General features: G+C 40.3%; 1 long non-coding RNA gene and 1 pseudogene across 1 annotated transcript; one reads left to right on the top strand and one right to left on the bottom strand.

The window, feature by feature from the left end:
* The first annotated feature begins 44,226 nt into the window (after positions 1 to 44,226).
* Positions 44,227 to 64,639, top strand: LOC106992697 (uncharacterized). Its single transcript, XR_013402333.1, has 3 exons — positions 44,227 to 44,348; positions 62,296 to 62,480; positions 64,585 to 64,639. It is a non-coding gene; the product is annotated as an uncharacterized LOC106992697 (long non-coding RNA).
* Positions 64,640 to 93,949: 29,310 nt separating this feature from the next.
* LOC100426527 (destrin pseudogene) lies at positions 93,950 to 94,503 on the bottom strand (annotated as a pseudogene).
* Between the last annotated feature and the right edge of the window lie 49,676 nt (positions 94,504 to 144,179).

Here is a 144,179-nt window from a genome sequence, read left to right as displayed (position 1 = left end):
AGGAGGGCCCAGAGGCTATCCCTTCCCTAAAGCAATGAGGAATGGAAGGAGTTAATATAGTCATTTGTGGGCCAGGAGGTGGCAGGGGAGGTTGTTACAGACCTGGCTTACTTAGTATCAATGGAGATGATAAACTTCTGGCATAAGAGAGGCCAGGTGGTAACACTTAACCATCAGAAGCAAAGTGAACGTAATTTCCATAACAGGCAGTGCAGCTGGAATGACAACGAGGCGCCCTTGATCCATAGGAATCTGTGAAGATGTTCAATACACCATGGTATTTTAGTTGGGCAGCTGATCATCAATTGTGGATGATCAGAAAGCTGCCATATTGGAAAATCATGATCTCTCACACCATCCTGAGGCCCAGAGTTAATTGAAGGGAAGGCTATTTCCCTTTGAGGAAATATGCTATAACGCTACCGTAGCTATTTTCCCAATCCATTCCCAATGGCTTTATGTTCATTTACCAAATAATTGTACACTGGGGGAAAGGAGATTTTTCAAGGGCTGAGGGTACTGAATTGTAGGTGATACCGATAAATGAAGAGAATCAAAATGCCTATGGGCTATGGAAGCCATGTGATAAATAGAGTCTTATCCCAGCTCTATCTCACAGTGAATACAATGAATCTGTTTTCCCACCCTATGATGATGTTTTTCCAGCCCCCAAATGCATCATCAGGATGAATTTACCTAGAACTTGGTAGAACCCTCATATTTATGACTTGATTTTGTGAAGTAAGAGGGGTATGATAAGGCAAGTTAGTGGAAGTATTGTAGGCAGAATAATGGCCCCTTATATATGTCCATGTCCTAATCTCTGGAACCTATGAATATATTAGTTTATATTGTAAGGGGTAATTAAAGTTGCAAATGAAACTAAAGTTACTAATCAGCTGACTTTCAGTTGAAGAGATTATTCTGGATTATCTAGGTGGCCCCAAACAATCCTGAGTCCTTATAAATAGAAGAAAGAGGCAGAAAAAGAAGTCAGTCAGAGATTTAAACATGCTACGCGGCTGGCTTTGAAGGTGGAGGAAGGGTACATGAGAGTTCTTCCCTGCCTGCCAAGGAATGCAAGCAGTCTCTAGAAGCTGGAAAAGTCTAGGAAACAAATTCTCTAGACCTCAAGAATAAATATAGCTCTGCTGAAAACTTGATTTTATTTCACTGAGACCCATTCCGGACTTCTAATATCCAGAACTGTAAGATAACAAATTATGCTGTTTTAAGCACTAAATTTGTGGTAATTTGCTACAGCAGTAATAGAAAACTAATATAAGAAGCTCTTAAATTTGTACCAATAACCTCCATCCCTGCAAGAAATTAGAACTTAAGAAATAGCATGTCCCAGATGAATAACAGAGATGAGCACCACTCTCAAGGACTTAAAAGATGTTGAGGTGGGATGTCATATTCTATTTTAACTCACTGAAATGAGTTAAAATAGAACCCCCTGAAAATCAAATCATTTATGGCAGAGCGTGGTGAACTACCATAAACTTAAACAAGTGGGACCTGCAGTTTCAGCTGCTATGCCAATGTGTTATCTTTACTAAAATAGATCAAAACAGTATCTGGTATACAGAATGCAGCTGTTGAGCTAGAAGACACATTCTTTTCCATTCCTGTCATGAAGGAGAATCAAAAGAAATTCTTGGGAATGACAGCAGTACACATTCATTTACAGTTGTGTCAGGGTGATGCTACTTTGCTAGTCATGGTAGTCTTTATATTGCAAAGAACGTTACGTTGGCCCAAATTATTAATGATATTATGTTAACCAGACCTGGTGAGCAGGAAATGTCAAGTACTCTGAATGCTCTGAAACTCATGTGCATACCAGGGTGAGAAGGAAATCTTATCAAGGAAGTCTTATGAAGACCATATTGGTGATGTCTTTAGGGGTCCAGTTGTTTGCAGTGTGCCATGACATTCCCTCCAACATAAAACACAAGTTATTGCATCTTGAACATTCCATCACCAAGAAAGAGATAGGCCTTTTAGAATTATTTATTTGTTTAATTTTTTTCATATAGTAAGAAATCTGACTCCTAAGTGTACAACTAGATGAATTTACATATATATATATATACACAGAGAGAGAGAGAGAGAGAGAGAGATCTCAAATATTTATGATGCATATCAAGAACATTCCTATTGTCCCAGAAAGTTTTCTCATGCCCTGCTCAGTCAATAGTGTCCCCCAAAGGTAAAAATTATTCTGACTTCTATCACCTTATGTTAACTTGACCTATTTTTCATCTCCTCTAAATGAAATCATAGTGTGCATAACTTATATATTTTACTTATTTTGTACAATATGTTTCTGATATTTATCTATGTTGTTTTTTGTGACAGTGATTTGTTCTTTTTTATTGAGGCATAGTATTCTATTGTGTGGATGTACAAAACTATATTTATCAAGTGTCTTGTTGATGGATGTGTGTGCTGCTTTCAGTTTTGGCATATTATGAATAAAGCTTCTATGAACATTCTTGAACACTGTTTTGTGGACATATGCACTCACTTATTTGGGGAATACAGCCAGGGGTAAAATTGCTAGTCAAAAAGTAAGCATATATTTGACTTTTATTAGGAACTGTAAAACAATTTTCCGCAGTGGTTTTACCCTTTTATACTTTTACCAGTAATGTATGAGAGTTTCACTTGCTCTGCATCCTTTTCAACACTGGTTTTGTCAATCTTCTTAAAGTATTAGCTATTTTGTGTACTACAATAGCATCTCATTTAATTTTCAGTTTTCTAATGATTGCTAATGTTGAATGTCTTTTTGTATGCTTCTTGGCCATTTGGATATATTCTTTTGTGAAGTGCCTAGTAAGTCTTTTGCTGTTTGTTTTATGGAATATTTGTCATTTTCTTATTGGTTTGCAGTTCATTATATATTCTAGATATGAATCCTTTGTCAAATATATGTGTTTAAAATACTATCTCACAGGCTAGCGCTTCCATTCTTACTTTTTTAAACACATCTTTTGATGAGAAGTTTTAAGTTTTTATGAAGTCCTACTATTATTATATTTTCTTTTGTGGTTAGTACTTTTTGCATTCCACCCAAGAAATCTTTCTTCACCCCAAGGTCACTGATGTTTTCTTCTAGAAACTTTACGGTTTATGTCCTTCCATTTAGGTCCGTGATAAATTTCAAATTAATTTATATGTATAGTTGAATTATGGGTCAAAATTTACTTTGTCCCTATAGGGACATCCTGTTGTTTCAGCATTGTTTATTAAAAAGACATCCCTTTCTTCACTGAAATGCACTGGGGTCTTTGCCATAGGCATGGGCAAGGACTTCATGACTAAAACACCAAAAGCAATGGCAACAAAAGCCAAAAGGGACAAATGGGATCTAATTAAACTAAAGAGCTTCTACACAGCAAAATAAAGTACCATCAGAGTGAACAGGCAACCTACAGAAAGGGAGAAAAGTTTTACAATCTACCCATCTGACAAAGGGCTAATATCTAGAATCTACAAGGAACTTAAACAGATTTACAAGAAAAAATCAAACAACCCCATCAAAAAGTGGGCAAAGGATATGAACAGATACTTCTCAAAAGAAGACATTTATGCAGCCAACAGACACATAAAAAAATGCTCATCATCACTGGCCATCAGAGAAATGCAAATCAAAATCACAATGAGATACCATCTCACACAAGTTAGAATGGTGATCGTTAATAAGTCAGGAAATAACAGGTCCTGGAGAGGATGTGGAGAAATAGGAACACTTTCACACTGTTGGTGGGACTGTAAACTAGTTCAACCATTGTGGAAGACAGGGTGGCGATTCCTCAAGGATCTAGAACTAGAAATACCATTTGACCCAGCCATCCCATTACTGGGGATATACCCAAAGGATTATAAATCGTGCTGCTATAAAGACACATGCACATGTATGTTTACTGACACACTATTCACAATAGCAAAGACTTGGAACCAACCCAAATGTCCATCAGTGATAGACTGGATTAAGAAAATGTGGCACATATACACGATGGAATACTATGCAATCATAAAAAAGGATGAGTTCATGTGCTTTGTAGGGACATGGATGCAGCTGAACACCATCATTCTGAGCAAACTATCGCAAGAACAGAAAACCGAATACCACGTGTTCTCACTCATAGGTGGGAACTGAACAATGAGAACACCTGGACACAGGGTGGGAAACATCACACACTAGGGCCTGTCATGAGGTGGGGAAGAGGGGAAGGATAGCATTAGGAGATATACCTAATGTAAATGATGAGTTAATGGGTGCAGCACAACAACATGGCACATGTATACATATGTAACAAACCTGCATGTTGTACACATGTACCCTAGAACTTAAAATATAATTAAAAAAAAAAAAAAAGACCTCACTCTAAAGCGAAAAAAAAAAAATTCAAAAATTTTAGAAAAAGAAATGCATTGGGGCCTTTGTTGAAATCAAGTAATTAAATGGATGTGGGTCTATTTCTGGATTTTTTATTCTGTTCCATAGATCTATATATTCACATCCAAACAGCACACTGTCTCAATTACATAGCTTTATTAGAGGTCTCAGACTCTGACAGTGTACATAAGGTAAATTTATCTTCAAGATTGTCTTGGCCATTCTAAGTCCTTTGTATTTCCATATAAATTTTAACGTCATCTTGCCAATTTACAAGTAAATATTGCTAGATTTTGACTGGAATTATATTAAATCTTTAGGTCAGTTTGGTGGGGTTTTTTATTCACCTTACTTCTACTCTGTTTTATTTTATTTTATTTACTTTTAAATTTTATTTTTCCATACATTATTGGGGTACAGGTGGTATTTGGTTACATGAGTAAATTCTTTAGTGGTGACTTGTGAGATTTTGGTGCACCCATCACCTGAGCAGTGTACACTGCACCGTATTTGTAGTCTTTTATCCTTCGCCACCTCCCATTCTTCCCCATAAGTCCCCGGAGTCCACTGTATCATTCTTACACCTTTACATCCTCATAGCTTAGCTCCCATATACCAGTGAGAACATATGATGTTTGGTTTTCCATTCCTGAGTTACATCGGTTAGAATAATAGTCTCCAATTTCATCTAGGTCACTGTAAGTGCTGTTAATTCATTCCTTTTTATGACTGCATAGTATTCCATTTTATGTACACATATATATTTCATTATATATGTATTTTTATATATATATATAAAACGGTTTTTTTACCCACTCATTGATTGATGGGCATTTGGATTGGTTCCATGATTTTGCAATTGTGAATTGTCCTGCTATAAATATGCATGTGTAAGTATCTTTTTTGAATCTCTTTTGAATAACGACTTCTTTTCCACTGGGTACCCAAATACCCAGTAGCGGGATTGCTGGATCAAATGGTAGCTCTACTTTTCGTCCTTTGAGGAATCTCCACACTGTTTTCCATAGTGGCTGTACTAGTTTACACTCCCACCAACAGTGCAGAAGTGTTCCCTGTTTACCGCATCCATGCCAACATCAACTGTTTTTTGATTTTTTGAGTATAGCCATTCTTGTAAGAGTAAGGTGGTATTGTGATTTTAATTTGCATTTTCCTGATCATTAGTGATTTTGAGCATTTTTTCATATATTTCTTGGCCATTTGTATATCTTCTTTTGAGAATTGTCTATTCATGTTCTTAGCCCACTCATTTTAATAGGTTAGAGATTCCTTTTGATTCTTTATGGATACAATCATATCATGTGCAAACAAAGACAGTTTTATGTCTTTCTAATCTATGTTTATTAATTTCTTTTTCTCACTGGTTAATACTGGCTAAGACCACAAGTACAAGAGTTGAATAAAACTGGAGATAGTGAAAATCATTGCCTTGTTCCCAATTTTATCAGATTTACTAACTTGTAAAGAGATCTCCCACTAATGTCATATTTAAAATACAAAGTACTTTCCCAAACTTTGGAGAAAGTGTGCTGATCCCCCCTCACAACTCTCAGCCTTCTGAATCATCTAGTAAATGGTTTGGAGCAATATTCTAAGCTGTGAGATATGCTGTCTGGATTTCCACTTCCAGTTAGTATGCAGACTTTAACAGATCATTGTTCCTAGGGTGAAAAATGAAAAATTAAATTTAATAAAGTCATATTTCTAATAGATCTATTTTTAGAGCACTTTTATGTTCCAGAAAAGTTGAACAAAAAGTACAGAGTTCCCAAATAGCCTCCCCACTCCCTGCACACACACATACACACAAGTGGCTTCTCCCACTAACATCTCATACCAGAGGAGTACGTATGTTATAAATGATGAACCTACATTGGAATACCATTATCAACCAGAGTTCATAGTTAACATTAGAGCTCACTTTTGGTGTCTTACATCCTAAGGGTTTTGACAAACATGCAATGACATGCACCCATCACTGTAGTAGTGAACAGTTTCACTGCCCTAAAAATTTCCTGTGCTCTGCCAATTTACCCCTCCCTTCCCTTAAGCCCTGGCAACCACTGATCGTTTTCTTGACCCCGTGGTTTTTCTTTTTCTAGAATGTCACAGTTGGAATCATACAGTATGCAGCCTTTTCAGGTTGGCTTCTTTCACTCAGTAATACCCATTTTAGTTTCCTCCATGTGTTTTCATAGCTGATAACTTATTTCTTGTTAGCACTGGATAATATTCCTTTGACAGTGCATACCACAATTTATCCTACTGAAGGATACCTTGGTTGCTTTCAAGTTTGGGCAAACATGAATAAAGCTGTTATAAACATCTGTAGGCAAGTTTCATATGGACATAAGTTTTCAACTCAGTGAGTAAACACCAGGCAGTTTGATTGCTGGATTGTGTGGTAAGGGTATGTTTAGTTTTGTAAGAAACTGCCAAACTGTCTTCCAAAGTGGCTATACTGTTTTGTATTCTCACCAACAATTAATGATTGTTCCCATTGCTCCACATCCTCACCAACATTTTGGTGTTGTCAGCATTTTGAGTTTTGGCCATTCTAACAGATATGTAGCGGTATGTTATTGTTTTAATTTGCAGTTACCTAATGACATATGATGTTGAGCTCTTTTCATACTCTTATTTGCCGTCTGTATATCTTATCTGATGAGAGATCTTTTCAGGATTTTTGCCCATTCGTAACACACGTTGTTCATTTTCTCTTTGCTGAAGACTGAATATTTGTGCCCCGCTATAATTCATATGCTGAAACCTAATCCCCAGTGTGATTGTATTTGAAGGTAAGGTATTTGGGAGGTGATTGGGTCATGAGGATAAAGCCTTCATGGATAGTATTCATCCTCTTACAAAAGAGACCCCAGAAAGCTCCCTCATTCCTTCCACCATGTGAGAACACAGCAAAAATATGGCTGTCTATGAGCCAGGAAGCAGGCCTTTATCAGACACTGAATCTGCTGGCACCTTGATCTTGAACTTCAAGCCTCCAGAACTGTGAGAAATAAATGTCTCTTGTTTGTAGGATAGATAGTCTATGATAAAATTCTGTGATACCAACCTGAACAGACTAAGATATTTACCATTGAATTTTAAGAGTTCTCTGTATATTTTAGATAGTAGTCCTTTATCAGATGTCTTTTGCAAATATTTTCTTTCAGTCTGTGGCTTGGCTTTTCATTTTCTTAACAGTGTTTTTAAGTAGGGCAGAAATATTTAATTTTAAATAAAGTCCAGCATATCGATTATTTCTTTCCTGGATTGTGTCTTCAATGTTGTATCGAAAAAGTCACCTTCATACTCAAGGTCACCTGGGTTTTCTCCTAGATTATCTTCTAAGAGTTTCATAGTTTTCTGTTTTACACTTATAATCTTTTTGAGTTAGTTTTTGTGAAAAGTATGAGGTCTGCATCTTGGTTCTTTTTTTTGCATGTGGATGCCCAGTTGCACCAGCACCATTTTTTAAAAAGACCATCTTTCTCCAAGATTATAATGTTTGAAAACATATTAAAACACTATGGGTGCAAAGAAGTCTATAGGAAGTAAATTACAGAAAGCAACAGGCCTTTCCTAGATGGGCAGAGATTTCATTTACTCTTCACAACAGCTCCATGAAGTAGAGATTATTATTAAATTACTTGTTCAAGGTCACATAGCCTAATTCCCACCAGTATAGAGTAAATGGAAAAAAGCCCAAGTGACCTCCTATTTGCCAAAATCAATGAAAATACTTCAGCTCTTATCTCACTGGCAACCTTTTGGCAATGTTCTTGAAAATCCTCTTTTTTAACTCCTATGACACTGAATTGTTTCTCTTTTCTTTCTGGCCCCTTTTCCTCATCGCTCATCTCCTGAGTTGTCGGTATTCCAGTTTCATCTTCCGCATTCCTCTCATTTATGCCTTCCCTGAGTAATGACATTTCTTCATGCCAGTGGCCCAAGCCAAAGCTAAGAGTTCCCTAAATATTTACTACCAGCTTAGATATTTTTCCTAATGGCATAGCAGGATCCCCCTTGAATTATGCCTATCAAACAGCAGCCCAAACCCAACCTAACTAAAACTGACTCCATATTTTATGTTGTCCACTTTAGGGAATAGAACTACCTGAAAAGTTCTCTCAAGCCTGAAAATTGGACATAAGCCTAAATCTCTCCTACTACTACTTTCAAACAGGATTAATTAGTCTCTTATATATATTCTTTCTATTCATTCCCCTGCTAATATCTTGTTCCAGATCTTTCTCATTTCTTGCCTGCTTTTTGAAACAATCCCTTAGCTTTTTTCCTGCCGCTAGCCTGATTTCTCTCCAATCCATCATCTGTCATGCTGTTAGAACAATCTTTCTAAAGCCACATTTGTTCATGTGCCCCCCACAACTGAAAACCCTTCAACAGCATCCCACTGGCTTTGGGGGGAAAGAAAACACATCTCATAACATGGTGTCAAAACCATTCAGGGAGCATGAATCTCTAATGTCATTTCTTATGACTCCCATTTTCATTTTCCTAAGTGAGACAAACTCTCCCTTACCTAAGAAATGTATCATGTGCCATTTATTCTTCCTGCTAATTAGAATGTTTCTTTTTTGTGCTTCCCTCCTATCCTGCTATGTTATTCATTGTGCTTTATTTTAATTGTGTGTTGACTTCTGGCCTTCCCTCTTAACCTGAAGACACTCAGGGGCAAGCACAAGTTGACTTTAGCACCTCCAACCTCTGTAGTTTGGTTGGCACCTACTTAATGGGTGAGTGAAGGAAATCCCCCTCCACAGCCGAGCTTCCTACTCTGCTGACAGTGACTGACTATTCTGCTTTTTGTCTGGGGCTGTCTATGCTTCATTGTGACATTCTTGCTCTTCCTCAGTCCTCAGTAGACTGGTTTTATCATATATAAAGTATTGCTGTGGTTCCTGTGTGATGTTCTATTTCCACCCCACTCACTGGCCTGATACTTCCTGTCATTGACAACGTAAGCATTGGCCTGCAGGTTGGGCCTCTTTGAAGGAAGCACTCTATCCCATGTAATCTCCATACCCAGTTTAATTCAGCTTGGAGTTCCCCTAGCTGCAAGCTCAAAACTGCCTAAAGAGCTATACTCTGACACCTACTGGCCTCTGCTTTCCACCTTAATAGTAATTGACACTTGAGGTCTAAGCTACCTAAAATTATAAATATCATCAAGATAATTATACCAAGGATTTGGGATAGAAGGATGATTACTAATGTATAATTTAAGGTTATAACTTAGGTACATGTCTGGCAGAAATTGTTGGCACAAATTAAGGGGGAAAATAAGATGACTTTACAATTAGCAAATGGAAAAACTGAACCCTCCACGTACCTTTGCCACAAGGAGAGAGGGAGCAAGGAAAAGCAACATAGAAAACAATAACCAGTGTAGAAATATAGGAGCCAGGAAATAGTATTTCTTGCTAGGGTACTCCTAGAAGTAACTTTGAGATAGTTGTTCAAGTGGGATCCTCAGAAGAGGCTTCCAAGTCATGGTTTGAGCCTCAGGCCTCTCTGAGAATGACATGAGAGGAGCTTCAGATCTCTGGTAAGTGAAGGCAGCAGAGCAAAGGGTTGGCTGATATGGTGGGGAGTGGGGTCTTGGGGGTGTGATGAAGTGGGTGGAGAAGTTTTTCTGCAGCCAGACTGCCTGTTTCTGAATCCTGTTTCCACCACTTACTAGATCAAATCATTAACTTTTTTTTGCCTCAGTTTTCTCATACACTCATTGGGGATATCACGACACATCAGTATATAATGAAGATCACACGAAATAGCTGATGTAAAGTGCTGTCTCAGCACACAGAGTTCAATAAATGTCAGATGATGGTGATGTGATTATTATTTTCCTTCTTGTGCCAACATTCTTAGCACTGAGTTGGCACAAGAAAAATCAATGGGGATTTGGATGTACCCGCTTCACTGCTGAATTGTGCCAAACATTGGAAGAATAACGAATGCCAGTTCTCAAATTATTCCAAAAAATTAAAGAGGAGGGAATTCTATCTAATGCATTCTACTAAGCAAACATCACCCTGATACCAAAATCAGATAAGGACACAACAGAAAATAAAACAGTAAACCAATATTCATGATAAACATAAGTGCAAAAATCCTCAACAAAATACTAGCAAAGCAAATCCAATAGCACATCAAAAAGATTATACACAATGATCAAGTGGAATGTAACCCAGGGCTGCAAAGATGGTTCAACATACACAATCAATAAACGTAATACATCACATCAACTGAATGAAGGACAAATACCATATGATCATTTCAGTAGATGCAGACAAAGCATTTGATAAAATTCAACATGCTTTCATGATTAAAAAAAAACTACCCATCAATTAGGTGTAGAAGGTACATACCTCAACACAATAAAGGCCATATAAGACACACCCACAGCTAACATCATACTTTTCCTCTAAGAACTGGAACAAGACAAGGATGTCCCCTTTCACCACTCATATTCAACATAGTACTGGAGGTCCTAGTCAGAGCAATTAGGCAAGTGGAAGAAATAAAGTACAGCCAGATTGAAAGGAGAAAGTCAGATTTTTCCTGTTTGCAGATGGCATAATTTTATATTTAGAAAAACCTAAAGCCTCTACCAGAACTAGTAAAGTTCAATAAAATTGCAGGATACAAAATCAATACACAAAAATCAGTAGCATTTTGATACATTAATAACAAACTAGCTGAAAGAGAAATAAAAAATTCTCATTTACAACAGATATAAAAATAAAATACCTTGGATTAAATCTAACCAAGGATATTAAAGATTCTATAAAGAATACTATAAAACACTAATGAGAGAAATTGTAGAGGACACACACAAACACAAACACACATAAACATAAACACAAACACACACAAATGAAAAGACATCCCATGTTGGTGAATTGGAAAAATTAATGTCATTAAAATGACCATACCATCCGAAGCAATCTACAGATTCAATACACTCCCTTTCAAAATACTAATGACATTCTTCACAGAAGTAGAAAAAACAATCCTAAAATTTTTTATAGAACCAGAAAGGACCCAAACTAGACAAAGCAGTCTTGAGCATAAAGAACAAAGCTGGAAACATCACACTACCTAACTTCAAAGTATACTACAAAGCTAGAATAATGAAAACTGCATGCTACTGGCATAAAAATAGACCCAAAGACAAATAGAATAGAACAGATTGAGACTTACAAAATAAATCCACCTATTCACAGCCAACAGATTTCTGACAAAGGCACCAAGAACATACATTGGGGACAGACCACCATCTTCAATGAATGGTGGCTAGGAAAACTGGACAACCATTTGCAGAAGAATAAAATTAGACCCCTATCTCTCACTATATATAAAAAGCACCTTAAAATAGATTAAAGACTTCAATGTAAGTCCCAAAACTATAAAACCACTAGGAAAAAAATAGGGGAAATTCTTCAGGACATTAGTCTGAGCAAAGATTTTATGAACAGGACCTCAAAAGCATAGACAACAAAAGAAAAATTGGACAAATGGGACTATATCCAGCTAAAAAGCTTCTGCACAGTGAAGGAAACAATAAACAGAGTAAAGAAACAACCTGTAGAATTGGAGAAAATACTTGCAAACTATTTATCTGACAAGGGATTAATATCCAGAATATACAAGAAACTTAACAGCAAAATCATCATCATCATCATCATCACCATAAGAGCAAAAATGTGCAAATTATCTGTTAGGTCAATGCAAAAGTAATTGTGGTTTTTGCCATGACTTTCAATGGCAAAACTACAATTACTTTTGCACCAACCCAATACATAGACATTTCTCAAAAGAAGACATACAAATGGTCAACAAGTATATGAAAAAATTCTCAACATCACTAATCATCAAGGAAATACAGATCAAAACCACAATGAGATATCATCTTATCAGTCAGAATGGCTATTATCAAAACATGTATCATCTGTTAAGATACCATCTTAGCCAGTTCAAATGGCTGTTGCCAACATGACAAAAAAATAACAAATACTGGTAAGATGGGGAGAAAGGGGAACTCTTATTTGCTGTTGATAGGAATGTAAATTAGTACAGCCATTATGGAAAACAGAATGAAGTTTCCTCAATAAACTAAAAATAGAACCACTATATGATCCAGCAATTCCGCTACTGAGTATATATCCAAAGGAAAGAAATCAGTATGTCCAAGAGATACCTGCACTTCTATGTGTATTGTAACACTATTCACAATAGCCATGATATGGAATCAACCTAAGAGATCATGTACAGATGAATGGATAAAGAAAATGTGGTATATATAAACAAAGGAATACTATTCAACCATAAAAATGAATGGAATTCTGTCATTTTTGCCAACATGGATGAACCTGGAGGACTGTGTTAAGTGAAATAAGCCAGGCACAGAGAGAGAAATATGTTCTCACTCATATGTGGCAACTAAAAAAGTTGATCTCATAGAAATGGAGTAGTTACCAGAAGCTGGGAACAGTAGGGGGACAGGGAGAAGTTGGTTAATGAATATGAACTTACAGCTAGGAAGAATAAGATCTAGTGCTCTGTAGCACTGTAGGTTGATATTTTAATTACCCTGATTTGATCATTACACATTGTATACATATATTGAAATATCACACTGTACCCCAGAAATATGTACAATGGTTATGTGCCAATTAAAAAGAATAGTAATTTCAAAAATTTCTTTTAAAATTGTTCAATAAAAAAGTGAACTATGCCATTTTTGTGGAAAAAAAAAATTGCAGGGTTGGATGCATTGTTCCATCCCAGCAATTTCATTCTTTCCACTCTACGCCACTTAGTCTTGGCCTATTTGCTCTCAGATCCATCCCGGTCTTCTCCTTGTTCCAGTCTATATTGCAGGCTAGCATGCCAGGCTACCATATCTGCTGCCTTATGGTTCATTTAGCGTGAGGCACTGCAAGATGATTGAAGGGTGGGAGGAAGGGAGGCCAGAGTATTTCTTCCTCTCCCTCTCTGCTCAGGAGGTGTCTCTGGCAGTCACTGAGTCTCTTCCTTGGCTCAAACCATCGGACAAGCCCATCATGGTTTCAACTTCCATGGAGCTTGAGTAACTCTGCCTTTCCCTTTTCCCTTCCACTCCTAGGTGGTAAGGGGCTTCCTACTCTGGCTAATCTCTGAGTTGTCTCACTGTTTCCTATTTCATTTTTTTCTTCCCTTGCCTGTGCAGCCAATCCCTTGAATTAAATTCTCACTTTTTAAAAATAGAGTGGTTTCTGTTTTCTGGTTTGGAGTCCACTAATACTCTCTCCTTTCCTGTCCCAGCCATCCTATTACTGTCTGTGGGCTGATGAAATTAAGGGACACTGCCTGGAGCTTGTGCAGCTTGAAGAAAGGGATGATGACTGATTCTGCATCCCTCTCACTTCTGGGAATTCTCAGAGTCTGGGTGGGAAGTCCCTCTGTACACACAAAGGCTGTTAAGCAGAAGCATTCCCTATCCTGAGCTGTGTAGGATGATTCCCCAACAGTCCCAAACATTGCTGCTGTCTATATGACAGCAAAGAAATGTTTTGGCAGAAGCCAGTCTGGGCATCAAAATGCGGAGGCCCATATGTTTCTGCTAACTTCCTGCCAAAATGTTGTTGTTTGAGTTATGAAAAATATAACTTTTTAATTCAGAATAAAAAGGGGATTCTAACCCAGGATACATTTTAAACTGAAAAAAAAAAAAGCAAATAGAAATTAGTTGAAACATAATGAAAATAATAAAAGAGAAAGAGGGATTGAGAATGGGGCATGCAGAAAATGTTGAACAGGTTAGAAGTTTCTGCTCTCTGCCACATCCTGGGATTTTAACCTCAGTGGCTTACCCCTGTACCAGCTGGGGTGAATGTACCAGATGGGCGGGCCTGAGCCCTTCAACATGCTCCTACCAAAGAAGGAGAATTTGGACCTTACAAAATATAGACAAAGAAAGAAAAGAGTGACAGAACCTAGTAGAGAGAGAAAACACAGTAGTGGACTGGGAAATAAAGCAAATTTTGCAAGTGTAACCTTTTCAATCCTTGTCAGAAATCATAATTTACAAATCATAAGGTACATTCATGAGTTGGTAATAATAAAAAAGAAATGTTAGTAAGGGTTTTGGGATGCATGGCCCCAGTGATTGAGAAATTCTGAGGGGCATCATTTTAAACATAGGTTCCTGCTGTTGGTCCCACCCATCCCCCACGCCCACTCCAGAGGTCACCTGCATATAGTTTCCAGATATGCTGATGGTGTCTTGCCTCTCTCTGCCTGTGGGGTTCCTCTGGCATGTTCATTTGTGCATGAGGCAGGCTGGAAGTGCTGGGGAGTAAGGATAGAGAAAAAGAACTTCAACCATGGAGAGATAAGAACTGATGGATAAACATCCAGGTTTTTCAAGCCCTGATGGGACAATTATAAAGTGTCTTCTACAGTGACCTAGAAGGTCCCAGGGAGCCCCCAATTTCCCACATGGTAGCCTAGTCATTAATACACATTTTACAGCCTTTACTTCTTTCCTGATTTCTCAGCTCACCACTACTTCACCATGCTTCCTGGGATCACCCCCAGATAAACTAATTGCACTGAAATCCTTGTCCTAAGTACTTCCTTAGGGGCAACCCAATCCAGAGACAATATTATTCCCTCTAGCTCATGGGTCAGTCCTTCCTACCACATCCTTCAGTAGTTATCCAACCTACATTTCAATTAGGGCTTTTAAAAACTCCACTAAGGAATGCCAAGAGCAGAACAAAAAGCTAAAACCTTAATGTTAATGTTGCAATCCACGTACTACTGAAAGGGAACTTACAGGGCTGCCAATGGTCAAAACAGCTTTCTGTAATTATTTTATAAAGAATGCTAAGTCTGAATATTAAGCCTGAATATCCCTATGCATAAAACCTAGAACAAATTAGAAATACTCTATCGAGATTTTATTAACCTTTTTAAAAGAGGCTATTTTGCATCAGATATTATGCTAAGATTTTATATGTCATGATATTAAATCCTCACAATCATTCCATTATGATTAAATAAAATTAAGCTAATTTTCTAGTTGAGAACACAAAGAATTAATGGTAAAACAACTTGTGCAAAACTTTAGATTTTTTGTGTGGGTAATTTTGGATTTGATGTCTGTCTTAGTCTGTTTTCTGTTGCTTATAACAGAATGCCTGAAACCGGGTAATTTATAAAGAAAAAGAATGTATTTCTTACAGTTACACAGGCTGAGAAGTGCCAGGTCAAGAGGCCATATCTGGTGAGGGCCTTCTTGCTGGTGGGGACTCTCTGCAGAGTCTGGAGATGGCGGAAGGCATCTAATGGTGAGGGGGCAGTGTGCTGGCTTAGGCTTCTTTTTCTCTTCTTATTATATATCACTCCCATTATAGTCCATTAATCCTTTCATTGATTAATCAACCATTCATTGATCAATGAATAGATTAATTCATTCATGAGGGCAGAGTCCTCAAGACCCAATCACCTCTTAAAGGCCCTACCTCTCAGTACTACCACACTGGGGATTAAGTTTCAACATGAGTCTTAGAGGGGACAAACATTTAAATCATAGTAATATCTTTGGGGATATATGTACAGAGACTGAGTACTCTGCCCTTCAATCCATATGCTCCAAGGTGTTTCCTAACTTCTACAGTTTGGTTGGAACTAATTAATGGGGTCCTGGCCAATGAGAAATGAGTTAAAATAATGTAAGCCTCTTCCAGAGCATCCCTAAAGTTTTCCAGTGTGGTTATCCAGCCCTTTCATTCCAAAACTTCAGCAGTGTTGGAGGCCAAGTATTCACAATGACACAGCTATAAGATAGGAGAGGGCTACCTACCATGCATTACACATTGTGTGAGCTGAAAATAATCTTTATTGTCAATGTCACTGAAATCTGGGAGGTTGACAGTTTTGCAAATCAGGGATTTTTTATTTTTGTTTCGTTTTTCATTACATCTCTGCTACTCAAGCTACTAGCACATAGCATTGGATTCATGGGTGGCCAGTAGGTGGTGAAGAAACTAATAGTGGAGGCTGGAAAAGTCTTGATTTATGTCATGCAGTGGCAAAACATTTGAAAATTTGCACCTGCAATAATTTGCAAGATGGCCTATGTGATTACTGACCTGACATCTCCAGGGGAAAAGGTTGGAAAACAATAAGTTAGTACTGTGTGTTGGTTCCTATTGGCTGTGTTTGGCAAGATGTTATATAGAAGAGATGAGTTCAGAAGAGAACTGATGAGTTTATAAACAGAAATCAAGTCCAGAAATTTGAGGCACTGTAGGACTGGAAAAGCCTATTGCTTCTAGATTCCAAAAGGTAAAGGTGGAATTTAAAAAGAGTTTGATCAGCAAATATCTAGCAAAATGTGAATAAAATTATTCTGAGCACAGATCAGATTAAAGGAGTGACCTTTCTCTCCACACTGGAAATATGAACATAGCCACTATTAAGTTAAAATAAAAAATAGAGGTAAGAAAAGAGTAGATTTGAGGACTATATCTGGAAGATAACTTTAGATGTGTTTATTAGCACATGGAACTGATTAGAATCAACTAGATCAAAGGTCTGCTGAATTTTTGAAGGATGTTATTTTCCCCACAAAACTTTATGAGCAAAAGGGAGGGGCCAAGATGGCTGACTTGAAACAGCTGTGGTCAGAGGCACCCATCGAGTAGGACAAAAACAGCGAGTGAATACTGCACCGGCAACTGATGAGCCATTAACCAGAATAACCAGTTTGGAGAGGAAGATAAATGACCTGATGGAACTGAAAAACACAACACGAGAACTTCACAAAGCAACCACGAGTATCAATAACCGAATAGACCAAGCAGAGAAAGAATTTCAGAGCTTGAAAACTATCTTGCTGAAATAAGACAGGCAGACAAGATTAGAGGGAAAAAAATGAAAAGGAATGAACAAAACCTCCGAGAACTATTTAGGATAGTTAGCTCTTCTTGGGATTATGTAAAAAGATCAAACCTACGACTGATTGGGGGATGGAATCAAGTTAGAACCCCAACCTAACAAGACAGACCAACATTCAAATTCAGGAAATCCAGAGAACCCCAGTAAGACACTGCATGAAAAGATCAACCCCAAGACATATCATCAGATTCTCCAAGGTCAAAATGAAGGAACAAATATTAAGGACAGCCAGAGAGAAAGACCATGTCACCTACAAAGGGAGACCCACCAGATGAACCACAGGCCTCTCAGCAGAAACCCTACAAGCCAGAAGAGATTAGGGACCAGTATTCAACATTCTTAAAAGAATTTCCAACCCAGAATTTCATATCTGGCCAAACTAAAGCCTCATAAGCGAAGGAGAAATAAAATCCTTTCAGACAAACTAGTATCAAAGGAATTTGTTACCACCAGGCCTGCCTTGCAAGGGGTCCTGAAGGAAGCACTAAATATGGAAGGGAAAAACCATTACCAACCACTGCAAAAACATACTGAAGTACAAAGACTAATGACTCTATGAAGCAACTACATTAACAAGTCTCTAAAATAACGAGCTAGCATCATGATGACAGGATCAAATTCACATATAACAATATTAATCTTAACTGGAAACGAGCTAAATGTCTCAATTAAAAGACACAGAATGGCAGGCTGGAAAAGTAGTCAAGAGAAATCCATCTCACATGCAAAGACACACATGCGCTCAAAATAAAGGGATGCAGGAAAATTTAACAAGAAAATGGAAAGCAGAAAAAAGCACAGGCTGCAATCCTAGTTTCTGACAAAACAGACTTTAAACGAACAAAGATCAAAAAGACAAAGAAGGGCATTACATCACCCCTGTAATCCCAGCACTTTGGGAGGTCAAGGCAGGTGGATCATGAGGTGACGAGTTCAAGACCAGCCTGGCCAAGATGGTGAAACCCAGTCTCTATTAAAAATACAAAAATTAGCCGGGTATGGTGGCAGGCACCTGTAATCCAGCTACTCGGGAGGCTGAGTCAGGAGAACTTCTTGAACTCGGTAGGCAGAGGTTGCAGTGAACTGAAATTGCACCACTGCACTCCAGCCTGGTCAACAAGAGTGAAACTCCATCTCAAAAAAATAAAAAATAAAAATAAAAAAGAAAGGCATAACCTAATGATAAAGGGATTAATTCAACAAGAAGAGCTAACTATCCTAAATATATATGTATCCAATATAGGAGCACCCAGATTCATAAAACAAGTTCTTAGAGACCTACAAAGAGACTTAGACTCCTGCACAATAATAGTGGGAGACTTAATACTGGGAGACTTTAACACCCCACTGTCAACATTAGACAGATCATCAAGACAGAAGATTAACAAGGATATTCAGGACTTGAGCTCAGCTCTGGATCAAGCGGATCTGATAGATATCTTCAGAACTCTCCACCCCAAAACAACAGAATGTATGTTCTTCTGGGCAACACATGGCACTTACTCTAAAATCAATCACATAAGTGGAAGTAAAACACTCCTGAACAGGTGCGAAAGAACTGAAATCATAACAGTCTCTCCGACCACAGTGCAATCAAATTAGAACTCACTATTGAGAAACTCAATTAAAACCACACAACTACATGGAAATTGAACAACCTGCTCCTGAATGACTCCTGGGAAAATAATGAAATTAAGGCAGAAATCAAGAACTTCTTTGAAACCAATGAGAAAAAAGGGACAACATACCAGAATCTCTGGAATACTGTTAAAGCAGTGTTAGGAGGGAAATTTATAGCACTAAATGCCCACATCAAAAAGCTTAAATGTAAAACCCAAAACTATTAAAACCCTAGAAGAAAATCTAGGCAATACCATTCAAGGCATAGGCATGGGCAAAATTTCACGATGAAAACATCAAAAGCAATTGCAACAAAAGCAAGAATTGACAAATGGGATCTGATTAAAAGAGCTTCTACACAGCAAAAGAAACTATCACCAGAGTGAATAGACAACCTACAGAATGGGAGAAAATTTTTGCAGTCTATCCATCTGACAAAGGTCTAATATCCAGAATCTACAAGGAACTTAAACCATTTAAAAGAAAAAAACCAACAACCCCATTAAAAAGTGGGCAAAGGACATGAACAGACACTTCTCAAAAGAAGACATTTATGCAGCCAACAAACATAAGGAAAAAAGCTCAACATAACTGATCATTAAAGAAATGCAACTCAAAATCACAATGAGATACCATCTCACACCAGTCAGAATGACGATTATTAAAAAGTCATGAAGCAACAGATGCAGGCAAGGCTGTGGAGAAATAGCAACACTTTTACACTGCTGGTCGGAACATATTTAGTTCAACCATTGTGGAAGACAGTGTGGTAATTCCTCAAAGACCTAGAACTAGAAATACCATTGGACCCAGCAATTCCATTACTGGGTATATACCCAAAGGCATAAAAATCATTCTATTATAAAGATACATGCACATGTATGTTCACTGCAGCACTATTTACAATAACAAAGACATGGAATCAACCCGGATAGATGGGATAAAGAAAATGTAGAACATATACACCATGGAATACTATGCAGCCATAAAAAGGAGCAAGATCATGTCCTTTGCAGGGACATGGATGGAGCTGGAAGCCATTATCCTCAGCAAATGAACACAAGAACAGGAAACCAAATACCGCATGTTCTCACTTATAAGTGGGAGCTGAAAAATGAGAACACATGGACACAGGGAGGGGAACAACACACACTGGGGCCTATCAGGGGAGGGAGGGGGACAAGGTGGGAGGTACAGTATCTGGATAAATAGCTAATGCATATGGGGCTTAATATCTAGGTGGTGATGGGGTGACCTGTGCAGCAAACCACCATGGCACATGTTTACCTATGTAACAAACCTGCACGTCCTGGACATATATGCTAGAACTTAAAATAAGATAAACATTTTTAAAAATCTATTAGTATGGAGTATAAAAAGGCCTTTGATGGTTTGAGACATACAGCAATTCTTGGTTCCTCAACCTTCCATGAGCAGAGGCAGGTGTTGAAGCTATGCAGCCTGGAGGAGGAGATGATTCCTCACAAATTTCAGATGAGGACAAAGAAGATAGTAAGTAAGGGAAGACCCTCCTGGAGGACAGAATTAGGGCTAATCCAGGAACGTCCCTCTCCCAGGATAGGAATCTTCAAAATGTGTTCGGCGGGATTTCAGAACTCCAGATCTGTGACTGCTTTGTACCTCCCTTTCTTTTCCTAATAGGAGCATTTATCAAGGGGTGGTTAGGGTGGTACCCATTCCACCACTGTACATTGGACGGGACAGAGAATTCATCTTTTTAAAGTTCATAAGTCTCTGAAGCCACATCTAGATTTGATAGAGAATAATGTGTATTACCCAGAGATCCTGGACATTAAGCTAAATGCACTGAATTAAGGATTAGTTCACATCTGTGTGTAGGATAAAGGGGCAGAGGGGTACTCAGAAATGTTGGATTAAACTAATTTGGCCTGAAGCTGCCTCCATACTTCTGGTCCCTACAGAACAAACTACAACCTAACTTAGTACATGAACTAACTGAAAGCCTAACTTAGGAGTGTACTCCTGTAACAGATAGCTGAATCTCAACCAATCATAGCAGCTGAGCTTCAGTCAGTCACAGGTGGCCAACTGATCAGACTATGTTCAAATAAGGCAAATGCAGAGTGTGGCCAATTAAACTGTTTCTGTATCTCACCTCCATTTTCTGTTCCTAAATTTTCTGTTCCTAAATGCTGCCTGCCCACATTGCAAGGCAGAATTCTCTTCACCTCTTTTGGTTCAGAGGGTTGCCTGATTTGCCAATAGTTCTTTGCTTGATTAAACTTTGTGAAATGTATGTAAAGTTCTTTTAACAGTTACCATAAAGCAGATTGAGGCAGAGCTGCTGGTGCCCTATGCCTATGCTCCTGCGGATTTCCAGCCTTTCTAGTAGTTAGGTTGAGGTCATGTGACTGGGTCGTGACTCTTGGATGTAAGTAGAATCCCTCCCTGTGATTTTCCAGCTTCCTCTTCCTCTATCATGGTGACCTTGGAGGGCTCAAGTTCCTGATGGTGTGTTGACAAGACAAAAGAGACTACCTCACACATACTGGGCTTTGTGTGAGCTAGAAAGAAATGTATATTCAATTAAGCCACTGAGATTTTAAGGTTTATTGGTAACTATATCACAGCTTAGCCTATTCTGAATAATATCCTCTCCTATTCTATCAGAGAATATTAATAATATGGAGAACTTGGAGATACTTTTCCAAGGCTAGGAAAATGGGTGGTTTTGAAACATACCTGTTCCTATTTAAGGTTGAAACTATATTGACAGTTGACTGTAAGCAAATTTGGAATGAGGGTAGGCAGAGTTCATTTTTTAATTTCATAGTAGAAATTATATACAAAGTAAAATAATATTTTAGGATTTTGTGAGATGATAGTTTACATAAACTGAAAATTAAATCCAAACAATTTTTGGAAAAAAAAGCTATTTTGAAAACAACTGTACTCTGCCATTGCCGTAAGTATTGGTTCAGCCACTCTGTTAGATTTATCTTGCCTCCTCAGCATAAGGTTTGTCTTCACACTTACAGTTTTTCTCTTCTGATGCACAAATCCATGAATTTGCCTGAGAAAAATTTTTAGCAGTGTTCTTTCATCTCTGGGTCAGGGAAGAGATTTGTTCAAGAATTACAGCATCATGTTTAGCAAAAAATGAACAATGTGGGGCTCTTTAAACTGTAAACATCTTCAAAATCTTTGACAATGCTGTAGACTGACACTACTACCTGAAATTCTGGATATTTTATTATCAAATGATATAAAGTAACTATACCATGGCAGAATCCAACACCAACCATCTGGGTAGAACAGTCCTGTTTCAGATATTATATTAGATTTTATAATCAATCTTTTTGGCATCTCTTGATTGAAAACTAAAAGAAAGACTAGTCATTATAGGATGCTACAGTTCTGGTCCCAGAGAAAAGTCTGAAGCAATGACTGTGTATACATTGCTGAATTTCATATTGCCCATATAGTTGGAATTTGGCATTTGTTAGCTTAATAAAGCTTGAATGACAACCACAGCTGTGCTGTGTCCATATTAACCAGTTTTCTGATATAAGCCTTGAGATGTTCAATTTGGACTCTGTGTCCCATTACTCTATACTATTATCTTATGGTCAACATTATATGAACAACAGAAAGCTCTGTTAGTCATTGAAATAATTAATGATTTTCTGGTTATGAAATTGAAGTACAGATCAGAAATTACTTGCTCGAGCACTTGGTCTGACATTTCTTTCTAATCACCAGTGTATTGATCTGTTTGGTGTTGCTAAAAAGGAAAACCTGAGGCAGGGCATGGTGGCTCATGTCTATAATCCCAGCACTTTGGGAGGCCAAGGCAGGCAGATCACCTGAGGTCAAGGGTTCAAGACCAGCCTGGCCAACATGGTGAAACCTTGTCTCTACTAAAATTTTTTTTTAAAAATTAACTGGATGTGGTGGCACTGTAGTCCAGCCACTCAGGGAGGCTGAGGCAGGAGAATCGCTTGATCCCAGGAGGCAGAGGTTGCAGTGAGCCAAGATTGTGCCACTGCACTCCAGCCTGGGCAACAGAGGGAGATTCTATTAAAAAAAAAGAAAAGAAAGGAAAAAAAGAAAAAAGAAAGAAAAACCTGAGGCTGAGTAATTGATTTTTTTTAAAAAAGGGGTTTATTTGGCTCACAATTCTGATGTCTCGAAAAGTTCAAAGATATTGAGCATCTGCATTTGGTGACAACCACAGACTCATGGCAGAAGATGAATGGGAGCCTGTGTGTGCAGAGATCACACGGTGAGAGTGGATGCAAGGGAGCGCAAGAGCCAGAGGGGCAGGCTCTTTCTAACAACAAGCTCTTTCGGGAACTGGCAGAGTGAGAACTCACTCACTACCCGGGGAGGGTATAATCTATTTCCGAGGGATTCACCTCCACGAGCCAAACACCTCCCATGGGGCGCCACCTCTAACACTGGGGATCAAACTCCAACATGAGGTTTCAGGGAACAAATATCCAAACTATAGCAATCAGAAAAAGCATAAAACTCAGTGTTGTTTTGTTTTCCTTCCCACTTTCCTGTCAGTATTATCACCTCCATATGGCTGCTCCTTCTTCCAGAAATCTACTTCATTATTGCCAATTTCTGTCAGGCATGGAATTTTACCCTCCATCCACATAAAGACCTCCTTTCTGACAGTGAAGCTGCTATTTTTCATGGCCCCATCCAGGAAAACCCATTGTATTAGTCTCTTCTCATGCTGCTTCTAACGACATAGCTGAGACTGGGTAATGAATAAAGAAAAAGACGTTTAATGGACTCACAGTTCCACATGGCTGGGGAGGCCTCACAATCATGGTGGAAGGCAAAGAAGGAGCAAAGGCATGCCTTACATGGCAGCAGGCAAGAGAGCATGTGCGGGGGAACTGCCCTTTATAAAACTATCAGATCTTGTGAGACTTACTATCACAAGAACAGCACAGGAAATCCCACTCCCGTGATTCAGTTTCCTCTCACTGGGTCCCTCCTGTGACACATGGTGATTATGAGAGTTACAATTCAAGATAAGATTTGGGTGGGGACACAGCCAAACCATGTCACCCATCATTGGGCCCTTTGCCTTTGCTGGTCCCTCTGCATGGGGTAATTTCCCTCTGGATAACCCATAACTAGGTTCCTCACTCTTAGGTTTTTGCTCAATGTCACTTTCTCAGTGAGGCCTTCTCTGACCACCCTATTTAAAATTTCAGTTCCTAACTCCACCCATAGAATTCCATATCATCTTTGTCTAATGCATCTGAATTACTGTATATTTCTTTTTTTTATTTCTTTATTTTCTCTTTCCTCTCCCACTTAGATGCAAGCCCCATGGAGACAGGGTTTTTGTCTGGTTATTCACTGTGCTATCTCTAGCACTTAGAATAGTGCCTGGCTTATAGAATACACTTTGTGAAATCAGTAACTGACTTGAGCTGAGCTTGTGATTCTGCAGTCACATTGGGGTCTCTGAAGGGTCGACACATTTTAGGGATATACTAGGAGGAGTGCTCGGGGCCCAGGAACACAAAGTAAATGCTCGGTCAAGCCATTTGGGGCCAGATATGAAAGAAAAAGGCAGTAGCATTGGTCTTGTCTTTAACATTTTGATATCTTATTTACCATGGTTTTTTTTTTGCATAATTTTTATTTTTCAAAATATTGTAAGATACCATTTACGTGATTACTGAGTCCTTTGTGCTGCCTTAAATTTTGTGCCTGAGGCAAGTGCCTCACTGGCCTCCCCTAGTCTTGACCCTGAAAGAGGAGCAAAGGGCCCTAGAATTGGTCACTAAATATGTGCTGAGATGGCCTGGAAGACCTGTTGCATCTCTTTCCAAGATGTTCTCGAAATGCTTCTGATTATACAATGTGTGAAAAAGGCTGATGCTTTAAGTATAATCTTTTAAGGGGAAATCTGAGCAGAATGCCAAAAGAGGGGTTTTCCAAGCGACAATATAAAGTTTTGACAGACTATTAGTAAAGATGATGTTTGTTGGTGATGATGATGACGATGTTGACAACGATGGCATTTAAAATGCCAATGTATCTTATGAAGGAATTCAGATATTAAGTCAAAGCCTAAGGCACAAATGACATTTTATTAGTTTTTTCCCTTGATATCTTAGAGAGTCATGCTGGAGACCAAACCACAATTCTGCATAAGCCTAACTTTAGTTGTTCTTCCATTATGAAAGCAGATTGGTGTTTCTTCATGTGTGCACCAGATGAAGTGTCTGGCTTCCATTTAAAGGACTTGATGTATAACAAACATATACTTTATAAAGACCTTCTCGGGGGCATAGAGATGCTCATGGTATGAGAGGCATGCAGAGGCTGACACTGACTGAGAGACCCACAAACTCACAGATCCCTTCTCATGCTTACTCCAAGTCACACACACAAATCAATAGATATTTATTTCTCTTTTTTCTTGTTCTGTTGAGGACGTATGTCAGGCTGAATTAGCCCAGGCTGAATGTGTTAAGGTAGGACTCTACTATCTTGAGTACTTGCTATGTGCAGATATTGTGCTATTTGCTTGTATGCATTACTATTTAGTTTTCACAACTGTATGACATAGCCACCCTTATTATGCTCCTTTAACAGATAAGAACACTGAGGATTGGAAAAGTCCGTTGTCCTCAAGGTCACATAACTAATCTTGAATGGGGAATTCAAACAGATATTCAAAGACCTTTTGCTTCACCACTCTACAGCCCTGTCAACTTTTGCCTTCAGGTCTCTCCAGTCTAAAAGATCAGAAAAACTTGACCTTAGCCTCATTTGCTGTCATGCCATGTACTATCGGGCCTTACCTGCCTTTTCTCCATATATTATATAGAAAAAAAACACCTGGCCTGGAGTATAGCTCACTAAAATGTTTCTCTTTGTTCTGTCACTGGCTTCATTTGTAATTTTAGGCAGGTTCCCCAGTTTCTTAAGGACTAAGTTAAGTCTATTGTAAAATAAAAGTTTTATATTATATTATCTTTCATATAATCTTTTTAGCTCAAGTTTTCCATTATTCCATTTCATGATTTAATGCATCTGTAGTTGCCACAAAACTCTTAATTGGAAAAGTCATATGGCAACATTTCATTGAACAGTTGCCACCACTTTTAAACCATTGCTCTAAAGCCAAGGTAAGATTTAAAAGTGAGGTAGGGAACAATTACAGAAGAAAGAGAATTTTAGTGAAGGGGATGCATTCAGCCTCAAAGACACTCTTTGTGAGTATGTGTGCCCCAAAAGCCAAGAATATCTATGCCACTCCTTTGATACAAGGGCAGAAGATATTTTGAGAGAAGAGAGGCCTTTTACAAATATATTGCTCTGCGGGACTCCCAGTGCTCCAATGTTAACACGGTTTTGGGTAAGAACAGTTAAGAAGAAACCAGACATTGTATGTGTAGAGAAGTAACATTACTGAACTCTTTACCCTTGAGAAAGAAAGATTGAAGCTTAGGGGCTGAGTGTTCATTTACTCAGACAGAGTAACTGAAAGATTTTTGAAATTCACACCAAAGCACCAGTGCCAGTGCAGGATCTTCAAGGAAGGGAGTTGGGTTGAAGATACAGAACGGCACAGTGATCTTGATTATGGCCTGATAATACCACTTAACCCAAGACCTTCATCAAAGCCTTGGCAAGGGATGATGCACAGCGAACAGTAGAATCGCACTTTACAATATCTATTGTTGTGCTCTCTGTTCACACTTAACTGTGATTTTGTCGTGTGTGATTCACTTTAGAGAATGAATTTAGCTTTTCTGAAGTAAATTTTAAATTTCCTTCTAAAGTCCCTCCTTGCTTCTCCTCTTTAGCTCTCCCTCCATCTCACCCCTTCCCCCACTTTCTCTCTTAACATATATTTATTGGCTACCTAGTTGGTATTCAGATGCTGTGTATACAATGGTGAACAAAAAACAGACATTGTTCCTGCTTCATAGAGTTTTGGGGCTTTGGGGCCAATGCATAACCTCTTCCACTCATATTAAGGAGGGCTAGATAAACCAGGAGAAAATAACTGACATTTCATTCACTATTATGAGTCCCCAGACTGGTAAGAAATCCTTGAACAGAAACTTCCCTATCGAGCAATATAGCCCTGAATAGTTCTTCTATATGTGACATCTACTTCATCTCCTAGAGAAGCAACAGGCAACATAGTTAATAATGCAAGAAGTTTCAAGAGTTACTTTCACTAAGGTAGGGCATGACTCTAGAACAAATACTTTAAAGCAGGGGTCCCCACCCCCAGGAAGTGACCCGTAGCCTGTTAAAAACTAGACCGCACAGCAAGAGGTGAGCAGTGGGTGAGCAAGCGAAGCTTCCTCTGTATTTACAGCCACTCCCCATTCTTGCATTACCATCTGAGCTCCATCTCCTCTCAGATCAGCAGCAGCATTAGATTCTCATAGGAGTGCAAACCCTATTGTGAACTGCACCTGCAAGGGATCTAGACTGTGGGCTCCTTATGAGAGTCTAATGCCTGATGATCTGTCAATGTCTCCCATCGCCCCTACATGGGAACATCTGGTTGCAGGAAAACAAGCTCAGGGCTCCCACTGAGTCTACATTTGGTGAGTTGTATAATTATTTCATTATATATTACAATATAATAATAATAGAAATAAAGTGCTCAAATCATCCTAAAACCTTCCACACCTGCTGCCCATGAAAAAATTGTCTTTCACAAAACCGGTCCCTGATGCCAAAAAGGTTGGGGACCACTACTTTAGAGCTTCCTCAAAAGATTATTTTATGCCATTTAAGTTCATTTATTTCTGCATTTATTAAACACATACCTGGTGTTACCTACCAGAGCACGTGCTACAGATTAATAATGGAGCACACACTACTATTCGTTGTTGGACGTTCCAAAGTGATTGAGACATAGTTACTGAGAGTGATGAGACATAGTTCACATTGTTTGCAGTGTAGCTGGGAAGAAAACACAGAAATCATTACAATAAAGGGCAATACAGGGCAATGATGGAAGTATTGATGAGGTACTGAAGCAGGGCAGAGAAATGAGGGATTAATTCTATCCTGGCCAGGGAAGGGCTCCCAGAGTAGAATGTTTTTGGAGAGGGTTTAGAAAGCTGGACAAGAATTTTCTAGGCTAAGGGAGTAGGAAGCTACGATGGAGGGAGGACTGGTAGAGAGGTAAGAGCATTGCAAGCAGAGGGAACAACATGTGCAAAAGGCATGGAGGTCTGCAGTGAAGGAGAGGACATTAGTAGTTTGTGTTTTGGGAGCATAAAGTGAGCTGGAAGATGAGAGTGAGGCTGTAGATAGGATGATGATCCTATGTGTCTGTTTATTTATTTATTTGTTGATTTATTTATTTTAAAAAATAGAGACATGGTCTCACTGTGTTGCTTAGGCTGGTCTTGAACTCCTGGCCTCAAACAATCCTCCTGCCTTAACTTCTCAAAATGCTCAGATTCCAGGTGTGAGCCACCATGCCTGGCCTATGTGTCTACTTAGAGTTTGGATTTTTGTCTTCTACTCTGGGCAATGCACAGGCCGTTGCTAAATCAGTTGAATACAGGAGAATGACAATGTTACATTTGCTTTTCCCAGTTTCCCTAGGACTGTGTCAGATAAGAACCTGTTCATAGGACCATGCAGATCACACCCAAAATTGTTCCTTTCCCACAATCATCAATCAGTGTGCCACGGTCCAGATGCTTCAAGTCTCCCATACCTCAGAGGGAATCATTCTCTGAAAAGCTGTCCTCGGCAAGTGACTCAAACCTATGGCCCAGGGCCTGACCTTTTGTCCCGTTTCAAATTCCTCTCAGAGAACCTTTCAGGTCTTCATGAAAAGGACTTTGGTTCCTGAGAGAGGTTAACTTGTTCAGTTTCCTCTTGAGGGCCAATATATTATATGCATAATCCCTTAGGTATAATCTAGTTGGCTGAAAGTAGCAAAGTCAACTTAATTTAATAAAGAAAAATAAACATTTTAAAAAATATTATTTAAGAATGCAATGGTAGCTCAAAGAACCTAAGCGCAGTGATGTAATCAGACTTCAAGAAGAACTCTAAGTGGGAAATGGAACTTTCAGATGCACGGCCAGTACTCTCCCTTTACCTCATTTTAAAAGTCTCTTTCTAACCTGCACGTTATGCACATGTACCCTAGAACTTAAAGTATAATAATAATAATAAATAAATAAATAAATAAAAATAAAATAAAAGTCTCTTTCTTTATATCTTCTGTACTTTTTATTAAACCCATAAACAAGCTTTCTTTGCTCCCTGTTTCTTATGGAATTATGTGGAAAACTTTAATTTCCAACTCTCTGTTTTAGATGCAGTCATATTGAAAAGCTGCCTAAGTGAGAATTCCAGATTCTCCAGAGAGGATTTGATTGGCCTGCCCTGGGTCAGGGTTTACTGCTGGTCCAATCAGCCATCTCTAAGAATAGGTGTCACACTCCCAAGATGGCTGACAGGGCCCCACACCTGTGACTTTAAGGATCACATGTGGGGTGGAAGAAGATGGGGCTGTGGGGAGGAGGGGGAGGTGGTTCCTGAAGGATTGACCAGAAACAGAAAAGGAAAGTCCCAAAGTAAAGCATTGTAAGTTGAGAGCTGGGCAGATGCCCTGAAATGTCCTGTAAATACAAGCACAATCACACTGATTTAACTTAATAAAGAAACATGCCACACATACATGCATTCCCCAATAAGTGAACAGCAGCCAAATGTTACCACTATTTAATAACTAGTTAAACAAAATGATAATTTCTTGCACTTCTACAGTCAAGAAAAATATATTGTATTGCTTTAAGTAAAATTTTACCCTTGTGATAGCTTTTTTATTTCCCTCAACTAAGGAGTTGAATTCTGTAACCCCTAAGTTTTCTTACAATGCTACAATTCTTTGATTAAAGGCATGAGGGATTGTCAGGCACAGTGAGTGAATTTCCACATATCTTGCAATTTTCAGCAGGAAATTAACTGAGCTCAGTAGACCTAAGATGTTACTTAAACTAACACATAGCTGCTCATTCACTAGTTATCTTGGGTCCAGATATATTTGACTATTTGCCAAAATCAAATCTACCCTCACATGACAAAAAATTTCCTCCATTGATGATATTCAGTCAAAACTACTATAAGTTTTAGTAGCAATTCTGATGATGGTGTTACAGCAAAACAAAACCAAACAAAACCATGGTTGAAAATTAAAAGCTAAAATGCAAAAACTTAGCCTTCTAAGTTGTCTACTTTTAAGGTATAGGTATGTAAAAGTCTGGGCTATATATACAAGCTCTGGCATGTTTCTTTCTTTTTTTTTTTTTTAAAAGCACTATTCCCTTATTAATACTACACTTCAAATATATAGGTCCTAACTTGATTTTTTTTTAAAAAAGGACTATTATGATGTTCAAACATTTGACAATATCACCCTTATACTCATAAACACACTTAATCTTTAGTTACCTTCCTGCTTTCTCAGCCTAAAAGAAGACAAGGGGTTAAGAAGATAAACACAAAGATCCTGAGGCATATATTAATTCCCATGAAAATGGAAAAGAAAGGGAATAGACAATGTGCATTAATGTCATTTCAGCCTCGTGCATAATTTAGGGCTCTCTGCAGACTGATTTGGTTTAGCTCACTGGTCCTTCACATGACTATATTCACATAGCCTTACATTATAAATCTACTTATTAATTTTTGCCGAAAGTATTCTGGAGACAATTTCCAGTCAGGGTTCTTCACACGGATGATAATGGTAGACATGTCATCTAAAATTCTTCTGATTTCCCTTAGTCTAACAAGTCATCTCTTCCCCTCACGTATTTAGAAGGCCCCAAGCACACAGGGCAAAGCAGTCTTTTTAAATGGACAAAACAAAATCTTCGTCCTATATTTATTTCCATTAGGAAGAAAAAATATGCAAATCTCATCGTGGAGTGCAGCTGAGGGATACATAAGCAATTGATGAAAAGACATTCATTTGAAATACAATTTCTCTGCAGTTGCTGGATCCCCCTCCCCACCCTCTCTCCAACTGTCTGGACTAGACGGGGGAGAGGTTACTCAGCTATGAATGTATTTCCCATATTGGATAGGAAGCAGGAGTGGAGCTAATGTACTGTGTATTCAAATGAGACTCTTTAAAGCAAAGTAGAATTGAACTCAGATGCAAATCACAGTGGCAGGAGCACTTTCTGCTGCCCTTTGTCCTTTCTGTCTGTGTCCTTAAGCACATAGTCAAGGACTCCCAGCCGAAATGTTTAGCCTTCTGAGAAAGTAAACAATCTGGGCCTCCCTCCCTTAATATAGACACATTCATGATGTGCCCTGCCTGCTGAAAATGTGTGGGCAAGATCGTTCTCATCTGAGATGGGGCTGTGGGGAGGAGGGGGAGGTGGTTCCTGAAGGATTGACCAGAAACAAAAAAGGAAAGAAGGCAAGTTCTGTAATGGGGAACAGAGAAGTACTGAAAATAAAGAAAGGTGGTAAGAAGAGAGAAGGACCTGAGACTCCTTAGCAAGAAAGGAGAACAAATAGGAAGGAAGAACACTTTAGACATGAATAAAATGCTGCATGGTATTTGTAACTATGCATAATTAGTTTCTCTGCAACTTACAAGCACTCTGAGAGAATGCTCTGATACAAATCAAACAAAATATAGAAAATTTACCCCAACCTCCCAACCCCTAAAAGGTGGTCTATGTTTGGTTCTTAAGGGGAAAATGCTATGTCTCCTATGCCCCCTCCATTCCTGAAAGCCTTCCTGCTTGGCAAGGTGTTTCCATCACACATGGTACTCCCATTTGACAAGGAAGAAAAGAGGCCATGGGCACTCACCAAGAGTCACCCACAGTCAATCAGAATGAAGCCAAATGGAAATTTCTCATTCCAAATGCTCCCTTAGCCCCTTGTCTTTCTGCCCCTTCCTCCTCTCATCTTCTGCTCCCTCCCCGGGATAAGTTAAAGATTCACTGGAAAAATGATGCATGGCATTGAGAAAATACCATTCAGATCATTTGGCTGAAAACGGAGCCCTAAATAGCCTTTTAAGGAGAGGCGGGGGTTAGAGGAGTGGAGGCTGTCTTTGTACTGTATTAGTGGCTGAACTAGTGCAAGAATAAAATAGTACGTGATTTCCTTTAAAAAAATGCTGAATGAAATTTAGCAGGCTTAGTTAAATATATGAGCTAATTATCTGTTGCAAGTGAATTAAAAATGTGGAAAGTTTCACAAAGTATATTGACTTTTTGAAGAAATAATTTTACTTCTGCTAACTAAATGTCAGCTTAGCTTCACTTGTAGGATTCCATCAGATTCTTTTTAGGTTTCATGATTCTATTTATTTTTCACAAGAAAGGAAAGGTTCCCATCTCACAATTCTGTAATGTAAAACATCCTGCTCTGGGTGGACAAAAAAAGCAAAATTTTGGAAGGGTTAATTCCTTATGGCTTAAACTAGCGTGTTCACTTTGTTGCAACACTGAATGTCGTGTGTGTACAAATTGATTTGGGCTGACTGGGCATATGTATAGAGTCAGTATACACTGGATATGCAAGTGATGCGGTTATTATGGAATTTTGTCCACCACAAATATGGTCCCAGTTTCTTATCCATGTGATGAGTTTTGGTCATGATATCAGGCCTACCACAAAAAGGGGGACTGTTGTTGTTAATAGCATGTGGCCTTGCACACCTGAAGTTGGTCATAGCTTCCTTATTTTCCATTGCTGGTGGCTGCTGACAATTCTTCCCCAGTGTGGGCAGAACTTCATTTCACTGAAAAAGACTTCGTTTTTCTATAACTTGTAGTGAGTTGGAGGGGTTGAGGCTGTATTTTTAACCCCTGTAAAGGAAATTACCCACCCTTCCGGATGCCAAGTAGCATCTATATCACTTCAATTATTTTATCAAATGGAAAACCGGGATAGTAAAATGCCCAACAACACACTGCGTCAGAGAGACCCCCGAAATCAAAAGAAAATGTGTTTCTGATGGGTAGAAGACAAGAGGGAAGGCAGTACGTTTTGGAAGACAGGCCTCTGATCACCAAAGGCAGCAGGTAGCGCCTTCAGAACGCCATTTGGAACTAATTTACAGTGTCAGCAATGAGCAAGAATCATCTGCAGGCCTCGCTAGCCTGCTTGACCAAAGATAAGTGGTACCTGTCAGGCAATACCATGCCTTTGTTTTGGGAACTCAAGAGTAAGGGTGATGAAAATGGGGGAGATTTGAGAATGCAGCCTGTAGGGTACAGGCAAAACAGTCTTCACTTGCTGCCTTGACCCAGATGAGGCTTCCTTCAGAGTCAGAAGATGTAGCAGGTTTCCATGGGGCCTCTGTACATGGAAGGGAAACGGCACCAGGCTCAAGAACTTGGGTCTGAATGATACTGACATGTGCTCTGTCTCTCTCAACACAACATAGTTTTCCCCATTTTTCAATTAATCACCTCTTCCCAGAATCGTTTTTGGGTAAATGAAGGATGCAGGAAGGTATTTTGTAGGGCTGCCGGGAGGTTGGGAGTCAGGCATAGAAATAGTGTTGAAGAAATAATTAATTAGCTGACATGCTCTCAGAAAACTCTGTTTGGGAAAAGTGCAGAAGAATAAGCTGAAAGAAAATAGGAAAAGAGAAAGGAAAGAACAGATGAGGGAATGGAGAGAAGATTTACAAAAGGAAGAAAAAGTAAAATTGCTTTTATTTGTCCTTTCAAAAGCATTTTAAAGAGACCTTTCCTGCAACCTAATCCACAATATTCCTGTTCTGTCAGTGTTATCAAGTTGTTTTTTTTCCCCCAATGAATAAAGAGCAAACTGTTTCTTCAGAGGTAAATTGTATTTACTGCATACACAATTAACCATAGTGCTCGCACATCTTTAATGTTGCTTTCATTCACAGTCAGCTTGTGTGGAGGAACTTGGAATACACAAATGACCAAAACTCAGCAGAATTTACTCTATCATCTATGCCAAAAATTCAATCTGCTGTCCCAACAGCCTTTCAAGATGTCAAAGATGTCCTTGACCCTTCATAAATAATGAACGCTAAAGGTTAAAAACCTAATTATTTATCTGACCTTCTAAGACTTTTTCTTTTATTTTGGGGCTTCGTATATTTGGCTGCACTCTTCAAGAACAAAAGATGTATCTATTTACAATTGACCTTTCCATGGTTCCTCCAAATTGTCTATATTCTTTGTAAGTGGCCATGTGGCTAGGAAATGGGGTGAGGTTTAGAGGAGTTAGGTAGTGCAGTCTGCTGCTTAATTTTAAGTAATAAACAGTGACATAGCAGTTATGGAGCTATCTGGTGGCACCTCCACTGTGTGATTTCTGGCCCATGGAGAAGATGGTGTTTTTAGCAAAACCATTCTTGACAAAACCTGAGAAATAGAAAAATGATCAGTCAAGGATGGACTATATATGTGCATTCATATTTTTGACTGATTAAATGAAAACAATTAAGGATGGTCTAAGGGTCAAGAGGTTTTCACGTCTGGAAGAAACAGAAATCCAGGGTTGAGATCAAGGAAAAACTTAAATCCGAGCAATTCCCAAAAAACAAAAAAGAAAATATTTAGAGATGACATAATAATTTAGCTACAGTGTCGGATCCTAGATTTCGGCTCAAGTACTTGCAATGATAACGTAGCATTTAGTATGCCCCAGGTGCTATTTAAAATATTTTATGTGTATTAATTACCTAATTCTCACAGTGGCCCTATAAGGGAGGTAATAGAGTTATTCCCATCTTACAGATGAGGCAACTGTGGCTTGGAGAGTTTAAGCAAGTTGGCTTCTATAGCAAGTGAGTGGTGGAGATAGACTTGAACTCAGACAGGCTGATTCCAGACCCTATGATCTTGGCTGCTTCATGAACCTACTCAGATATAGGAATGTGTTTTTCTGTCTTTATTAAAGGGGATTTTTCCATATCTACAATTACCTTCAGTGCTTATCGCTTCCTGAATTGAGAGGCTGGTTCTGACACATCTACTGCCAAATTTCAAATATTCAACAACAGGAACATGTTATCAAATAAAACATTAAAAGATGATTTTTTAAATCTTCAATGGAACTTCTTATTCCCGGGGTACCAACTCCCAAGTCCTTTGTTATGCTAAGTAGGCTTGTTGTGATTGCAAGCTTGTACATTTCAACCTGCACTCAGAGAGAAAATACAGTCTGTAATTCACACTCAGTACCGGGTTCTTTCTCAGAGCAGTATCACAACTGCAGTGAATTACTTGTTATTTGTTCAATGTGGACCTCCCTTGCTGAGATCATCACTGAATTTCTGGTATACACCAGAAAATGCTCAAGACACAGTAGATGCTTAAGAAAAATTTGTTGAGCAAATGAATGAATGAATATGGCCCAACAGCATCTCATCAAAGCCAATTTTCCCTCTAGAAATTGTTATCCCATGGAAATGGGGGCAACATATGGAATGTTTACCCTTTACTCTTACTTAGCAATTCATCACGGAATTTTTCTGTTCACTAGCAGATTCACATGCTTGCTTTGTTTAAGAGGGATTTCAGTGTGTTACACAGGGGATTTTTTTTCCTAAGGATGTGATTATTCCCGGCTTGATCCTGCTGCTGTGATATGGCCATGGCTGGCACAGAGCTCACGTGGCATGGGATTAGGCTGTCTTCATTGTGTGAAGTGACTTGGACACGTTGCTGTGGTTATTAGAGTGGGGTATTGTGGATCACTTTACAAAGGCAACAGCTGCAGCCATTACTCCAACAGTTATGTCATAATTTGGTGTGTGGAACACCTCTGTACGGCGCATGCAACAAAAACATTTATTCTTCTCATCTGTCAATATATTTGTGCCTCTCATCTCTCTCCTTTTTTTTCTCTTTTTGCTTCTTTTCACAAGTGGCAGAATGCATCCCAATTCCCAAACAATTGGCTTCTCTGCAGAAATATTCTTAAGGCAGCTTCTTTCTTATTGCACGTTTTTGAGTGATTGCATATTTTTTTTTTCTTAATAAGAAACAGGCATTTTGAAATGCAGTGACAGTTTCAAAGCACATAATGATATTCAATTAACCAAATATGGGCTACACCTCAGTGGTGTGGGTTAGTACAAACACTCTGTTTGACTCTTGGGAAAACCAAGACTTTCATGGGATTATCTGGTCTAAAACACACTGAATCCTTAAAACAGGCCAGAGGAGGGCACTTTTCATAATGTGCTCATTCCACCTCTGCCCCCAAATGATACAGGATCTGAGATGGTGTGAGATAATCCCCCAATTAGGATCTGGGGGAAACTGGGCTGAAATGGCTTATCTGAAGTCACACAGTTAATCAACACAAGAGCAGGATTAAGCTCAGGGTTGCTGGATCACAGCCATGTGCATATTATACTTCTTTCAAGCCATTAGTCTATGAGCGAACTTGACAATCATTGGTGTGGCCAGGGTTGAAACATCAGGCTTAGGTGCCCAGAGTCAGGCATGACATGAATACATGGTGAAGGCACCACTGGTACACAGCAGCAAGTTTTCTGACAACTTCATTTCTTCCCTGAGAAGTGTGACACTCTAGCCCTCTGCACTGTGTGCCTCCCTGTACTTACAGAGCTAGGAAGTGTGGGGCTTTCTTTGAACCTGGACAGTAGGCTTTTCCTAATATGAGCTTCTCCAGCTGTCAGGGTGTGGGTAGCTGCAGGCAGGGCCAGCACCCAGCTAAGCTGAAGGATCTGATGAATACCCAGGGGGAGGAGGAGGTGTGGGCCAGGGAGGTCAGCTGCGGCAGTGAGGAGGTGAAGGAGAAGACAAAGAAAATGATATTTATTGTGTTTCTACCATGTGCTGCCCATGATGAGAGGTTTTCTTATTCTCATTTTATTGATGAGACAATGAGGCTTTGGGAAGATGCATGACATGCTCACTTTCTGGTAAAAGCACAAGGCTTTGAGTTTTAGTTCATTTGATCCCAACACTCTTGACCAGGGGCATCACTGAGGGCTGTACCAGTTGTGCCCTGGTGCAGAGATGCCAGGCAGAGGGAGTAAATGGAAGATGAAATCCCACTAGGACTCACCACACTATTTATTTGGGGACAAAGGCAGCTTTTTTTAGCAGCAGCCTCTTCGTAACTCTTTCACTTCATCCCAGTATGTCCATGGACCGAGTAGCCAAAGAGTGGGAAATCTACTCTGTAACCAAGAGCTTACAGTCGACAAGGAGACAAAGATTGCCCCACGTATGAGGATGCTCTGATACTACAGGGAGAGTTTTACTTTGCTGCCGCTATTATTGCATGTTGGTTTCCTGTTGGTTGTGGATGGCCCAGGAATGTTGTTGATCGCAGTTGGAGAAGACCCAGGCTGTTCGGATGAATCTTGGTTCCGATGGAAACAAGTCCACACATGCCTGAACTTCCTGGAGAATGTAATCGTTCAGTTTTCTTCATCCTTTGCTTTTAGCTCAGAAGTGTTAGGAAGAATCTGGGGCTAAAAGAGTTGGCAGCAAGGCTCGACTCTTCTTCCTACATACTGAGGACTCCAACAAAACTGGTAGAAGCAGCAAAGCAAGGCCATCCGGACTGCTAGTTCTGAGACGACGAGGAGCAGTATAGGATATTTTCAAAAGAAATGGAGGCTTCATCTCAGGGTGATCAGGTCAAATCATTTTTAATAAATGAGAATAATTTGTATCCAAGGTTTAAACTAGACTATAAAGCTAATTTAAGAATACAACAATTCCAGCCAGATTTGGTTAAACCATAGGGCAATTTATCATCTCACGCAAAAGGAAGTTCAGAAGTAGAGAAGGCTTCAGGGTTTATTGATTCCACAGCTCGGAGATATTTTCAGACCTAGGTTCTTTTTGGCTTTCGCTTTGCTGTCAGTGGTATCAGCTTTATCCTAAAGCTGGTTCCCCACATGGTCACATGGTGGCTGCCAGCAGCAACTGGTACAGCATACTTTTGTGTTTATTTCTAGTTGGATAGGGACAGACTGACTTTTTATTTCCAGAAACCCCAAACAAGCTTCTTTTTGCATCTCATTGGCTTAAATTGAATTAGTTCAGCTCTGAACCAATCCCTGGCAAGAAGTTTGGCATAAACTAATTTTCTGGGGTAGAATAAATGTTGGGAAGTTTTCCAGGTCTCCTCCAAATCATCACTACAACCTGAAATCTCCACCTAGTCTATCTGTCAAGGTTCAGTCGAAAGGAAAAACTGCTGTGAGCGACAAAGAATAAAGGATTTATTATAGTGATTTGATTTTTTTTCAATGGAAGGCACTGGTGAAGCCTCTGTGCAGGCTGCTGCCTCTATATCTAATGTTGAGCCTGAAGTCACTATAGTCAACTAGACTAGCATTTGGGAAAGAAAGCTGGTACCCTTTGACACAGGACTCAGAAAATAAAGGACTAGATCTGGAGGAGCTGTTGGTCTGAATGCCACCTATGCCAACAAGGTGAGCTAGTAAACCAGCGACAGTATGCATGGGCTGCCACAGTGCCTAGGGCTCTGCACCAAACTTCAGAGCATACCCAAACAGCTGAGGCTTCACTCTAACTCCCAAATCTCATGTGAAATGTCTCTCATGGTCAATGCCAATCTGGAACCATACAAGGGAGGACATTCTGGAGAGAACGAGCTCCAGTTTAACTAAGTTGCTAACGCACAACACAACCACAATAAGAACAATCCAGTGCGATGACTCCCAACCAGGGGTGATTTTACCTCCCAGAGAACATTTGGCAATGTCTTGAGACTTTTTTTTTTTTTTGGTTGCTACGACTAGGAGACAGCTACTGGCATCTGGTAGGCAGAAGCCGGGGATACTGCTAAACATCCTACAATGTACCGAACAGCCTGTCACAACAAAGAATTATCTGGTCCAAAATGTCAGCAGTGCCAAGGTTGAAAAACCCTGAGCTGGAGTGACTGCCAACTGGAAACAAGCCTTATTCAAACTTTGTCTCCATTTCAAGCTCATAGAGCAGGGAGAAACCACTGCTTAGGTTTATTTAGTAGTGGGAACTAGTAGCATATGTCTACATTTGAGGATATAGCACATGCCCGGGACATACGGCATCTGTACATGTAGCTAATAGAAGACGCTTGCTTAAAATCTATCATCTGTCTGTCTATCTATCTATCTATCTATCTATCTATCTATCTATCTATCTATCTATCTATTGAGAGAGTGTGTGTTTTATATATATATATAAAAGGTATATTATATATAATATATATAAAAGGTATATTATAACATACCTTTTATCCCCAAATTTGTTTGCATGTCCGTAAAGAATGTCGATAATCCCTTGTGTTTGTTGACCCGCTCTCCCAACCCACATCGTAACTTGTATCCAGGTTGATACCTGTTGTTTCTTGCCTGCTTTTGCCAAGGCAGAGAGGCTCAACCAGCCCTTTACATCCAACCATGCTGATGTATACACAAGATCTATTTGTAGCTAGAAATTATACATTGCACCAGCAGATGGAATCTTGGGCCTCTTGAGACATGGTTTACAGGTACAACGTGGGTGCTTTTCTGGGAGGACTTTTATCATGTTGAAAAAGAAATTGGAATGCCAGTATTGATATTTCCAATTAAATTCTCAGCAAAATTCTTCCTGGTGATTTAATGGCAACATTTGAGGCAGATGTCACTTGACTGATGAGATGGAAGTTGCTGGAGAAAAATCTAAGCCAAGAAGGGTAGTGTGTCCCTTCAGAGCTTCCACTTTCTATTAGATTGTTGGCACTTCCAGAGAATTCCATGGCATGGATTCTGTGACAGCCCAGGAAGCAGTAGGAAATAGAAAAAATGGGAAGAGACACTGATAGATGGCAAATTGCTTATGGATGTGATGCTGAAACTAACTGATACCTTCATAATGTAGCAGGAAAGTCTCAGCTCAATGATTGCCAATCCTATGTAACTAATAGAAGGAACCATACTTCATGAAATCCATTCCCTATTATTAGAACTTAGGATTTTGCTTTAAAAATTGTAAGTAATCTCCATTCAATATGCTGGTTACACAAAGCTGTGCATTGCTGTGCACTTGAATATTTATTTCTCTAAGATAAATTTCCATAAATGGAGTCACTTGGTAAAAAGGCATCCTAGTTTAAGATTGGGACAAACATTTCAGTATGCATATGCTTACTCCTGTAGGAAAGTTGTGTGTGAATTGCCGTCATGGGTTTTGTTGGGTATAAGTATACCTTTGCAGAAGCGAATGTGGCTGCCAGCAGTAAATATTAAACAAAACCTCAGTTCTGCAATCTGGCACTCAATTGTTCATTTCCTCAACAGAGTAGGAGAAAACATGGTTTTGATAGCGTAGCAAACGCATTGAGCTATTGAAGTACCACCACAGACATATTTAATTTCTGTGAAAATAAAAAAGGGTCTGCAGCAATAATTATAGCTATCAAATTGTTTCTTCTGAAAAAGAAAGGAAAGGGGATTTAAACCATTAACTATCAGAGTCATAGCTCTTTGGATCCTCAGGAAAGAAGCATGAAATTTGCTCTTGAATTGGGGGTGGGCAGGGAGGAAGAAAGGAAAGGGGAAGTCCTTGTGGTGCCATCATCCCCAACACACAAAGGGTTGGCAGGATCTCAAGCTCCATCCATCTGTCAGCTCTTAGCTCTTGGCCTCAGTCGAGGGCTAAGGGGGCAAAGGTAGGGGCAGTTGCTGAAAGAAGAGAGGCTTACATTTTTGTGCCTTCTACATTGCAAGGACAAAAGCCACGTGGCCTCTCGTTACAAAGCTGGTTGATGTAGTTTCACATGTTCTCTTACATAATCATCCCAACTACCCTAGGAAGTTTGTACTATTATATCCATTTTACAGATGAGGAAATAAGGATCAAAGAGATGAAAGGCTGAAGTGGTTTGCAGTTGCCATATAAGGTATAACAGAGAAGGAAATGGAGTTTGAACCTTGATACTGTAACTGCAAGGGTGTCATTTTCTGTTAACTCACTGCTCTCTCTATTATTTTTTTCTCCTATTCATTAATGACTCCTATGTACCAAGTACTTTCACACAAATATATTTAATTCTCAGAAAAATCCTATGAAGTAGGTGTTACCATTTTCATTAGTTTAGTAGGGCTGCCATTAAAAAGAACCAAAAACTGAGTAGCTTAAATAGCAGAAATTTATTTCTAAACAGAAACCTCACAGTCTGGAGACTCCAAGGTGTACAGGTCCAAGATCAAGGCGTTGGCATGTCGTGCTCCCTCTGCAGGTGCAAGGAAAAGGTCTGTTCCTTCCAGATTTCTCTCCTCCTACCTTCTGGTCCTGCCTTCTGAGAATTGCTTGACCTGTGGCAGTGTAACCCCACACTTCACATGCTGCTCTCCCTGCATGCGTGTCCGTCTCCAAATTTTGCTTTTCTATAAGGACACCAGTCATTTTGGGTTAGGGACCTACCCTACTCCAAAATGATGAGTGTGAGTTAGATGAGTATGACTTCATCCTAACTTAAGTAATTGTATCTACAATGACCTTATTTCCAAATAAGGTCACAATCTGAGGTCCTGGGGGTTAGGACTTCAGCCTATAATTTTTAGGAAGGAAAATAATTCAACTATCTCAATTTTTCATAAAGCAAAACTGATTGATCTAAGGTTGCTGATCAAATAAATGTCAAGGCCAGGATTTGGAGTCAGCTTTTCTGACCAGGAGTCCACAATATTTTGCTCTTACAGTTTCCCTCCCCCTAAATAAATATGGATGAGATCTGAACCAATCTGACTGAGGCATAAGCAAATATCATGCAAATTGTACATTTGAAATGCAAATAAAATGTGATTACAAAGATTATTTAATCCTAGGCCAGCCTATTTTGTGGACTTAAAAGGACGTCAAAAGTCATCAGAGACCTCGATTTGGAGAATATAGGACTTTTTTTTACTAGGCAGGAGAAAAGATAATTGGAAGCTGGGAAGAGAATAAGCTGGCTCTATAGCCAATTGGAAGAGAATAAGCTGGCTCTTTAGCCAATTGATAGGTGCTGAAGAGGAGAAAATTGAGGAGGGTGCTAAGTGGGGTGCAGAGAATGCACATGTGAGGCCTGAGTATCCCCAGATTCACAATTCCCCTGTGAAATTCATGATGCACCTAGGCTAGGGGGGAAAGAAAAGAGAGACACCAATAGTGTGAGCTGGTTACTAGAGGTGATCCATGCCCTGGTCTGCCTGGGACTGAGAGGTTTCCCAGAATAGGATTTTCAGTGCTAAAACCTACACAGCATCAGGCAAAAAGACATGGTTGTCACCTACTAGGGAGTGAACTTTTGAAGTTTGATTAATTAGTAAGGAGGTGGGGTGTCTCCTGGTTTAAGCCTCACTATAGTGTGTTAATAATTTGCCACAGGGATGCTTCAAACAAGAATGCTGTTAAGATACCACAGCTAATCAGTGCCTAGTTGTCACCCCCTAGAAACCCACCCTGCAGTTGTGTTACATTGCTTTTCCCTAGCTGAGCTGGAGGTGTTAGGAGATGGGGTATCTCTTTAAACAGAAAAATCACAGACAGGCTTTGGGCCTTTGTTGGTAACTGCGAAATATATGCAAGACTAAACCCTCCCCATTGAAGGAACTTTCCGTTTCACTCCCTTCTCTCCAGTCTCCACTCAGGTCCCTCGGGTAAACAGGTAATGAGAAGATAATTTTTCAAACGTTTCTGATCAGAAACCTCAATGAAGGCCCTTGGTAAAAACACAGATTCAGACACTAATTTATTCAGAATCTCCAGGGAAGAGCCTGAGGTTTTTATATTTTTTATTTTTTTGAGACGGAGTCCCGCTCTTGTTGAAGCGCAATGGCACGATCTCGGCTCACTGCAACCTCCGCCTCCCGGGTTCAAGCAATTCCCTGCCTCAGCCTCCCGAGTAGCTGGGATTACAGGCACCTGCCACCATGCCCGCTAATTTTTGTATTTTTAGTAGAGACGGGGATTCACCATCTTGACGAGGTTGGTCTTGAACTCCTGATCTTGTGATCCATCTGCTCGGCCTCCCAAAGTGCTGGAAGAAGCAGTATTTTTTAAAAGCAAATTCCCCAGGTGATTGTTGGAAGTGCTGAAGTCCTGGACACAGAGGACAGAGGACAGAAACCCTGTCGGTAGGACACTATGCATTCTTCCTGGGAGAGCCTCCCCGTCCATGTGTTCATATCAGGATAAGACACAGGAGACAGGAGCCGGAAGATACCCCTTTTCTGCATCACCTCCCCTGCGTCCATTCCAGGGTATATATAATATATATTAATATATTTTATATATATACACACACACACACACATATATATACACACACACACATATATACACACACACATATATATATATATTTTTGAGACGGAGTCTCACTTTGTCGCCCAGGCTGGAGTGCAGTGGCGCAATCTCAGCTCACTGCAAGCTCCGCCTCCCGGGCTCACGCCATTCTCCTGCCTCAGCCTCCCAAGTAGCTGGGACTACAGGCGCCCGCCACCACGCTCGGCTAAATTTTTTTTTTTTTTTTTTTTTTTTTGTATTTTTAGTAGAGACGGGGTTTCACCTTGTTAGCCAGGATGGTCTCGATCTTCTGACCTCGTGATCCACCTGCCTCAGCCTCCCAAAGTGCTGGGATTACAGGTGTGAGCCACTGCGCCCAGCCTCCAGGGTATATTTTTTGTCTCAAAACAAGCACCAAGGAAAAAGGATAGATAGGAGTTTTGTTTTCTTTTTCGTAATTTGGCTATGAGGGGGATCTTTAACTCTCCATAGATCTGCTAGCAATGTTTTTGGCAACCAAAAAGAGCTTAGGAAGAAAACGGGGTGGTTTGATCTGGGGGTGCTAACAGCGCCTCAGCTCACAAGGCCGGTTAGAGAGGCTGTATCTGTGTTGCGTTCAAGTCTGGGAGGAAGAAAGGGAGGGTTCCAGATTGTTAACCAGCGGCAGCTGGCAGCTTTATTGTTTTTTAATTAAATAACCCCCAGCCACAGGAGCACACACCAATCCCCCACCTCCTCCTCCTCATGAAACCTCATTAAGCACGAGGACTACAATTAAGCCCGGAATCCACAGTTGACACTCCCACCATCCGTCTATTGCTTCTGCACAGGCTGTGGGCAAGAAAAGCAGCTCTCTCCTCGTTTCATGGGCAGAGGGTGATAACAGGGAGAGGCCATCTTTATTTGTCACTTAATGGGCAACCTGGCCCTTGCTTCAGGGCAACCAGATGCATCTTTTGTCCTTAACCACCTCCACGTGGATGGCTGCCCATCAAATAAAGCAAGACATCTGCCTGGAAGGGCCAATTTACCTCAAACAGGTGAGGACTTTGATTCGGAGAGCAAGGGAATTTTCCTGATGTTCGTTTGCCATGCATTTGGGCCCAATATGTCAGAAGTATTTTCACATGATTGGTGGTAGATAGCCGTCAGCATGCTTAACTGATTCTGCCTCCTCATTGCTAGGCTGGTTTCTGTTTTGCCCCTTGCTCTGTTCTGCCTTCCTCACTTGGGCTGTCTTATCCTGTACTTTACCCCTTGCCTGTGTTCTTTCCTTCATCTTCTTGGTCTGCCATTCTCCTATTTCTGAACTCTCTTGCTTTCATTTTTTTTTCTTTAGACCTCCCCTGTGGTCATCTTGCTCCCAATTTCTATTTCAATAACGGCAGAGCCTATTAGTATAGGAGTGGTGGCTCCTCTCATTGATATTAGGAAACCAGTTTCTTAAGATAGGAAGAGACTCCTTTAGAAATTCTCCTTTACAGGGTGAGGCATGGGGGAGGAAATGAACACGGAAAGGCAGAGCTGTTTTCTATTGTATAAAGCCAAACTCCTCTCCCCACTCCCAGCTTGGGCAAAGCTCTGGTAATACTATTTCCAGCAAAGCCCCCAAACCCAGTGAAAATGAATTTATCATTTACATCATTTCTCTTTGTAGCTCTGACAATTCATATTACCCCAGAACCTGACATCTCCACTTTCCTCCAATTGATAAATAATCTCTTTTTGATTTCTGTAACTGAGAAACATCATAAGCCCACATACAAAGGAAGATTCATTGGTCTTTTATTTCACATGTGAGCTCCTTGAAAAATTGCGTCTGCGTTGCCATTTGGGCATTAATTCCTGACACACCACTTATCATATTTTGATTGTTTCCAAGAGAACATCATATTTTAACTCTTTGGGAATGATTTAACTGATCAAATACACGGCATCTGGTTGTTATGGTAACTAAAGTTCTAAAAATAATATAAAGAAAAGACCACCTTTAATTGAAATCACAAGAAGTTGTTATGGTAACTGGAATTTTTTAAAGTAACTAGGTTAAACTACATTTCATTTTATCTAGCACTGCACAAACAAATTCTGATTAAAATATCAGGTTTAATTTAATCAGTTAATTAATGTCACTAAATGTCATTTATCTTATAACTCTCATTTACATTCACTGCTGAATTATCCAACTTGCTAATTTATAACCATTCTGCCTTAAATTTAACATTCTAGAACCTGGGGCAAAGTGTGTAGTGACAGTGTGAAGCTAGGCTTGGATGTCGACCTAAGTTCTGACTCTGCTTTTTGTCAGCCTTCTGAACCTCTATTTATTTATCTGTAAAGTGGGAATGATATAACCAGCTCTACTTTTGCCACATAGTTGTATGGATCAAATAAAATTATGTACCTAAACATGTTTTGGTATCCTAAAACCTACTGTAAAGTAACGCATTATTGTTATACCACTGTAGAGGCAGAAAAATTCCACCTCCATTCTCTTAGGTTCCCAGCTGGGTTTAAGAGGTAAATTGACATAACATAGATTAATAGAAGAAAAGCATAATACAAATTATACATGCATGGGAGTCCTCAGAAGGAAATGAAGACCTGAAGAAGTAGTTAGAGTCAGTTACTTATACAGTGACTGGGGCAAAGAAGCAGCTAAACTATGCAAGAAAGCATAAAAGATAAGTGTTATTCTAACAAGGTCTGTACAGTATTCTCTTGGTTTTGATTTCTCATCCTGGGGAAAATGTTATATCTTTCTAGTATGGGGAGGGCATTTTTCACGCAAGAATTTCATCTTACATATGAAGGTCAAAGTGACCTTTTTTGTACCTGCGTTTTTCAAGTGCCTTTAACTTAAATAGTCAACATGCCAGAATAACACAATTTAACCCCTTCGCCACATTCTTTTGTCCACACATTTCTTGCATGTTGAATTTCAAAAAGAAGCCATATGAAAATAAACTACAAATGTTTATGCTTACAACACTGACCACAGAATTGTGAATCTAGTGACTAAATTCATCAAGAAATTAAAATCTAAGAAATGAAATTATTCTTATACATTAAAACTCTTCAGAAAAATTGGAGGTGTCTTGAAGATAAGAATGGTAGTCAACCCTTCTTTGATAAACTCCCTTTAGTATCTTGCACATGGAAGGTCCTTGAATGTGTCTTTAATGAATTTACATTAACATACAATGTTTTAGTAGTGTGTTGCACATGCATGAGGACCTGTGCTGAGATAATAAACTCTTACAACATTCAAAATATTCCTGTCTTGAAAAGGGATGCTGACATGTAAATAAATAACTCTCAATCAAACTTCACATTTTTCGTGATAGAAGAAGGCATCAACCCTACAGGAAGGTGGTGGTGTGGGTGGATTTAAGAAAGAGCTGATGAGAAGGTAAACCCTGAAGAGTGTGACCAGGATTGGGAGGGTTTGGGAATAACAAGTATAGAGTGCACCCTTGACATAAGTAACTCCATCTTAGAAAAAGACTCCCATCTTACATTTCATAGGGCACTTTACCAACAGGGATAAGATGTTTTGCCTGATTTATAAAGACTGCATTCAACCAGATAAGGATATAAGCAAGCACACCCTTCCACTATCAGTTCTCACCAGAGGACTCTGTGGCCATAAACAGAGCAGGACTTCAGGAGTTCAATATGGCTGTCTTAACTGACACCATCTTCCTGTCACTCGTGGTGAACCCAGCTTCTCCTGCTGAAGACTCTGTCCACATCAAAGACTCTTCCTTGCAAGACTGAAGGACCTCTTGGCTCAAACCAGGAGATGCTTTTTGTTTTTGTCACTCCTCCTGGACTAGTTTGTTAACCCCTTTTTCCTATCCCCTTTCCCTTGATGTTAAATGTTACTTTTTTTGTTGTGGGATGTTTAATCTATAGCATTTATATATTGATTAAGTATACTATTATATAGGGTTTGCAATATTGACTGCATTGCAGAGTGACTTGAGCCTGTGTGTCCAAGGCTCTGACCACTGAGTGAACGGAAAGTACTAAGGAGAACTGCCTCCTTGGGAACCATGTAGTCCATGGCTTTTGTGATTAAATAGCATCAGTGGAAGTCTGCCACTGTGGAAAGACACAGACACAAATGTGTGTGGACCTCGTTATCTCTGACCTTGCACCACTCATGAGACTGAAATTCCATGAAATTCCATTCAGTGGGAGCAGCGTGCATACAGGCTCACAGAAAGCTATCTTTGGTGATATCCATGAGAGACAGCCCTGGGCCACTTTGCCAACTAGCACTAGAAAAACTGGAGTTTAGCATTATGGACCTAAAAAAAAAAGCATTGGTTCCAAGAGGAAAACTGCAAAATTGAATTTAACAAATGTTTAAACATCTACAAAATGTAACATTGGACCAACTTCATTAATTGTCATGTTTACTACTCCTAAATATTTCATTACACTTAAAACAATTTGAAGGTTAAATTTTTCTCACTTTGCAAGAATTTCCAACTATGCAAAGTAATTGCCAAGAAATCATAGCCAATCTCAAATTAAATTGGTGATCTGTAGCCAAATTATTTCAAAAGCAAAATCACACTTTTTCTATCCAAAAAGTAGATGCACATTAATACATTTGCTTTGGTGTAGGGTGGAACCTCCAGAAGTAAGACTTCCAAGAGCCTATATAAGTTTTAATAGTACAGGAAAGTGTGTGTGTGTGTGTGTGTGTGTGTGTGTGTGTGTGTGTGTTAAAAAGTAAGCCTGGGACTTGAGAGGAAATGACATAGCAAAACAATGATCAAGACATGGGTATGTACATCAGAACAATGACAGTGCAAGTTGAATGAGAAGAAACAAAGCTGTATTATAGAAAGATTGGTGAACTGAGAGGAAGACCTGAGTTCTGTTCCTGGCTCCATTTTCAAATGAGTGGCTGAATAAATTGCTTGACTTCCCTGAAGCTCAGTTTCACATACTTCAGTGCGGTAGGCAGCTATAATCAGCGCCAGCATTTCTCAAATGATCTTGCAATTTCCTCACTCTCTGGAAGCTGGAAGCAAAGCTGAGATTAGGTGGTAGCTTTCTCTGGTTTGCTTTCCTCCAACCTTTCCAATAGCTTTATAACTGCCCAATCTCTTGCATTAAGCCCCTTTCTACTTGAAATGCCTGGCTCTGATTTCTGTTTGTCTGACCTAGCCCTCATTGATACACTATTATTGCTTTTATAGTTCTCATTATTCCAAGAATTATTCCCCATTGGTTTTAGGAACAGGATTTCGTCTTATACACCAAATATCCCTTAAACCAAGTATGGTGACTTGTGAAGAGATGGCAATACACCTTTGTGCTACTTCCTCCTTCTTTGTCTAGGGCAGAATTCAATTGAAAATCAATCTGGCTGAGCCAGAAAGGCGTTTTCATTCTCAGTATAGGGTTCCAATCAGCTACTATCAGTCACTAGGAGATGACATTAAATATGAAATCTATTTGTCATTCCTGACCCAGCAGAAGAAAAAGTTTGTTGAAAGAATGTATTAATGCATTAATGTAAAACAACCATTAACTTAGCTCTTTGCTCTTTTAAACACAGAACACTCATCTCTTAGCTTACTGCTGATAGCTGTGGTTGCTGTTTAGAAGTAAGAAAAAGTAAAAAATAAAGGCATAGAGAATTATGCAGAAAGTTACTTATTTTTCCTCAAATACAGGAAAGTAGAGAAGAATTGATGAGATGAGCAATATGAAAGTAAGTAGAGTGGTATTTATAATAATGGTGTGATTTTATAATATCTTACAAAACGTATCTCCAGTCCAATCTACATTTACATCCCTCCGTTAGTTCATGTCCCAAATATAGAAATGCACTACACAACGAAGAAAAGATTTTCCTTTTCCTTTTCTTAAAAACTAGAAATAGGATGTCGATAGGTGATACTTCAGTTAATGGCTTATAAATGAGGCCTATTAATGCAATGGCTTTTAAAATTTTTGTTTTTAATCATAGAATCTTTAAATCAGAAAAGTTCTCAAGGCGTCTGAGGCTCTAGCCCTCTGCCTTAACCTAAACGTTCTCAGACTAATGATCATCATTTCTTCCCCTCAGTGACTTGCTTCAAAGTAGTTAATTTCACTTTTATCTTTTAAAAACCCCCAACTTTGGTCACTGTTTTTCAGTAATTAACAAGTACGTTTTTAACTGGCTTAGTCATGTTCCCTCTCTCAATTGGATTTTTCTTTTCACTGGTTTTTAAAGGATAGCTACCCAATCTTGAGTTGAACTTTCCTTGTCAAGCCATCATTTCACCTACACCATTTTTATAGTTAGGCCTCAAGTATCTGGACAAAGATAGTTTATTTTTATGCCATTTAAAAAATTACTTCTGTTAAAAAAATGTTCAAATCTCTGATGCTGTGTATTCCAGGTGACAGTAACATCACAGGCTTATGTATTAATATTACCTACTTGTACATGAATACTCGTAGAATGACTATGTTGTTAAAAGTCACTATTAGGTGATTTTCATTTTTGGCCATTATTGTAATTACTGGTATTAGAATTTCCCTCCCAATGAAAATAACTAGAAAGCAAGACACTTTTCCAGCCATTTTTAGACAATAGGCAATAGAGTACTATGATCCATAGTAGAAGGCCAAAAACAAGTGGAGCCCTAGACTCACAGTGACTTTTTTTTTTTGTTGTTGTTAGATGGAGTCACTCTGTCGCCCAGGCTGTAGTGCAGTGACACGATCTTGGCTCACTAAAACCTCCACCTCCCGGATGCAAGCAATTCTCCTGCCTCAGCCTCCCCAGTAGCTGGGATTACAGGTGCATGCCACCATGCCCAGTTAATTTTGTAATGTTTAGTAGAAACGGGGTTTCACCACACTGGCCAGGCTGGTCTCCAACTCCTGGCCTCAGGTGATCAGCCTGCCATGGCCTCCCAAAGTGCTGGGATTACAGGGGTGAGCCACTGCAACTCACACTGGCTTTCTATCTGAGGGCATTTCCTGGCATTAAAAAGATATCTCTAGTCCAACTACATTTATATTTCTCCATTAGTACATGTCCCAAACATATAAATGTACTACACAATGGGTAGTGCATTTATATTTTTTGAATGACAGAAGAATTTAAATGTTAAATGCTATAATAAAAATTAAGTATCTTTGCCTAGATATTTAAGGCCTAACTCTAAAAATGTTTGTTGAAAAAAATTAATTAATGCATGAATGTAAAACAATCATCAATTTAACTCTTTGCTCTTTTAAACACAGAACACTCATCCCTTAGCTTTCTGCTTTCCTTTCCCAGGGAAGGAAAACCCAAGCGGAATACAGTGGTCTTACTAAGTTTAAAAGATAGAGTTTGGAATTTGGGCAGGATGAGGTAGCTGGGATTTGTCTTATAAGAAAAAGTACTGGAGAAGAGAAAGATATGAAGAGAAACAACTCCAGTAATGAATTCCAACTCCACTATTGTCTTATTCTCTAAGCCTCTTTGTTCTATATTTTCAGTGATTGTTCTAAGACCTACAATATGTATCCTTGACTTATTCTTGATATAGGGCAAAGCAGTATATAAAAAGCATAATATATAATGACCAAAAAGGGTTGTTCTCAGGAAGCAAGGTTGTTGTAACGTTTGAAAATCTATTAATGCAATTCTCCATTAACATAATAAGGGGGGGAACACATAAAAATCTCTCAACAGAAGCAGAAAAAAACCCATTTTGACAAAATTTAATACCTCTTCTTGATAAAATCTCTCAGCAAGTTGGGAATAGAGAGAACTTTTTCAATACGGCAAAGGGCATCTATTTAAAAAATAAAGGAGCAAATATCACTCCTAGTGATAAAAAATGTTTTTCCCTTATATGAAGAGGAAGGCAGGATTGTCTATCACCACTTATATTTAAGGTTGTACTGCAAGAGCTAGCCAATACAATAAGAGGAGAAAACTAAGTAAAAGCCATACAGAATTGAAAAGCAGTCTGATACATACAGATTTGAAAAAGATGTTTTGATTTGCAGACCAATGTATGTAGAAAATTCTAAAGTAGGTTAAAAAAGAAACTGGAACTAATAAGTCAAATTTCTCAAGGTCACAGTATACAATATTAAAAATCAAACATATTTCTATATACTATCAATAAACAACTGAAAAAATAATTTAAAATGTACCATTAGACATATCAAAGGACATGAAATATTTAGACATAAATTTAACAAGTTATATGTAAAATCTGTACACTGAAAACCAAACACTGCTAAGAGAAATTAAAGAAGACATAAACAGATGAGGAAGTATATCAAAGATCAAATAAGAATTTTCCTCTAAATTGATCTTTACATCTAATGCAACCCCTATAAAAACCCCAGCTGGGTTTTATGTAGAATTGACAAGCTAATTCTAAAATTTAAAAGATCTAGAATACCCAAGACAATTTTGCAAAAGAAGAGCACATTTGGATGACTTATACGCTCTGATTTCAAGGCTTATTATAAACCTAAAGTAATCAAGACATGGTAATATTTTTGTGAGAATTAACATATAAATCATTAAAACAGAATGAAGAGTACAGATGCAGACCCACACATGATTTCCAACAAACATGCCCAAGTAATTCAATGAAAAAAGTTGTCACTTTAACCAATGATTGAATATTGGAAACAGGATGTTGATAAAGGAAACAAATTTTGACCTCTTCCTTGCTTGTACTTTGACCCTTTAGAGTTAATCTAAATGGATCATGTTTTTAAGAATAAAAGCTAAAAATTATACCCTTAGAAAAAATATAGGCAAAAGATTTGTGACCTTAGAATCAGCAAAGATTCCTTAGACACAAAAAGCACTAATTATAAAAGAAAAATATTAATAAATTGGTCTTAATATTAACATTTTTTCTCTTTATAATAAAGCATTCTCAAAATAGAAGGATAAGCCTCAGACTGATTGCTGATATTCATAATACGTATATCTAACAAAGGATTTGTAACCAGAATATATAAAGAACACATACAATTCAATCATTAGAAGACAATGCAATAAAAACTGGGCAAAAGATTTGAACCTATATTATATAAAAGAAAACATGTGAATGGAAAATAAGCACATGAAAAAAATCTATTTCATTAGTCATTGGAGAAATGTAAATTAAAAGTATAATATGATGCTACTACACACTCATTAAAGCAACTAAAATGGAAAAGACTGACATACTAAGTGTTAACAAGAATGTTGATATGGTTTGGCTGTATCCCCATCCAAATCTCATCTTAAATTATAGCTGCCATAATCCCCACGTGTCGTGGGAGGGACCTGGTGGGAGGTGATTGAATCATGGGGGCAGGTTTTTCCCATGCTGTTCTTGTAATAGTGAAGAAGTCTCACAAGATCTGATGGTTTTATAAAGAGCAATTCCCCTGCACACGCTATCTTTCCTGCCACCATTTAAGACGAGCTTTTGCTCCTCCTTCACCATCCACCGTGATTGTGAGGTCTTCCCAGCCATGTGGAACTGTGAGTCAATTAAACTTCTTTCCTTTATAAATTACCCAGTCTCAGGTATGTCTTTATTAGCAGCATGAGAATGAACTAATACAGATGTGGAGCAACTGAACTCATAAAATCCTGGTGAGAATGTAGAATGATGTGCAGTCACTTTGGAAAACATCTTGGCAATTTCTATACATTTACCATACAACCCAGAAATTCAGCTTCTAAGATTGGACCTGAGAAAAATTTTTTAAAATATCCATACAAAGACTTGTAAACATGTGTTCATAGCAGCTTTAAAAAAATAATTTTCAAAAAAATTATGAGTGTGAGACATAAATCTTGGAGAGTGATGGAAATGCTTTGTCTTGATTGTATTGGGTTACTAAATGTGCATATTTATTTGTTAAAATGCATCAAAAAGTACATCTAACATGGGTTAGATGTACATTTTGTTGTATGTAAATTAGATCTCACTAAAGTTGAAATATCTAAAAAATAAAATATCCTTATCCTGTTACTCTCTCAAACTCACTCCTTTTCTGTTTTGATTTGTATATGAAGTCAATTATTTTGTATATAGCTAATATATCTGTGCTATGAAAAATCTTATATACATTATATATACATTATACATAGGTATACATTAATAGGGACATACCTTTCTGGGAGAACTTTAAATCATTATTTACATTACTGCTGTATTTTCTTGTATTTTTCTGAAAGGAAAATTCTGTATTGATCTTACCATATACCACTGAATACCCTTTACCAAAATTAATAAGGATAATTTAGGAGATGTCTGACCAGTCAGTGCGCAAAGTCTTCTCCTTTCCTTAAAGGCATGAGTCCTCAGCAGCCATTTTTTAAATCACACGACACCACCCTCTTGACCATCACTAATCAGTTCTGACTTAGAATTGTTTCAATTTGTCACAGCCAAAAGGACAGGATCACAGAATAGAACCACGACCACTAAGGAATCCTACCCCTATAAGTTGGGGAATTCCCTTAAAGGAGATATATGACTTCTTTGACTTTTGATATATGACTTATCTAGAATTGTATGTGTATCTGGGAAGAAACACCCACATTTTCTGCTGTTTTACCCTTTGATTGCTCAGGGCACACATAATTTTGTCAACACACATAACTCTAAAGAAACTCCTCTAGGCAGTCATAAACACTTTCCAACAAGAAGTAACCCAAAGACACACCAAGAGCAATATGTAGGTGCAGGAAGTCAATGGACCACTCCCTTCAAACCATGATCTCCCTCAGATGTGCATTTCTTCTGTACTTTTGTTGTGATTCCTTCTTCACTCTTTTCTTCAACCAGTGAATGAATCAAATAATTTTACCATCATACTTGATATATAGTAGTATGAAGAAAAGGAAGAAAAAAGATACAAAGAACAGTGATAGTTCCTAATCCAAAGGGAAAAGAGAAAAGGGAAAATGATGGATGAAATTATTAAGTCTTTGAACACTCTAGCAGCAAGGGCACAGAAACGGAAGCTATAGTTCTTAATGCTATTGGTGCAACTTATGACCTTCCTTCTTCGTTATCTACTCCATCATCGTCTCACCTTTATTCAAAACCTTATCTTGCCTAGTTTCTTTGCTTGGTGTAGTTCTGAGTTCTAAGAGAGCCTATTTGTAGGTTATACTAGTTTTCCATTAACCTTTACCCTTGGCCATAATGATATAAGACACCCCTGAAATTCCTTGAATTCTATCCACATTGTACAATAGAAATTATTTCTTGAGAGTCAGCACCAAAAATTTTAACTAACAGTGTATATACCCCAGTCAAAGTAGGTTTTTAATTACCAAAGTACTATTGTGTTCACTGTAGAAAAAAATCCAGTGTAGAAATGCATAAAAATAAATCCTTACAGATGTAAATAAAAAGCAAATAAAAGAATGCAGCAAAATTTATTTTCTTATCCCTTCCCTTTCTTCCTCCCAGAAGTAGCCATTATTAACAGTTTAATGTGATTTCTTGAAGATTCTTTTTAACACATATACATGTATAAATTTTGTGCCCCTCAATGTATGATGCCATGTCGAAGGCTCAGGGTTGGTTGCTATTGCTGCCTTTGGTATATGTTTACAAGTACTAAAATGGCCAAAGAGTAAACAGTGGGAAGTAAATATGCACAAGCAAAACACTTGGTTAATTTGGTTAATCAACTCTATCATAAGTAGCCTGGCCTTGGCCACTCAGCATGCTGTAAGCTCCCAGCAGGGAAGAAGGAGTGAGCTAGCAATAGGGGAAATTAACTGATCATCACATCCCATTGAGCCTGATTGATGCTGTTGTCTACATCTGAGGGATCTGATTGGAGGGAATGGGGTGAGGAGGAGTTGCAGGTGCTTTAGGACAGCAGCAGTTTTGGTTTTAGTTTATGGAGATTCAGCAAGGAGGATGCAAGGAATGTCAAAAACATTAAACAGATGTGGGGGAAGGGTTTCAGTCTATTTGGCCCAGATTCAGAGTCTGGCACTTGGCACTGGCTCTCAGTTGGTTCATTCTTATCGGTGGCTAGGTGACCCTGGAGATAGCAGGTACAAAGTAACATCAGTGTAATGCAATCTATAGATTTTTCACTACAGAGATTTAGATTTTAGTTCTTATTAAAGATTGTAAAATAGGTTTCTGAATAGATCTAGATTCATGGAAAAGTTTTGAATATGAGAGTTCCCATATACCTCTCACCCACTCACCCCTATGAGCATCTTACGTTAGTATGGTACATTTGTGATGATTAATATTGATATGTTATTAACTTGAGCCCATAGTTTATTTATTCAGATTTCTTCCATTTTTACCTAATGTTCTTTTATGGTTCCAGGATCCCAAGCAAGGTACTACATTAAAGTTTGTCATCTTATCTCCCTAGGCTCCTGGTGACTATGACAGTTTCTCAGACTTCCCTTATTTTTGTTGACCTTGACAATTTTAAGGAGTACTGATGAGCTATTTTATAAATGTCCCTCACATAGAATTATCTGATGTTTTTGTCATGATCACATTGGGGTTTGGGTTTTAGGGAGGAAGACCACAGAGATAAGGTGCCATTCTCATCGCATCATATCAAGGACACATTCTATCAGCATAACTTATCACTGCTGATGTTAACCTTAATGACCTTACTAAGACTGCGTTTGTCAGGTTCTTTCACTGTAAAGTTCCTCTCTTCCCCTCCCCGTCCATAATGTACACTTTGTGGGAAAGTCACTATGCACAATCCACCCTTAAGAAATGGGATTTATACTCACCTACTTGAAGGCAGAATATGTGCAGAAATTATTTGGAATGCTGTTTGGGAGATTTGTCTCTTGTTGATTATAAACAATGCTACTTTATTTATTTTGTTCCTCTGAAATTGTTCTGGCTGTGGCCACTGAAAGTTCTTTCAATTAGCCCTTCTGTTTCTCTGACATACCACTGTTATTGTGGCGTTTTTGTTTTTTTTTTTTTTTCCACTTCTTTAATTTCTGTCACTACAAGATACTTCAGACCCATCTTGTATATTTCTTTCCTCAGGCTTGCAATAGTCATTTCTCCCAGGAGACCTGGTTCCTTTTATTGAAGAATGGAATTATAAACTAAATCTGGGTGAGGTATGCTTGTTGCTACTGGGGTGTCTTTCTTTCTACTCCCTCTCAACTAACAGAGGAAGGAAATAGATGTGTGCATACTAGCTCATATATAGACAAATATATAGACAAATATCTATAAATGTTTCTCTCTTTGTCTCTCATGTCAGCATGAGTTCACACTGATGTCTCCAACTCTTATCCATTTCCACATGGCTCATTCTAGCCTTCTGCCCTTGCTCATCTGGAAACCTCCACACTTCTATGTGGAACAACTTTATCAATTAGAGTATAGTGGTTTTGCGCACTTTCATTTGACCTTACAGACCCCACTCATTTCCAGAGTTACTTGGGTCAGTATCTTTCCCCCTACCCTCTTCCATGATGTTTGACACATTGGTAATGCTGTTATATGCTTTTGAGATGCAGCTATTTTGTCATTCCATCCTAGGATGCCCCATCTGCCTAATGATTTGTGTTGTTGTTGTTAAATCCACATACATTAAGGTTCACTCTTTTTGTGATAAAGTTCTATGGGTATTGACAAATGCATCATGCAATGGAACCACCCTTACAGTATTGTTACCGGCAGCGAGTCTGTATGGGTCTGCAGCGACCTCAATTCTCGCCTCCTCAGAAAAAAGAATTCAACTGAGGGGACACAAGGCAGACAGAGAGACCAAGGCAAGCTTTAGAGCAGGAGTGAACATTTATTAAAAAGCTTTCTAACAGAAATGAAAGGAAGTAAAGTACACTTGGAAGAGGGCCAAGCAGGTGACTTGCAAGATGGAGTGCCCTGTTTAACCTTTGACTTGGGGTTTGATCCGTTGGCATGCCTCTGGGGTCTTGCATCTCTTCTTCCCTGGTTCTTCCCTTGGGGTGGGCTGTCCACATGCACAGTGGTCTGCTAGCATTTGGGAGGGGAGGCTGTGCAGTGTGTTTACTGGACTTGTACACGTGCTCCCTTGAGGCATTCTTCCCTTACCAGCTGAATCTTCCTAGAAGGTCATATACCAGTTAAACTCTGCCAGTCTGCCTCTTAATGTGCATGCTTGAGCCCACTCACCCAGCTCCTGAGATCTTATTAAGAAACTGCTGATCACCAGTTTCAGGTTTCCTCTATTGGGAGACTGCCTTGCCCTGGCGCCAGCTATGACCAATTATTATTTTAGAGAGACAGTTAATAACCACCTGACCATCAGCTGACAGTCACCTGACACTCCTGGTTGGGGGTAGGGAGGAGGAGCCCTCTCCTACCCTGCTTATGCCTGACTAGCTACCTACTGTAACAGTATCATTCAGAATAGTTTTACCATCCTAAAAAAATCTCCTGTGCTTTACCTATCCAGCCCTTCCCCACTGGCTCCCTGCAACACTGGCAACCACTGATCTGCTTACCATATCTATAGTTTTACCTTTTCCAAAATGTCATGTAAATTGAATCATGTAATACATAGCCTTTTTCAGGTTGGCTTCTTTCATTTAGAACTTGCATTTAAAATTCATCCATATTTTGCATGACTTGCTAGCTCATTCCTTTTCATTACTCAATAATATTTAGTTGTATGGGTGTTCCACAGTTTGTTTATCAGCTGACCTATTGAAGGACATCTTGGTTATTCTAGTTTTTGGCAATTATGAATAAAGCTCTCATAAACATTTGCATGCAGGTTTTTATGTGGACATATGTTTTCAAATCAGTTAGTAAATATCTAGGAGCACAATTGCTGTTTGGTATGGTAATACTCTGTTCAGCTTTGTAAGAAACAGCCAAACTGTCTTCCCAAAGTGGCTGTAAATTTTGCATTTCCACCAGCAATGGATGAGAGTTCTTGTTGCTCTGCATCCTCACCAGCAGTTGGAACTGTTAGTTTTTTTGGATTTTAGTCATTTAGCAATAGGTATGCACTGGTGTTGCTTTCTTGTTTTAATTTGCATTTCCCTAATGATAAATGATGTCGAGCATCTTTTTCATATGCTTATGGGCCATCTGTATACTTCTGTAGTGAAGTATCTGTTTCAGATCTTTTGCCCATTTGTTAAGTAGGTTGTTTGCTTTCTTAATGTTGAGTTTTAAGAGGTTTTCATGTATTTTAGATACAAGTCCTTTATCAGACATATGTTTTACAAAATATTTTTCTCCCAGTCTGTAGCTTTTTTTTGTTTCATTCTGTTCACACTGATTTCACAGAGCAGAATTTAAAAATTTTCAAAAAATCCAAAATGAAGAAGAAAGGAGAAGACTATCACTGTAGCTCTAGGGGTAGAATTGGAATCCAAGACTTTTTCTTCGGAAGAAGGAACATAAGAGGCATGGGTAGATTTTATTATACACTGAAGTCACCATCGCTCTCAGCGTCAACCTAAACTTTCCTCTTGAAATGACATTCTTCTCATAGTCACCTCTGTCGTAGGGCATTTGTGATATGTACTATTCTCATCATTGTTAATTTGTTTTTTTTTAATTGTAGTGTTAATTTTCTCCTTGATTCAATAAATGAGAACAGGAACTATATACTTTTGCCTTTTTCTAATTGTATTGATGCATGATCTTTTTATTTTTTAGTAGGTGTTATATTAGTATTGAAAATAAAGGTATATTTTATAATTATGTGTATCAACTGATTTATATTTTTATTAGCCTGTCAAAAAGAGAAAGAGGTATGTTAAAATGTCCATTGATATTGCACTTCTGTCCATTTCTAATTTATAGCAGATTTCACTTTTTGTATTTTGATATAATGTTATCTGATGAATAAAATTTCATGACAGTTTTATATTCATTGTAAAATATCCTTTCTGACAGGACATCTTTACCTCATTTAATATTTCTACTTTAATTTCTATTATATTTGTTGTTAGTATTGGAATTCTTTCATATTGTATTTGCCTGATATGTTTGCCACATTTTAATTTTTTAATGTAATTTTTAATGTATTTTTTATTTAGTAATTTTGTGGGTCTTTGGAAAATGTCACATAGATGGATTTCCCTTCTCTTATACAATCTAAAGATAGTCTCTTTTAAAGAAGGGGATTCCCCCAATTGTATTTATAGACTTCATGAACATATTTGATCATATTTCACCACCGTTTAAAAAATTTCTCCTTATGTTTCCTTCCCCTTCCTTCCCCTTCCTTCCTTCCTTCCTTCCTTCCTTCCTTCCTTCCTTCCTTCCTTCCTTCCTTCCTTTTTAATGCCTTTTATATGACTATATGATTTTTACTTTTACTTTCTCCAATATTTTTGAAGGAACCTATCATTATTTTATTTTATTTTATTTTATTTTATTTTTTTTGAGACGGAGTCTCGTTCTGTAGCCCAGGCTGGAGTGCAGTGGCACAATCTCGGCTCACTGCAACCTTCGCCTCCCAGGTTCACGCCATTCTTCTGCCTCAGCCTCCCAAGTAGCTGGGACTACAGGTGCCCACCACCACGCCTGGCTAATTTTTTGTATTTTTAGTAGAGACGGGGTTTCACCGTGTTAGCCAGGATGGTCTCGATCTCCTGACCTCGTGATCCGCCCGCCTCGGCCTCCCAAAGTGCTGGGATTACAAGCGTGAGCCACTGCACCCAGCCTATTTTAAATCTATTAATTGTTACTTTAATTTAGAAATCTACTTCAACCCAGGGATGGCCAGTGTGTGATGTCATTCTCTCCTTTTCCAGTGAAGACAGTATAAATGAATCAGAGCAGTTTCCCATTGAGCCTGATATGACCCCAGCAAAGCCCTAAGGCAGTCATTGCCAATTAAGAAGGGCTGAAACACAAGCTGAAATCTACTTGCCATTCTTACTTTTTTCTATTTATTGAGTTAAGCCGGTTGATCCCAAATGTTGCTGCACATTGGAAGTGGCAGAGGAGCTTTCTGGCACCCTATACCGATTAAATGAAACTATGGGAGGGTGAAAGCCAGGCATCAGTGGTTCATAAAGATCCCCAGCTGATTCCAATGCACAACAACATTTGACAACTATTGAGTTTAAGAACAATTTTAGGTTGTGCTTAAACTCAGTAGTTTAAGACTTATCCTACCACCTCTCTGTCATCATTCATGTAATCAAAACGTTAAGTGAACTTTTTTGCTCTCCCTCTCCCTTTTCTTCTTTCACTTCTATCTTCCCACCCGCACTTCTTTTTTCCTTCCAAACATTATATATCTTCTAATTTAAAAATGAGTTTTGAAATTGGCATCCACTTTTAGAATAACATTTACAAAAATTAATTTGGATATCTCTCAATTCTAAACGGTTCAATGTTTGCAGCCAGATGGTTTATACAATTATCTTCATATTTTGAAACTTTGAAAATTTTGTTCTTTCTCTCAGGCATTTCAATTACGGCTTCAAATAATTTTTTTTCACATGAATGATACATTGCATATTTGTGAGTACTTTCTTCTGTTGCCTTCACACACAAAATTTAACTAGGTACAAATTTCTTACATGATAATTGTTTCTTTTTTCTTTTCTTTTTTTTTTTTTAATGGGGTTTCGCTCTGTTGCCCAGGCTGGAGTGCAATGGCACAATCTCAGCTCACTGCAACCTCTGCCCCACCGGGTTCAAGTGATTCTCCTGACTCAGTCTCCCAAGTAGCTAGGATTATAGGCATGCACCACCATGCATGGCTAATTTTGTATTTTTAGTAGAGACGGGGTTTCTCCATGTTGGTCAGGCTGGTCTCGAACTCCCGACCTCAGGTGATCCGCCTGCTTTGGCCTCCCAAAATGCTGGGGTTACAGGCAGGCATGAGCCACAGCGCCCGGCCATTGTTTATTTTTAAAATTCTATAGACATAAGTCCACTGTCTTCTGGTATGTCGAGTTGCAGAAAAGGTATTTGAGGTCAGTCTTACTTGTATTTCTTTTAATCTATTCCTTTGTTTTGACAAGGGGCTCATAAATCCCCTTCATTCTTCTAAGTTTTCAAGTTTGGCCAGGATGTACTTTCATTTGGGTCTTTCAAAAATCATTTTGCTTCGATGTAGTGGGTGCTTTCAATCAGTAAATACAGATCTTTTTTTCAGCTCAGAAATGTTTTTCTCATCTTCGCTTTGGTTTATCTTCTATTTATACTGATCTGAGAACACCAGTGATCTGTGTTTGCTCTCCATTACATATCTTCCATATCTATCCTCTGTTTGCCATTTAAATCTCTTTGATTTTGCTTCTGCAATCCAGGAACACTTTTCAAGTTTAACTTTCATATGACTGATTCAGGGTTTCACAGCGTCATTCAGATTTTTTCTAACACTCATGTAAATTACATTTGTCCATAGCATTTTATACCCAAAGCTTTATTATTTTTGTTTGTTTGTTTCTTTGTTCCATTTTTAGGGCACCCTGTTCTTGTTTCATGTATACAAATCTTTTATATTTTGAAAGATACTCATTACAGTTTACTTTTTAATATTTTCTTTTCCCTGCACAATGCCTTTTTCATCCAGTTTCCTTTTTTCTCTTGTTTTCTCCTCCCCCATCCCCCACCATACTACCTGCTTTTCTTGGATTTATGGAAAACCTTGATTGTTTGCTTATATTAAAGAGCAGAGGGCTAAACGGCTGCCTGAAACTCTGAGTACCTAGATGCAGACTATCCTCTGTGAATCACTGCAGAGTGCTTACTATTCCCATTGTCAATACAGTGATCGCTTAGTATAAGCAGGGATTGGTCCAAAACTCCTGTGGAACCAAAATCCACGGATGCTCAAATCCTTTGTATAAAATGGAGTGTAGTATTTGCATATAACCTGTGCACACCCTCCTGTTTACTTTAACTCATCTTTAGATTACTTATAATACCTAATACAATTGAAATGCTATGCAAATATTTGTTATATTTTATTGGGTTTTTTATGTGCACCTTTTTTTCCCTGAATATTTGCAATCTGCAGTTCATTGAATCTGTGGATGAGGAGCCACAGAAAAGGAGAGCCAACTATATGGTGGGGGCTTTCAGCACCACGGAATGATCATGTCCCCCAGAGAAGACTCATCCATCTCTTTCATGGGAAATAAAGTTCCCTTCTGGGAGCCAATGGAAGAAGAAACTAGTGCTCAGCAGTCAGTATGCAAACAGGTACTTAATCTTCCTATTTTTGGTACAAAACCTGAGAGGTCTCCATTGTTGTCTTCAAGCTGAGAGTTTCTATTTTACCCTGTCTATAATATAAACCTCCAGGCTTCTGCTCGGGAGAAGAGACAGCATCCAGTGGCAGTCTAAGGGAGAGGGAAGGCACAGAGATCTAGTTTCTTCCTAATTTTCTCAATCCTCCTAAGTTTTTGTCCTGCCCTCTTTCATCCTGGCTTCCAGAAGGACTAGTGCTGCTAATTTCTGAGTCTCTGGAGGGGGACTGTGGTGTAAACTGGGTTGGTTCTCAGCTTTCCCTACCTATAGTTGAGGATTCCGCTCGCTTTCTCAGATCTGTTAAGTCTGTTTCCATATGTCTGTCTATTTTACAGCATCAAAATTTTGCCACTATTTTCTTTGCTTCCATTTTCTGTACCCATGTGGACTGCTATATGAAAACAAGACCAAACAAAAATCTCTCTATTATAGTGTTATAAGGGTTTGGGGAGGGAACAAAATTAGATGTGTTTGTTCAAAGCTCCATCTTTACCTGGAAGTCCCATTTAGATCTTTTTAGATCTTTGGGGCTCCTTGTTAATTTCACTAATCTGAATTTTAATTTCACCTTTAATCTGAGTTATCTTTCTCCTTAAGCTCCTGATTTCTAGTGGCCTGTCTTTTGGCATTCTTTCAAGGATTCCCAATGGTTTCTTGATAGTCTTCTTAATCGCGTCATAGATCATTTTCAGAGATGAACCCCCTTGAGTCAAATATTTCCATTTCTTTCTGCTATAATATGTTTTCACCAGTCTCATTCATGCTTCTAGTATCTTTATTTATGCTAGAACATGGATAAATATATCCAGACTTCATGTTTATCAAGACAGGGTGAGTGAATTACTCTCTTTGCCTAGCTGTTTGATGGTTGAACTCCCTTCTCAGATCTTGAGCTGGAGGGAAGGTTGACACAAACATCTTCTAGTCTAATTTTCTATCTCTATCAGAGTTTTTAGGGTGTCACTGCTCTATCAGGGTGTCATTTCCTCCATCACCTACTGCCTGGTTATTTGGTACCCAAGTCGGCTTACTGCTTGAAAAACAAGAGATTGTGTTGCTGCAGTGATCGTTATCTGCCTATTTTCTCCCATAGACTTTACCTATGAGGATTTTAAGACCTTCCTCTCCCAGCTCATCTATGCTGCTGCCTCTTCTCCCTCCTACAGTCCACTCTATCTCACAAATGCAGTTGTTTATAGGGGTTTTCATTCTCAACATGGATGTAGAAGGATAAGGTGGAAAGGAAGGGCAAGGCCAACAGGCCTCTGCTCATTTCATAGAATGACATCATATAGTAAGGGTGGAAAAACTACTTAGCTTTTCTAATTGGACCATAAAAAACATCTTTCTTTATAAAAAAAACATCTCTATGAAACCTGAGTAGATGTTTCTCATCCAGATCTATTTGCTTAAAATTTACATCAAATTTTTTCTAGATTCTGGCATGCGTTTTCTTGCCCATCTTAGTTTTGGAGCAGAAATCTGAGCTTTTATTTTTTCTGTGACTTCATGAAACACTTGCTCTACTTCCCAACTCAGCATATAGGCTTAGTTCAAAAGCTCATCCCCTCCTGGTCACAAGATGATGACACCTTTCAGGGTATGTCTTCTTACAATCAATCCAAAGGTAGGAAAGGCAGCTTCTCCCTTACTGTGTCTTTTTATCAGACGGGAAAATCTTAACCAGGAGCTTCCCAGCATCCTTCTTTTGGGGTTCCATTGGCCATGATTAAGCCATATGACCAGGGGAGTCTGCAAGAGTCATTATCTAGCATTTTCAGTTCGTGTGCACGTGATGGTGGAAGGAGTTATTTGCAGTAAGGGTAAAGGTAACAAGGAATGGCTGTTACATAAGCAACAAACAGTCCTTGCTATCAGCCTATGAAAATCATTGCATTCTACATAAGTATCTTGTAGTTCCTGACTAGAACAAATCAAAGTCATCTTTACGTGAGAAAGATCTGTGTCATTTCCATACCTGGTATAGCCCTCCCCCTTCGTGAGCAAGATCAACATAGACCTTGTCAATCATATAATAAATCCATTTTGTTTCCAGTTTTATTCAGGTTTCTAAGAAGCTCTGAGACAAATTTATGATCCATCACTGGTAAGTAAGCATTATTTCTCATGGTCTACATTTTCTAAACTTCCAGTTTCATTGAACTTCCCCACCTTAATTTCCCCTAAACTCTTCTCATGTAATCTTATTTTATTTCATTTTGACCCACTGTATATATTTTCAAGAGTATTCTTACATCTTAAGTCCTTTTGGAACAAGGCCAAGTCTAAATAATAATTAATTAACTACTGATGTTTTTATATCCTGGTATTAAATTATACTTGAGAATTGGGACTGTGTTTTGCTGATCTTTATATATCCTATGTTTCCTTGTCTATAGTAGCACCCAATAAATGTTCATGGAATTGAATTGATTCATCCCCAGGGCTACTCGAGTCCACCAATCCTCTAAATGTGGTCTTCCTTTTATTTTCTAGGGGATTTTAGGATTACAGGCATCAACCAGTTGATCTTGTATGCACAGACAGATAACTGGAAACCAGTCCTTTCCATCCATGTGGTTCAATGTGTGAATTCTTGGACCAGCCTGAGATTGTTATATCAAACAAATGCTTACAAGTATTGATCTGCTTTGACTGAATAGCAGCTCAGCCAAGCCAGCACACAGCTGCCAGAGTCACACTGGGCCACAACAGCTGGAGACAGACATAGGAAACTAGAAATCATTCAGTTGCAGCCCCTCCAAACCATGTTTGACATGCTATTTATCTTCTCCCACTGAAACTCTCTCTTTCCAAATAAATGAGGGTGGGTGATAGCTTGGGGGTTGTTTACCTTCTACTGAACAAACAAGTCTGAATTAGGAATTAGAATCAGTGAGTCTAAAATGATGAACACGCTTACCCTAGCATTACTTAGAAAATGGGAAAAATAAATTAGATTACTACTTGGAAGGACTCATTGGTTTGGAGAGCAGCAGGGACTTAATTGCAGGTCTAAGGCAGCACAGCCTCCGTTTTTCTTCAACGCAGTCTACAGCTTTCCTCAGAGCAACAGGCAGAGAGTGGATTCCTTAGAGAGTACTGTGATTTGCAGCAAGCCAGCAGAGACAGGCAGCAGGACAGGACCTGCAATTTGCTCTCTAATGACATGGTGATGTCACATTTTCATGGGCCCTGGGATTACTACCTAGCACCTTGTTTCAAACATTTGCTGTCTTGGAGAGCTCCAGGGCACATCTTTCTGTTCCATGGGATGTGTCAGAAGCAGCATCGTGACAGAACTGGTGAAGTGAATGAAAGTGTTTTCATTTCTCAGGCAGAGTTAACAGGAAGCTTTACTCCATCAACAGCTGTCCTTGATACGGTATCTTTTTGTAGAATAACATATAACAACATAATGCAGTTTGCTTGAAATTCTAATTAAAATGAGGTACTTGTCTCCTGCTTCAGCCAAATGAAATTATGGAACAAGACTTACAAGCAGCAGGGACTCATTTCAACAGTGCAACTAGCCTGCAAAATCAGAGTCCCCAAGCAACAAAGTCAGCTTTCAGAATTATGGGACTTAGAGGGTCTACTGTATCCACTAAAAGCATGTGTGTGTGTGTGTGTGTGTGTGTGTGTGTGTGTGCATGATTCTGTGCACAGAGCAGAAAGCTAAGGCCTCTAAATAACATTCACATAACAGTCGTAGAACATATGTTAATATTGATGTGCAATATAATACAGTAGAAGCTTCCTATGATGCCAGCCTCCCGTGACAGGGCTCAGGCTGACCTTTTAGGTAAAACCACCTTATAATTAGGTCCATTTGTTACTTGAGATGACTGCTCTGGCTGAGACCCAAGGTCCCCTGGTTGCACATTGCCTCATCCATACAATAATGATGTATTAATAAGGAATGGCATTATTTGCTGCTACATAGTCCTCTGTGGGACTTCATTTGTTTAAAACCAAACTCTGTAAGAAACCAAAAGGCAGAAAGAAAGAGTGCACGAATCCATGTCAGCTCATACCAGAAGAGTTTGTTATAGACATGGCAAAAATATCTTGCAATATAGTTTACCAAAAGTAATATGCACTGATATTATATTTATATATAAATATATTTTTAAATATATTTATATTTATTTATATGTTTATATTAAATATAATGTATATTTAATATCTAGCATTATCTATTATATTAAATATAATATGCACTTATCATATTATAAACATATTATATTTAATATATCATATTAAATATAACATCAGTACATTATATTAATATATCATATTATAAAATATTAATATCAATATATCATATTATTAAATATTAATATTAATATATCATATTATTAAATATTAATATAAAATATATTAATATATCATATTAAATATAATGTCAGTGCATATTATATTTAATATCAGAGCACCTTCTAAATGCCAAACACTGTATAGCTTACCCATTGCTTCTCAAAGAATTCCCTGACATACCATTATCATTCCCACTTAACATATGCAGGAGCACATTTTAAAGGGTTAGGTAACCTGCTCGAGGTCATGCAGATAATAAGTGGCAGATTCAGGGTTGGAATTCAGGCAGCCTATTCCAGATCCTAAGCTCGTAAATACTAATTCCAGTAGCCAGCATGTATGTAACCCTTACTTTGTATGGGGCCCTAGGTGTTTTGTATTTGTGAAACTCATTTAATCTCCACGTTGATTTTCTTACGTAGATACTGTAATTAACCTTATTTTTATTGGTGCAATTAATGAAGTATACAGAGGTCATGTTACATGCTGAAGGTCATGGACTTGCAAAACGGCAAGGAGGAGTGGGCCAGGGACTATATTTTAGCTACGATGCTATTCTCCTCTCCATGCCATCCTCTGCCCGAAGGTCTGCTTGAGCAGCGTTTTGTTGGTTTTGAATTTCAGTGCTGTTTTTGTATCTTTCTTATTAAAACCACGAAAAGCCCTTTTTTTTAATAAAAGGGGCTACTCACAAGTATCCCTTTGTATTTGTCTCTGCTTCTCTTTTGGGGACGTCAGCTGGCAGCTGAGAAAACAAATTTTAATTCTTTCATTGAGATAGGCTTAGGGCAATGGGGATATTACTGGTCATAGAGATTTGGAAACCATTCCTCTTTTATAAGTCCCAGGTGGTTTGTTGGGAGTAAATGAGTGTCCTGCCTTAGCTATTACTCAGGATAATAGGACAAATATTTCCATCCAAATCTGAGTGATCGAGTGCATGAACAGTTTTGTTACAACAGCTGAAAACTAGGAAATCAAATGAGGTAAACTGATTTTAAAATAAAAGTGTTCCCTTAGAAGGGTCCCCCAGATGTGCAGAGAAACTGGTGCCAGCAATCACCCATAATACAAAGCCAAAATCTCAGGAAGAGCCAGCGGTAGACACAGCCCTGGCCACAGAGGCCGTGGGAGGTGGGGCAGGGAAAGACAGGTTTCATCATTAAGCCAGAGGACTAAGTGATAAATTAGATTGGACATCTACATCAGTGTGTGCTTAGGGAATGCCAGTTCATTTTAATATTAACCTGTAAAAATGTAATTAACAAAACATAACTCCTTGCACAAACCTCTACGTTATACAAAATAGACGGAAATAAACAAGAAATACTGTCTGCACCGAGTTTACTTCTTGAGACTGAACGCAGATGTAGATCAAAGGTTGAAGAAGCACATATCATCAGTGGCTTTTCATATATAATATGTATTTTTAGAGATGAGGTCTTGCTATGTTGTCTAGGCTAGTCTTAAACTCCTGGGCTTAAGTGATCTTCCCACCTTAGCCTCCCAAGTAGCCGGGACTATAGGCGTGTGCCGCCACGTCTGGCTGATCTTTTTAATAAACAGATAAAAACACAGATAAAATTCAAAACCAAAACCAACAAAATGTAGCATATATATATGTGTGTGTGTGTATATATATATATATTCATCTGAATATTTTTCTTCTCAGGAAATCTCTTTCTGCAAACTGCTGGTTACTGTATTCCTTCTCTCAAGTTGTAGAATTCAAGCCATAACTGGATTCATTAATAACTATGGCTTATTGGGCACCTACTATGTGCCAAGTGCTTTTTAGGTGTTATCATATTTATCCTCCCAACAACTCCCAAGAATCCGTAATATTATCCTCATTTTATGAGCAGGAAATGGAAGCTGAGTGAGGTTTGGTAACTTGCCCAGGGAGCTAAGTGTTTGGACTGCCTGGGATATAAACTCAGGGTTGCTTGATTCCAAAGTACTGAGCCTGCTATCTCTAGGAGAACATATTTGAAAGGATGCCCTGACTATGAAACTGCAAAACCACTGGTGATACAGCAATATCACTGTAATATCACTGGGTAGCCCTTTTGGAAGGGGAGTGGCTGTAGTTACTAAAATTGTGAAAGGAATTCTACACTAGAAATGCATGCTAAGGTTGGGCACAGTGGCTAACACTTGTAATGGCAGCACTTTGGGAGGCCAAGACGGGTGGATCACGTGAGGTCAGGAGTTCGAGACCAGCCTGGTCAATATGGCAAAACCTTGCCTGTACTAAAAATAAAAAATGTAGCTGGGCATGGTGGTGCACATCTGTAGTCCCAACTACTAGGGAGGCTGAGGCAGGAGAATTGCTTGAACCCATAAGGTGGAAGTTGTACTGAGCCGAGATTGTGCCACTGCACTCCAGCCTGGGTGACAGAGCAAGACTCTGTCTCAAAAAAAGAAAAAAAAAGAAATGCATCCTAAAGACATGCTTGCACATGGACTCCAGAATGTTCTGACATTTTCCTATTTCTGTGTAAAATTGGAAAAATGTAAAAAATCATAATAATAGTCAACAGAAGAATATGCAAATAAACTATGATTCATCCTTAATATGGAACATTGGGCATCTGTGAAAGAGAATGGGAGAGTGCTGTATCTACTGATGGGGAAAAAACCTTCAGGTCATATTTAGTGGTCAAAGCGAGTTGCAGAACAATATGCATGATATGATCCCATTTACATTTTTAAAAGATATGTACATATGTACATGAATATTATAAAAGCATAGGATAAGAGCTGGAAGGAAGCATATAATTTCCTGGGATGGATGTGAGAGTTTAGAAATGATGGAGATGGAGAAAGGGCAAGGGAATGAAGGATAATTTTCAAATTTTGCTTTGTAAGTTTATATGAGTTTGATGCTTTTAGAATGATAAAGGACTCATTACTTACATAATAAAAAAGAAAGAAGTGAACATTTTAGCAATTGTAGTCAAATGGCAAAAGTGTGTTCGTGTTTCCACAAATTTTTTTTTTTTTTTGAGACGGAGTCTCGCTCTGTCACCCAGGCTAGAGTGCAGTGGTGCCTTCTTGGCTCACTGTAACTTCCGCCTCCCGGGTTCAAGCAATTCTCCTGCCTCAGCCTCCTGAGTGGCTGGGACTATAGGCACATGCCACCACGCCCAGCTAATTTTTGTATTTTTAGTAGAGACGGGGTTTCACCATGTTGGCCAGGATAGTGATGATCTCTTGACCTCGTGATCCGCCAGCCTCGGCCTCCCAAAGTTCTGGGATTACAGATGTGAGCCACTGCACCTGGCCGTGTTACCATAAACTTTCCAGATATGTTAGTGTACAAGATATTTTCTCTTTAAGGAGCTTGTTAAATTTTTTCAGCCTCTTCCCCTGAAACCTTTAGCCAATTTCTGCAATTGAAGCATATTTCAACAATGAATACTTAATACAGTCATGCACGGCATAATGACATTTCAGTCAATGATGGATCGCATATAGGATGATGGTCCCATAAGATTACAATCCACATTTTTACTGTACTTTTCTATGTTTAGATACACAAATGCTTACCATGTGTTACAACTGCCTATACTTACCATGTGTTACAACTGCCTACAGTATTCAGTAAAATAACATGCTGTGTAAGTTGTAGCATAGAAGCAGGAGGCTATACCATATCGCTTATATGTGTAATAGTCTACACCATCACATTTGGGTAAGTACACGCTATGATGTTCGAAGAACAATGAAATCACCTAATAATGCGTTTCTCAGAATGCATTCCTGTTGTTAAGCAATACGTGACTGTATTAATAATTATTTCAGATGAGAGTCTTAGTTCTGTTCTGTGACATGTTACAAAGAAGGAACAACTACACCAACAAACAACAAAAATCAGCAATTTTAGGTCCTCTGTTCAAAAATTCCACAAAATAAATGTGTCATTTGGAAACATCATATTGATAATTCTAGTGACTCCTGGCCCAGACAATAGTAAGTGGGGAACTCATTGTCCTGTATTTTGAGGCTTCAGCAGGACAGTAATGAAAATTCACTAGAAACTCTAATAAGCATATCCATCTGATCTCCAAGGAGCCTCAAGCTTAAGAGGAGGAAGAAGACAGAATGGCTTTTCTAAAAAGTAACTGCAAAAAAATGCAATTACTTTTGCACCAACCTAATAGAAGAAACGCCACGTCCTTACCTATGTCTCCCTGGGCGTCCAATTCATATTCATGGGCTTTCAGTACATTAAAAAAGATTTACCTGATGCTAAATCTTTGCCTGCAAATCAGGGCAGATGTACCATGGGCTAGTTCCCAGCACTTCAGTAATTCTTGAAGGCTGGTGCTAGAGGTATAATCTGTGAAAGATTGGAAGGTCATGGAATACAAAGAAAGTTGTACCACTTTGCACTCACCAGAAAGGGGAAAATGTGACTTTCTCTAGCTATATAAATAGCTGATATCAGGTCTGTCTGTAGTATTACCCTAGTGATGACCCATATTGACTAAAAAATAGCTGAAATTATCAGGCAGCTTGGGCCACAGTCTCATTACTTTGATAGCGCAAGCGAGGCCTTTAACAACACATTGTCATTGTCACATTTGTCTCAGGAACATCAGATGGTGATGGCTATTAGTTTGCATTTTTGAAAATATGTCTAAGATATCTGACAAGGTTTACATACAAATTAAAATAACAACAAGAATTCAGGCTAGTGGCTTGTCCTGCGATTGTCCAGGGCAATATTATAAGCCATGATGACATTTTGCTCCCTGTTAGTTCCTAGAGCAATGAAGAAAAATATCTGTAATGATAGCTCCTTTTGCTTTTAAAATGTGAAATCTTTAAACAAACAAATAGAATGTGCCATTTCAGACATACTTCCGCAACACATAAAGAGGCTGCTTTGGTTTCACCTCAGGAATAAAGACTTGTATATGAAAATATCTCACTCTTAACAATTCTAACACATAATGCTTATTACCCCCTAAATTTGGCTTTTGTTTTGTTTGCTGATTGTATTTCCTTCTAATCTGCAATTATCAATTTACCCATCCTGTTTTACTCTATCCTATTAGCCATGTAAGTATCATCTATTTAAGATTATTATCTCATGGAAAGCCACCATCAGCAATATTTTTACATTGCATGCCAGAGACAGAGAGTTTGACAAAGAAAGAATGAGAGGACAGAGAAAATCGAATAGGCAATGGTAACCGAGGCTGTGAGAGGTGATATTATAGACATGACCTCACTTTCCTCCTGCCAGTCCAGTAGAGGCGGCCCCAGCATAAAGAAGCAAAAGTCTAGGAAGATGTGGCAGACAGTAGAGCCGGTGGCGACCAGGCAGCACCACCAACTATCGTACAAGGCAGGATTTCTCAACTACCCCCTTGAATGTAGATGCCGCCCTCTGCCAGTGAAACCAGGGCCCCGGCTCTCTTATCTATTTTGTGCAGTGTTCAGTGGCATGCCATGCACCAGAGATTTGTTAAAATATATATGGTGATGGTAAATACAGATTAAAATAAAGTGCTGAGAAGCCAAGCCTATTAACTCACCTTGAGGTCCTTGCCCTGGTGGAGAAGTCAGGCAGAACAAATGGCCCTGTAATGCTCCAAGCCAAAAGCCCCCAGTGGGAAGACTTTGCGATCAGCATGTGTGGAGGAATTAACTGCACACTCCCTTTAATGTTCATCAGAATTGAACGCTGCTAATTTACAGCACTTCAGCACTTCGGGGCCCCTTAGAGTCTTTCCAATTATGCTAGCGAGGAGGTGACTGGCTTGTGATCCCCATGGTGAGACTGTGGAAGCAGAACTTAGCAGCAGAGGCCCGGGGTTCCAATGTGCCCATCCTAATGAAGCACATTGTTTGCTCCATTCTTACTGTCCACGACCCCCAGGCTTCCTGGGCATTTTCTTCACCCTGGTTTCCCGTACCCATTCTGGAATGGAGAAGCGGGGCAGTCACACAACCAACGCTGGGAGCAGAGTGTGTGTAGCCTTAAATTTCTAGTTAAAAAGCAATAAATCTGAAGTCAGGTAATGAATTCCATTTTGAGTAATCTCATTATGGACATCTATTCAAAGAGTCCATATAGCACAGGCAGAATGACTGGAAAACCTAGTATAATATGCTGGCTTTTTTCCCTGTGCCAAATTAACAGTGAAGGCCTTTTAAAGGATGTTTCATTCAGGCTCTCTTATTATCAGAAATATTATACAAACTGGAGCTGAGGCCTGACTGCAGTTGCACTGCTGCGATAACTCCCACTGCTGGATCAATGGCTGGCAGGATTCCACCGTCAAAGGAGCTCCAAGCAGCGAGGCCAGAGGTCCTAGTGCACTGTTCTCTCCTGGAGCCTAGAAGAGGGAAAGAATAGGGGAAGAAGGTCCTGGAAGTGTAAGTGGCAAGGGGATTTTCTCTGGGACTTCTTTCTTGGATCGTCTTGCAGGATCCATTTTTAAGGTGTATCGTGCACGATCTGTTTTATTCAATCCATCTTACATTCAGTTAGCCACTGGTTCTTCCTGGGACGCTCATCAGTTATACCACCACTTTATAACCTTCAGCTGCTTCCCATTGTTATCTTTAAAAAGTTTAGACTGCTCACCCTGAAAATCACCAGGCCTCCCAAACTTTAATGTACACACCCATCACCTGGGGATCTTGTTAAACTGCAGTTCTGATTCAACAATCCTGAGGGGCGGCCTGGGATTCCATGAGTGTAGTAAGCTTCCAGTGGCCTACACTTGGAGGAGCAAGGCTCTCTAACATTGGTTCTCGAACTTGAGCTTGCATTAGAATTGCTGGAGGGTTGTTAAAACAGAGGTTCTTGGCCCCGCCCCCAAAGTTTCAGACTCGGTAGGTCCAGGTTGGGACCCAGGCAGCACAATTTGAGAATCATTGCTTAGAGTAATGGTTCTGAAATCTGGCAGCACATACGTATTATCCAAACAAAAATGAGGCGATTTAAAAACATACGGATTCTCACCTCTGACTCAGATTCATGAAATCAGAGTCTCTGGAGATGAGGCCTTAGCATCGAAATCTTTTTCCACTCCTTAAGTGATTTTTTTCAATATGGATTGAGAATCATTGCTGTAAAGCATGGTTTTCAGCACAACTACCATACAGTGTCTAGATAGGAAAATAAGACTATGCCGTTAGCCCCAAATTTGCTTTGTACTGCTGTATTCCAGAACTTTTGGATTAAACCGGTTTTTCCTCCCTGAAATAAGCTTCCTTATGCACTGTCAAAACCCCATCTGTCTTTCATGGCTTATCTAAATTCCATCTCTTTCATGAGGACTTTCTCCAGGTCTGCAGCCAGCTGAGAGCTCGGTTCCTTGAGCTGTCTAATTCCAGTCTCAGTTGAAATGCTTGGCCAGGCGCTGTGGCTCACGCCTGTAATCACTGCACCTTGGGAGGCTGAGGCGGGTGGATCACGAGGTCAGTAGATCGAGACAACCTGGCTAACACGGTGAAACCCCATCTCTACTAAAAATACAAAAAATCAGCTGAGCGTGGTGGCGGATGCCTGTAGTCCCAGCTACTTGGGAGGCTGAGGCAGGAGAATGGCGTGAACCCAGGAGGCGGAGCTTGGCGGAGCTTGACTCCATCTCAAAAAAAAAAAAAAAGAAATGCTCACCTCCCTCATTTTGTCCGTCCTTCCTGTTCCCAGAATCGTCCTGGGCAGCCTCTTTTGTAAAACCTACACCTGTACTAGGGTTATTTGTGTGCCCGTTGACCTTGCCTCACCAGCTTGCAAATGACTCACAGGCAGTAACTGTACCTCATTCATCCTGCTTGTCCTTCCCAAAATGCATTGTCCTATCCTAGAAGGAAGCCCCTCACTTAGAACCTATCAAGTTGCTCTGTGCTTGTTCCTCTGTGGCCCTGGACATACACTTTCTTTCATAATATCCACCACTTCTGTAGTTGCCTTAACTTTCTCTGGTAGGTATAATCTGCTTGAGTGGAGGGACTATGCCATGCACATCTTTAGATCCTCACATCCCTCTACCCTCAATACACACTCCTTTTTAGGTTCTTGCTACTCAAAATGTGGTCCATGGACCAACTGTATTGGCATCACCTGCAACTTGTTAGAAATGCAGTCTCTCAGGCCCCACCCAGATCTACTGAATCAGAATGTGCATTTTAACAAGGTCTCAAAGTGATCTGTGAACTCATTAAAGTTAGAGAAGGACTGGGCACCGTGGCTCAGGCCTGTTTTCCCAGCACTTTGGGAGGCTGAGTTGGGAGGATTGCTTGAGATCAGGAGTTCAAGGCCAGCCTGGGCAACATAGTAAGACCCTGTCTCTACAGTAAATTTGCAGGGCATGGTGGTACATGCCTGTAGTCCCAGCTATTAATACTTGGGAAGCTGAGGTGGGAGAATCACTTGAGCCCAGAAGGTCCAGGCTGCAGTGAGCCAAGATTACACCACTTCACTCCAGCCTGGGTGACACAGCAAGACCTTTCTCAAAAATAAAATTAAATTAAATTTAAAAGTTAGAGAGGCACTTCTTTGGGAGGCGACATAGTAAAATATTTAAGAGAATGTGTCCTGGACTCAGACTATTAAGCTTGGGCGAGTTACGTAAACTCTCTATGCCACAGTTTTCCCATCTATAAAGTGAGAATATTAACAGTCCTCACCTCATAGTGATGTGGAAATGTTAACTAAAGTAATGTGTAAGTAAAACACTCAGAACATTATAAGCACTCAATAATACAGTATCAATTATTATTACTCAATTAAAACTGGTTAACTTTAATTGAATTTGAACTGCCACCTAGAATAAACAAGAAAATGAAACACAATTCTGCATGGATGTCAGAAACGTGAAATATAAAAGGTAATAAATAAAAATACTAAAAACCCCTTAGCAAATGTTAAGGAGCGTGTCAAATGATTCCTGTGTTGAACCTTAAGCAATTAGGCGGCTGGAGCCTTGAAAGTTACCATCCCCCAATTTTCTGCTGTGTCACTAGGTTTTTCTCTACTGCGCAATTCTTTCGGGTCGTTTCCACTCTGCTATGCCTAAAAGACAACTTCATACAGTGCATTCGTGTCTTAGACCCCCAGATCTCCTGTAGCCTTTGCAATTACCGCGGCAGCCATGAAATACGCTCCTTGGGTAGCTGAAACATATGCACACACTGCCCCCTTGGGGATATCCTCTGTCATGACCCTCCAAAACAAGAAAGAAGTCTCTTGGGGGGTGTGTAATTGGCTTCAAGGAAAAGGGCTGAAACCTTTACTGTAACATCCTATACCGCTTTGTAAATACTATTGGTCCACTCTAAAGTTAAGTAATAATAATATGCACTAGTGTTGAGCCTTACTAGAATTTGTGAAACAGAATATGATATATGTGACCTGGATTTGTTTCCCTCAAATGTTAGGAAAAGGCCTTAACACAGTGAGAGTCTAGAATGATAACCTATATTTGAAATGAAACCCTGTGTTTGTTGATATTTCTTGAAAAATGATACATTCCTACCCCATACAGTAGATACAAAACTTAAAGTATTGAAGGAATGGCAGGGTAATGTTAGCAACATTATGATGAACTTCATTCAACAGATAATTATTGAGAGGCTACTATGTCCCCAGCACTTGCGGTTTTCACTGAACAAGAAAGGCAATTCTTGTTTTCATGGAGCTGACACTCTAAGTAATATGGTAGCCACCCACTCTCGTATCCCTGCTGTCCCCCTCAGCTTCCGGTGAGCTTTCCTTGGCTCTAGAGGGTGCTGACTTGCCTTGGGGTGGAAGACAAAAGCAGCCAGTGTACCCTGGTCACCCCGAAAGCATCTCACAGACAGAACTGCATTACAACCTCATACAGCCTGATGGGGTATTTTTCTTTTTCTTTCTTTTTTGTTTTCTCGTTGTTTATGGTAGGGTTTTGTTGTCATTTGTTTTATTTTGGTGGGTCTTTGCTCATTCCTGGCATCTTTCCAGGTCTTTTGGAGCCATACCAACAGAGTAAGAGAGTAGTATCTCGCAAACCAACCCCCAACCTATTGTTGTCCTCTGTCTTAAATCCTGCTTCATTCTGTATGTCTCCTGTGTCTTCTGCCAGGGCTTCCCTAGATACAACTTCAAATTGAACATATCGTGGCTGCTCAAAATGAGAAATAAACATTCAACAATATATAAGCTGCAATATAAGCTGCAAAATGACCAAGAAAACATTTAATTTGGAGGAAAAAAGAGCTTAAGAATGGGGGTGTGTGTGTGTGAGAGAGAGAGACAGACAGACAGACAGACAGACAGAGAGCTAGCATCTGATCACAGCATCTGATCCTTATCTTGGCTCCAGAGTGAAGGAGAGAGAAGGATTATGAAGACCCTTAGAGCAAAAAAGTTTTGCCCACCATGCTGCTTGAGGCACACAGCAGAATCAAACTAACTTCTGATTCAGTAAAGTCCCCAAACTTACTAATGGATTCAGTTCAATGGCTCCATTTGAACCCACAAACTTACAGTATATTTCTTTCCTCATAAACTCTGTCACTATCATCATTCTGTACCTACCTTCTGGTCGCCTAAGCTACCTCCTGATATTCACAATTCCCTCCTCATGGTCACCTTGGAGGCACAATGGCCAAGCCTTCTCTGCTTTTGGTGTACCTTGGAGACACTGGAGTCCCTTTGCCTACAAAGTTGCTGGGGGGCTAGACTTGCAGTGACCACTGTGTGTCCCCCCATCCTTGAACCCTTCCCTTGGGCTCCTCCTGAGATCGTGCTCAAGCTGATGGGGAGCCCTGAGAAGACACCATTCCACCAGAGTGGCCTCACATGTGCAAACATCCTGGATGTTTCTGTATGTCAGTTTCCTCCTCCTTCCTTCAGAGCTCTTTGGATGTTGGAGCGAGGACTAACAATGACAGACTGTCTTGCCCCACCCAGTCCTCTATTCAGTTCATTTCCTGAGCTTACATGTCATTTCCACTAACCAGCCACTCAGCATCCACGAATGACTCCCTCTGTGTCCTACTCTGGGTTGGGCCTTGTCTGTCCTGTTTTCTGTAGAATCTCCAGCAATAGAAGAACACCGAGCACATGGCAAGGCACTCAATAAAGAAAACAAGTAGGTACCTCTATGGAGCACCGACTGTATAAACTGTTCATTTCTTATATAATTGATCCTCATAACAAACCCCAGTCTACATCTGAGAAGCAAACGTGAGTCTTACAGAGCCTAAGTAACGTGTTCAACGTCACACAGTTGTGCCTAACAAGAACAGACTTTAACCCCAGAGACTCTAACTTCAAAGCCTTTATCTACTATGCTGTGCTACTTCCTCTCGGAGTAAGGTTTGAGCCTTTCTTGCCTCCTTGTTTGGGGAGCAAAACTCATAAGTTGGTTTAGTCATTAGAGAAACCTCCAGTAATACAGGAGTTAAGAGCTGAATCTAGCCGGGCACGGTGGCTCATGCCTATAATCCCAGCACTTTGGGAGGCCGAGGCAGGCAGATCACAAGGTCAGGAGATCGAGACCATCCTGGCTAACACAGTGAAACCCCGTCTCTACAAAAAAATACAAAAACAAAAAAAATTAGTCAGGCGTGGTGGCGGGTACCTGTAGTCCCAGCTACTTGGGAAGCTGAGGCAGGAGAATGGCGTGAACCCAGGAGGCAGAGCTTGCAGTGAGCTGAGATCGCACCACTGCACTCCAGCCTGGGGACTCAAAAAAACAAAAACAAAAAACTGAATCTAGAATTATTTCTTATTTCTCCCATCCTTCTCCTTTGGACTAAAGATTCGGTATTTCTTCCCAACTCTCCTCTAGACCACCACCGCCAAAGCAAATGCCAATTTTCAGCTGGGGTCTGTTAGCTCAAGACAGAATAGAAAGCTCTGCAGCAGGCTGAGTGCCCCAGGAACCAGCAGTACTAACAGTGCCACTACTGAATACCCCAAGTGCCTGTCAATGGCTTCCTAACAAATGGCTTCATTTAGACTCTCCTACAGGTCAGCCGCTGCATGTCCACCCGAGACGGCTAAAGGCCACACTCCTACACTCTCTTTCCTGTTCTGGAAAATGACACTGAAACCGTAATGAGCCCAGAGGAAGCCAACCAGACAGGAAATAAACCCACTTGGGTGCGTGTGCTTTTGGAAGAGTTTTGGAAGACCTTTCATCTCCTGGGAAAACACTTGTTTGATACAATCATGGCCGTCTATTATTCATTATTTCATTGGTGGGAAAGCTGGTGGGGATTGATTACAAAATGAACTTTAAGCTAAGAGGACAGCTAGGAGGTGCCTCTGAGAGGCTCCGTTGACAGGGGCCAGTGGTGATGTCAGAGGAGCTCGGGTCAGGAATTCTGGGGCAAGGGCAGAGTTGATGAACCTTATTTTTAGATGGTGTTGATATTTTTAGTGAAAGTCCAACAGCGTCTCCATTTTTGGTTGGGGGGGTAGAGAGAGAAGGGATGACTTCCTGGAGTTAGTCATTTCCTCTGCTGGTGAAGAGATTTAGCGGTGCTCCTATGTCATAGGAAGTGCCTGGAGATGGTAAACACTGCTGACATAATGGGAACTTACACCATGGGTGTGTCAGAGCACACATATTCCTTCCTGGACCCTGGGCCAGGTGAGTGGGGGATGCTTCCTGTTTTTGGCTCTAGGAGGACTTTTCAACTTCCAGGAGCTGCTCTGGAGAATAAATCACAAGAACTGCTGGGCTAAGCAGCTCAGGCCACAGACATCAGAAAGTGATTTGGTGGCAGGAATTGTTGAATGTGCCCTGGCAGTTCCCAGAACTGCCGAGTCATCTTATCCTCTCTGAGGTGTATAAGGGGCCAAGTGGGTTTGGTTCCAATACTGTAAAGCAATCCTCATCTGAAATTTGCTTGCTTGCCAGAGATGCCCTTAGTGCCTGGATCTCATCCACTAAATCTCATCTACTAAATTCATTCAGCAGATCCTCCCGATTGCGCCTCTGAAATCTCTTGCGAGTCTGGTTCCTCCACTGTACCTCTCCAGATGTCTATCACCTCTTGTATGGATTAGTAGATCACCCGCTCTCCCTGACAATGATCTCTTCCATGTGGTCCTCCTCCATGCTGCTGGTAGTAGGTGCGGTCTTGGAAAACACATAGCAACCTTGTCACCATTCCCCTTCTCCCTTATCCATAGTAGACATTGCTAATCGGTCACGGCAGTTTACCTGCTAAGCCCAGACATGGGTGACCACCCAGTCTTTCTTAACATTGTCCTTCAGCTCTCATGACTGATCAATTGGAAATGGCATTTGACATAAAGTCAATTTGCCATCTTGGTGCGCGTGTTATCTTCCTAAAAACGAAATCCAATTATGGCTCTTCTCTGATGTGAGACTTCCTGTCTTCCTAGTGCCTTCAAAAGGAATGCCAATTGCTTGGCAGGTGCCTAGGAACTAAGGCATCTCACCTCTCCTTCCCGTGCGGCCTCATCTTCTCACCGCTCCTTTCCCAACTTCCACTTTTTCCCTATGCATGCCTTGGGGAACGTCACACTCTTTCCCAGATACACTTTGCTTTTCTGTGACTCTTGGCTTTGTGTGGGGTGTTCTTGCTTTCTGGATTTTCCTCTTTCCTTTTTCCTAGCTGTAAACTCTCCTTTTTTCAAACTCTCCATATTTCTCTTCTGCTGCATTTCCAAGATTTCACTAGGCAAAATCAGTGCACCTTTTCTGTGTTCTCTTGGGCTTCTGTTTTTGCCTCTGTTAAAGGATTGTTATTGTAATATGTTTCATGCTGTATATATGTTACAATATATTGTGGTTATTACATTAATTATATGCATTATAATTATGGTCATGCATTTGCTTACTTATTCGACACATTTATTGACTGCCTTCTATGTGTTGTGTTACTAATCGGTAAATTAATACATGGAATAAATGTTTAATGAACATGTTTTTGACTACACAAATAAATGATATTTCTTTGCTCATTGAAAATGCCATTAGCCCTTGTATTTCTAGAGTAGCTTCTTCAAAATCACAGAAGTCTGTGAGTGAGATTTAAGTCTTTCCTCAATTATTATAGAAATTTGTGAAAATAAACATGTTTAAAACTTATTTTTACCAACATCAACCAAGATAAATAATTTTACATGAATGCATATATGATTACATGATTTTTAGTCGTATCTTTTCCCTTTTTTTTGGCTTGCCTTTCCCTTCTCTCTCCATCCTATATTCCCACACCAATAGGGTGACCAGCAATCACTGTTTACTTGAGATTGTCTGAATTTTAGCCATAAAACCCCCACATCCTAGAAAACCTTTCAGTTCCAGGCAAACCAGGATGGTTGGTCACCCACCCCTCCATACCTCTATGTTTCTTTTTCAAGTAATCAATTTTTTAAAATCTACTGTATGATCTTCCATATCATTCTCTGTATTAATATAACACAGATTTGTAATGATCAGTGTTGTTTTATAAAAGCAATCAATTATATTACATTACATCATTACGTGAGATTACATACACTTTCCGCAACCTGACTTGTTTACTAGCAAATCCTTGTGACCACCCCTGCAGGTTAACTGGCAGAACTCCCCTTCATTTTTTTATTGGTTGCATAAATCTCCATGGTGTAAATATTCCATAATATTTTGGTTGTTCACTTATTAATGAACATTTATTTTGTTTCCAGTTTTTTTTTTTGCCTCATTGAACAATGATCTCTCTCACACACACACACACACGCACACACACACTTAAATAGCTTCATGTGCTGGTTCTTTCTATGAGCTACATTTTCAAGAGTGGAATTGCTGAATTGAATAGTAAATATTGTTTCAATTTTTATAATTATTGCTAAATTGTTTTTCTAAACAGCTGTAAGACACCATATTTCTGCCATTGGATGTATGAGTACCCTTTCTATCACATCTCCACCAGCTCACCGTCACTGGGTGTGATAATTCTTACTAATTTGTCTATCTGATGGCTATAAAATGACATCTCATTGTTACTTTAATTTGCATTTCCCTGACTACAAGTGAATTTGAGCATTTAAAAGAATGTGCTTGGCTGTTTAGATTTGCTCCTCAGTGATTTGTCTATTTGTATCTTTTACCTGCTTTTCTACTGGATTGACTTACTCTTGACAATTTTAAGAGCTTTTTTGTATGTTACAGGTGCCAGTTGTTTTAAATCTGGTATAAACCTTTTTCTCTAGCTCTGATATTTGACTGTGATTTATTTATTGGATCTTTTGCCATAGGAATACTCTTAATATTTATATATTCAAAAATATCTATCCTTTTTATCTAGCCTTTGAATTTCTAGTCTTGGTTAGGAAGTTCTTCTTAACTCATAGATTATATCTGTAGTTCTATATTTTTGTGAATTATTTTTTGTTTTACTTTTTCATTTGGGTACACAATTTTAGTGGTTTACAGTTGATTCTTTTCTGGTCTCTGATCTCATTGATCCAAGTAGTGCTGGACCTCCCATATTAACTACATGATAGGTCACTGTTGGATGTTCTTCCAGGTATCCAGAGACCCAGGTGAGACTGCCTAAGCCATCTCCCTCTTCTCACCCATACCCACACACATTTCATTGAGTCTCAACATTCATCAAACTCTACACAGTGCAAATAACTATACTCAAGGTTGTTAAATCACCTTTGGGCCAATATGATGGCAATATTTTAGAAACATAAATTATAGTGTAATATTTATATTTTGAATTTTGGCCTTTTAGCTTCTATTCTTTCTCTCTTTTTACAGAACAGTATTCTGATTTTCCTTTGGGAAATAGCTCCTTTATCCACTCTCAGTCATGTGCTTCTAGGTAGAGTTTCTCCATCCCCGGACACAGGGGTGGAGCAGTGATCACCTTCCTAATCCATTCAGTACATTGCCTTACTCCAGCCATTATGATGGCTCAGGAAGTTCACCAGTCAGAGCCAAGGAGACACAAGAAGACATGTTGCCAGGGCTTCTGAGAAAAGGAAGTTGATTTACCTTCTCTCTTTCCTACTGGTTATAAACAGATTCGAATACAGTAGTGGGATATGCTGGCAGATACCCTGGAATCAACCAGCCTAATAACAGAGCCAACAAAGTGGAGTCAAGAAACGAGAGGTGAGAAATTGGGTCCTGATGCCTTGTATGAATGCTGGATCAACCTGTGTCTGAAGTAGAATCTTCCACTGTTCAATTACGAACCACCCAATTTTCCTTGTTATTTGAGATCAGTTTTCTCACCTCTTGCAACTAAATATCTTAATCTGTATAAGACTTTTCTTCTCAGCTATAGTGACTTAATGAGGCTTCTGAAGAATTCACTATATAATTTCACCAATTATCATGCATGGGGCAAGTATCTCAGCTTGAACATAAACCACATCCATCACAGGGACTGAGATATGTCCAGTCACCTTGTGAACTGGTATAGTAGGCCTGCCATATGTGTGTTCACACAGGGGCTGAGTTGTGTCTGGAAGAGAAGCCCAGCCGCTCGGGGAAGGAAGCTAGGTTTACGTGCTTGGCCTAGTTGGGGGTGGGGTGATTCTGGGAATTGCACTGGGTTGCCCCTAGTTCCCTGAGCTGGAGCCTTCAGAGAGTGAGGACCATGTGTGAACATGGAAAGAATTCCTCACTGCAACTTTTCTAAGAGCTGACAGTATGTTTGGGTATTTTCTGTAGTCTACAACACAGTTATAGAGACCAGTCCTGACATCTCCAAGGTTTGAGAACACTAGAGTAGGTGAAGGATGAAGGCGAAATACCAGCAGTGGAGGCAGGATCTCGTGGGGAGACCCTGTCTGTCAGGAGTTGGGAAGCTGAGTTGACAAGTGGGGCCTGGCTGGTGCAGCAGCACTCACCACCGGCAGGGGAGCCGGCGCAGGGCCCGCCAGACCCACGGCCTCCTGGCAAAGGGAAAGCAGGAATGGAGAAGAGGGAGAAGCAGTGGAAGACATGTGATTACTCACTGGACCTGGGCATGTAGGAGACACCTCCTGGAGACTCAGAGACACTGGATGATGAGGGGTGCGGGGCGTGAATTTGCAGAGAGCTCCACTTCTGCGTTGGGTTCTGCATCATTTCTGCAATATGAGAAAAAGATCTTAAAAAGTAAGTTACTGTCATAAATGATGCATAATGGCAGGTTAACCTCCCTGCCCTGGTGACTCTGCTCTGCTAGGCTGCTGGTGACACCATGCCTGTTTCTCTCCTGGCTTGTGTCCCCAGACATGTTCTCCTTCTAAAACCCTACTCTTCCAGGAAAAAAGTCTCCTCTGATGTCTGCTAGGCAGAGCCCTATACACCCTCCTCCGTGTTCCCTTAGCATCCTTTATATATGCCTTTTTAATACTTTTCAGGCTTTCTATAATTTGCTTACACACATGTCTCTTCCACTACACTCTGAACAACTTGTGCTATTTTATTTTTCCTAAACCCAGTACAACTGACACACAGTATGTGCTCAATAAATGTTTGCAGAACTACCAACTAGATTTTTTTAAAAGCTATTTTCTAAGCATGTCTTTGAGTGAGAAAATATTTGGATCCAGAGTCTGCTTGAATTGCTGCTCCATTTTATTTGTAAGAGTTCTGTGTGTTCAGTATTGAACTTTTCTTGTTATTTCTGCTTTACTGGGAAATCACAGCTTCTCTTGTTATTTTTCTAGACAAGAGGGGATGTGGCTAGAAATTGAGGGCATCTGACTAGGTTTTTTGAATTAGTGACCTTAATCTCCAATGCCAGAATTAATCTTTCTTTTGTGAGGATCATTTAGCTGAGAAAGAGTTAATACTTACACTACTTCACGAACAAATTGCCTCATTCAGGAAGGGAAAAAAAAATTCTCCCAGAAATTGGATGTCAGCGGATTATTCCCCCTCAGATCCATGGATTAGTGTGCGTGGGGAGGGCATCCAAGTGGAAAAAAGTGTAATATCAATGTATTTCAGGGCAGCGCTGTTCTTTCTCACCACCTCAATTACGGTTCTCTTCATCATAGGCATCATATGATGCGTGTCTCACTACCTACTTCACTTAAACCTATTATGGAACTTTTTTTGATCATTAAATATTTGAGAGTTCTTTAGAATTAGGATATACTTGCATCAGTGTTGCCTGAATCAACGCTCTCATTTTTCTCTTCACCCAGACATTGGCAATTCAAGAATTATTTAAGATGAGGAGGACCTTAAAGTATTATTCCTCACTTTACAGCCTTATCATAAACAGGCAATTTTATTCAGTGAAGATGTGTAGGCTTGTAAACTATATAAACATGTATTTTTTTCTTTTATAAAGATTCACAATTTACAGTGCTTATTGAAAAAGATAAATACTAGGCTTGGTAAGCCAAGAGTGAAGTTACTGAATATTTTAAAAAAAAAAAAAAAAAAAAACCCTTTGAGGTATGAGTGCTCTTTTTCCTTGATCATTTAAATAGCCCTGGATGCCTTGTAGAGAACCCTAAATGCATTCTTCATTACTAATGACATTTTCATGAAAGCGGATATTTCTTATTTAACAGTCCATCTATCTCTCCTGCATACTCTTTACCTTCCGCCACAAAAGGCTGCAGACAAGTTTAAGTTTTCACAAGGTGACTAATAGAATAATAGGCCTGATGAATATTCCAGGACCTTAGATTTTTCTCTTAAGATCGTCAATCCAAAAGTCCTAAGAACACTGGCCAGAGGAAATGTCTGCCTGAAAGAAAATAGATGGGGAATCGTTAACAACCCCGGGAGGAGCCACAGCTATTGATCTTTGAGCTCCTGAACATGTCAGTCAGAGTAAATGACTTGGTGTCATCTGAGATGTTTGAAAGCCACCATCAAGGCAGCAGGTGTGATCCTGTGATGCCAGGCAACTGCTGGTCTTGAAAGTGTTGTGATAACACATACACACACACACACACACACACACACACACACAAAGTGGGGTTTCCCATTGGGAGAGGCAAAGGGGAGGTTCAGATGAACAAAGAGCAGGGTTTGGGCTAACATTGTGCTCTTGGATGATTCCTAGGTCTAGGCAGAAGACGTGTAGCCTATTTTCTAAATAAAATTATTTTTTCCAGACATGCCTTTAATGTGCCAGCTATTCACGTGTACACATATGAGTGGTTTCTCAGGTGCGGTGGCCACTGAATCAAGGTTTCCTGGCAAAACGCTTCAGTGGCCATTGGATGTTGGCAACCGGGATGCCTGCCAGCCCAGAACTAGCGGTCGCCCCAATTTCTCACACGGCACACTGCCCTTTGGAGGAATGGCATGTTACCAACTCCTTGGCATCTGAAAGGGATCAGACATAAATCTCACCAGCACACAGAGATGAAAGTGAAAATAAAGTGTGAGGCATCAAAAGGAAGTTGCAGAATGCATGGCAGATGTTGTTAGATTTGTCTAGCAAAGCCCATGTGCCAGGCATGATTGATGACATTCTTGAGAGAGGTTAATAGCTCTGGACGGTGTGGCTTGGACGTTTTGAAAGTAAGCACAGAACAAATGTGAGGGTCGCAGCAGGAATGGCCAAATGAAGCAAGTGGGATTTTCAAAACAAATAGCATGTCATCTGCTTACGTAACATCGATGGTTGAGGCAAATGAAAGGCAAAAGGTAGCCAGTGGTCCCTGTGATAGTTAGAGAGAGAAGAGTCCTTTGCATACTGACTCCCTTGAAGGTGACAGGTTTTGAGTGACAAGCAGGTTACTGTGAATTCTGCAGGAGGCAATGACATGCCTAGTTTACATTGTGAATGTTTTGGCCTTAATTTATGCTGTGAGCAATGGCTGAGCTCAGGTCCATTACGTGCCTACTGAAGATGATTTATGTGGGTTTCATGTAGTTGGACTTTAATTATTCACATGATTATCAATAAAAAATAAGGACCGAACAGTGTTGAATGTGAACAGGTTGGCAGGGCAAACAGCTGATTGTAACGACTGCCTTATTCTCCACAGCAGGTATGAGAACAAATTCATAAGCGGGATTTACACTTTTCCTCCCTTTTTCACAAACATACAAACTGCCAACCTGTTAATCAACTCCCTGATGGCAGACAAATGTCTCTGGGAAACATGTGCCAAATATCAATTGTTATTGGCCGAAACTCAATAGGACGAAATGGATTGACACTGCCATTCTATTCTGTGCAATGCAATTGCTGATCAATAGTGAGTAATTGGACATCATTCTGTGAAGGAGCGAATGCTGAAACAGGAATATCGCCATGAATTATGGTGTATATTAATCACTGTCTAATTGTTTCATCAATGCAACTTCCTTCCGACAACCCACTATGGTAGGTACCTATATTGGGGGGACCCTCCCATTTTTCCCTACAGGTATTTGTTTGAAGGCTAAAACTGCATGACTCAAGAAATCATGGTTCAGTGGCCCCCTGCATATTTGATGTGGTGTGAGCTTCGCTATGGCAAGAAATACCCCATAGCATGTAGAGTGGGCTAAAAAACATTCCATAAAAACCATCCTCTCCCCTTAGGAAAGAGGACAAAATGGGAATGAACTAAATAGCAGGAATTCACCTGGAATGTGACTTTCCCCCCGAAGCAGCATTTGTTATCACTCTTGTTTTCCTTCTCTTACCTGAGAAATTTCCAGGGGACCAGTAGGAAGAGAAAACAAACAAAATATATATATATATATATATATATATATATGCCTTCAAGAGTCAGGCCCTAGAAAAAGTTGAACTATTCTGAGAATAAAAATGAAAATGCTCAGTGGTATTCCCTTTTGAGATTTGGTTGTTTGCTGCACACGCACGTTCCAACCGTGAGGCAGTTGGGTGAATTTGGGGGTCCTCTGCCTCTCTCGGAGTGCTTTTTCCACCAGGATTGCTGGTGTGTTGAACTCCAGGGGTTTATGTACAGATCACTGCAGAATAAAGGCCTCCCTGTTATTCTTTCCTCTGCCTTTTCGGGAGCAGGTTTTCCCTGAGCTTGAAGCTTTCATGGTAATTCCCATCTTGGTTCTCTAGCTATTCACTCACTCCTTCCATCTTTTCTCCGTCTTTTCTTTGCCTAGTATTTTTGGGATAAATCCACTTTTACAATAATAGCAAGAGGGAAAGCCTGACTGTAGCCACAACTGGATTTTTTCTGGAGTAGAATCCCAATGCAGTTTCTCTGGTAAAACAACACCAATACCTTGGAAATGGCCAACTCCAGGACTCCAGGAAGTTGTCTCACCATGGGAGGCAGTTTTGAAAAAAGAAAATGACAGGGAAACTTGGAGGGTGGCGGGAACACACACAGTGGCAGGACAATGGCTTCCCCTCCGTGTGAAACCCAGGCCCCTTGGGAACCGACTCTAGAGTAGTGATGTGGTTTCTTAATCAACACTTTTCCAAACAGTCAGACACTCACCAAATTAAAGAGACCTTGCAAGAGGAGAGAGCAGGAGGCTGAGTTTCCTACGGCATGTTGTAAGGTGCCATTCCTCAGAACCTGTGTCGGGGTCTCTTTGCAACTTTTCCCTGACTGCTTTTTTAAGCCATATGAATCCCCTCCAACTCCTTTCCTTATGAAAATTATCTGAGAAGGGTTGGAACAGGATCATAGCTTGTTCACCTGGATCCCACTGCGCCAAATGCTCGACTGGGAGCTCTGATGTGTGCCCAAGTTTGAAATTCTAGTTTGAAGTCCTTGGGTTTGTCAGACGATCAGGAAATATTCCAAGGCCAGATTTCAAAGTAAAATCCTCTCCACTTCCTTCTTGACAGTGTGTTAGAGATATGGAGAGCGTAACTGTACTTTGTCAGGCCTGACTCTTAGCTCCTACAGAATTGAAATAAATAGAGAAATATTGAGGGGTTTATGTAAAACATACCTCCCCATAATGATGTTTTGCACTTATATAATTGTTTGCACTGTTAAAAGCATTTTCATGTTTTCTTTGATATTCGTAGTAACTGAGGTCAGTAATACAGATAGTTTGGGCTCCAATTTATGGGTGAGGAAACTGAGGTTGAGGTCTTTATCTTCTCAAGAACAAATAGCTTAAAAAGATGGAACTATAAATGAGATTTGTTTTGCCTTAAATCCTGGTGTTTCCGTTTTTAATGCTTCTTCATACAGTTATATTAAATTGATAAAGGAGAGTCAAAGGAGAATGTAAGTTTAATTTAAATGTCTTAAAATATTTTTTGAAAATACCTTCTTAGTTCTTAAAACCAAAAGATACTCAGAATGAGATTATCTGGTTGTAACTCCTCCACCCCCTCCCCCAAGTGTTAGGTAAGATCTTTAAATCATTTGAGACAGCTAAGAACATCTATTTTTAAATACCCCAAGAGAAGGAGATTCTTCAATCCCGTGGGTAACTTTTCCTGATGTTTAACATTTCTCAAAGCCAGGAAATTCTTTCTTGTGTTCTAAATCCCTAATGCTGCAGCTTGAACCGGCTTCCTCCCGGTTGGTCTTCGCGGAGATGCTGAACAGCTGGCTGCGTTCCTCGACGTGAGAGCTTTTCAAAGAGAAGGGAAAGACTGTTAAGTCATTCCTCCGCTTCTCTTCCACAGGTTCAGTAATCCCCACTCCTTTCACTATTTCTCATAGGTCTCATTTTCCAGGCCTTTAATCGTCTCTCTCCCTTCTCCCACATAACTCAAAGTTTCTGTTGAGATATTGGGCTGGGGAGAAGAAGGCCTTTGTTCTTGGGGTGGGGGATTCTGGAAAAGGGAGGAAAGCACCAAACCTCATTAGGCCAGCACTCACTCCCCCTCCGAGTGCTGATGATGTCCCTGCACTGGCACTCAGAAATCTGACATTCTCAAGGAATTGAATGGATAATTAATTAGTAAATTAAATGCCAAAATGCCTCCTGAATAACAACAGGGTATTTGGCAAAAGCCTTCTCGAATATCTTTATTTGTATCCAGTGTACCCAATTCTTTAGACTGCGAAAGTCTCTAAAACTATTTCAAGAGCTCTTTGAAAATGATTCGCCGGAGAATTTTTTGGGGTGGAAGATTCCAGAACACCATTAGTTATTTAACATTTCCCATGTTTCTGACATCTTTACTATAATACAAAATGAGTCCACTAATGCACGGGCTTTATATAGCTACATGATTTTTCTCCTGCGTTTTATATTTGGCCATTGACTTAGTATGTAATTATTATAAAAAATCACACAGTGAATAGGACCAAGACATCAAGAAGCTTTAAATAAAAGAACAGAAAGTATGGGATACCTTTGAACTTGAGACCATTTCATGTTCTTGCTGAATGCCTTGAGAAATAGCTACAGGTGTTCCTTGAACAAGGTCAGAGTGTCACATGGAGGATGTGGTGATAGAAATGAATCCATTCAAGGTAGCTCCTAAGCCTGCTGGGCATCTGTTACACATCTAGTGTTGGCTGGGTGAGCAGTAGGTCTTAGGGGTCTTTAATTCAGTGACTGTCAACAGCCACATAACAACCACGATAGGGCTCAAGTTGGCACCTTTATGACAACTTTAGTCAATAAGCTAAAGCCTGAAGACCGTTGGCACAGTGTTTGGTGGAGGATTGAAGAAAAGTAAATGCACTGTATAAGGTCTAAAGATTCCTGGTCAGAATGATCCCAGCTGGCCTCATTAGTTGGTGGTAATTTACATCAACTTCCCATCCCAAAGACTTTTTGTTTATTTGTTTATCCAAATAGGGTTACTGAGAGCCGTCTGAAATGAGGAAATAACATGTGGTACATAAAATTGTATTGTTTATTGTGAAAAGTGATTGATAAGGAAGATAAGATGGAGGTTTTAAAAATATCAGTTCACAAGACCTGTTCACAAGGTCACCCCAGTGACCTTTCTCTAAGCAGGAAACAACTACCCACTTTGTTTATCTTCTTCATTAGGACCAAATGACCCTCTTCAAACAGTGTCAGCCCTTTTCTACTGGATCTTTGGTTCTTTCCAGGGGAGTTCAATAAGAAGTAAAACCCTGAGGTTGCTATTAACTTGAAATTTTATTCCCCACTCCTGCCAAATACTAACTATGGGGAGCCAGATTGTGAGAACTGGGCCTCATGAATTCTTCCAGACTTCAATCCTTGTATATGGCTACAGGGCCCTGGTACTTAACAGACAGCAAGGCAGTTTCCAACTCAGCATTGAGGATGATCCGAACATGGATAAGGCTCACCTGCCACACAGCATCCAAGTGAGGCCAAAAGCCTGGCAGAGTTGCAGAAGTACAATCACAAGAGAGGATTGTCTGCTCTGTGTGGTCCATGAAAAAGGTGTTTGATGTTGGCTGGACATTAGATCACCTGGGAATTTAGAAAAATAATGCATGCCTGGACCATGTCCCCTGAAAATGATCAAGATTTCCTAGAAGCCATGGCTGAGACTGACTAATGGGACAATCAGTGTCAAGGGGATTCTTTAAGGTGGCTCCAAAATTTAGGATTTGGAGGCAGAGAGAGCCCTTAAGTACTGAGAGATCTCAAGAAATAACTAGGCTCTTTCCCTACTTATTCTTTGTTCTTCTCATTATACGCCATCTCCCTCTCTCCATCCTTTTGTCCTCCTTTTGCCCTTTCTCCCTCTCTCCTTTACCCCTCTTCTTCCTTCCTTCCTTCTTGCCTTCCTTCCCTCCTAACTTACTTCCTTCCCTCCCTCCCTCCCTCACTCCCTCCCTCCTTCCTTCCTTCCTTCCTTCCTTCCTTCCTTCCTTCCTTCCTCTTTTTCTTCTTCCTTTTCCCCTAGGACATGAAGGAAGTTTGGGCAGTTTTTGGTGGGGTAATTCTATGTGGCAAGCAGTACCATCTCCAGGCCACAAGGTTTGAATGAATCTGCTTCAGGGTCTAGGTGGCTGGATAAACAGGTACTCAGGTGATGAACCAGGCTTCAATACCCAGCCCAATGTCACTGTTCCTAGGATGTTTTCCCCAACTCCCCCAGTTAGAATTAATCTCCCTTTCCTCCAGCCTCCTATCTATAACACATGAGATTTGCTTTTATTCTAGAAGTTATATTCACTTCTGATTCTCTGTACGTGTCCATGTGGTGAGGTGAATTGAGGCTTCTAACCTCCATTCCTTCCCCTCTCCTCCCTATCTGATTTGGGACAAGACACTAAGTCAGGCAGGGAAGAAATCTGGTAATTAGTGAAAAATGACTAGAAATAATTCAAATGTATCAGGTAGATTATATTTGTAGTCCTCAAAAGAAAGATAATTATCATGGCAAAAATATTTAATATTACAAATCTATAAGTTAAAATATAATCAGCTCCAAGACAGAAGGAAATGTCTCAATCACGCTGGTATTCCCAGGGCTCAAGGCATTGACCAGCACAAAGTAGAAATCGTGACTTTAGTGAGGGTTAAGAGGTCAAGTCGAGGATCTGGCTGCTCACATTTGAATCGTGGTTTGACCACCCTAACTACCATAGTGACATGCCCAAGTTACTTAACTTTTCCAAGCCTCATCTTCCTCTCTATTAAAGGATCTAGAAAGAATTCCATAGAGTTGTGAAAACAAAATGATGCACTCCGTGTAAAGTTCTTAGCACACTGCCTAGCACAAGTAAAGCCTCACTAAGTGTTTGCTATTATTAAAATATCTGTACAAATGAGCATGTGTCAGCCTCAGCCATGCCTTATTTCCTTTGCACACCTCAACCAGCTCTCCCAGCCAGTATGAACAGAAATGGCATTATCTTCTGATCATCAACTGCCTTGCATCAATTACCTTCCTGTTCCTGTCCCTTGTCTTTGGGAGGTGCTTTTACCTCAAACAGCTTCTTTGGCCCTGAACCACTTCTGCTTACAGCCATTGCTTATGATTTCACCATTTGAGGGTATATTCATTTTTTATCTGGATTCACCTGAATAAAAATCCTGCAGCATGGAGAAGGGAGTGTAGGGAGTGGCCTTCTCTGGACCGCACATGACGTTGGCATAACTCTGACTGTCAGATTGGCTTAGAAGTCCTGACATACGATGCCACATCTTCCATTATCTCTCCCTTCCTATAGCATTGAGTTTATTCCCACTGCACTGTAGTAACTAGATAAATATCTGCTGGATACTCCCAGACTGCTGTGGGCAGTTTTGACGATGTAGAAGGGATGGTACTAAGCCATCTGATTGGGGACAATGCAGTTCTAAGTCACTGATTGGGGGAGAGTTGGTCCTAAGCCATACATCCCTCCAGAAATTACCTTTAAATTATGCATGTCTTTTCTCACTTCTTGGGAGAAATCCAATGCGGTCTTTCCCTTCTAAAGGCAAGAAACAGATAAGAACATACTGGGGGTTTGTTTCTTCTTTTCTGTATCTGTGATCAAAGCAAGAACAATATCCCTGAAGTTCAGGGCTCAAGGGTTCTGGACTTTAGAATCAAATCTCTCTTTATAATTTTCTTCTTCAGGTATTTCCAGGGGAAAATCATTTATTCTTGGTACAAGCGAAAAACGTGTTTGGGTTTGACCTGCTTAATTCTCCCTGAGTTAAACTACATGTGAATAAAGAGGTTTTTAAAGCAGATCCATGATACATTAAGAAACCAGAGCTCATTAAAGAAAAAGAAGTCCATGACAAGATTCCCTCCTGCCACCCTTTTGTAAAAACCCCATTTCAAAGATAATAAAAAAAGTGATTTTTCAGTGTAATTTCACCCCTAGTTGTAAAGGGCACAGAACCTTTTGAATAGCAAAAATTTTAAAATCCAGTGTCTTGAACACAAATGCAATCTCTTTCTTTTCCTTTCTGGTGTAACAGTGCTTCTGAAATCTATTTTACTGGGGTGAAGAAAGGGGTAGAGAAGAAAATAAAAATCCTGTTTGTTGTCACTAGAACACCATAGGAGTTCATTTGCTTCCTTCGAATTTACATACAATTTCCACTTAGTGATACCCCTCTTTCTTTCTTCATGGTAGCTTTTATTTAATTATATTGCCTTGCTGTTAGTATATACAAGGCTATACCTAGAAATTCCCCAATTTTTTTTTAACTTCAGACTTTAGGTTTATTTAGGACTGTTTGCATGTGTTTCTAGAATATTTACTCTAAAAAATGACAAGACAGCTCCCCCTCAGTGAGACCCTGGCCTAAATATATATGCTTTATTTATATAGTGAAAGAATAACATTAAACATTGACGCTTTCAATGTATGGCACTGAATGATGATCTACACAGGGCATCCTTCAAAGGTTGCAATTAAGGACCCACCTAGCTTTTCAGCAATACAAGCCTGATTGAGATCTTCTGGCCCATTCATGTTTATGCCTTAAAATTCCTTTTAGATTGCATCTTTGGAGCTTGCGTAGTTCAGTTTACTTTTCATAGGTTCTAGTTAGGTGCCCACAAAAAATAAAAATTAAAAAAAAAAGCACAAAAATCCATCAACTCTTCTTTTCTGGATTCCTTAGTTTCAAAGTGTGCATGATACAAAGGATAGCGGCAATCGTTTTCAGGAAGCATTCCCACAAAATGCTTGAAAGGACCAGTTGTGGTTACGCCAACATCTCCACCAAGATCTCTGTGCCTTCTTCCACCATGAAGCACTTTTTGTCTGCACTGAAACAAAAAATAAAAATAAAAATAAAATTGACAGCCTTCTTCCTTTTTTTGATTTCTTCTGGTGTGGAGCATTTCCAAACTTTCATGTCATAAAAAATGCAACATCATCACTAACTTGCACTCCTGAGGCCATCTTCTCTGAAGTAGTCGCAGGGTCACAGGAAGAGAGAGCCAGTGGGTACTGAGTATCCTCCTCAGGGCTGTGGACCAAATCTTACCACGAAAGAATTTTCTGAGGCCTCCATAGTCACTGACCTCCCATCCATGCCTGCCTGTTAAGTAGCTTCCCTATCCGAGGAATTTAGCCCCACCTAAAACCAACAGTATGTTTTAGAGTTAAGAATAAACGCAGCCAGGTGCAGTGGCTCATGCCTGTAATCCCAGCAGTTTGGGAGGCCGAGGCAGGTGGATCACCTGAGGTCAGGAGTTTGAGACCAGCCTAGCCAACATGGTGAAACCCCATCTCTATTAAAAACGGGAAAATTAGCTGGGTGTGGTGGCAGGTGCTCTAATCCCAGCTACTGCGGAGGCCGAGGCAGAAGAATTGCTTGAATGTGGGAGAAGGAGGCTGCGGTGAGCCAAAATCTTGCCACTGCACTCCAGCCTGGGTGACAGAGCAAGACTCTGTCTCAAAAAAACAAAAATGAAAATAAATGCACACATACATTCTTTAACATCTCTGATCTTCAGACTATACTCTAACCAGAACTTATGGAAAGAGCACGGAATCTGGATTTAGAGAGATGGAGGTTTGAATTTGTGACTTTATACAAACAGTTTCATCTTTCTAAGCCTCCGTGTCCCCATCTGTAAAATGGAGATGATGATATGGATGTACTGGTCAGGAGTCTGGATTCCTTCTCTCATCCTCCTCTTCCATCCTGTCATGCACATGACTGTGAGGTGACTGCCGTCCTGCCAGGCATCTTGATCTTTCACACAGGCAAAAAGGAAGAGGGTAAGTAGCAGGCAAAGGGCACAAGCCAACTGAATCTTTCATTTCTTGTCCGAAAGCAATAGCTTTCCAGAGCGCCTTCCGCAGGGGATTCACACGTACTACTCATTGGCCTGAGGTGAAGCGCAGGGTCCCCCGTAGCTCTGAGGAAGCCTAGGAAATCAAGTTTGTTTAGTTGGAATATTGTCCATCTGAACAAAAGCAGGCTTCTGTGCATTTGTGGGGATAAAGGGGAAAATGGATCCTGGAAGCCATGGCAGTGTTTACAATGGTCTACTTCACAGCATCGTTGTGAGCATTACATGAGACATTTATGAAGAATGCCTAATGCATCCAAGGAGCTTGGTAACAGGTCGCTTCACAACATGACTTTGATGGGACCACATCCTTCAAGTGGCCCTGAGTGTGGATGTTCAGGAAGAAAACCAAATCCACGCTGATGGATTCCACAGCGGACTATGACACCTTCTGTCAACACTCTTGACCTGTATTCCCAGGCCCGAGGAGACTCATGTTCAGGGTGGTTAAGCCTTTCCCCCTGAGGCCACTCCCACAGGTGAGAAACAGTGGGTCTGCCAAGACCTCGGCTGGTTTCAGAGCCCTGCACCATCCTCTGGGCTCGCCTATGTCTGAATATAATAATATGTTGATAAAATACCTTGTCAAGCTCCACAGCATTCCCTGCCACATGGTCTTATTACACTTCTGCTTCATAATTAAAATTGAAAGAACACAAGCCCACTGGACCTGTTGTTAGCATGTGGAGTGGCTGCCACAGAAGGGACGTCACATTTGATTTCTAGGCCTGGCCCCACATGCTGGCAGGGGCCCGGGGCCTTTGTTCACCATGGCTATTCAACCTCCTCCAATATCTTATCAAGTATGTGCGTGAGGTGCTGTTTTTTTGCTCTTGCTGGAGAGTTGTAGGATAGAAGCCCTGTGACGGAAGAGCAGGGAGGGGGAAGAGACTTGCAAGAAGAGAATAACCTGGGAAAGACACGAAACTAGAATCTCACTCACTGGTAAGAAAAATGGAGCTCTTCAGGCATTCCCATGCTATTCACACAGAGTAGGACATATTCACAGTATCTTATGGCTTACATTTCTGAACTACCCCAAGAGCTGGGAAACAGCAGAAAAATACACATGTACACATACGTGGGGGCGGGGGGCTCTCTATTTCTGGCATGAATCTTGTATCATTGGGACATAAATCAACCTTCTAGGATTCGAACCTGTAACTCAAGCATGAAGCTACCAGCCCCGTGCTCCAAATTTGGCTAGATACTGCCCGCCCCCAGGAAGAAAGAGAAAGCTGAAGTCTCCTGCATTCAACCACAGCTTCCTGTCCTTCCAAGACCCCCAAGAGAGTCAAAATCTAGTTAGTCTTTTCAAATGACAGCGAAACCCTGCCACCGCTGATGGAAACCAAGCCATGTCCTCTGTGGGCCCCGTTCTGTTGCATCCCGTGCAGGACGAAGGGTGGGCCGATGGGACAATTCATAGCTTTGAGAAAACTTCAAGTGGAAAATCTTTTATACCCTCCAACACAGTATCTGGCTGAAAGCCAGTTATTCAGGTGCCAGAAACGGTTCTGTGCATAGCAGCGAAGAATGCAATCTAGAGGCAGGGAAGGCATCAGAGATGGTTTACACGACACATTATTAGTATAGGCTATTCTTGTATCGAGTGACAGAAGCGATATTCAAACTGATCTTAAGGAAGTTAAATAAATAAGTAAATAAATAAATAATTTTAAAAGGGATTTGTTACCCCTGTAACGGGAAACTACAAAGGATGATTCAAACGCTTTAGGCAGCTGGGTCCATGGGCTCAGATGGATTTGTTTTTCTCTCCATCTCTTGGCTCTGCTAACCCCTACCTAGCCTATTGTCAGCTGAGCTGTCTCCACAAGACAGACACTAGGAACTTGAATTTCTGTTTTCTCTGGCTTAGCAGCTGCACAGAGAGAAAACGTATGTTACCCATTGTTTTTCAAAAATGCTATGTATAAACCACAAACTCTCCATAGTATAGGAAGAATTTATTTCATTAATTCGAAGGTTGACTGCAGGGAGGCTTTGCTTCATTCTGAGGCAGCCAGAGTAGCTTTGTTCCATTTGTGTTCATTCTTGGGCCAACAATGAAGGAACAAAGCTCCCCTGAGGAAGTTTTTCTCAAGTCAAAAGCAGAGGTACAAGTCCCAAAGCACAAGCAAATTTCAAGCCCTTGCTCACATTATGTTTACTAATATCCCATTGACCAAAATAAGCTATGTAGCCCAGTCCAAAGTCAAGGGGCAAGGAGATATGTCTTACATTTTAATTGGAAGAACTACAAAGTTGCAGGGCAAAGGGTGTGGATAGAAGGAAGAGTAAAGAGCTGGGACTAATGAGTCAGCCACGGAAGACATCTCTTTTCCGGAGTCCAGCTGTCAATCTCAGCTTACAGGCAAATTGACCTTGGTTGAGTAACATGCCCATCCTTGAACCAATCTCTAGGATGCAAGTGGGGAACTGAATTGCCCGCCTGAGTGAGCCAGTGCATTCTATGGAAGTGCTGTTAATGATGAGCAATAGGGCATTAGAATTGGTAGCTCCTGGGGATGACATGGAGTGCAGGAAGAGCTCTCCAGAGGAACAAGAAAAAGGGACATGAAAAAGCAGATGTAGTGGACAGGAGCCACAGCTGCCACTGTTCACTATAAGAAAAACTGTCTGAACAATCACATGCAAATGGGTCTTTACTCCTTGACTTCTGGAAATGTCTCTGAAATGCGGGCAGGTAGGGAGGGAATAGAGCAGGCAGGCGAGGTATATGCTTATGATTCCTTGCCATGAGTTCTACTAGATCCATGTTCAGGGTGTCCACATTTGTGTATTCACATTTATGCATACAAGCATACATGTATATTAGCATGATTCACCTATTGTGCTAAAATCATGATTCTAAGTATAGAGTTAATATTTTCTGTGATTGTCACTATTACCATGGGTGCATAACAAATTATCCCAAAATGTGGTGGCTTAAAACAATGGCAATGTTTTTTGTTTTGTTTTATTTTTGTGTTTTTGCTAGCAAATCTGCAATTTGGGCCTGGTAGTTACAGCCCATCTCTGTTCCAAGAAGTGTCACCTCAAAGGCATCTGAAGCCTCACTCGGAGGAAGGTGACAGAAAGCAGACTGCCTTTTATGACCCAGCCCTGAAAACTTTGTAACGTCACCTCTGTTGCAGTCTATTCATCAAGATGGTCACAAAGGCCGCATATGTTCAAGGGAAGAGACAAAACTGCAAGAGTATGCAGGATTGGAAATATTGCTGTGGCCATTTTTAGAAAATACAATCTGCCATATTCACTTTCTCCTTCCTGCTCTGATCTGAGTACGAATAGAACATGGGATCTGAAGCCATTCAGGTGAGAGTTAAAATTATTAACATAGTTAATAATAGAACAACAAATTCAGCTAAATTTTTCAGCCTTTCAGAGTCTTAGTTTCTTATCCACAAAATGGGAATGCAAATACACATTATGATGTGTATTTTTCACAGTTGTGAAAATTAAAAGAGATGATTTTGAAAAAGAGCCCAACCCAGCAGAGTGTAGTAATCTTTTCTATCCTGCCCCATATACCTTCAAGGGAGTTCTTGAGTTATTTATGGTGTTTGGAGTTATGGCCACAATTTCTCCCTGAACATTAGGGCATAGAGTGTAAACCTTGCTATGAGTGAGTCCAGAACTGGAATCTGACCATTAGCAGACAGGACCCAGTGCCCTTTAGATCTATAGAGCTTTTAACTGAAGTCAGTAGATTGTTACCTAATTAATAAGTGAAGGGACACATGAAATGCTGGAAACTAAGTTTAGGTTAGTACTAACTTTAATACAAAAGTTAGCTTAGAATTGACAATGGTTCTGTCCTTCCCAAAATAATGTGTAAAATAATGTGAAAACATAGACGTAAAAAAGAAGCAATTTATCCAAATAGTGTCATGATCTAAAAAGTTTTCTTACTTTTCAATCCTTCTGTTTGCTATGTGTAAGTTAGTATGAAAATGCTGTCTATTAGAAGCTGTGCTATATCTCTCTGACAAGGAGCCTTTCTTTTGACACTTCTCAACTCATTTTTGAGAAAATCTTCTCAAAAATATCATTTTTTCTCAGAAGATACAGTTTTCTTTCATGAGAGATAAAATCTTACTGCCATTTCCTCCCAATACACTTTCCACTTTTAATGAAGAATTATATTTTTACAGGAATGGGTAACCAAATACAAATGTACATACTTCATTGATGCAGTTGACTAGGACTCTGGAAAGCCCACAATCCAGGAATCATCAACTCCTTTCCTGGGCCTCCATTCTTGCAAAGTAAAGCTCCACAGTGATGGTTTCTACCTGATTCATTTGGGCCTAAAGAACTTCAGTGGAAGATGGAGTTTGCCTGAGGTTATCTTAAGAATTTGGTTAAGAACCTGCAAATAGATTTTCCAGGCCACTCTGGGAAACTATGCACACCAACAAACCTGGTCTCTTCAAGGTCCTTTAGTTTGGGATCTGCCTAGCATAAGCTCAAACTCCAAGGGCTAATCAACACTCAAATTGAGGGTCAGAAATGTTGAGAGTAAATGAAAAGGAATTTGCTTTATTAAATGTTTCTCTAGACAGTGCCCCTATTCGTTTCCTAGCAGGACAGCAAAGCCCCATTGGGAAGGCTGGCTAGCTGTGAAATGACATACATGCAGAAGAATTGTCTTCCAGATATCCCTCAACAACTAATTTGTCTCCTGAAGCATGAAATTTAATTACCCATATTGGACATACTTGCATAATCACATATTTTTATTGCACAAAATTGTTCAGTCTTTTGAAATGTAGGGACAGAATCCTGGTTATAGAAATGTCTTTGACATCAGAGATTTGCACAAGTAAACATTTTGTGTGAATAACTATTTTCCAGTATGTATTCTCATTTGCAGCCTTTTGGTATTGTTGAGCATTCACTTGCACTCATATTCTGCTGTTATGTTGACAAAGGGGGACTGATAAATTTTTATTAAGCCCTTGTAATATTAAGTCCTGCTATCAAATTCATCCTAAGCTTCTGCTAATCCTCTTCTTTGTTGCTTCTCATAGCACATAAATCTTCCTCCACCTCTGAGCAAGATCATACCCTTCTCCAGCACTTTTCAATCTCACTCCCACTTCTCTTGAAACAAGGTGACCAGAAGCGAACATGAGACTTCCTACAAGGACAGAGGCATACCACCTCTTCAAGGGAAGCCAATTAACTGTGAAATAACCAGCAATATTTTTAGCGCTCTTCTCACTTTTATAAAAGAGATTGAGATGTCACATTTACTTGGCTAATGGCTATTGTTCCTAGGAAAAGCAGAAGTTAACCTAAAAATGGCTGATCATGACTATCAGGGCAGAGATAGGAGAATTACTCCATTAGGAAGCCATGGTGTCCATTTGAAGTTTGGTTTCTAAGGCTGTTTGTGGAATCCTAGCTGGACATAAGAGGAGAGACATACACAGGAGTTCAAGCATGGTGCTGGGGGGTGGTATGTAGAGAAAAAAGCAAATAGTCCAGGGAATGGGACAATAGGAGGGATATAAATTTCTAATATTTATGTAGAACCTAATATATGCCAGGGAATATTTGTAAATGCTAGTCATGAACTACCTCATAATCCTCCCAACAGCCTTAAAAAGTGGGAAACATTATCATAATCATTTTAGAGAGGAGATAGAACCTTGGAGAGATTTTCTGAAGCTCTCTAAGCCAGTAGTCTTAATTGTAATACTTTTCACATCATTAGGCCTTTTGTTTTCAATGCATTTTCTTACCTAATCCCCAAAACAATGCTATGAAGAAAGTACTCCTTTTAGAGATAGAAACCAAGTCCCAGAGAGGTTAAGTAACTTCCTCAAGCTCACACAGCTCGCCAGTGGCAGAGATGAGGTCCAAATCCAGTTCTATGTGATGCACCGAATAGCCTTTCTCGGCATGGAACTCCAAGGGTGCCATGAAGTGGCCGCTGTCCCAGCTCTCCCCTACCTCAATCAGAGCCAGCATGAATTTTGGGTCACTGACTTGCCCAGGGAAGTATGTGAAGTCCTGTGGTGTCACTAGATTTTCCAAGTTTCTCGGTTTGTGTGTGTGTGTGTTTTTGGTTTTTTTGCTTTCTGTCTTTGGACTTCTTTAGAGCTTAACTGGCTCATGCCTTTGGCATTTTAATCACTACCCTGCATTCTTGGGAAGCTCAAATTAGCTCGTTAGTTCTTAGGGGAAGCTGAGTTTGTAAGCAATCACTAAGTCCAGCAATAGTACGCTGCCAAGAATCAATATAAAACAGAAAAGCCAGACGGCAACTAGAATGTAATCATCTGTGGGAGGTGTAGGGACACTCCCATGCCACTCTCACCCTTTTCTTGAGATTTCTAACTGGTTACCCTTCACATGGAAGTCACTGCATCCCATAAGTGTAGTGAACATTGACCCTCAGGTGTTAGGAAGTAGAGTGGGAAGTCTTTGATAAGTGCTTACCACATAAGGACACTGATATATACAGCTGTATGTAAGTTACTCACCATGACTTCCAAAGCCAATAATGAATAATCAATATTATGCCACGTTGTCCACATCGAGTGTATCATTGAGCCAGCACTGGAACCCAGGCCTATATAAGTCCTAAGCCTGTTTCTTTCTAGAAACGTGCTCCTGAATAAAGCCAATGGCACAATCCATTGGCTACTTTTTCTACTTGGTCTTTTGGGGGCAGTTATCTGTGTAAATAGCAACTAGAAATTTGTTATTTCCATGCTGCCTTGAGGATTTGCCATAATGGGAAATGAGACAAGAACAAAATCCCCATCAGTTACTAACCATTTCTTTAGATTTCTGTTGTCATGGAGAACACAGTTGTCAGGCTTTGTTTGCTGTGGCTGCAACTAAATTTCCCAAACCTGCTAAGTGAAGTCCGTGTATGACTGGTGCAGTGACCAGCAGAACAAAAAGCTACAAATTATCTCTATAGAACATTAATCGAAGGTCTCTGTGCTAGAGAATCCTTTTCTCAATTAGAGAGCTGTCTAGGGAGTAATGTTCTCTCTAAAAATCATGATATACACAGCTCTATAAATCGATGAAAGACTTGTGACCATTAAACTTAATTGATACTGAATTTAGAGGAATGCATTTCAATCATGTTGCCATTTTATTTGAAAATTAGTTTCTGGCATTACCTCTTTCCTTCCCTCGACATGCAGGGACATGCAGCACTCCGAAGTGAGCTCTCCAGGAACCACGGAGAGGCAGCTCTGACTGCGAAGGCCTCAGCACAGGGATGATGTTTCAAGGTGCTGTAAACAAGTAGACATAAAACAGGAAATAAAAACTGATTTCAAGTAGCATCAGCAACAACTTGGTTTTATATAGTACCCCATATGTTCCACAGGAATAATACCCCATGGCACTTTATAGGGAAAAAGGTAAAGGAAAAAAAAAAAGGCTGCTCCAAGGACCACACTAGGAAAATAATTAACTTCTTGAATATGTTCTCAGGCTTGAGTAGGTGCAATTCTTTCCTTGAGATTACTGTTGGCAATAGTGCTGGGGAGCTGTTGTTTTCTGTAATTGGCTCTGGATGGAAGCCATGCTGAAAGCAAAGAGCAAAGACAGCTTTGGGTTAGAATGTTTGGAGTGTGTGTGTGAGCGTGTATGTGTGAGCATGTGTATGTGTGAACATGTGTGTGTGTGTGTGTTCATATGTGAATTGCAGGAAACCCTCCTCAAATGTGATCAATTTATCTAATCTAGAACCATCATTGAAGTACTGTGACAAGGTAATAAAAGAAATCCAGAATCGATTCTATTTAAAGAGCCCAAATGCACTTACCCTGTCACTGTTTTCTAAATGCAGTCATGGAGGAAAAAACATGAAGAAAGAAGCTTTATTTTGAGACGGAGGTTCACTCTTGTTGCCCAGGCTGGAGTGCAATGGCACGATCTTGGCTCACCGCAACCTCCGCCTCCCAGGTTCAAGCGATTCTCCTGCCTCAGCTTCCCAAGTAGCTGGAATTACAGGCATGCTCCACCGTACCCAGCTAATTTTGTATTTTTAACAGAGATGGTGTTTCTCCATGTTGGTCAGGTTGGTCTCGAACTCCCAACCTCAGGTGATTCGCCCGCATAGGCCTCCCAAAGTGCTGGGATTACAGGCATGAGCCACCGTGCCCGGCCCGAAAGAAGCTTCTTTTTTAAAAAGAAAACAAGAAACTGACAAGAAATATGTTTTGCACAAAACCTTCCAGAAACACATTATATGTGTAGTAATTGTTTCCCAAATAGGCACTACATATCTATTTCCATGAAGATCTTCCTAGACAGATGGATTCTTTTCCTATCTGTTCTTTGCTATCAAGCACCTCTATCTCATCCATATCATTTGTTAATGGTGTAAAACTAGGCTTTCTTCAAATCTATTTCCTTGAGAAATAAAACACAGAAGTACAAAAAAAAAAAAAAAAACCTGACTTTTCCCCCTAAGTTTTGTCTAAATTCCTTTATTCCTTTCTGTGAAACTCTGTGTCCATCAAAGAATGTATTACACTTTCTGTCTGGGAACAAACTTCTAATGAGGAACATTTGGCCTGAAAACAATGCTTGTCTATTTACGTAGACTGCACCCAAAACCATATCCAGATACATTAACTGTTTGCTAAATATCTGAAATATCCAGTTAAATATGCCATAATAAAGTAGTTAATTTACTAACTCACTTCCTAAAAAACCTAATTATTAAATTTTTGACTGTGTAATATATTATTTTCTTTTTAAAGTAGAGATCATAGAACATAATTTGTGATCACATAATATTTTCTGTTTTTTTCAGTTAAGCAGTGAGTAGGTAGAATTTTAGAGGCATAGGAAGTTGTATATTAGAAGCCTTGTAATAATCTTCATTTCAGCAAGAAAGATGTACACATATCCATTTTGTTTTTCAACCAACATGCAATATCACTGCTAGAAAATGTACGGATATAAAACAAATAAGTTATAACCTTTACTCTATTACTAAGAACCCACAATCTAGAATAGATTGAATACAAAAACAAATGACCATTTTTTTTCCAACATGGAATGTGGTATTTGACATAAGAAAGACGCAAAATGTTATGAGAGGTCAAAGAAGATCAAGGTCACATCTGTTTTCTGGGATTTGGGCAATCAGGAAAACAGGAAAGTCTGGTTGGTGGGGAGTGGAGTTGGCATCTGGAGGACTTTGAAACCTCTGGTACTTGTTGCTATGGCAGATACTAAACATGGCCCCATTCCCAGCCAGATTAATGTAGATTTGAATGACAGGCAGGCTTCTTATAAACAAGAAAATTGATTCAAATTGAGGCACCTGATTCGGAAAAAGTGTGATCAGAGAATGTTGACTAGGTCAATCTGGCTGGAGAGTAGAAAATGTAAATGGAAGATAGTTGAGAAAGATTTTCAAGACACCCAAATTGCTCTGATAAGGAGGTATTTCTTTTAGCACATGAGGTGGTGTGTGATTTTGTGCAGGTGAGTTTGGATTTTTTTATTTGTTTGCAAACAAAAACTTGATTCACTTAAGTTGTAAAGGCCCTTATTGGACATTGACTTGGTCACTCAGAGAATCCACAAGAAGACTGAGAAACAGGCTTGGGCAGTGAGCAATCAAAGATGTTGAGAACACAGCTGATTGTGCTGCAGGAATTGTCTGATCAGAAACCCCTGTGACGACCTCCCCAGTGGGCACTGCTGGTTTCCTGACTCCACGGACGCCACTGTTCCAGACACTAGTTATAGACCCTCTTCCCTGACTACAGTGGATGTTAAATGGTTTCTTGCTTTCCGTGCTCCAGGAACAGAGTTCTGGATGGATCATCTGACCTGCTAAGCCTAGGTCATGTGCCCTCCCCTGGCTGCCAGGGCTCTTGGGGAACAATTATCTGGCCTTCTCTACTCCTGCAGTGGGTGCCCCCAAATTAGAAAGGGAAGTTAGATACTAGCTGGCCAAAAAAATCCAACAAATGCCTGTCATAGAGTCATAGAGGAAGCCATGTTTGTGCAGGAACACGAAGAGTAGATAGAATTTCCAGCCTGGCGCAGTGGCTCACGCCTGTAATCCCAGCACTTTGGGAGGCTGAGGCGGCAGAGCATGAGGTCAAGAGATTGAGACCATCCTGGCCAACACAGTGAAACTCTGTCTTTACTAAAAATACAAAATAAAATTAGCTGGGCGGGTGTGGTGGTACGTGCCTGTAGTCCCAGCTACTCAGGGAGGCTGAGGCAGGAGAATCGCTTGAACCCAGGAGGCGGAGGTTGCAGTGAGCCAAGATCTTGCCATTACACTCCAGCCTGGTGACAGAGCGAGACTCTGTCTCAAAAAAAATAATTTCCAAGAGAAGAGTGCCAAATGTTTATTTGACATAAAGGAAATGGGAAAATACCAAAGAAGAGAAATAGAAAAGGTCATTGGGCATCGTAGTTGGGAGGTCATCCATGCCCTGAAATGTTTTCTAAATTTCATTTACATAAATACCCAAAATGTAATACACATTTATTGAAATACACAATGCACAGCTATAATTATTTGCTATACAAATTCACATTTTGAAAATTTAATGTTCCATTTGAGGAAGACTATTCACTCTTTCAGGTCAACATGAAGCCAAAAGTATCTAATGATTTTATGTGTGACTAGGTCTGAGTTTTAAATGAGAATTATGTGTTAGATAATATATCCAGATAGGACCATAAGAGTTTATGCAAAACTCTACTTTGTGTTCAGGCTATTCTATACATAAAGTGCCCAGGAAGGAAAACTCCTGTTTTAAAATATCCCCAAAGCTGACTCCACAATCTCCCTTAGCATTCATTTAACCATTCTAGTAGAGTTAAGCATACTTTATGGCTATAAATTTGAATCTTAAGAGAGACAAGCAAAACTTTGTTAATACTTCCTAATTTGAATAGAAAGTAAAGCTGATGGCAAGAGAAAAGTCACAATTATGTTCAGAAAATTTACAACATGAAACATCTCGGCAATTGCCAATATTTAAAGGTTATGTCCATCATACTGGAAAGTGGCATAAAGTTTTCACCCTTTTCAAGTAATTGGGCATCATACTGATGGGGAAAATTGTGCATGTCAGTGATTCCTGCATTGATGTGGGGAAATTGACAGACACTGTTTAAAAGAAACCAAAGTTTTTGTGCATCAACATGTCATGCTGGGAATAATTACACAACTGTTTTGTTACCTCAGCACTGTGCCGTATATTATAATATCCACTGATTCTTCCAGAGTTCTTTTGTTTGTTTTACAAAGTGCAGCCGTTCTGGGAAATACATACTTGTAAAATGATTGATGCTAATACACTTTATAAATGAAGCCTAAAGCTCAGTAATACTGATAAATATTGTCCTTACTGCTGAGGGTACATTTAGAAATGGCCCCCACTCTATATTCATTAGGTTTAGCATCATCAACATGAAAAGACAGGTTAATAGGTCAAGAAAGGACCTTAGGAGGTCAACCAGTGTTTGCTGCAACCATCAGGTAAGCCTGCATTCAAGCCATTTATCCATATGAGAATCATCATCAATAAATCCTTTAGCATCCACAGTGTTTGTTTGTGTGTGTGCATGTGTGTCTGAGTGTGTGTATGTGTATGTGTAGGGGCAGCTGGTTCAAGATCTCTTCAATAATATCTGCTCAAGTAGCTTGTTATTATTTACATAGCATTTTGTATTTGCAGAGGGATTTTCCGACACTTAATAATTCTCACAGCATTAGTGTAAGGTAGGGCAGTCCTAGTTCTTTCACACACAAAGGCACAACAATTAAGAGGTTTGAAAAGGCCTGCAAACTAGTGATTGAATAAGGATTGGTATCTACAGTTCTTGGCCCTGAACTCTTTACAAATCTACTACTTAAAAAAAAAAAGTTGACCTTTCACTTTGGGTATTATCTTAGAATGTTAGGTCCTTACAAATCTAGCGGGACCAGGGGACTGGGCAGGAGAGAATTAAAATTAGACTTCTCAAGTCTAAGGCACATATTTACCAAGAGACTTGACTCCTAGGAGATTCATATGTCGGAGGGGTTGCACCATTTTGCACCATTGCTGGGCTAGTTCCCTCATGGTCCTGGGGAAGGAAGCCTAGTAATGGAGTCAGAGGGCATTGAGCTCCTTCCCGCAAGTATATTTTGACAGGCTGGAGTGGGAAAAATACAATATGTTCACAGTTAAAAAGAGAATATACTGTAATAAATAAAGACCTTTCGGAGTTTTGTCATCAACGTTAACTAATACTGCAGGTCAGTTGTATTTATTGAGCCTACACAGGTGCATTGCAGGGCTGGCGATGTTAGCCCACATTGCAATAATTATGGCCAGGCAAACCAGTCAGAATGAGAACCGGATGTCTCTTATTCTTAAAACTTGCTTTACATGTCCCTTTGGAACTGACAAATTGCTCAGGTGAAAGTCATCCCCTGCCAGGTTTCTGCAATTTTCCCAGCTTCGTGCAACTTTTCATTTTCTTATTTCTTGTCATGAACATAGAAAAAGAGCCACCTAATACCTTTGGGATGGCATTTGCAGTTTGGCTGCAAAGTGGAAGTGCCGGACAAGTCTGGAGAGGATTGTCTTTTACAACAGGATTTCAGAATTTTTTAGCTCCTTTGCAACTAGCTGACAAATGACGACATGGGGTGATTTCTACCGCAAACGGGAAGCACTTGTGTTCCATTGGTGATAGCTAGGAAGCACTGTTTTAAAACTTCATGCCCACTGTGTATACCAGGAGGTAGCTAGCACATGGGCAAAATCCTAAAGGTGTCATATCACAGGAGCAAGAAGTAAAAAGATAGTCACAAATTTGAAACGTTGGACTGAGAAGATAAATCAAGTAATCTCAATATGGGTAAGCAAAAGATCTCAGGGATGTGACAGGTAATTCATTGCTCTGTTTTGAAGCAGCCATTTTCCTCCTTTGTAAATGAACTCAGTATATTTGTAAGTAGGGGTGTCTGTGAGAAGAAAATAGTAATGTGGGTGGGTAGAGGCCCACACGTTATCACATGGTGTGACAGCTTGGTGGGAGGGATCCAGGCACTGGAGTCCCATAGCAAGACATGCTCAGCCAATCATTCATTTTCTTGGTAATCAGACCAAGGGGGAAACTGGCCCATCTAGCTCAAATGCCTATGACTTTTATTTCTACAATAAAGCAAATGCTAAAGCAAATGTTAAATTTTACTAACAAGAATATCAAAGATTCTTGTTGGGTATCAGTGAACCTTTTTTGAAAGGGGTCTGAATTAGTTAGAAATATGTTTGGTAAAAGGAACAGAAAACCTAATGAAGAGTGGCTTAACCAAATAAGGGTCTGTTTTTCTCATGTAACCACAAGTCTGGTGGTGGTAGATGACCGAGGCAATTACTCCCCGACATCATCTGAACAGACTCTGTTCACCTTCAGCATACGGCCATTTTGTCCTCATGTTTAGTGCTTGATAATCACAAGATGGCTGCTGTGCCTTTAACCAACATGTCTACATGCAAAGGAAGGAAGATGGGCAGAGGGAGCAACTGCCACATCCCTCTATACCCAGAAGCAAATGCCTTCAAAGTCTCAGAGTCTCCCAGCAGACTTGTGCTTACCTCTCACTGCACCTACTGGACCATGTGCGCCACTACAAGCAAGTGGGACTGATTTTACTATTGACAGAAACCAACATTGAGGATTGTTAAATTAAAGACACTGAAAACTCCGGTGAGCACTCTGCCTCAGGAGTATTTGCCTAATGGCAGGACATAAATCCTTCTTTACTAGAGACAGCACTTGCTTATCAGCCCAGGGAAGGCACTAGCCAGCACCAGAGTAATCTGGGAACAGATTTTACCATCTTTCTCATTTTCTTGCCTTTTAAAAGACTAGAAGCTGTCCCATTTGTCTTGTCTCTATGTAAGATTTATGGTTCTTTATTAAAATACAAGCAAGACCTCTAAGCCACTACCTTGAGAAACGCTTTTGAACTTAGGCCTCTCCCTTGCGATGGGTACATCATGTGTTACTACATTTCTGCTTGGGACAGGTTCAGTGGCTCACACGTGTTATCCCAGCACTTTGGGAGGCCAAGAAGGAAGGATTGCTTAACCCCAGGAGTTCAAGACTAGCCTAGGCAACATAGGGAGAGCCTGTCTCCACAAAAAATTTAAAAATTAGCCAGGTATAGTGGCACATGCCTGTGGTCCCAGCTACTTGGGAGGCTGAGGTGGGAGGTTCGCTTGAGCCCAGGAGGTCAAGACCACAATGAGCCATGATCACACCACTGCACTCCAGCCTAGATGACGGAGTGAGACTGTCTCAAACACACACACACACACACACACACACACACACACACACACACACAAACTTCCACTTGTTTTTCTTTTGTTAGTCTAGCTTGTTTTCAGGAAAGTGTATCAATGAAGAACTAAAAAGGAAAAAGGAAAGAAATTTTGTTTTCTCCTCTATACTATCCACTATAGTAGAGGCAGGCAAGGGAGGAGGTTGAGAATGGATTTGAGGTTGGTTAACTAGCTAACAGACATCTTACCTAAGAAGGCTAAAAAAAAAAGTTCAGAGATTTCATTCAACCAGTATTTCTGCACTCACCATTTGTATCAGTCATAAATAGCTTCTGATCACTACATATTTTATTTTTAAATGTCTGATTGCTTCACTCCATTTCCTGTGGATGTTCATCATGCTCTACCTGGCCAGTAAGAGCTGGACTTAGAGGCTACTTCCTAAATTCTCTTCTCACTACGTATTGTCTTCCTAGATTACCCTATTCAGGCACAAGCCTTCAATTACCAGCTTTTAGCAGATAATTTACAAATGTACATTTCCAGGTTATACCCTATCTTTGGGCTTCAGACTTAAGAAACAAGCTGCTGATGTTTATCACTAGGATGTTTCAAAGGCAACTCAAATCTAACAGCTTTATAAATGAACTCATGTTCTTCCCTTCTCACCTCCCTCAAACCTTGCTGTTTGTTTGTTTGTTTTTTCAGATGGATTGTGCAGTGGCACAATCTCAGCTCACTGCAACCTCCACCTCCCGGATTCAAGCGATTCTTCTGCCTCAGCCTCCTGTGTAGCAGGGATTACAGGCACCCACCACTATGTCTGGCTAATTTTTGTATTTTTAGTAGAGACGAAGTTTCACCAAGTTGGCCAGGCTGGTCTTGAACTCCTGACCTCAGGTGATCTGCCCACCTCAGCCTCCCAAAGTTCTGGGATTACAGGCGTGAGCCACTGCACCAAAGGACCTTGTCCCCTTTCAAAGTTGACTGTTTAGGTTGCATAAGGCCATCATACATCCAGTTAAGTCATAATCCTATTTCCCCAGTATCCAGTATATTACCTCCTATGCACAAAGACATTTACTTTTCTCCATCTTCACAGCTACTCTCTGGTCTAAGAAACCTGGCTCAGAATACTGTAACCTCCCCACACCCACTCTAGTTCCCAGCAATACATTCTCTACCTATTTGCTAGATGAGCCCAAAACTAATCACGTCTCTTATTCTCCCCAGTCACAATTTTCCAGGTTGGAAAACATAAGACCCTAATCCTTACCATGGCTTAGAAGACCCCATGTGGCCTGGCCACAGCCTGTTCTCCGGGCACTTCTTCATCACCATTTCCTTCCCTCTCTAAACTCCAGCCACACAGGCCTCCTTTCCACACCTTGTTCTTTCCCTGCTCCTTTCAGCCACAGGATAGCATACATGCAGTTCTTTCTTCTGGACTGTGATTATTCTCTTGTGTCTAGCTAATTCTTTCCCATCCTTCAACTCTCAGCTCAAACATGACTGCTTCAGGCATGTCTTTCCAGACCCCACCAAGACTACACCAGACACAGCTATTATACCATCTCACACCACCTTCCCTTTACAGGTATGCCCAAACTGTCACCTTAAGTTTATTTTTGTGATTATTTGGTTATCTGCGCTAGTAGATTGTGAGTTTCTTGAGCGCGGGGAATATGCTCTTCTTCCAGTGTCTCCTGGATGCTTAACACAGTGTCTGGCACTTATTAGATGGCACCTAAAATGCTGTTGAAATAAGTGATAAGATGAGGAGGAGCGGTAGCTGGACGAAACATTCTTGTTTGGGAGAGTTTCCACTTGCCAATTCATTCCTTAAGTAAGCATTTTTTAAGTACCTATTATATATAAGGTCTATGTCTCGGCAACGAAAATAGAAAGATAAATGAGATAATGTCCCTGCCCTTGAGGGCTTTGTATTTTGGTTGGGGAGACAGACATATAAGCCCATGAATATGAATTAAAATAACGTATTTCTATCAATTGTGTCTCACCAGACACCGACCTGAGACCTAAGTCTTCTCCTGCCAACTGAAACAAGGATGTGCTGTCTTTGCTCCATGTCAACTCCTCATGAACTCCATCTTCCCCCTGACTTTCATCAATATTATTTCAATTTTTAGATTACAATGATTTTATGTTAAGTTGGCAGCTTCCTGATGACATGTGTGGAAAGCTGTGTTCTCATAAACAAGTTAGGCTTGAACCCCATGGTAGGAAAAGTTGCTTCTGGGCAGTTTTCTTGTAGGCAGCTACCTGCAGAGGTGTGCGTTCTTAAGGGGTTTCTCATTGAGAATGGAACTTCCTGACAATGTCCCTGGATCATTTAACTTTGAATCTGAAATACTTCCTCTCATGCCCTCAAGTCACCACACTTTGAGGAAGGTAATTTCTGGGACAGTGGACAGAGCAAGAGTTGTCAGCAACCCAGACATGATGCAACATTTATGTCTGAACGTTTAAAGAGCATTCTGTAAATATTTGAAAAGTGCATTATCAAAAGCAAAAGCCAATGGTTTTGTTTTTGTTTGTCTGTTATGTTTCACAAGTGGAATTGGGAGAATTCCTTTGTAAAGATGGATAATTTCTTGTAGCAAATTCATCTCAGTTAGGGGTGCAAAGCTCTTTTGTGGTGTCTCTGTTAGGTGTGAAATCTCTATATCACACACAGACCTGAGTCCTCTAGGAAGGATGCTTATTTCACCAATCCGCTGCTCTGCTTTGAAATCCCATACTGAGTGTGTTTGTTTTTCATGATTGTCATAACAAATATCACAAATTTGGTCACTTAAAAAACACCAATATATGATCTCATAGTTTCCACAGGACAGTTTCTCTGGTTTCTCTGCCGTTGGTCTCACAGGACCAAAATCAATGTCTTGGTTAACTTGGTCCTTATCTTGGTCCTTGGTTAACTTATCTGGAGGCTTTGGGGGAAAATTCACTTTCAAGTCCATTCAAGTTGTTGGCAGAATTAAGATACATACAACTGTAGGACTTTGGTCCCTCTGTCCTTGCTGGCTGTTGGCCAGGAGGTTGTTCTAGAAGCTGCCTGCATTCCCTGTCTCATGGCCCCCTTCTTCATCTCCAAAGGCAGCAATGGAGTTGAGTCTTTAACTCAGAATTTCTCTTGTGTTCCTTTCTGCCACTTCCCTCAGTTTTCTTCTTAGGTCCTATGATAACTATTTTTTGTTGTAAAGCTTATGTGTTTATTTTTATGTGTGATGTTACAAATGGTATAGTTTAAGAATATGCTAAGGATGGATTTCCCTGAAAGTCACAGCTAAGGGAGTTCACTTGGAAAGGTATCCCAGGAAGGAGAAGTGATGGTCTTGGACATTAAAATAGGACTGTTTCCCTCAGCCTTCTTCTTCTGCTTGAGGGTGAGTGTGATTACACCAGGCCCACGCTGGTAGCTCTGGGATCATTGCCCTATCTTGAGGTCAGCTGATTAGTAACCTACTTCCATCTGCAAAGTCCCCTCACAGTTCCTAAATTAGTGTTTGATTATGCAACCCAGTCATGGGAAACCTGGGGGGACATCTTTAGATTTTCATCTACCACACTGAGCTCATGGGCCACAGTTTCAGCTACCTGAGAGAATCCTTCCAAAAAACAACAGCTGTAACCAGATTATTGTAAAAGGCCAAACCACAATGTGTCCAGATTATACAAAGCCAAATAGAACAAAATGCTTACAGAGAAGCCCCTTGTCACTGCACGTGTACAAAACACACAAAAGCAAAGTAAACCCAGGAGCCCTGGGTTCCATTAGTTATTTCTGGTCTCACTGAACACTTTAACTCAATGGTGTAACTGATTTTATTTTAAATATGGCCACTGAAAAAGACAGTAGTGTCAGAACAAAATTACTTCAACAGCTTTTGTTACAGTATTGCCTAAAATGAGGTATAAACGCCAGATGATATGTAAGTTGATTTTAGGTCTTATGATAAGTAAATTTTTTTTTTTTTTTGGAGACAGAGTCTCACTCTGTCACCAGGCTGGAGTGCAGTGGCGCGATCTTGGCTCACTGTCACTGCCTCCTGGGTTCAAGTGATTCTCCTGCCTCAGCCTCCCGAGTAGCTGGGACTACAGGTGCATGCCCCCAGGCTCACCTAATTTTTGTATTTTTAGCAGAGACAGGGTTTCACCATGTTGACCAGATGGTCTTGATCCTCCTGCCTCGGCCTCCCAAATTGCTGGGATTACAGGAGTGAGCCACTGTGCCCTGCCACTATTTTTTGTTTTAATGCTGGTGTATTTATTTTTAAGTGTGACTTTACAAATATTGTTTAAGAAGATGCTGAGTATGGGTTTCCCCGAAAGTCACAGCAAAGAGGGTTCATTTGGAAAGGTATCCCAGGCAGCAGAAGTGAGGGTCTGGGAGATTAAAACAGGGATCAAGGGAAAGAAATACATGGATGCATGATTGAGTTGACCATTGCTACAGTCAAGCAGCATTTGATCCACAGGACCTTCTAAGGCACCTTGTGACATGGGTCTCAGGGCTGTCTCAGGAGATGGAAGGGGAAAGGATTTATCCAGCAACTCCTAGCCTCCACTAATCAAAGATGGCCCCACTCTTCTGGGTTCCATGAGCATGAGTGGCCAGCAGTCCTGGCAAGTGGTCTGAGGTGCTAAACAAGTAACTGTGCAAAGCTGGCTGGCTGAGACCTACATGCAACTGGTTACTGCAGCAGTGACTGGAGTAAGAGGTGAGCCCTCGATTAGCTAAATAATGAACTGGAGGTGTCCAATATGCCACTGTAAGTTTACTTTAAGTGTATGTGTTATATACATAATTGTATGTGATTATATATAAATATATAGTCGTGTATAATTATATACATAATGCAGATACTAGTACATATGTTAATCTAGGTTATCCAAGTAGCAGAGGAAAAGATGGGATTAAATGTACAAGAAACGTGTTAAGAGTCACATCTATAAGACAGGAGTGTCGAATCTTGTGGCTTCTCTGGGCCACATTGGAAGAAGAATTGTCTTGGGCCATACATAAAATATACTAACACTGATGAGAGCTGATAAGAAAACAAACAAACAACAACAAAAAAACCCCTCATGTTTTAAGAAAGTTCACAAATTTGTGCTGGGCCACATTCAAAGCCCTCCTGGGCTGCATGTGGCCCACGGGCCATGGGTTGGACAAGCTTGCTATCAGAGATAATAGGGAGGGAGCCAGGAGAGACTGAGAGAGCCATCAGGCTATGCAGCAGGTCTGACCCTGAGTGAAGGAGAGAGGGAAGGAAGGAAGATTATTCCTCATGCCCAAGTCTCAGAGTCTAGCGCAGGGCTCGAGAGAGTCTGACAAGGCTGCCTTTGAGAGCCCTCAAGCCCAGTCGCAGCAGTTGTCAACTCAATCATGCATCCACCTATTGGTTTCCCTCCCTTCCTGTTTTACATTCCCAGGCCCCCACTTCTGCTTCCTGCAACACCTTTCCAAGTGAACTTCCTGCCAAAGCCTTTGCCTGAGCTTTCTGCAAAACCCATATTTAGCCTCTTCCTAAACAACATCATCTTTGAAATCACACATATTAAAAAATGCACAAGTAGCAAGACAGAACATATTCAGCACAGTGCCCAAAATCAACTCCCATAACAATGGTATTGGTGCCCACTGGAGGCACAGCGCCTAGGGATGGGTCCCCCTGCAGTGTCCCTGCTGCATGCAGCAGTTGGCTGGGAGCAGCCGGGGGGAAGCAAGGTTCATTGCAAATGGAACTATGGATTTCCCTAGGCAGAGCTAGACCCCTGCGCCAGCAAACTCCCTGAAATCGGAGGTCTGACAGGCACATTCTCAAGGCTACCACTTCACATATATAATAGAAATTATGAAGATTAGATAAACATGTGACTGCAGTTTTAAAAACCTGACCCATGGCCAGGTGCAGTGGCTCACACCTTTAATCCCAGCACTTCGGGAGGCTGAGGTGGGTAGATCACCTGAGGTAGGGAGTTCAAGAGCAGCCTGACCAACATGGTGAAATCTCATCTCTACTAAAAATACAAAAATGATCTGGGCATGGTGGTACACATCTGTAATCCCAGCTGTTTGGGAGGCTGAAGCAGGAGAATTGTTTGAACCCAGGAGACAGAGGTTATAATGAGCTGAGACCGCGCCATTGCACTCCATTCTGGGTGACAGAGCAAGACTCTGCCAAAAAAAAAAAAAAAAAAAAAAAACCCTGGCCCTTTCATAATTGCTGAGAATCAGATTCACTGTTTACTTGGCTCAAAGACTAGTACTAGTCCTTAAAATTCTAGCTACAAACAAGGGAGCTCCTCTTGTTCCTAAGGTAGAGGAACGAACGAGTTTGGGGCAGATTTCTGTACAAGGCTGTCGTAGACTTAGTGAGTGGATGTTTCTTTTCCTTTTACTGCCTAACTTCTAACCTTCTAACATTTCCCCGACCTCAAATCCTTAAGTGTTTCTGTCTTTGGCTTTTTTGTTTTGTTCTTCCATAGTCGGCAGAGGAGCTCTTTTGAAGCAAGCATGCGTGAATTAAAAAATAAAGCCTGTGGTCTGAATTGCAAGAGCCTCCTTCAGGAGATAAGTGTTCTGAAGTCCCTGTTTGCCTGGGGTGGGGCTGGGGTAGTTGTAGCAGGCTTACTGAATAGCTGTTTAGTTATTTCTCTGTTGAGACAGGTAAGTCGGTATTCATTCAGCATGGATAAATCTACTTTCCTCATTCTCTTTCCTTTTACAGTTAGTAAAGTAGCTTCTCATATCTGCCCTTAGAATCCTTAATCCCAGTTAAAATAAAAACTATTAATGCGAAATAAGTCACAGGAATTGTTCTAAAGCAAAGGCATCTGGGTGCTTTCGCGTTTTCCTTCCAGCAGATGTTGAATTAGGAAAAATTTAAAGTGATCTAGGAATTCCCTGAATGCTTTTGGTGATATGAACATATTGTGAAAAACAAGCTTCTATTAACACATCAGCTGGACAAATATTGAGGACAGAAAATGGGTTTCAGCAGCCCGAAACTTTGAATAAGAGTAAAGGAGAGTTCAATTTAACTTGTTTTTGGATACTGTCCCAGAGCTCACGCTCTTCCTCCTTCTCGTGTGTCGTGTGGACATGCAGAAGACAAGGATATGATTTTTGTAACATGGAGCATTTTTAATCCCTTTCCTGTCACACTAAGTAAATAACTCACCGTGAAATACTCAGGAGATGACTCTAAACTGCAGTAGGATATGGAGCAATGTACAAAATGTTAGATGCGGACATTAATAAACCTAGCCAGCGAGTATGGTTTAGTAGGTTGTCATGGTACCAGAAACATGGGCGCCATTTAATGGAAGTTTTATCCTCATGCTTGGTTGTCTCTTAAATTGTGAACCTGTGAATCCTCTGGAAGCAGCTGCCTGGGAGCTACACTACAATAAAACTCACCTTTCCTCAGCCTCAAAGGACTGCTGCCTTTCAGCAAAGCCCAGGCTAGGGAGGTGGGTCTCTTCCAGCCCATATCTCTTTGTGATAACAGGACTCTGTTTTGTATTTTAGAGCAGCGGAATGTGAGTCTTAGGAAGGTAAAGATGTCTGTCCAAGGTTACCCTGCAGGGCTAGTCAAGAATTACAGACCAGGAGTAGGACTAAAGCCTCCTGCCTTTTATTTCAATATTTCAGTGTTTCGACCTCCTCCTTGGACATTACTTACGTATGGAACTCACATACACAGAGAGATTTCTCAAAGACCTATATTTAAGGGTGCTTAGCACAGCCCGGCTGTTCACAGGTCCCCGCTAGAGCTATGGCAGCAAGGAATGAAAACAAAGGGAGAATTTAATGCCTATTGAAAGCTGACTCAGAGCATGTAAAGGTGAAAGTGTGAGGTCGGAAGGCTTAGCTGCCTGTTGAGTTCTGTTATTCAATAACTCAAGGAGCCTGTTGTGAGCTGCTTTGGCTCTATTAACACATCTGGAGCTAGTGGCCATACGTTGGGGACTTTTTAGAATGTAAAAGTAGCTTTGTAGGCAAACTTGTGTTAGAATGAAATACTTCTGAAGAACAAAGGCTAACTTTATAGAGTGCACCTCTCTCTCCCTGACTCAGTTCTGGGGGGCTTTTGATGGAGCGTATGCTAAACCTATATACTTCTTTGGAGGAGTAAAAATTGTCCTCCTGTCCTGGGTCGTGTTTACTTTCAACGTAACCCTTTGGATCTGTGAACACATCCAAAAATCAAACTAACAAAACAGTCAACAGAGTGGAGACTCTCCTGATATTCTCCATCTGCACCTAGTCCTATTCCCCCACTTGCTCCAGGCCCCATGAGGCTGACCTGTGGAGACTGCATTTGTGGGCTCCCTTTACCGCTGGGTGTTTGGTTGGGTTTGGCCAGTGGAGGTCACTGTCAGGAGATGAGAGAGTAAGAAGAGAGGGAGAATAGTTATTTATTCTCTATGTCATGACCAGTTTCATCATTATCATCTCCTTTCATCCTTTCCCTCTCCAGATTTCTGGAAATAAATTCCAGAATAAGAGTTCATCCTGCCACTCCGGAGCCACAGTTTGGAGATGCTGCATTCCTAGATTGAAGGCCTGGCTCCTGGTGGACAGCCCTCTCTCTAAAGCTACTCTCTCCAGGTTCTGGCAACCACAGCCAAAGGGCCAAAGGTAACTCATGAGGGAAGCCTAAGGCGAAAGTAAGGCAGCATAGAAATGAACCAGGAGTAATTAAGTGAAATAATAAAGTGACAAGTGTCTTCACTTGCCTTATCGTTTGTCCAAACATGGTACCTTCGTGGACCATTCTGAGATAAAGTTGGGATACAGTGTCTTGGAATCACAATCCACCATTTCTTCCCTTCCATCTGGCCTCTTCTTCCTCATTCCCCTCCAGGAATGCATGGGCATCAAGGGTAAGGCTATTTACTAACCAAAATGCCAGTGCATGCCATTTTCCCCAACAGGAACAAAAGGGATTACAAGTCAGTCCAGAAAGGATAGACTCTTACCCTGGAACTTATTTCCAGAAACCTGCAGAGGTAACAGATGAAAGGAGATGATGAAGCCAGCCTTGTAGAAGGTCTCAGGACATGGAGGTGCAGTGAACTTACCATGAGAGGGTAAGTTCTGGGGAAACTGGCCAATGCTTCCCATGGCTGGGGCAGATGCTCACTTTTGCTCTTTCTTCTCAGTGATGGTCTTGTTTTCCCCCAGATTACCTTTGCACTGACATCCCAGTGTTTGGACATGGAGGCCAAGACATACACATCGTTTGCTGCTAGATCTGCCTCTAGCCAAGCAGAAGGGGATCAACAGTCACTCAGGTTCCCTGCTGAGGTTAGGGCAAAAGCCACAGCTGTCTGTAGTAAAGGATTCTTTTTCTGAAGAGGAGGTAGCTCTGGTAGGTGGACACAGCAGTAATAATATCATAATAGCATAACCAGTTAATGAGATCTGCAATTGCCACAGTCAGTCTCAGCATGTTTCTGTCACCATCCAAGTGATCAAAACCTGCCATAGAACTCTAAGCCCTCCTATTTTCAACCATTTCCTCCGCCAGGAGTGCGGATTTGTTTGCCAAAGGCAATATCCTAAATACTGAATCTTGATGATCATTTCTACCCTCCCAACATCTGAGAAGGCTGGAATTTCTCTCAGTTGACTACAGGTTGTGTCTGACTTTGTGAAGGAAGCTTTGTCTCCAGGGATTTCTTAATTGGGGTAAGAGAAACTGAAACACCTTCATTTATGTCATACCAACCTTTCCGAGAGCTCAAAGCATGTTAGGATTGTCGCCTTATTAATGTGCCTTACCGCAAAGCCCACAGAGCAGCACACACTTGCCTGGAAGGTGTAAGGCTTCAACTGAATGGTACATGCCACCAATACAGAGTCATTCACTGACACCCCCAGCCTGACCCCGCTTAGTTGCTGAGATCTGATGGGATCAGAGCAGAAGGTGACAAGGCTGTGAGCTTAATTAAGGGAATGGTTTTGTTCAATTCATGCTCATCCTTTCCCCCTTCACCCAGTAATTCTCACACATGCCAAGAAAATCACAATGAGGAGGAGATTATGACCTAGTGATCTCATTCAGGATGTGACATTATCTCATTTCAACAGCCTGGGAAGAGCAATGCCATTTTCAACTCTGGGAGAAATTTGACCAGTGACAGAACAAAATTTAGCCCAGACTTTTCACTTTCCTGTTTATCTCCAAGGTAAGGGGTCCCCAGCCAGCTGTGTCAGGGAATACAAACACCCTCCCAATCTCTAATAAACAGCTTGCTGACAATGAAGCCTCCCCAACCCCTTCTCTCCACAGGTAAGTGGAATCCACGTGTCCTAGAAGTGCGACACATACACTCAAGGAAGGAGTAAAATATATAAAGTCTTCTCACTCCAGCATCTTTGCTTTTAAATTTCTTTCCAAAGAAGGAAAGGATTTCTGCCATCTTCACAAAACGGTAGAGATTTCAACCTCTTAAACATATTACTCAATATTAAAAGGACTTGGTGACTGAATAGCCTCAAGAGTACTTTGCTCTCAGCTTTCTGTCCTGACCTGCTTTTGGTCACTTTGATTCATTTGCTCATAGCTGGCTGCCTGGATTAATTTTCTGGACTGAATACATTTCCTTGCACTACCCACATATGTGACAAATAACTAATCTGACTCATCAAAATGCATTAGAATGCAATGTTCCAGTTACCGAAGGACATTTGAAATTCAGCAACTTGTCTTCTTACTCTTACCACCAGAGATAGTAAAAAATTACAAAGAGGTAGAGACAGCGATAGAGCCCATTTCGTGCCTAGAATTTGTACCAGCATCCTTGTTATTGCTGCTCCAGCAATCTAAGAAAAGTTGGACCCGCCTCTGTTTGTTTTGTACTTCTTAAAATATTTTTCAAATTAAACTTTGAAATATAACTGAAATAATTTCTGAGAAACATAGCATAGCCCAGACTATAAATCATCCAAAACAGCATTAAGTGGATATACTAAATATACCTAACACTGTTGAAAGTACCCTAAATATATCATTCCTCTTCTAGGATTTCCATATTCTACATTTCAACACAGGCCTTCTAAATCAGACGATAGTCGGGTTGTACGAGTAATAAGTCTAAATGAGATGCAAAAGAATATGTTGCGAAGAATGTGGTATAAGTACCAGTGTCTAACTTGGTGTAATGGACAATATATTTCAAAAATCTCCCAATATATGCAAGAAGTCACTAGAAAACAGATTTACAACGTGTCTCTTTGAAAGAGAAAAAAAAGGTGATTTTTACAACTTTATTTATTTATTAAGAGACAGGGTTTCGTTATGTTGCTGGCTTCAAACTCCTGGACTCAGGCAATCCTCTTGCCTCAGCCTCCCAACCATTAACGGCTGGGATTATAGGCACATATCACTGTGCCCAGCTCCACAACTCTATTTTGAATTATCTATTAGAAACTAAATTAACACAAGGAGTGATCATGGAATCAGCACCCCAAGAATGGTAAACATAATTGCTATACATAGATAAATGCATTAAAACATTTTTACTGATATACTAGTGAATGACTCATAATTTCCTCAACATAGCTTTATCTTGTTATATTTTTTTCTCATGGCATTATCTTGCTCCTTTAGGGAGGGTCTCATACACCTATGTTTTCACCATTACATGCCTGGAGGTCTTTTTTGAGGGTGGAGGGGAAGTCTGAATTAAGAGACTGCTGAGAACCCAAGAGCTGAGGAGTCAAACCTTGGTTTCCCATTGACTTCCTTCCTGAACTTTGGTGACCTACTCTTTTTTCTATGCCCTTTCTTTATCTATAAAAGGAATATTATGAGTGATTTGCCTTCTTGAATGATTGTGAAGGACAAAAGTAAATCTCATAAAGATACTGTAGAGCCTTTTCCCAATAGAACATGTGGAGCTGATTTAGGCAGACATTCGGTGGCTTGCACAGAGAGGTTGCAGATGTTGATTATAACATCATAGAAGCTCATTGCTGATGTCTCTCAAATGTTCCTGGGGAGAAGTGTTCAGACACAAGCATCATACACCTGTGGCATTTGACTAGCTTAGTTGAGAGAGCAGCAAAGGAGTGTAGGCAGCATGGTGTTTCAACATGTGGGTACTGGGTTCTGGGCTCTGACTTCCTAGGTTCAAAACCTCCATCTGCCACTTCTTAGCTTTGTGCTTTGATGCAACTTATATAACCTTTCTAAGCCTCAGTTTCCATATCTTCAAAGGTGTTTGGTAGGAATAAAAGCAGTAATGCCTGTAAACCGCTCAGCACAGTGCCTAGCAAATATTAAATTTAACATGCATTAAATACTCATGCATGTTATTATTACTAAGAAATATATGCTAAGAGTTTGGGAATGTTCAGGAAGATGGGAGCAAACAAAGGAATATAAAGATGTAATTCTCCTTTTCAAATACCTGCAATCTAATTGGAGAAAAACCATATACATTCAATATGTAGTGATATAGTTTGGCTGTGTCCCCATCCCAATCTCATCTTGAATTGTAGCTCTCATAATTCCCATATGTTTTGGGAGGGACCCAGTAGGAGAGAACTGAATCATGGGTGCAGTTTCCCCCATACTGTTCTCGTGGTAGTGAATAAGTCTCACAAGAGCTGATGGTTTTATAAGGGGTTTCCCCTATTTCTTGTGTCTCATTCTCTCTTGCCTGCCGCCATGTAAGACATGCCTTTTGCCTTCTGCCATGACTGTGAGGCCTCCTCAGTCACGTGGGACTGTGAGTCCATTAAACTTCTTTTTCTTTATAAATTGCCCAGTCTCAGGTATGCCTTTATCAGCAACATGAAAACAGACTAATACATGTAGAAATCACTACAGACTTTGTGGGGACTGAGACCAATTTTTGCTTATTAAACTTCTAGAGTTTGTCTTATTCAAGAAGTTAAGAGGATGGAAGATTTGGCTGCAACTTGGATAGACCAAAATTGGTTTCAGATTATCTAGGACTAATGATTGGTTATGTCAAAATTCCTATTGTACGGGGTCAGGTTTCAGAGTTTCTTAAAAGAAGAAAGTCCCTTTAGAGAAAATTCATAAGACTGCCAATTTGTGTGCTTTTCATAAGCAAACTATCTTTAATACATACTGTGTTAGAATCTTGAAAAAAAATTCTTCACAATTCAACATATGGCTTTTAGAAGAGGAAGGAAAATCTCCCACTGGGAATAGCTTTCAATTCACTTGCAAATCCCTTGAGGGCTGAGTCATGTCTTACTTTCCCTGAATGTCTAATTGGGCCTAGGACAGTTTGAGTTGGAACTCAACAAATTTTAATACAATTTAATCCAATTGAATTTTATAATGTGAAGATTTTTATTGTTGTTTTGAAAGTGCCTTGACAAAGGCAAAATGGGCTTGGAAGATGGCTGTGAGCTCTTTAGTCTCTCTTTGTCATCTTTGTACTGGGGATAGGGTCTCTCGAGCAAACAAAGTGACTAATTGAATACTAAAACACGCTCTGGTAACCCAGAGCTGCCCAAGCAAACCTTAGCTTTCCACAGACTTAATCCTTGGTATTTCATTCATCTATAAAGGGTTTTCCACATAAGAAGGGGTATATGGGAATTGAGGTGTATTTAAATCTTTGAGGGCCATGGAGAGTTTGCAAAAGCTTTCCCAGGTGATTCTTCACCAGCTTTCCACCCACAGCTCCCAGTGCACATGCCAGTTGGAAACAACCACTGCAAAATAACATCTTTATCGTGGAAGTCCAAGAGTTGACTTGTCATAAACCCTGCCCTGTGTGACTAGGAACGGTAAGATCATCTTCACTTTTATCAAGGAAACACATCACTATCTAAAATCTTTATTGTGCCCAAAACACAGGGGGAAAAAAAATGTAAACTATGTTCTGACCCATGGGGGTGAAATACAAAATATGTAGATTACAGCTAATATGTCCCTTTGCCTGTTAAACTGAGGCATGTTCCAGAAATGGTTTGGGATTATGAAATACAAAAATACACAGGTATATACCATAGAGAACTCCACATGCAGGATTTTATCAGTGAGATCGTGAGAATGCTCTTAGCAACCGATTACTTCTCTCACAATTCTCCTCTTTGCATTCTAGATATAGGGACACTCTATGTTTTAACAAGAACATAGTTGAAACACACCAATCCTCTCTGGCCCAGTGTCCTGGAGAAAGGGACTCTTGAGAAACAAATAAAAAGTCTCAACTACCTTTCCCTCCTCCCCTGGCAGAGTTTTTACCCCTATGACATAAGTTGACTTAGGTAAGATTTAGGCTGGGCATGCTTTCTTCTAAGAAGGCTCTCAGCTTGAAAGGGTAAAGCAGGTCCTTTGAAAGAAAACATGGTGGCTGCTCATGGTTAAGGAACAAGGTCAACAGAGGCCAAAAAACTTTGCTTTCCAAGTAAAAGAACAGACAGGAAGTTAGGCAGAAGCCAATGCAGGAGCAACCAGGGAGCCTGAGGTTGGTATCCATGTGCCCTGCAGAGCCACTGAGCATGGCTGAGCCATGTCCAACCTATGTAACCATACATAGCAAGTGGCCCTGCTCACATCCCCAAGAAGCTTAAGCCAAAGCAGTAGGTGGCGGCTTCAGCAGAAGTGAGGGAACCCCAAAGCCTGTTTGATAAAGGCAGGCACCCTCCATTGGAGTCAGAGAATCCAGATTGACAGAGTAGTTTTTATCTGAAGAGAAAGGATAAAACTGAAACCTACAGCAAGAAGAATGTTCAACAATGGGGGAGGAGAGAGAAAAGAAAAAGTTAAATTTGGGACAAGGGATGTGTGATATTGTGATACAATAAAGGTATATTTGGTATCTGTCCCCGGGTGTTGGCACACAGCTCCTAAAACCCATGAAATCTCTTATGTAATGTGTCTTTTTGTATTTCTGATCAGCTTCTGAGTTGGGGGTAAGTAGTCTTGTGGGACTGAGCCCTTAACCTGTGGGATCTGATACTATCACCAGGTAGATAGTACCAGAAATGAATTAAACTATAGGACACCCAGTTGGTGTTTGCTGCAGAATTGCTGGGTGTGTGTGAAAAAATTCATGCACACACGATTTGGTGACCAGAGGTGAAATATTCAGTATTATATTGAGTGTATTGAGGATGAGGGTAGGAAAAACACTTTGATTTTTCCTGTTTCAAAAGGATGAAATTAGGGAAACAGAGAATAAAGGACAAAGACTCAGGATGCAAGAGGAGGCTGATAATAGTAGTATTAGCAGTTAATATAGAGCATTTACCACGTGCCATCTCTGCTCAGTCCTCACAACAAGGGGCAGCAAAGTTTTCCAGTAAAGGGTCAGCCTTGCAGACCACATAGTCTCTAGCACAGCTGCATGGCTCTGACTCTGTAGTACAAAGCAGCCATGGACGACATGTAAATAAGCTGGCATGGCTGGATTAGTCCCATGGTGGACAAGATTTGGCCCAAGGGCTGTAGTTTGCCAACCTTTCCTCTTTAAGAGATGGGTAGTATGATTATCTCCATTGTAGACATGAAGAATGAGGCTTAGTGTGTGGAGAGGGAGTGCTTTGGTTTTCTCTTGGCAGAAACACCAATAAAAGGAAAGCATGAGTATCATCCAGAAGAGACTTGCCCAGCAAACTGGGCAATGTAACATCGTGTACAAGTAACCAACATGTACCTGGAACCCTTCAGATATCCCTCACATTATGGCTGAAAAGATCCTCAAAGCCAAAAAATCAAAACTGTCATTAAACAGACCTTATAAGTGCTGGCTTTTAGGAGCATGCTGGGGCTGAGGATGTTAGGAAAAAAAAAAGGAATGAAGGCTGTTAAATTCCCTATGTTGCATTCTCGAGAGGAACATTCTATTGATTTTTTGCCCCTCCCAATGCTGGCAGTACAAAGTCATGCAGGAGAAGACATGACAGGCAGGAAGCAGGCTGTCTTCAGAGCCAGACAGCCTTACCTTCAGGCTCCTGCTGGACCTACTGACCAGGGTACCATCTTTTGCAGTGAACAGATGGATCCTTGTCTTTTAAGAGCCTGAAATCTAGAACAGAAGGCACATAACAGATTTCACATTATCATGGATCTTCTTGAAGTGGCTTTGCTCTGGCATCTTTGAGACTAACATATTGGATCATATAGTTACTGTTGAAGTCTTGTGTCCGACAGTCCTTGCAGGCTAAGGTCTTCTGCTGCATCACTTAGGGTATTTACAACCCTGACACTGATGAAATAAATATCACAGTGACAGTAATAGAGTCTGTATTTTAATTGCCAAAAGACTGGAAACCTTTACTAACAGAAAAAGAAACTGTGGAAAAAAGCAGAGTCATGGACATTACACTTACATATTTCTGTTTCAGCAAAAATTCTAAGATCACAACTTACTATTATTAGCTATTTTTTTTCAGCTGTGGGAATTCATAGACATAGTCTATGATCCAGACAGGCTCCATCTTACCTTCCTTGGGTAAGGAATAAAACAGGAAATAACTTGCAAATCAAGATAGTGCTTAAAAGCCCGCTGATTTTTCTAAGAATTCTGCCCTGTATCAGAGAAAGGCAAGCACTTATGACTGGCATAAGGTACACAGGGAGACCAATACTTTGGCCTGCACCAGAATAAAGGGTTTTGCTTGAGGACGAGAAGGGGCCTCAGCTAAAGCTTATTCAAGTGTCTTTTAATTGGACTTATTTGACCTAATCCTCCCATAATGCTTCTCTTATCCCTAGAAGGTTCTGGTTGATGTGTATTCATCTTTTAGCTGTGACTTCTGCTCATGTAATTTGTTGTATAGATCCTGCATGGTACAATATGACAGCCATTCGCCCCATGTGTCTACTTAAGTTAAAATTAATTTAAATAAAATTAAAAATTTATTTCTTGAGTGGCGCTAGCCACTTTTTAAGTGCTTAATAGCCACACGTGGCTTGTGGCTATCATATTGGAAGCAAAAGCATCGAACATTTCCATCATTGCAGAAAGTTCTCTTGGATGGTACTGTCACTGTAGAATGACAGCTGTGGAGAGTCTAAGCACGCATTGCAAAGATGCCCTCCTGGGCACCTTCCTGCAAGGACAGTGAGTGATATGTCAGTACACTGGTTACTTATTGTGATGAAACTGATGAAAATGTACTCATGTCTTCATCGGCCCTTCTAGGGTGCAATACCGGGCTTGATTTAAAATTTACATTTGAACAAGGTAAAAAGTTCATAAAAGAGAGACTGAGAGAAAATACACCAAAACATCAAGTCTGATTGTTTTGAGTAATAGGAATATTGGCCATCATTTTGTTTCTGGCTATTCGTAGTGAGGTGTAGACATTTTTTGTCTGCCCCTCCCACAATGTATGACTCAGGAGTGTTACTTGAATTCCTGGAACCAGCTATGCCTGAAGTCAATCCATTCCAGTTGGACTTTCTTCATTCTGTGAGCCACTTAAGCTGATTTGAGTTGGGTTTTTATTACTACCAAGTGAATACTAATTTTGCTATTTTTTGAATTTCTGTATCTTCTATAATGTTCATTTATTTCTCCTAAAAGTAGAAAAAAAAAACTTTGGAAATTGCATGTGATAAACAGTGTGTTCTATTATATTTTGTACATCATCCATGTGCTGATATTCACGAGCTCTAACAAAGCAGTTTTTCTAAATAAGCTAGAAGTGATTTCCAAAAATCCACAAGGAACACAGCGTAACATGCCAAAATAACTTTGTTTATTAAAAGGAAATTTGAGGCAACTGTTATTGCTGAATTGTTTGGAGTCCTGGCAGAAATTCTCCCCAAAAATATGATTTGAACTTCTTCAGTAACTCTTGTTGTCAGACTTGGGTTGTAAAATACAGAGTAACATCTCACTTGATCAACAAAACCCATATTAGCATAATTTATCATTAGAAAGCATTCTCATTTGCTAATCTGGCGAGGTCCAGGGATACTAAATCACAATTTTCCATTTTAACAAATGAGCCTATTTGCAATTCTTCTAACACCCATAGTTTTGGCTGATCAAATGCATCTACCAGACTTGGCTTCAAGCACAGGCTAGAGGGAGTTTGCCCTGGGATATTTTGGTTGGCGATGCTACTGAAAAGATTTCAAATTACCCCATTTTACAAATCCTTCTTCCCTCTTAATTGACTAGCCAGCAATAGAGTCACATAGGTATTTATATTTCTCACCTTGTTTACAACTCTGTTAAGCATCAAATATCAGTGTCCTCTTGTCTATAATTGTTGAGACACCTAGTGAAAAGCAGAAAGAAAATAGCACATTGGCAAGGCCGCCCATAGTGGATCCTCCTTGAGTTATTCCTCAGGGATTTCTAGGCTCTTTCACAGATCTTTTGGCAGTGGGCTTGACTGGGCCTTTAAACACATTAATCCTTCCCTTGAAGTCACACATTCCACAGCTTGTTTAGAGGTGGCTCCAATGGCAGGATAATGTTGGTTGGAATGTGCTGCCTGCTGGCCCCTCAGACTCCCCCCTAGAGATTTGTCACTTGTTTGCTACAGCAACTACCACTGTGATATTGTGCTCCCTCTTCAAGGGGGAGACTGACTTGCCCTACAGGGTCATCTAAGGGCAGGACCATTTGCAGCTGTGCAGAAGGAAGTGCATGACATGAACTCATGAGATGCTCTTAGTACCTGTAGCCTGTCTTCCTGCTATTGTTACTCCATGGATTTTCCCTTTGGGTCTCCAAAAAACATGACTTCTCATCTTTCCTCCCCCAAACTGGTTCCTTTTTTCTCAGAAGCCTCTCACTTGGTGTCCAAGACCCTACCGAGAGTGTGGGTTGTATAAACCTGGTATTTCTCTGGACCATCATCTCATGTGAACAATACTGTTGTCATAAGGGTGTATATTTGTCAAAGGGTCTTTATATTTGCTATCTCATTTGAGCTTCACACCCTCTCTGAGAACTAGAGAAGGTGGAATTACAGTCCCTATTTTAGAGATGAAGAGGCTATTACATTTTTTTCTACTTAAAACCTAATAGGACTTCCTTATTCTTTTTCACTTGACTTTTTGACTCTGAGACTCACCATGAACAAACACTCCAAAGGAAAGAAATGGTTGTGAGGCTTCATAACCCTAAGAAGAGTCACAGATAATAGAGCTAGTTTATCAATATTTCCCACCATCAAAAAAACAAAAAAGGTTTTATTAACTATCTGTAGCTGGGTACTCTTGTATAACTGCTTTAAGGAAAATAAAAATGTGTTCTTCTCATTCTGTTTCCCACTGGGAAAAATAGTTGTACAGTCTGAATATTTTTACAATTAATAATAATTGTCACTCATATTTATTGTGATATTTTCCTGCATGCTAGGCACTGTGCTAAATTTCTCACATAGATTATATCATGTAATCCTCATGACAATCTTTTGAAGCATTTATTAAGGAAAATAAAGACTAAAATGACATTATTAAAGACTGTATGAGAGGAAATTTCACATCTGATTAAAAACTTGGAATTTGGAACTAGACTGGCTAGGTTCAATCCCTGTCCTCTCATTTGTTAACTTGCTGTGCTACAGTTTTCTCATGTTAAAGTGGGATAGTAATAGTACCTACCTTGAGGATTATTTTGAGAATGAATGGGTTAACATGTTTACACACATTAAGTATTACACTGTAAAGCTCTTAGAACAGTGGCTGGCCCAAAGAAAATGGTACATAAATTTTGCTGTGGTTATTACACAACTGTGTGACACTTAGCAAGTTAGATAATCTCTCTGTGCCTTCCTTTCTCAGTTTTCTTTCATTTGCAAAATAGAGATAATAACATTGCCTGTCTAATAGGGCAGTTACGAGTTTAAGGGAGGTAATTCTAAACTACTACTGTCTGGCACATTGTAAATGCTCAATTAATGTTAGCTATTACTGTCAGGCCTCTGAGCCCAAGCTAAGCCATCATATCCCCTGTGACGTGCACGTATACATCCAGACGGCCTGAAGCAACTGAAGAACCACAAAAGAAGTGAAAATAGTCAATTCCTGCCTTAACTGATGACATTCGGCCATTGTGATTTGTTCCTGCCCCACCCTAACTGATCAGTTGAACTTGTGACATTCCTTCTCCTGGACAAGGAATCTCAGGAGCTCTTCACCAAGCACCTTGCGATCCCTGCCCCAGCCCACAAGATAACAACCCCCTTTAACTGTAATTTTCCACTACCTACCCAAATCCTATAAAACTGCCCCACCCCTATCTCCCTTTGCTGACTCCTATTTTGGACTCAGCCCAACTGCACCCAGGTGATTAAAAAGCTTTATTGCTCACACAAAGCCTGTTTAGTGGTCTCTTCACACGGAGTCACTTAACGATTACTGCCTTAGGTCCTAACTTGATATATTTAGGAACTTAAGTCGGCACAAAGAATCCATACCCTACAAGTAAAGCTCTGAACGCCAGACCACTGTTAACCATATTTAAGTTGCTGGATTCATCAGATTTTTGAGATAGTTGCACACAAACTCAATTTTAGAAAAGGTAAACAAAACTACTTACAAAATTACTTACGAATGAAAATAACACAGAATCTGACCACTGTCAGTGAAGTCAGTCCTATTGCTTCTCCTTCACCAGGCAGCTTGACCAGTTTAGCTTATCTTCTTGGTTAAAAACTACTTCTTGTAAGGAAGGTGGTCCTCAAAGTTGCTGCCACCTAATTGAAGCATTTGGTTTTTTAAAAGGTCACGGCCTTTGGCAGAAGGGATTGAGCAGCATAGTGAGCCTCTCAGGGATTTTGAAAACTTAGGTACCAAACAAAAGCACAGACAGACTTGCCCAATTCAACCTCCTATCGGAAGAACATATGGAATATGGGCGTTGAGAGCGAAGGGGAATCAGAACACATGCAGAGCTCGAAACTGCTCCTGGGTTTGGAGGATCAATGTGTATCAAGAAAGGGCTGTGTATGGGCTACCAACCAGCAGAAGCACGTCTCAGAGCCCAGGGAGCAGGTGTCTGGCACCTCTCGGATCTGGAGCCAGTTTCCACCTCAGCTGACATTTAGAAGGCATAATGGCAGTGAGTGTCTCTGCCAAGGATTGCGAGTATGGGATTTATACCGCCTGTGCCCACCTACTTGCTCCATGTGGAAATTTGCTTTCCCGCCCACCCAATTAAGAAAATGGGATGTAGAAGACCAGAGGGAGGGATGGTTATTCTATCATGGTTAGTTTCAGTCACAAAGTTTGTTTTCTAGCAGAATTCTGGGTTGCCACCTTCCTGGGAAACAGAACGAAAACACAAATGACCTCAATGTGAATTGTCACCCCTTTTCCTCTCCAAAACTTCACAAAATTAAGAATCTTCACGAATCACCACCTGCAAGTCCCCAGAGTGACCTCTGGCTGGTCAGAAATCCAATACGGTGACAGCATCAACAAAGGAGATTAGTCTGTACTGGTTTTGTGAGATCTGGTGTTGAATGAATAAAAGTCAGGGGCAGAAGCTTGCTCTTCTTTGTTTAAAGCCATGTCAGAGCATGCTTTGAAAGTGCTTGACTTCATGCTTGATGGGGTTTGCTCTGAGCCAGGCGCTAGAATGGATTGGTACTCACAGGCCTTTCGAGTCTCCTGCATGGAATTTCATTACTGAAATTCTTCAGGTCATTTCCCATGAAAGTCATTACCCTCATGACGCGCACTCTGGAGGGCTGACTCAGAGAGCTGCCATTGTCCCCTCCCGGGGTTGTGAGCAGCACCTTCCAAACTCCAGGGGTGACAGATCTGTTGCAAGAGAAGAGGTGCTATTTTTCTTGGAACAGAATTTGTCCCCCTGGAGATATGAGTGCCAGCAGCCTGGGAGGGGCTGATGACTGGAACAAAATTCCTATTAACAAAGACTCTGTGGGTCATGATGGAGAGACCCAAGTGTGCCCCCTAAGCCAAGGTGTAGATGAGTCCTCAGTGCTTTTGCTTAACAAGTTCTATGGGCCTTTTACTGCTGTGAGGAAAATACATAGAAAACACACTAGCAGAACCACTTCTGTAACAGATCATTGAATCACAGTGTGACAACATATCTAAATATGTGGCAAAATTCTTCCAAAGTTTAGACGTAACACAGACGCAGAAGTCACCTTTGTCCAAAAGCTTTTCAACTTCAAGCACCATGGCGCCACACTGCTTCCTAGTGGTCATGACCCAGGCTGTGGTTTTTGGTACTCGCCTGCCAGAGATATAATTTGTTTAACATCAGTTTTTATTGATACAGTGAAATCTATAGCTTTTGCGTTAGCAGAACCATTAGTAAGTTAGGCTCTGTAGGTCTGAGCAAATGAAGCCAAGGCTTCTGTCCAAGACGTGCTGAGTGAGCTGGGCTTCTGACCCTCCCACCTGGCAGGGCCTCTCCCATTTGTTTTCTCACCCACTTGGAAAGAGGGACTTGGGATCTGGTGCCGGTGGTTGAATTTTTCAAACCCATTTAACATTCAGGAGTAACTGTGGCTTTTTAGAGGCAGAAATGCATCCTGCCAGAGCTGGCATTTGGACTTGAGCTGTAACTTCAAAGTTTCTTTGATCCAAGCCCTCACCAGTACCTGCCATCCCCGATTGGAGTGCTGAGTGATCAGTGTGGCCCTGCTTGTCCACTGAAGACACTGAGTCATTGAAAAGGCGCCGGGATGGGTTCCCACTGTGATTTTAAAAAATGCTCCATGCTCTACGAGTTTGTATTAGTTAATGTGGTTGCAATTAAGAAATCACTTTGTGATTTTGTGATTTTTGCCAGTCTTAATGGAGAAAAATTAAAAGAATCAAAGGAAGCTTCAAATGCATCTAAAACTGAAGTATGTTTTAAAGCCCCCAGTAAGTAATTTTTGTGACACTTATTATAAAATTATTCAGGAGACTGTGAGTTCCTTGAGAATAAGAGTGATAGCACCATTCTCTCTGGTCTTGATGGCATGATCATGCCAGCTGCCTCATCTGTGTTCATGACATGTTGGCTATATGAGGAATTCATGCTTTAAAAATATAATACTTTGAAATCCTAAGCACTGGGATCTTTAACACACAATATTTAGGACCTCTGGATGTCTTGTCTTGTTGACAACCTGTTCAACTTACTGAATAAAGCTGAACATACTAAAACAGCATTTGGTTAATGTAGACCCCTGACCTCTTTTCTGAGCCCCTTGAGGCCATGTGGGTTGAAATTCAGGATTTCTTAGATTTTAGAAAAAAGAATGATTCTGGCAAATATGTCATTTATTTCCTAACACACCAAGGGATATCTGGAGCTCTCTACAATCAAACATTCATACATTTGCAGAGGTGCATATGAATAGCTGCCCTTGGTGAAGCTGAGCCTCCATGTGAAGGTGACAAATATATATAAATATAAACAAAGGCTCTAAATAGTCTTGTGTCAGTTCCAGTCAGGTTTCCTGCCAAATGAGTTAAGAAAATCTTCTGTTTATCAGAGCTTTTTAGATTCTGGAATTATGAAGAAGGAATTGTGGGCCCATATTCCATGTGGAATCTGTCCCCCACAAGATTGTCAAAATTAGGAACACTTTACTGTGCCATTTTTGCTAATTTCTCCCTGTTGATATATCTTAAAGTACAACTTGAATCAAAGTCTCCTATATAATGAGTTCCTCTAAGGAGTTAGCAGGCACCTTAGGAAGTTATGTTTTAAGATTCTTTCTTTCATCTGCAAATAGGTTAAACCAAACTACTATTTTCCAATGTAGAACATTCTTTCAATTCATTCATTCATTCATTCATTCATTCATTCATTCATATCAAACATTTATTTAACACTTGATAAGTGCAAGAAATCATGCTAGGTTCTGACATAATCCATAAATGCTGTGCAAGTAGTAGGAGTAAAAACACCAGAATGCAGGAATTTAAACCATTCAGCATAACATTCATGAAAAAGTCAAACTTAGGAGATAGCCACTTTGAATCAAGGCAGTCAATATTATTAAAACAAGAGACCTGGCCTCTTGAGTTTCCCCAGACATGACACGACAGAAGATGCTTTTACCCCCAGCCACGGTCAGGAGGCAGTCATATTACTGAGGGGTAACCTTTGCATTCTAAAGAAGCAAGCAGGAAAGAAGGAGACACTTAGACAGGTGTCACCTTCACATGGAGGCTCAGAGCTGAAGAAGGTCACGCCAGAACACTCCAGAAGCTGTTATTTGGGAACAGAAAGGGATAAAACACAGCAGACAATATTGCTAATCTCTAATGCCTGGGAAGCTTTATGAGGGACAATCAGATTAGTCGGGGACCTTGGGTTACTGTTTTCAGGAGGATAAAATCCTCACAGTCCCCCATTCTTACCTAATCTTTGCCTATGGTATGTTGTAATTAATATCCATGAGTTCTTCAGAATTCATTGAGAGAGAGAGAAGGGAAAATTACTTCTCTGAGGTTTAAAAAATCAAGGAATGAAATAAAGATTTCAGAGATATTATGTGGGGCAAAAAGGGCACTAGAATGTATGGGGGCATGGTGGGGGCGGGGGCGGAAACAAGAAGAGGTTACTGGGTAAGAAGAAATAAGACATTGACCTGAAGTGGACACGTGCACCAAACTATAAATTAAACACATCCTTCTCTGTGTTGCAGAAATCTTCCTGGTTCGTTCAGGGATGCCTGGGTTGTGAACGGTGCTACAGGATGGGTAATGACAAAGTGACTTATTCCCAGGCCCTGGATGTCGCATGGGAGTGAGCAGATGAGGCCAGCGGCAGCCTCCCTCGGCTGCCATGTGGTGGGCTGGGCTCATGAAGAAACCCTTTGTTCTTCCTCTCAGTTGCCACTACAGTTGCTCTGTGTTTTATTTTCAATTAAATTTCTACTAATCCCAAACTACAGAAAAACATAGCTGTTGGCATTCCTCTTTCCCTTCTGAAAGCAATACAGTCTGCAGAGAAACTTTTCATTGTACAAGCCCCGCCTTGTACACACCATAAAAGACGCATATGCCACCAGTTTGCCGACAAGTGCTTTCAAAAAGGTGCTTAATGGGCCCCTGGACCCTGGGCTTCCAAGGCAGCCTGTGAATAGTGCCTCTTGTTAGGGCAGTTGCTATAGCAAGCCCTTGTTTTTAATTCAATTGCACAGTAAATAATACTTTATACATGGTGGGAAACAAATGGTCACTTTAAATTGCCCGCTCTTCATGTGGTCAAAAAGGGGCATTTATGCTTTGAGTAATGGAGCAGAGCACCTGCTTTTTCAACACATTTGGGTTTCAACTTTTTCCCACCTTACAAGGTATTGAGGCATAATGTGTTCTAAACACTTGTATCAATGTGAAATGGAATTTTATTAACATTTTTAAAAATCAAGTTTTACAGGAACACTTCCTAGTTTGTTTGGACTGAGGTCTAGATGGGAAGTCGTATTTCTTTCTCCTCCACAGACGCTCTAAGCTCTACATTCCTTGACATTGAAGAGATGTTTGTTCCCATTTAAGGGACTTCAGGGAGAAAACTGTAGCACCAAGAAACAGAAAATGTGGTTTGGTAAGCATCTGTATCACATGATAAATAGTCGACAGCTTTGGGAATATCTGATTGTTCTGGAAACCTAGAAAAATGGGAAAGGGCTGAAAGAAATCAGAAGGAGACAGAAAGGGGGCACCCCTCCTGGTAACTCACAGCTGGGATGGGGGTCAGGAATTATACACTTCTGGGGAATAAAAATAAAAGGAACATAGAGGTTAATAAAATGGGGACATACTCCTCTCTCTAGACACAGTGAGGTGAAAATTACTTATCACCTGCTAGAGTGGATGTGAGAACAGGCCCGTGACCAAGTGTGTGGCAGGGACTATTTCGTAACGGGTAAGCAATCTGAAAGAAGGCCTGCAACAGGCTTCCCCGGGCTTCCTCGCAGAGCAGCATCTTGTGGCTGCTGACTCCTCATTAGAGGACAACAGCTGTTTCTCACTATAATTAGCTCACAGTTCAATAGTTAGCTCCAGTCTCTTACACCTGTACCACACGCAACATGGAAATCACGGAAGCACATGTTGTTTTTTTCTTAAATCACCTCCACTTACACACATTGTTAAGCATCTAATAGAAAACAACCATCCCTTCCCTAGTTCTTTTCCTCTTTGGATTGCTTTTTAAGAGCAAGTTGGGAAAGTCTTTGTTTTTATGGGCCCCAGTTCCCATTTCCAATCTCACCTCCATGCTCCACAGACCCCCTGAATTAAAGAAGGTCTCCAGCGTTGTCAACCAACCCACCATGCACCAGGCCATAAAATCTGATTTTCAGCCACCTGCAGGATGATGGAGGGAAGAGGAAACTGAACTGAGGAAGGGGCGGGAGCAGATCCGCAGCCGGCCGCTGAAGATGGTTTCAACAGAATTCTTTGGCGGGTGGAAGGGTGCAGAGTCTCGGGTCATTTCCTATGAGGTCTGCGCTGTATAGGGGGAATCTGTAATCACACTGCCTCACAGTTCCCTTAGTGTCAGAACTCATTAGGAGCCCAATCCACTCGACAGCGGTGGGCACACAAAAGAAAGAACCAGCCAAAGTCTGCAGACTGCGGAGTAGTTGTTAGAATTGGGGGGCAGGCGGGAAGGAGGGATTGTAAAATTCCCCACTGGGTAATTAGAGTCAGCAGGGGAGCAGATAGGCGATAGCAGGCCTTTCATTTCTCTCCTGGCTGTTTTAAAGGATTGGCAGGGGTTGCTTTCTTCCAGGGGTGAGGCGATGTGTCATAATTCACAAAGAAAAATGATTGTCAATTTGTGCCCTGTTCCTGGGTTAATGCGAGGAGGCGGACTGTGGTAACTATTGTTATTAGTATCCGGTTAGGGCAAGGAGTAGAAGGTGACATGAGGCAGCTGCCTTGGGTGTGGTTAACCAAAGAAACTTACAGAGTTGATTAGCTGACATCTAATCAGTTAATATCACAGGTTCACGTTCCTCACGCATTGGGTAAGAAAACGTGTGAAGGCTGTGGAGGCGTGACAAAATATGGCAGCACTATTATCTATACCAACTTGCTTTGGCATTACAGTATGATTTTCTTCAAATTCAACTGCAGCAGCAAAGTTAATAGGTGATATAGCTGAAACAGACACTAAATGGTTCACTCTGGCTCTTGTGTTTGCATTTGATGACAGTTTCATAAAATATAAAAACTCATCCACCCAAAAAGGATTTTAAAATTTTTTTGTAACTGAGGCATAATCTAGGTGCAATAAAATTCATCTATGGTGGTGGGTGCCTGTAATCCCAGCTACACAGGAGGATGAGGTAGGTAGGTAGGGAGATTGCTTGAGCCCAGGAGTTCAAGTCTAGCCTGGGTCACATAGTGAGACCCTGTGTCTACAAAAAAAAAAAAAAAACCATCTGTTTGAAGTGTGCAATTTCATGAGTTTTGACAAACATGCGCCTTTGTGTAATTATCACTACAGCCACATTCAGAACATTTCCGCCTACCCCAAAAGAGTTTTCTCCTGCCCTTTGCAGCTAATTCTCTTCCCCAACCCCAAGTCCCAGCCCCAGACAACCACTGATTTGATTTCAGTCATTATGATTTTGCCTTCTCTAGAATTCTATATAAATGGAATTACACAGGATGCAGCCTTTTGACTCTGGCCCCTTTCAGTTGGTGCTTTCAATATTCTTCTGTGTTGTTGCATTTTCAGTGATCGGTTCCTATTGCCTGCTGCGTTGTGTTCCCTTGTATGAATGTACCACAGATTGTTTACCTGCTTGCCAGCTGAGGACATTTGGGCTGCTTCCAGTTTGGGGTTATCGTGAATAAAGCTGGTATGAACATTTAGGTACAAGTCTTTATAGGGACATGTTTTCATTTCCCTTGTCAATCTTCCCTTCTGTTATCAAATAGGAAAATAAATAAAATCAGTCTCCTTGACTGATCATCCCGCTGGTGACAGAGTGTCTGTTGACCTAGCTGAGTTTTGGGAACCAGTATAATGCTATACGTTTCCGAATGTGGCAATGGGGAAAGACAAGTGGTGAAGGAATGAGAGTTGTAGGTGCCATCTCTCAAGGAGGCATTCAACAGAGACCCTGGAGTTCCAGGTAGACTTCCTGTGTTCGTACTGTGTATGATGTGGTCAAATTTGAAATCAGTGTGTAAAGCTTGTGTAATTTCCCAAACAATAGAACTCCATTAAGCACAAAACTCAAAACTTTATTTGCATAGCTTATAATCTAAAAGTCTAGTGATTATAAAGCTACGCACATATCAAATGGAAGTACAAAAAGTAAGAAGATGGCCGGGCGCAGTGGCTCAAGCCCATAATCCGAGCAGTTTGGGAGGCAGAGACTGGCGGACACCTGAGGTCAGGAGTTCGAGATCAGCCAGGCCAACCTGGTGAAACCCCGTCTCTACTAAAAATACAAAAATTAGTTGAGCATGGTAGTGGGTGCCAGTATTCCCAGCTACTCAGGAGGCTGAGGTAGGAGAATCACTTGATCCCGGGAAGCAGAGGCTGCAGTGAGCTGAGATCACACCACTGCACTCCAGCCTGGGTGACAGAGTGAGACTCCGTCTCAAAAAAAAAAAAACAAAAAAAAAAGTGAGAAGAAATAAAGCTGAAGCACTTCGTTGGAGCTTCATTAAAATAACATTTCTGAAGACCTTGGGGAATGGACTACTAGACACTGACTGGAAAGTAATGAGATGCTTTCCAAAAAAAAAAAAAAAAAGCCTATAGAAGTTAAAAGGACAGAATGGTCCATTTTTGTATTCTGAAGCTACCATTCAAATAACAAATTGGCTCCGTTTGTGTGTCAAAACACATGGCAAACTGCCTTGCTTTGCTGAATTGACTCTTAAAAAGCCAAGCCATGTTCTTTCGGCTTCATACAGCAGCAACGTGAAAAGCTGTGAAGCTGCGGCAGCGCCTGGGTGGATGCCCTGTGGAGGAGACCGGGAGGCAGCTGATTCTCCTATTGCTCTTTGTGGCCCACTAGCTGGCCTTCATAAAAATGACCTTTTTGCCAACAGCAATCATGTCTTTCAGTCCTCCCAAAACTAGAAAGGCACAGAAACAAGAAACCTTTCTAAGCATCCATTTTTAAGCCAAAGCTTCATTTTCAGGAACACATGAAACCCAAATGATTCTGCTTGCATTCTGTCTCCTTAGCTCGTTTGTCAGGGTCCTGACCTTAACTTTGCTATTATACATTTTGGAATTTCTGGAGCCCAGGTTTACCCTGAGGGAAAATAAGAAAACAAATAAGCTTTAAAAAAATTGTTTTGACCTTACCCTACATCCTAAGGTCACCACTGAAATACATCAGATTCAAAATCTGCAAGGTCTTAAGGTCAAGCTCACAGGAAAGTCAAGAAAACTAGAAGCTGTGAAGGACATAGATCTGCTGAATATATTAAGCTCGCATATGTGTGTGTGTGTCTGTGTTTTCCAATCCTCTAAGGTAAATTTATACCAAACCATACAGATGTACTCTTTTCTGTTTATTATTCCCAGGTGTGTAATGGAGGTTAATGTCGTACAAAGGGAAAAAAAAAAATCTGGAGTTTGACAGCACTTCCCTTATTTTGTTTTAAGGCAAAACAAAGAAAATGAAAGCTTGTTCTTTGAGCCAGGCTTTCTCACTCCCTAATTCTACCCAGACTGGATCGTCTTAAATCTGATTTGGGATTTGAGCATTATTTGGATTAGCTCATTAGTGGGGCACCGTTCTGACAAGTCACTAATCTGGGGCACTGGTGCATAGCACCATGACAGTATTATGCTGAAAATGAGAAATCTAATGAGATTAGACAGATCCTAGTGCAAATGCTCTAAAGGTACTTTGCATGGAGATCCATGAGCTGGGGAATGCAGGAGACGGGCAGATGGAGGCATCAGACTCAGCTGAGCTAGAACACAGCAGCTGCAACACCCAGAGTGATTTTCTTCTGAAAGGCAGCAATGTCACACCTTTTCTAAGCAGGTTCTGTGGAATATCAAGCAATCGTTGAGATTTAAAAATAATAATAATAATTAATTAGTTGGTGGACAGGGGGCACAGTGGGAGGAGCTATGAACAGAGAGGAAATTTTATTGTAAGACTCGGATGCAGTTTCATGTCCCTGTGATGGGAGCAGAAACAAGTTACAGGGTAAGAACTAACTGGCAGCTGGGACCAGCAACCTGTTATGTTCTAAAGTTACTTGCCCAGTACTGGTTGTAGAGAAAAGCTCCACTGTTGCTTTTTCCTCTGGTACAGTTATTTTCTTTCCTCTCGTTAATTTGTGATTTTAGTTGTTTTTAAGCTAAACCAAACATGCTGGTTCCCTTTTGCTCAGAATGGAGCTGTTGCTAAGATCAGAAAATGCTGAACTCCGACAATGCGTGATTTATAATGTCCAGATGTGGCTATGGGGCAGCAGACAACACACAGTGGAAGGGGACTTTGTGTCTCCCCCATCCCTTTCCCTCCTCGTTCACTCAAAGAGGAAACAAAAGTTTCCATGGTATTTTCTTGCTTGTAAGTGGAAAATCAAGCCATTAGCAGAGCCCAGGAGTTGGCCCCCTGGGATGTAATTCCTTCTTCATATTGTGCTTGTCTGCCACCTTGTGGTGACTTTTAGGGCTCCATGAAAGACCCACTTGTTAATATAGCTCCCCCCATTGAGTGCCCTTCCTTAAGCCTAGAAGAAAATTCAGTCTCAATCCATTGTGCAAATCATCTTTAAAATGAGCATGTGCAAGACAAAAGCAAATGCATTTCAGTACATGTTAATTACATACAAAATCAAGCACATGGCTTCTTTTGTATTCTTCCTTGCCAGGCAATGAATGAGCATTTTGACTTAAAAGTCAAGAATTATCATCTAAGTATTTAGAACTGAATTCAAGACAGAATTCTACTTTCTTATTTTATCTTTTCACATGTGTTTAGGGATTTAGAGGAGAAATTCAGCCAGAAACCAATGGATGATACATTTTAATGGAGTGCCTCTGTTTGTTTTAAATATCTTAATCAAGTGTGGATGAAGACCTTAAGGGGTATTGGAATAATTCAAGAACACTTGTCCCAACATAAGAGGGTAAAGCAAAGTCATCACAGACATATTCCTAGTGTCACAGAATCGTTAGAACTGTCTAAAGCTGAGAAAAGGATTCCAACGAAGAGAGAGTAAAAAAAAAATTCCCCGAGAAATGTATCTTCCTAAACACATGTTAACCCTCCCTGCCAGAAAGAAAGGCAAGTCCAAAATAGTTGTCAGAGTCCAGAGTCTGAAAAAATAGAGTTCTAAGAATCGCTGGGAGATGATTTTGGATACTATGCTACATGTTACTCCTGTAAACCAAGCATGAATTATCTGTAAGGTTTCATGTATCCTAAGCCAAAAAGAAAGCTGAAAAAGGTGGACTACCCCACATTTTCGGTGATATAGAGGGGAATGTTCATGCTTCAAAAGATTATTCTCAACATAATTGCTTACAAGAACTTAGGCAGCAAGGGAACGAGAGGCTTTTAAGCTTTCCATTTGGACAACATCCATTGTAGATTTTTGCTTTCTGCTTTTTCTTCTTGAGATTCATGAAAACCCTTTGTCATTCAACTGTAGCTGAGCAGTAATCTATTGTTTCACTTAAAAACACACCAAAAGAGATGACGTTGATTAATCAAAGTAGAAGAAGTGGACATGCTTTGGAAACAAAAACTCTGTTAGTGCTTCCAAAGGAGTGTCCATTGGCCATCAGGAACTCTGTTGCTAGGGAGATGGTTCCTAGGCATAGGTGCTTTTTTGGCTGCTGCATTTAACTGAAGGCATAGTCCCCTGACAGCTTGTTCGATGACCTTTGGACTGAAGTCATGAATGAAAGGTTTTCAAATATTTAAGTTTTCCTGTGTGTCTTGGCACTAGGGGATTGTGCTGCTGTGACTACTTTTCAAAGGCAAAATTAGGAAAGGAGAAAAGAAAAAGTGGGGATACAGGAGAACATGATCAGATAGCCATGTTGAAAATGGGAAATGGGTGGTGTCAGGGAGGCATGGACAATAATGTGAGCTCGGAGACAACCCACCCTGCTGGTCATTGAACCAAGCCTTGAGTTGGGAGCAAGGCTGTCCCACGGGAACAGAGAAGTCAACACGATGTGACTTGTATTAATCGTATTTTATTAAGGAATGATCACGTGCCAGCCACTCTGCCAACTTCTTATGCACTTCATCTCATTCATCTCCACTCTCTCCCAACCCAGTGTGAGGCCTTATTGTCAACATTTAACATGCAAGAACACCAAAGCTGAGCATCAGAATATTGAAGGGTCTTGCCAAATGCTAATGTATTGATTATTATTATTATTATTATCATTATTGTTTTGGTCTGATCTCAAACTCTTATCTAACTCCAATTATCTTCTTCCAGGGGCTTTCATAGGACTTGAGATTTCTGGGATTTAGTAGCAAGCATTTACCAACCAATACCACCCCTGTGCAATGAAATATTTCTGGATGAAATGTGTATGGGTGTGTATGCACACTCAATATAACTGCAGACACGTCTTACTGTTAGTGGAACTCAGAACCTGATGATGCAAAAATAGTAAAACTTTTTTTGTCTGAAAAGTTGAAGAGTAAAGAATATTGAGGGCAGGTGCTGAGGAGGAAACTTTCTAAAACTAGAACACTGGACATAGAATCTGGATGAATTTCAGATAGTTGAAGATAGAATCTTTTCTGGTCTGAAAGTTGGAAAGCAACTATAACCAGAGATGATCGAGTTCACTTTTGACAGATGCAAGGAATCAAGTAAGATCTCGTTACACGTGTTGTCCTAGGAAGGCAAACAGACCTCAGTGAGGCAATTAAAAAGGGATCGTTTTAGGAAAATGGCAGTCAATTGGAGGAGAACTGGGTGTTTTCAAGAGGGAAGTGTGTTTGTGTATGCACGCAGTGGGGAGCATGGGCCCGGGGTAAGAATGGAAGGTGACGAAAACAGAGGGGGAAAGCAGCTGAGAGTCAATGAAGCTTTCTTTACTACTTTGAGGGAATCCATTCACGCTAATATGTACTACACATATTCTCTCACGGACATCCTGGCCCTTAACTGAGAAAGAAAAACAAAGTTGTAGCATATTTGCATTTTGTGATTACTTTGTGAGAAAAAAGTGCCACGTAAGTATGTCGGGGCAGCACAAATGGGAAGAAATATATGTATTTTTCAAAGTCAGTAGAAGGCAAATGCCATTCAGAGGAGCTCAAGCCCTTTATTCCAGCCTAAATGCAGGAGAGGAGCGGACATTCCCACCAGGCCTGGGGCTCTGTGGGACTTTGTAGAGGCTGGGGGCTGCAGCTGCAGCAGGCAGGGCAGGCACGAATATACCAGGCCGTGAGGCTCATTAGGAAAAGGTGAGGCCTTGAATTATGGTTATAGCCTGGGAATGACACATCTCATTTGTTCAGTGAGTTACTTACCCTCTGGATTCAGTTCATGCGCCTATGAGTCATACAAACACGTGTTTCTTGATCTTGGAGGGCAGGAGGAGGGTAGAAGGTTGTGCCACATGAAGAGAGAGAGGGGAAGGGTGGGGACAGGCTGCCTAATGTTTCCAGGCCTCGTTACACAGATCTGCTTCACAGGAGGGCTTTCTCCTCCTCCAGGGAGTCTTATCCCCACACGAGGAAGTCAGGTCTGCTTTGTCTGGTATAAAAACCTGTCAATTGCCAAAATCTCTGGATGAGGCTGGCAGGGGTGAGGTACATACCAGAAGGGAAAACAACTTCCTCTTCAGCAATTTGACCATTCTTCCATTTGGGGAAGGTGTGTGTGTGTGTGTGTGTGTGTGTGTGTGTGTGTGTGTGTGAGACAGAGAGAGAGAGAGAGGAAAAAGGAAGTAGGGGTGTGGGGGTGGGCAGAGGCTATTTGCTGGCAACGAAATTACTTTTGTACTTTTATCCAAATCACACCAAAATTGGACAAGTAATGTACTGACCATCATGTGATGCCTGCTTCCCTAATAATGATTTACTAGGGCATCTTGCTTTATAGGGGGAAAAGGTAACAGCTTATAGGCAGATGCTTCCCTGCTGTTTTGGTATTTCAGTAAAAAATCAAACCTCTCTGCCTTCAGCCCCATTTAAAGAAAAACATCACTTGCCTCCAACAAGTAGAATACATTTTCCCAGCTGATTGATGCTTTTCCATTTATTTTATAATGTATTTTTTTCCTCAGCACGGGATTGTTCTCCAGAATGTCAAAGAGGAAATATTTCCCAAATCACGTTCTGTAATTGGCTGATTTGGACCTAATCAGCTAGCACAGACAGTGAGGTGGGGAGATGGGGAGGTGGGAACAGAGGGAAGCAGTGATTTGTCACACTGGTACTCCAGTTCTGGGTAAGGAGGTGCTTTGCTATGCCAGCCTGCCAAATCTCTAGGCCACAATCAGTGCCCTCCCCTCGCCACTCCACAACCCTCCCACTATCCCTGTCTCT

Source organism: Macaca mulatta, chromosome 12 (assembly GCF_049350105.2).
Source record: "Macaca mulatta isolate MMU2019108-1 chromosome 12, T2T-MMU8v2.0, whole genome shotgun sequence".
Classification (NCBI taxonomy): Eukaryota; Metazoa; Chordata; class Mammalia; order Primates; family Cercopithecidae; genus Macaca; species Macaca mulatta.
The sequence above is the reverse complement of the archived record's forward strand: the minus strand, read 5'-3'. Positions and strand labels throughout refer to the sequence as shown.